Below are 144,179 nucleotides of genomic sequence, written 5' to 3' on the forward strand. Positions count from 1 at the left end.
TCCTTGTGAATCCTTAATGCCCTTCTTATCTCATGTAATGTATGCTAATCCATAAAAAAAATTGTAGCAATCCAAGTTTCTTTTGAAGAACAGAAGTTGAAGGCTAACTTCAAACCCGAATCTACACTTAAATAGTTGCAACCCCTCATGGTTCGGGGATGATTCTTGCACATTCTTATAATGTCTAAACCCTTGCATTCAAAAAAGGAATTCACAGAGAGGGTTGGGAATACATAGTAGATTGGAATAAACCTTCAAGGCCTTATGAAGACTAGAACCCAAAAAGAACGAACACCCCAAAATAGTGGAAGGACAAAGTATGCTTTTTCCACTCCCAATTAACCTAGAGAAAAATCAATCAAATCACAAAATTGATAGTGTATGCATCTAATAACATAGCAAAGACAAGGCCTTTTCTAATAGAGAGGACAAAAATCCCCTAGTAGTAGTATCATTAACACAAACATATTTACATAACACTAAATCAACCATTACTTTCCTTTTAAAACAAAAACAAAAAAGGCCAAGAGAGAGGCTTACTCGACTTCCATGAGGCAAATAAAATCAAATATGCCAACCAGATCACAAGAATAGAGTAGACACCATTGTCACATAAACCTGAGGCTTGCCATCTCCACAAATGAATTATGAATTAAGACACCATTATCTCACTAGGCCAGGGGAAATTATCTTCCTTTGTTTCGAATAAGTGTGAGCTCGCATACAATACCATACAAAAGGGTAAATGGAGTCAAGTCTCTTTACTTGCCTTGCTATACATTAAGGATACCTTATGATGAGCCATTAGACTCTGTAAATACTTGAAACATACTATGTTTTCCATTACTAATCATAAGTTGAAATGGTTATAAATCTTATTATTGATGACAATATCCCAACTTTCAATATTATAGTTTGATTAGCAAAACCATCTACTAAATTATTATTCTTCCTCAACACATGATAAAACTTGATAAAACAGATTTTATTTGCTTCTTACCTTACCTAACTTATCACTAAAACTAAAATGTAATCCATTCGAATATAATTCATTACCATTTCACTATAAATATCTTTAAATCCCATACACCATTTGACTTTAAATATCTTTAAATCCCATACGACATTACCTAACTTATCACTAAAACGTAATCCATTCGAATATAATTCATTACCATTTGACTATAAATATCTTTAAATCCCATACACCATTTGACTTTAAATATCTTTAAATCCCATACGACATTAATTGTTTAATAAAAAATTTTAACCATTTTTGAACCTTGAAATAAAACATGAAAATCTACAAAATTATTTGATAAAATATCAAATCCTTCTCAAATGAAATATTCTTAAAACTCACCCAAGGCTCGTGACAAACCCTCCTCCCACACATGCCATTTCATAAAAACAAATATCAACCCTATAACAATATAATATAAAATCTTCTCTCCTTTTAAGGTTGGTTGGTTTTTTTTTTTGTGTAATGTGAATTGTATTATGAAAAAAAAAAAAAAAAAGTTATATAAAAAAGTTTTTTCGTCATGGAGACCAAACCATATCCAAAGTTAGGTCTTTCAAAGGGTCATCAGTGATTGATAATATCTAACGGTGATTGATAATATCTAACATAATTTAAACGTAAAAAACCAAGAAATTGTTCTACCTCATCATCTTTATGAAGACGAAAAGGAAGCACTTTATACTCACATAAACATACATTATAAATTTAGCACTAGATTAGAGATCGAGCCATCTGCAAGAATATAATCCATTGAGGTTGTTGGGGTTATGGGTGGAATCCCAAGGTTTTTTTCATCCTCGTTAGCCTCTGGTCCATTGTTTCTAGCTTATAATTATAATGCTTGAGGTGGCTATGCAAGTGATCCAATGTCTATATTAAACCCCTTTTTGCTTTCTGATTGTCCAACATTGCTTATCCTAGAAGAAATTTCATTTGTAAGTAGAGGTTGATTGCTTACATGTATTCATTCCCTCTACTCCTTGTCTGCCCTATATTTGGAATCCAACTTTCCCACTGGGCTCTTATTTTTGCATCAAAAAGGGAGGTTATTTGTGAGGAGGCCTCCCTTTTAAATCTTGACATCTCCTCTTGCACATGCACATGCATTTGTTCATGATACCTGGCTGCGAAACCAACAACTTTGTTATGAAGTCGTGAGTTTCCCTGGCGAGCTCTTTCTTCATAGTAGGTTGCACCTCTCCTAGCTTTGCCTCTCTCTCGCGGCATGGTGAGGAATCCTTCAGCGCTCATGACAGGGTGATAACCATTGTTCTGCATTTTATAATGGCTATATTATTGCGAATATGGAGACCACCAGTTTGCCCATGTAGCAGACAACCACTAGGAAACTGCGCTTTTCCCAAACCAACCATGAAGGATTTTGGTTCTTCACTCACCCAAAATAGGTTCTCACCATTTTTCTCTGCCTACTGCCTATATGCTCCACTTCCCTGAGCCTACTTATCCCCACCACAGAGAAAGGGTTTCCAACTAGTTTTACCCTCTCGGTTTAGAGCTAAACAATAATTTATCTACCATAGTACAAGCCTCCGCCCTCCTTATCCAGACTTTTATCCTTCTCTAGTTACCAATAAGAACCCTATCACAACTCTAGTATCCACCCAAAAAAATAGAAACAACATTCTCTAAATGGGAATTTCTGATTACTAACGACCCAATAGCAAATGATACAAGAATATGTCAAGCTATTCTATAGAGATCAGTTACATCAACATCCACGACAACACGCTAGAAAATCAAGTGAGGAATACCTAGAGAGAGAGTGAGACTATAACATACTTTGATCACAGATGATCGTGTCCTCATCCCTTGAACAATCTATCTCTCCTACGGAGCTTTGCGACTAGAAAACTCCCAGATATTCGCCTGATGTCCTGCGAAAGTCATTCCTTTTTGGGATGAGAGGCTAACTAACTTAACAATCTTCCAACCAGCTCTGAGGCTCACATTCAAATTCTCAACCTTCAAAAAGGATGATGGCCCTTGTAGGTTGTAATTCTCCTCACATACTGGTTGTTAGAAGCACCTAAGCTTCGCCTAGCCAAGCTCAATCCCCTTTCTTACCTTACTCTAGACTACTACATATGGTATCCGCAAATTTACCAACGTTCTGCAAATAAATGCCCATCCTTTCCCACAATCCCAACTGTTGGAAGTCCACACTCGGCACTGCCTCCAATGAAGAATGTTGGTCAACATTAAATTGTTGCTTCATTGGATTTCATTACCGAAGACAAAATTGCTATCCTCCAGATCTAACCTGCACCATCTTACATGCTTCAACCATGAATAAGCCACCCAACTCACGTGCTTTTGAACCCAATCTAATAACGTTTGGAGTTGTCTTTAGTGTGACTTTTTGGTGTCGAAATCTGGCGGAAAAAATTGACGTGAAATTTTGATTTGTGTTATTTAAACTGATTTTTTGATTGTATATATGGATTCAACATCCTCAAAAACCCCTGGGGCACTTAGATTGTGCAAGGGTTACTCACAAATTTGTGATTTCAATAAATTCCTATCGGATTTTAAAGAAATTAGACCAGAAAAACCCACCGGAAAATCTTCCAAAAAATCACACTAAAGACAACTCAATAACGTTTTTCTCCTTATCATGAGTCTCCATCTTAAGAACAGCTCTAAGGTATAAAAATAACATTTACAAGCTGCCTATTGGCCAAGTGAGCATTGCAACCCCCTCCCCTCCTCTCTCAAGGAGCCCTGTAACAACTTGGGTTGAGTTACTAGCCTTGGAGCCTTGGTTGGACAACTGCTCTAGAGCCCTTGGTGGGTTGAGATACTAGTCTTGGAGTTGGAAAAATACGCTGGAACCCGATGAAATTTGTGGGTTGAGTTACTAGTCCTTGAAGCCTTGGTTGGAACAAACGCTCTAGAGCTTTGGAAGGCTTGGGTAGAGACCAATCTGGTGATGGTTTGTGATATCCGATCGTGAGGTGGAATCTTGTTTGATGGGTTGAGGTGGTTTGGCCTTTGGAAGCCCTGGTTCAGTTTTGATGGATTGTTCCACGAGATCCCACATTCATGCTTGGAATATGGCACGGGGGTGATTGGTTGAAAGGAAGATTTGGTTTAGCTAATCTATGGTCGAGTGGTTCATGGAAGTCCCAAACCTAGTTGGTTGTTGCATTCATTAATATGAGGTTATTTCTCCTTGTTATGGCTGTTGTTTCCTTGGTATTTCTGTTGTTATTATGTTGGTTATGAACATTTATTATGATCGTGGCTATGTATGGCTCTCATCATGTTTGTACTTGTAAATGAATGAACAATGTATCTATGGCCTAATAGATGATAATACAACTAATGCTATAAGGAAATAATGCCTCATAACAAATCTGAGATAATTATGAGACCCCTATGCTCAGCTCCGCTATTAAGACTTGTAGCTTTCATGTTTGTGACATGTTTGATGAAATGCCTGTCATGGCTAGTAGGGGTCCAGTCTAGTCCTTGTCAATGTTTTTGCAAATGTATCCTTGTTCCGCTGTGAAATTTCATTTTTGAAGGTGTCATTGAGTTCTGGGCTTCGGGCCTAAAAAAGTGGCAAAAATCCCGGAGTTGCAGGCGCCGCACTGGGGAAACAAGTCCCCGGAAGCTCCCTTTCCCTTGTTATGGGAGCTTCTGGAGCCTCCCAGATGCACCCTTGTCCATATCAAGGGAGTGTCTAGGGATTTGATTCCCTAAAAATTCAGTTGGTCTAAGGGGTTGGTTACTTGAGTGGTTGGGATGGCTCCTAGGAGTTCCGTCACTGATGTGGAAGTTCTGTGTGATGTGCTCCGCCGGTTCCACTTCCTTAACTGACACACAGGGAGTCAAATCATATCATAGTAACTTCTCATCGTATGTTTACCCCGACTGGTCGGTTACTTGGGTAGATGTGGGAGGAGGGTGTTATATAAAACTTTGTCGCTTCAGCGCTACACCTTTTTTCATATTCTACACACATAGATGTTTCCAATGACCCAAAAATCATGTCAATCAAAGTCTGTAAGTTATGCCACTTAGAAGTTGACCTTTCTATTTTCACCACCATATTTCAAAAGGATGCCACATCAGCACACATTATTCATGAAAATGGGGCTAGCCATGTGATTATGATGAAGAAGACTCTAGAAGAGTCCATATTGTAACTTTAGTTAAGAGTTGAGGAAGTCAAACCTAACCACTAGTAGGCTATCAGGTTGTTTTATAATTAGGCCACTAGGAGGAAAAGGGGTTCCATTCCTTCGAGTGCATTTGTTCAATAGATGAACAAAAATAGCTAAGATGGATAGGAGATAGAGCACACAGAGAGGATTTGTGCACTTTAGTAGCCCATAGGCCACATGCCATACTTGTTTGTACTCACAACCATTTTCTATTCAAAGAAGCAGAGAGACCTCACCTTCCAGCCGGGTTTTCTTTCGAAAGGGTTTCTCAGGTCATATCTTGTGTCAAATTGTGGATTGTGAGATTTTATTTTTTGGTTCTCTATTTTCTGCATAATTTTAATTTGCATGCATGCACAATTAACAACAATCTACAGATCCATAAATCTAAAGAGAAATAAAACCCCAATAGTGTAGATTTTGAAATTTTAAATAGTGTTTTATCAAATATGTTGTGACGAACTATCCAATGGAATATCCACGACAATTTATGGATCATGTTGATATGGATTCACACAATGTTGCATATTTGGTCACATACAACAAGCTCCTTGTCATGATGCATCCTTTGCAAATTAATTTTCCCACATAGATAAGTTTCATAGTAGCCTTTCTCTCTGGTCCCTTTACAATTTCAAGGGCGCAAGTTGTTTTGCCTCAATGCTCTTGTTTTTTGCCTTGGCCCTATAAGCAACTTTTGTAGTGACCTGAGCTCAAGGGAGTTGGTTAACGTTGTCTTTGTGGTTAATGGGGCAAGGTAGCACACAATTGGGAATGGCCTCACAGGGCTAGGCATGTAGGAAGAATACAAGATATTATCCCTCCTCTATTTTTTTTTATCTTCATAATAGAACCCATCTCCAACCACAATGCTCTTAACTGGTAGCTTAATGGTCCTCCACCATGGATATATCGATAGAGAAGACACAAAATCTACAAAAGATGGGAGATGAAAGTAGCTCATTTAGGGGACAAAGTGAGGATTTGAAGCTCTTTAGTCAATAGAGCACTCAAGATTACTGCTCTTGCAATTCACTATGTATGCTCTCCCCCTCTCACTATTTTTGATTTCAATGCAACAACTCTTATAGAGATTGTTCCACCTCCGAGTTTCGATGGTAATCATGTTTCTCTTTAGCAACTATGTGTTTAAAAACATGTTTAATTATAGACACCTATTAATGTATTCACTACTAGGATATTGGTATAGATAACAATTTTGTTACTACATTGCACAAGGGCTTGGCTCCTAGTTTTGCTAAATATTATTAGTTAGCATGTAATCCTTGATGTAACCCTTGACTTTTGGCATGAAATGATTGATGTAACCCTGGACATTTATTGCACTCCAGAGTCAATTTTTTCTTAATACAAATATTCTCTATTATGGTTAAAAAATTAATAATATAAAAAAATTATAAGTTGTAATAAAAATCTTCTACATTTTGACCTTTTTCCGCACATTTTCTAGTCAATTTTACCCTAAATTTGGTTCGTTGGAAGCACAAGTTTGAGCTATGAAATCTACATAATCCAAGAGCTCCAAAGGTTTTTCAAAACACTAAATCCATTTATGCATTCAAAATGACATTTTAAACAACAAAAACCATAATTTTACCAAAAAAAATTATTAACAATTTCAACAAAAGACCAAAATGTAGAAGTGCACCAAATTATAATCATGAAATTACATAATATTAAAAAATGATGTAATATGAAAAACCATACATATATATGAAAAAATCATAAATACTTCTCACTATTACTATTAATAAGTTATTTGTCTGCTATTAATTAAATATCTGATTTTCTTTTCAATCCCATTCTTAAAAATCTGTAAATTAAAATATATTATAAATATTTAAATTTATGATAAAATTGAAAGGATATTTATAATAAATTTGAAAGGAAGTAAATTAATGAGTGATGGTATGGTTTGTTTTAAATAACAATAAGTCAATATATATTTGTGGATAGTAGCTATTAATGATTATTTTCACTATTTTTTTAAGCTGAAAAGTTTCTATTAATTAAAGAGCATATACAAAGATGTCAAAATGCATGTGGTTTCACCGCGACCAGGTTTGTTGATCGATGCGATAGCCATACAACATACAAAAAGCAAAATGGTCAGCTAAGAGGTCCATAGCCTTAGAGGCCTAACATACCAGAAAACTAGGAGAACAAGAAAAACATCAATGATCATAATTAGTCGTCAGAAGTAATTAAAGCAGGATTATCTGGCCCTGTACCTGGAAGAGGAGGATGGCGATAGAGACAATTGACATGGTGCTCAAAGTGAGCAAGCCAAGTTTTTAGTTTTTCAACTTTCTCTGTCAACATATTTTTCCCATGCTAGACAACCACCACACTTTCACAAACATGACACTGGAAGTATTGGAGTTGTTCAAGTTTGGCCATGATGGCGTCATGCTTCTCCCTTCGAGCTTTATTGAGAGCTTCTAACCAAGAAATGATACATTGAACCAGCTCTTAGACCATCGAGGAAGTCTTACTACACTTGGAAGGAGCACGATTTGTTGACCCTGCACGACCTTGACTGTTGCATCGACCCCAAGAGGCCATAAGATGACCACAACCCAATCCTTTGCCACCTCTGCCAATACCACGACCACACTGAATTGATAAGTTGTTGCGACTTCCTGTCATGGAGACGGTCAAGGACTTGCGTCCCCCACGGGTTCTGTGACCCCCACACCCAACACCATGCATTATACCCACACCTCGCCTAGAGCTTCCACCACGCACATATGTTGCACCACCCCGAGAACCTACAAGAGTAGGTGAACCTTCCATCTTTGTTAGGGCCAGGACATGCGAAGAGCGAGGGCTAGGCTTCATAATGAAATCCAAAAGGAAGTTGAGGGCCCGAAGGCAATATCCAAACCGAACTAAAGGCCACTGGAATGAACCTAACAACACACAAGCAAGAATTGAGAGTCCCGACGAGCAACCACCTTCTGCCAAAGGCCAAGCAGACCCCACCGCAGACTGAGAGGGAAGAGAATCCAACGCAGTAAATCCCTCCATGGGAAATTCACCACAAGACTAGAACCGAACCAGACCAGAACAAGCGAATGAATCCACAATGAAAAAGGCCAGAAGGTGAATAGCAAAAAACACACAAGAGAAATTTGAAAAGCGGGCTCCCAGAATCCATACTGACGCCAAAGACACAAAGAAACACCGAAGGGAGGTCTAAAACCAGTGATCCCGAACGGGAAGAGACGAGAGACGAAAACGCCCAGAGATCAGCACCACCCCTGAGCCAATTCCGTGACCCAAAAGGAAACAACACCACGAGAAGACCCCAAGCCAATTAAACAAGCGACAGACACCAGACACATACAACCCAAGAAGCACCCACCAAATGACCAAGGCGAGAAACCTAGAGAATGTAAAGCGACTAAACCCGAAACCAACCAAAGTCGCAGATGACACACCCTCTAGTTTAAGACAAAGAGGGAAAGTTTCTCAAATTGCAGGAAGGAAAGAGAGAATATTGAATTAGGCTCGTAGGAGGAGCAAACAGAGACGATCGCAACACTAGCCCAATGACTAGGAGAGATAGTGGCACAAAGGAGTGTGTGATGCTCAGCGAGTTAGAGAACAACCAGAAAAAATCACGAGCCATGCAATTTAACTACGGGTGTGATGACACCATTGAAACCCAAATTAGAGTGAATCTATTGCACACCGACGAGGGAGAGCTTTTCACACAAGTGAACCCAAGAACAATTACTACCGTGTGGTGGAGGGGTTGATGTTCTGCCCTCCCTTGCTTTAACCGAGAACCAACTATCATCCGTCACATGACAGGTGGCTTCTGCAACCCAACATCCCCATCGGGAATGATTATTCTCACTATTAATTCCCAATTAAAATATAATAAATTTTCTTACTATTTAAAATTTTTAAATAACTATTTTTCTTTCTAATTAGCAGATTTAATAAAAACATGTTATAGAAAATTATACTTCTATTTCACTAATTATAATGTTTTTAAAGAGTTGTCGCCTAAATCTTTTATTTCTTCTTTCCTTTTTCTTTTTTTTATCTTTTAATGTTTTAAAAAAAATTGCTATTATTTTTTTTGTGAGCTTGGTAGGACTACATCTTCATCATGCCCAACTTCTCACACTGATCGAGGGGATAGCACAAGATTTGAACCCAAGACTTATGATTCAGTGAGACTTCATTTCCACGGCCATTGCCAATTGCGCTACCCCAAACGAACATCATTTTTTTTAAATATAAATCATTTTTTAATTTTTTAAAATTTAAAAAATAAAAAATAAGTTAAAGTGAAATTTATTTTATTAAAAAATTAAATTTATCACTTTATTAATTATTTCAATAAAAAAATATGTAAAATATGAAAACATACAAAATATAATATAAACATGAATTTATAGTTAACCAACCTAGATCCATCTTAACTTTGGATCTACCAAGTGTTGAGAGGGATTAAATCTATTTTCACTTTAAAAGAAGTTTGCACTTCAAAAAATTTAATCCGCTTAAGGCTTGGTAGATGAGGAGATAAGATAAATCTAAATTGATTAATTATAAATTATAATTATAATTTTTTTAATTTAGTTTAATTTTTTTTGTGTAATTGATCAGATGTCAAATATTTAAATAACATAATAAAATAAGACATGACATCTCTTAAAATCTTTTTCCTTTATAAAAGTTAAAATAAAACATAATCCTATCAATACCAATAAAAAAGACATATTATGACAATAATATTAACACGACGAAAAGGAATTTATAATTAAAAACAACAAAAACAAAAAAACATATCGAATATCGACCCAAAATAACCGTATCATTACGAGGAAAAAATGACAAATCTTCTAGATCGCATAGTACCTTGATCAATATTCAACAAAGTTATAAAAATATTAATGATGGAATTTTAATTGCGGAAAATGAAAGAACATAAAATTTAAAAGGGAAAGCACGTAAAAATAATGCTATAGGCTAATATGGATAGTTAAAAAACAATTTGCATAGCTGATGGAAAAAAATATATTATAAATTAATATAAGTAGGGTAAAAACAAAGTGCATAAACATTGATTTCCAAAAAAAATAGCGAATAAACTGTCATAAATTTGTTACTTGTTCTATGAAATATCCTAGAAGAATATCATTTATAAGGTTTGACTATTTATTCAAAGTTATTAACCTTTTATTTATATAGAATGTCTTTTAATTTAGTTTTGAGTAACTTAGGTTCTATGTATGTTGATAGGGATATTTTTGATAGGAGTAGTACAATAACTATGTGGGACGCCATAATTTGTGGTGGAGAATATGGGATGTGTTGGGTACACCAATCATTTGGGGCATTATAACTTATGGCAAAGAATATAAAAAACATGGGATGTATTGGGTACATTAATCATTTGGGGCATCATAACATATGGCAAGACATTAGGAGATATTAGGCACCATGGTCGTGATGCCTTTTTTCAGCTTGTAAACATGAGGCTCTCACTTATAGATCTTAAAACCTCTTCGTTGATTATAGTAGCATTGTCATTTCTAGTAGATTATAATAACATTGTATTTTATGTATATTTATATCTTCTCAATAATGTTTATTAATGAAGTATTTTTAAATACAAAGTAGATCTAAATTAAATTGAATATTGGATTTATTTTGAAGTTAGTTTGGTTTTGAGTAGCTTAGGTTCTATGTATGTTGATAGGGCCATATTTGATAGGAGTGGTACAATAATCATGTGGGGCATCATAACTTGTGGCAGAGAACATGGGATGTGTTGGTACACTAATCATTTGGGGGCATCATAGCTTGTGGCAGAGAACATGGGATGTATTGGGTACATTAATCATTTGGGGCATAATAACATATGGCAAGACATTAGGAGATATTAGGCACCATGGTCGTGATGCCTTTCTTCAGCTTGTAAACATGAGGCTCTCGCCCATAGATCTTAAAACCTCTTCGTTGATTATAGTAGCATTGTCATTTCTAGTAGATTATAATAATATTGTCTTTTATGTATATTTATATCTTCTCAATAATGTTTATTAATGAAATATTTTGAATACAAAGTAGATCTAAATTAAATTGAATATTAGATTTATGTTGAAGTTAATTTAGATATTGAATGGAAAAATAATAAATAATCTTTAATCTTTAATTATTCATATAAAATTATTATTTTTTACTCATAACTAATTTGATATAAATTTAAACATTTCACTTAGTATTTATTATTTTAAATATAAATATAAAAAATAAACATAATCAAGTGACATATTTTAATAATCTCTAAAACCTATTTATGATAGCGCAAATAAAAAATAAAAGAAAATAAAACTCTCTCTTATCTATCACTAAACCATATCATAGTATAATGAAAACTAAGAATATAACATAAATAAAAAATAAAAGCATACAACCCTTACTTATTTACTACTAAACCATAATATAGTATAATTTTTCTTCGGAAAAGAACTGTAATTTTGTTACTGAAAACAAAATTACATTTTGTAAATGTTGTATGAAACATATTTAGAAAATAGTTGTAAGGCCCCAAAAAAGAGGAGGTCCTCAAATAAACTGATCATTAGGGTTGAAACCCTCCAACAAAGCGCAGAGGCCCACAATCTAAACCCCAAGGGTACATACAAGAAAGGGTCAAAACCAAGAGAGGAAATGACCCAAGTGAGTCAGCCAAGCGGCGATTGGAACCACAAACGTCAATGCTGAGGAAACCCTCAGGTAGTGACACTCAAAGACAGAAACACAGACACCCCGACCAAAACCCCAGAATTCCACTTGCAAAGGGAAAGCAAACCTCTAGGCGACAAAAGACGAACCATGAAGCCCAAAATGAAGTTGGTGATGACTCCTAATAATGGTGGGCGAAGCAACAAAGTAGGCCTAAATGCGACAACGTGAAGAGACCACAACAACCCAAGTGAGAACCAAAAGCAAATTGAGAAAACACACGCAGAGGAGAACCTATAGGAAAAACGAGATGCCTACCAAGGAATAGGAACAAACCACTAGCCCCATGGAAAAAAGGCATAAACCAGGAGGCAAAGGCGACTAAAGTTCCAATAGCCCTACCCCCTACCCATACCATAACATAATAAAAACAATAATATAAGGGGGAAATGATATATTATGGAAACAAAATGAATAGTATAGTTTCCATTATAGTATGATATTATTTAGTCTTAAATAAGTAAAAGTCCAAAATAAATATTATAGTTTTCATTATAATATAATATTATTTAGTCTTAAATAAGTAAAAAAGTTTAATACGCTGGAATTAAAATTTTTATTTTTATTTTTTTTATTATTAAAAAAATTGAAGATTATTATTTTAATTATATTATAATATGTTTTAATAAATAAATGAAAGTTACCCGGATGTGGGTGTATTAATGCATCATTAATGGAGTGGCTCTCCAGCACCGGCGTTTGGTCCTGCAGGTGGCAGGTTCGCACACTCCTCCATGCCTTCTCTTGGATAATGTAGGCTCACACAGGGTACCTGCTGATCACTTGGCACTTCGAATTTATTGCTCACCTTGGTCGAGAAACTAGTCCTGAGGTTTTTTTATGGGTTCTTCGGCTCTCTCATCCATCATTTCCTCTTGACCCTCCTGCCATAGCCTGTGTCAGACCCAGAATTCTTGCAGCGCTTTGGTTGCAACCTTAAATGTTTGGCTTGGAGGGGCTTTTGTTGCGGAAGCCAAGCATCTCCGCTCAAAGGCTCAGCTCTGTTTTTTTATTTTTAAGCGGCTTCTCTTCAAGCCATCTTGCACCTCTTACTTTGGCACCTACTTTGCTTCGGCCTGCTTCAATTTCCCTTCAAGTTGTCTTTGCATTCTGATAATGGTGCGCAACCGCTCACGCGGTCGCCATGGTGGTAGTCGTGGGGGTCGTGGGCGGTCTCAGCCCGTTCCTTCCCCTGATGTCCCTATGGATCCTGCGTCTCCTCCCTCAGCGAGTGCAATTCCGCCTCACAATAGTTCTGTTGGTAAGCCTTTCCCGCATAAAACCTTCCAGACCACCCATTTCAAATTTCAAAGTAGCCTCAACAAGCCTATTCTCTCGGCCAGCATCACTATCATCTTCGCGGAGGAAGAGGCTCAGCCTAGCGTCTCTGTTAACACCTCGGCGAAGCAGTCTCTAGGTGGCCATGGAAGAGAGCAGCATGGGGAAGACGATGGCAATGTGATCAATCGCGGTGAGGTGCATGCAGAGGGAAGTGCTCCTGATGACACCAAGCCACCAGATGGCAACCTCCAGGGAGTCTCGGGCTCTGTTGACCCTGCGGATAGTTCTTGTGGCATCCGTCGTTCGGCGACTCTTCTAGGTGGCAGTGGTATGGATGCTGAGGATAAGGAAGGCGATTTTTGGGTGGGCAATGCATGCCCGGTGGTGGAGGAAGCTCAGGACCATGACACGGTCGTTTAATGCCTCCTGGGCCCTGCTTGCTTCCCCAGCTTTTCTTTTTGCTCTCCAGGTCTCTTCGCTATGTTTCTTTGGTTCTGATAATGTCTTTTTGCTACGGGTCTTTGGTTCTGCAGTTGTTTTTGACTCTGGGTCTCTGGTTAGTATAGACAGCTTGGCTACTGCCTTCCATCTGACCTTTCTATGGTTGACCGACATGTTCAGTTCTCAATGTATGGTTTTTGGGCATTATGTAACTGGTTTTCCCAACCCTGGGATAGTCTGGATATGTTGAAGGATAGTTTCGGCTTTCCTATGAGGTTTCGACCTCCTTGTAAATGTATTTTTAGTTTCTTTTAATAGAATTAGTCTTTACTGGGAAAAAAAATAAAAATAAATGAAAGTTGAAAATGATTTTATTTTCTAAATATTTTAATATATAGAATTTCTTAAAAATTTTAATGTGTAATTATATTATTGCATGAAAATAAAATATAATGATTTGAAATAATATATGAATAATGTTAAAGGATAAATTTCAATTCTTATCATGTTATATGTTTTTGGATATTGGAAAATTAATTTATTTCTTTATATTTGAGGGAGATGTTTTATCTAAAATCTAAAAAGATATTTTAGCAAAAACTCCATTTATGAAAAGTGCTAATATTTCATGTGCTCACAAATAACACTATATATATATATATATATATAGGTGTAGTTTAACTTATAGTTGAATTTTTTTTTTCAAGGTATTTTTTCTAGTTAATTTTAATCAAAATCCGGTATATATTTTTAAATACTTGAATTTGAGTTGTTTAATTTATAAAATTCTAGCGCTTTAATGGTTGTTTTTGGATGTTGAATCTATCTATGAATTTAAACATGTATTTTAAACAACAAAAAATCACAATCTTGCTTGAAATTGTATTATTTGATTTCGATGAAAAAGACTATTTTGTGTATAAGTTAGAATCTCTCTCTCTCTCTCTCTCTCTCTCTCTCTCTCTCTCTATATATATATATACCATAGTTGGGAGCTTTTGCATTCATAAAAATTACAACATATCTAGCATTCATGATACAATAAAATTTTGGTTCAAAATTTTCCAACAAAAACCAAAATGGAAATAATAATTTCCCACACATGGCTATACCTATCTAAATCTTTAAATAATACATTTCAATATTTCCTGGTGATATAGATTTGATAAAAAATACCGAAAATCATAATAACTTTGCAATAAATTTAACTTAACGAAAAGCATGGTAGTAGGGTGCTTGTTCTATTACTACCTTCTTAGGATTCAAGTTTAGCTTGATAATTCCCTTAGTTTATGGTAGTTGACACATTGTTTCCCCTTCCTTCCACCCTTCACAATTGGAGTTCATTGATTGCACGTGATTGAATGCTTTGTGGTGCTCTCCCTTGGTCTAATTTATGAACATGCTCCTATGCATATTGCATTCTGCCTCTAGAATATAAATATGATGCTTCAACTACACCAAAGTACCCATAATTGTCGCATTTTGAGTGGACCATGGGTTGATGATCAATTTCATGTATTTTTTGTAGTAGTAAAAATTGATGTTATGTTCCTAGGATAGACTCCTTGTGAATCCTTAATGCCCTTCTTATCTCATGTAATTTATGCTAATCCATAAAAAAATTGTAGCAATCCAAGTTTCTTTTGAAGAACAAAAGTTGAAGGCTAACTTCAAACCCGAATCTACACTTAAATAGTTGCAACCCCTCATGGTTTGGGGATGATTCTTGCACATTCTTATAATGTCTAAACCCTTGCATTCAAAAAAGGAATTCATAGAGAGGGTAGGGAATACATAGTAGATTGGAATAAACCTTCAAGGCCTTATGAAGACTAGAACCCAAAAAGAACGAACACCCCAAAATAGTGGAAAGACAAAGTATGCTTTTTCCACTCCCAATTAACCCAGAGAAAAATCAATCAAATCACAAAATTGATAGTGTATGCATCTAATAACATAGCAAAGACGAGGCCTTTTCTAATAGAGAGGACAAAAATCCCCTAGTAGTAGTATCATTAACACAAACATATTTACATAACACTAAATCAACCATTACTTGCCTTTTAAAACGAAAACAAAAAAGGCCAAGAGAGAGGCTTACTCAACTTCCATGAGGGAAATAAAATCAAATATACTAACCAGATCACAAGAATAGAGTAGACACCATTGTCACATAAACCTGAGGCTTGCCATCTCCACAAATGAATTATGAATTAAGACACCATTATCTCACTAGGCCAGGGGAAATTATCTTCCTTTGTTTTGAATAAGTGTGAGCTCACATACAATACCATACAAAAGGGTAAATGGAGTCAATGTCTCTTTACTTGCCTTGCTATACATTGAGGATACCTTATGATGAACCATTAGACTTTGTAAATACTTGAAACATACTATGTTTTCCATTGCTAATCATAAGTTGAAATGATTATAAATTTTATTATTAATGACAATATCCCAACTTTCAATATTGTAATTTGATTAGCAAAACCATCTACTAAATTATTATTCTTCCTCAACACATGAGGAAACTTGATAGAAGAGATTTTATTTGCTTCTTACCTTACCTAACTTATCACTAAAATATAATCTATTCGAATATAATTCATTACCATTTGACTATAAATATCTTTAAATCCCATACACCATTTGACTATAAATATCTTTAAATCCCATACACCATTAATTGTGTGAATAAAAAATTATTAACCATTTTCGAACCCTGAAATAAAACATGAAAATCTACAAAATTATTTGATAAAATATCAAATCCTTCTAAAATAAAATATTCTTAAAACTCACCCAACCCATTTCCCCTTTCGGTAAGAGTAGAGCATAAAAATCTACATGATTCTAAAATTAAATACCGAAATCCTATATACAAGAATTTTCAATTATTTCTCTAAGGCTCGTGACAAACCCTCCTCCCACACATGCCATTTCATAAAAACAAATATAAACCCTATAACAATATAATATAAAATCTTCTCTCCTTTTAAGGTTGGTTGGTTTTTTTTGGTTGTAATGTGAATTGTATTATGAAAAAATAAAAAAAGTTATATAAAAAGGTTTTTTCGTCACGGAGACCAAACCATATCCAAAGTTAGGTCTTTCAAAGGGTCATAGTGATTGATAATATCTAACATAATTTAAACATAAAAAACAAAGAAATTGTTCTACCTTATCATCTTTATGAAGACGAAAAGGAAGCACTTCATACTCAACATAAACATACATTATAAATTTAGGGAACTAGATTAGAGATCGAGCCATCTACAAGAATATAATCCGTTGAGGTTGTTGGGGTTATGGGTGGAATCCCAAGGTATTTTTCATTCTCATTAGCCTCTGGTCTATTGTTTCCAGCATATAGTCATAGTGCCCGAGGTGGCCATGCAAGTGATCCAATGTCTATATTAAACCCCTTCTTGCTTTCTAATTGTCCAAGAGTGCCTATCCTAGAAGAAATTTCATTTGTAAGTAGAGGTTGATTGCCTACATGTATTCATCCCCTCTACTCCTTGTCTGCCCTATATTTGGAATCCAACTTTCCCACTGGGCTCTTATTTTTGCATCAGAAAGGGAGGTTCTTTGTGAGGAGGCCTCCCTTTTTGATCTTGACAGCTCCTCTTGCACATGCACAAGCATTTGTTCATGGTACCTGGATGCAAACCCAACAACTTTGTTTTGAAGTCATGAGTTACCCCAACGAGCTCTTTCTTCATAGTAGGTTGCACCTCTCCTAGGTTTGCCTCTCTCTCGTGGCATGGTGAGGAATCCTTCAGCGCTCATGACAGGGTGATAACCATTGTTCAGCATTTTATAATTGCTATATTGTCGTGAATATGGAGACCACCAGTTTGCCCACGTAGCAGACAACCACTAGGAAACTGTGCTTTTCCAAAACCAACCATGAAGGATTTTGGTTCTTCACTCACCCAAAATAGGTTCTCATCATTTTTCTCTGCCTACTGCCTATATGCTCCACCTCCCTGAGCCTACTTCTCCCCACCACAGAGAAAGGGTTTCCAACTAGTTTTACCCTCTCGGTTTTAGAGCTAAACAATAATTTATCTACCATAGTACAAGCCTCCGCCCTCCTTATCCAGACTCTTCTCCTTCTCTAGTTACCAATAAGAACCCTATCATAACTCTAGTATCCACCCAAAAAAATAGAAACAACATTCTCTAAATGGGAATTTCTAATTACTAACAACCCAATAGCAAATGATACAAGAATATGTCGAGCTATTCTATAGAGATCAGTTACATCAACATCCACGACAACACGCTAGAAAATCAAGTGAGGAATACCTAGAGAGAGAGTGAGACTATAACATACTTTGATCACAGATGACCTTGTCCTCATCCCTTGAACAATCTATCTCTCCTACGGAGCTTTGCGACTAGAAAACTCCCAAATCTTCGCCTGATGGCCTGCGAAAGTCATTCCTTTTTGGGATGAGAGACTAACTAACTTAACAATCTTCCAACCAGCTCTGAGGCTCACATTCAAATTCTCAACCTTCAAAAACGATGATGGCCCTTGTAGGTTGTAATTCTCCTCACATACTGGTTGTTAAAAGCACCTAAGCTTCACCTAGCCAAGCTCAATCCCCTTTCTTACGTTACTCTAGACTACTACATATGGTATCCGCAAATTTACCAACGTTCTGCGAATAAATGCCCATCCTTTCCCACAATCCCAACTGTTGGAAGTCCACACTCGGCACTGCCTCCAATGAAGAATGTCGGTCAACATTAAATTATTGCTTCATTGGATTTCATTACCGAAGACAAAATTGCTATCCTCCAGATCTAACCTGCACCATCTTACATGCTTCAACCATGAATAAGCCACGCAACTCATGTGCTTTTGAACCCAATCTAATAACGTTTGAAGTTGTCTTTAGTGTGACTTTTTGGTGTCGAAATCTGGCGGAAAAAATTGAGGTGAAATTTTGATTTGTGTTATTTAAACCGAGTTTTTGATTGTATATATGGATTCAACATCCTCAAAAACCCCTAGGGCACTTAGATTGTGCAAGGGTTACCCACAAATTTGTGATTTCAATAAATTCCTACTGGATTTTAAAGAAATTAGACCAGAAAAACCCACCGGAAAATCTTCTAAAAAATCACACTAAAAACAACTCAATAACATTTTTCTCCTCATCATGAGTCTCCATCTTAAAAACAGTTCTAAGGTATAAAAATAACATTTACAAGCTGCCTATTGGCCAAGTGAGCGTTGCAACCCACTCCCCTCCTCTCTCGTCACCCGGATCCGGGGCTTCTCTCCTTTAAGTTAAACTTCAACTAATCTGAATAAACTAAATTTAAATCTCCTTTAAGTTAAACTTCAACTAATCTGAATAAAACAAATTTAAATTTGTTGCAAGAATATTCACCCATTTTCACCATAACCATGAAGATTTTAAATTAGTTGCAAGAATATTCACCCATTTTCACCGTAACCATGAAGATTTTAAATCAGTTGCAAGAATATTCACCCATTTTCACCCTAACCCATGAACAACCCAACAGATAATGAATCTTTCTGCACAAAGTTTGATGATTATGACAGGACCATGAATCCGTGGTGATGGCCAGTCTGTATAATATAATTTTTCATCATTATCCTACACGTAAATGGATGGCGGCTGTCAAATTTCCGACAAATTAAGACCGACCACCGGGCAAAACTCCGCTCGTGACCTGCGGTGCCGGACGTTCGGATTCCCCACATATTCCCGTTTGCTCTGGTTTATGTTTATATTTACAGAATCCTCAACGGAAGCATTTAGGGAGTGGAGCTTTGGCGGACAGAGCCTTGAATGATCTCAAAGAAAGAAGCCAAGGGCGACTTTTTACAGGTGAATATTCGATTTCCTATTGGAGGAAAAAATGATTTTTAAGGTCTGGCAATGAATGAATATGGTATCTTCATTCCAACGAGCTCCCTCTGCGTTTAATTGGTGTATAATTTATGATAATAATAGCAATAACACAATCTTAAGGTTATCAAAGGGCTTAGTTAGATATCAAATTGGAATTGATGCAGGAAAGTGTTTGTTGCTTAGCCCCATCTAACTATGAAACCCCGGGATAAGAAAGCTACTCTGCACAGCTATTTGAGAATTTAATATTCATTCTTTAATTTTGTGGGTTTTCATTCATATTATTGTAATCAAATTTCAATTCTTTGCATTCTGAGACTGGGCACTCGTTTTTCTTATATACTCGTAAAATTTTATAAACAAAATCCGTTTCCTGCTCTGAACATTTCAACACTTTCTTGTGTTTATTCCTTATTACTATTTTTGAGTGGAGCTAGTATTGACAACTGGCAAGCCAATGCTTCAATGTTGCCCAGGGTTACCAAAATTAGTAGAGCTGGTATTAACAGCTCGCAAGCCAATATTGCTAGCAAAGTTGGCAAGGGCCACCATTTGGGTGGAGCTAGTATTAAGCTAGAATTAACAGTTGGCAAAGGGCCCAGATATCTGTTTCCTTGGTCTGAATATTTCAACTCTTTAGGACTACCAAAATTGGGTGGAGCTAGTATTAACAGCTTGCAAAGCAATACTAGCAAAGTTGGGTCAGTTAGGTTTATATATATTTCGTATTAAGCTAGAATTAACAGTTGGCAAAGGGCCCAGATATCTGTTTCCTTGGTCTGAATATTTCAACTCTTTAGGACTACCAAAACCAAAATTGGGTGGAGCTAGTATTAACAGCTTGCAAGTCAATATTAGCAAAGTTGGAGTCAGTTAGATTGATATATATTTCGGTTAGGTTTAGACACATTTGAGTCCCATTTAAATAGATGTCTATATTAATTAAGTAATCAATCTGTACAAACTCTACCCACTCTACCCACTAGTTGATGTCTATCTTAATTAAGTAATCAATCTGTACAAACTCTACCCACTAGTTTTGAACATGTAACCTTAAAAAATTAAGTAATCAATCTATACAAACTCTACCCACTAGTTTTGAACCTGTAACAAAGACAAGCTCTTAATCATTGCCTCCACTCAAGTTTACCCTTCTTATTTGTGCCAACCAAAAATCTTGCTAGTCAGAGGGTATGTACTAGGGTCTGTGCTAATGAACTAGAACGATGTCTGTGCTAATGAACTAGAATGGGATCTGCCATATAAGGCGGTTTTGGAATGTGGGAAGCTGCAGCGGTTTCAGGCTTTAGATTGTGAGAGTATCCTTTTTGTTACAGGCTTTGCCAGGAAGCAAGGCATATTTTGAGGGATTGCTCTCAAAAGGCTTTTGCATATAAGAAGCGAAGGAACATTCCTTCGGGAGCTCCGTTAAATGAAGGGCGTGGGGTTGCTCTTACTCCAGTGGTGCATCAGCTTGTTCAGTCTCGAGAAGATGTTCAAGCCGTTATGTCTCCATTCTGGGTGGAGAGTATGAACCCTAATGGGTCTGCGCTCTTGTTGGATAATGGGGTTGATCTTTTAATTTTGGGGATTCCAATTTCGAAGTTGGGTTGCCTTAGTGATCTATGCCAAACTTTAGCTACGCTATTTTCCATTTCTTCTCCTTTTGGTTTGATCGGTCGTGATTCTGGGGATGTATTTTCTTGACAATGGTGGCCTGCGAAATCATTGGTTGACCAGTTTGTGGGGGACTATGCTGTGGATAATTTCCCTGATAAAATGTCTGCTCTCATGTTTTAGTTGGGCTGCTCTTATGTTTTAGTTGGGTTTTGGTTTTTCTGAGACAGTTACAGCAGTATGTTAATATTAGTTTCTTGGCATTGTCTTTTCAGTGAGGTGACTGTTAAAAAGTTGGGTCAGCTTATCATTAATTTGAGTAATAAAAAGATTGAATTGCAAAAGCTAAAAACAGAGAGGCTGGCTGTCCTATAGACTATTTTTAGTCTAGTGCACATTAAAAATTTCATTCATCTCCATAAACATCCTAAACATCCTAAATCTTCTAGGATTACTTCTTCTAAGTAAACATGTAAATATTATTGCTTTGAATTTTCCCCAATTTAGTTATCAAACTAGTGCGGCAAGATTGAGGAATCATCATGTTAAGTGGTTTTCTTGCGGAGGATCTGTGATACTCCCTATTAAGTGGGTACTCTGTTCTGGATTGTAGTGTATTTCTTTGTAACTATATACTTTTTGATTTTTTTCTCCGCTTTTGCATGCACGGCATTACTTTTTTGGGACAAACACCAAATAAAAACATGGTTTGTTGCCGAGGAACTTTGTAGTCTTCATGGTATGCTTGAGATTATAGTGTAGCATTCTATGAGTGCAGATTGATGGTTAATATGAACAAACACGACTTTTTTCGCATGGAGAGAAAAGACGCTTAATTATTGAATCTCCATGGTTTTTTAATTGAACATTGCCCCGCACATGTCTCTGTTAAGTGCCTGCCTGTATATGCTGGCACTCTGTCCATTATTTGCCCCGAGTGGCTAATGTTGTCATGGTTTAGTGGTGAAAAGGTGGTATGTCATCTCACCTCCGAAGGTTCAATTCGCCGGAAGGTACAAAAGTCGTTCAGCTCACTCTAAGTTCTTTTTTTCTTTTGGAAAATCTTAATGTTATCAAAACTAACTATAAGATATTGAGAAGTGGTTCACATCACCCTAACTTAAATTTTACTTGTGTAAAATCTTAATGTTATCAGTACTAGCAAGTATAGAGATATTAAAAAGTGGGTTCAAATCACCCTAATATTTTTCTTTTGGAAAATCTTAATGTTATCAAAACTAAGCAAGTATATAGATATTGAATTACTACTTGGATGAGAAACTTATAGCAAACGATTCTGGGTCACAGCTGGTTCTGTGTCTGTATAGCAGATGATTCTAGGTCACAGCTAGCTGTATGTCCATATATCAGATTAATTGTGCCCGTATATCGGATAAGTTTGAACTTTCTTACGTTGTATCGATAATTGGAAGAGAAATTTTCTTACCCTATCCCTTTCTATGTTTCCCATATCTTGGATATGTTTATCTAGTTTGGGCAATTTGCACGTATAAATAAATGCATGTGAATGCAACGATGCAAGAAATAATAGTTGCCAGAATGAAAAGCATGTAGCTCAAGTATACATTTATGAGTGTGCATGTGTACATTTTATGGATTTTCTCTTGTATATTTTAACCAACTGTGGTATGATGTTGGTTGTATAACAATTAATGATGGAGGACAAGGAAACACTTCCCAAGCGGTTTGGTGAAGGAATTTGCATATCCTCAGGAGACACCACTAGAGCAGGTAAGATTAGGTAATGATATTCAAAATCTCCTACAAGTTTTATCCTTTTATTCAGAACTCCCTTGTCTGGTCATGGACAGAAAGGAGGACTTGGCATAGCGTAAGGTTGACAAGGTATGTTAGAAATGTTCTTGGGTAGGAAAGCACCAAAGAAGAAAGATCATGTACATGGTAATGTGATTAATCACACTCTTGGTTGGATAAATTCCAATCAGGTAGACCTAGAGCTAGCTGGGAGCTACCCAATGGGACTAACTTAACCTTGGTTGGTTAAATTCCAACAAGGTATATCAAATTGGGAGTTACCGAAGTGGACTAAATTGTGACATTGTTTGGTTAAATTCAACCAAGGTATACATGGGACGAGCGGGGAGCTAGTCAAGTAGAGTAACTTGCAACTTTGGTTGGTTGACTTCTAGAAGGAAGATCTGAAACTAGAGGTTGCTAGTTAGGTGGATGGCATGTGTAACCTTGAGTACTTAGGGACAAGAAGAAACAACCTTGAGCTAGGGGATTAGCAAGGCAAATTAACATGTTCATCCTTGTTTTAGGGGGAAGCCAATTTCTGCAAGGGTTTGTTAACATCCCCATAGGTATGGTACAGGCTAAATACTGATATACTTGTGGTGGTTGGAATTTTTCAAAAGTAAATTTCCTTGGACATGTTTGCAAATCATGTGTGATGGATTCCTCGTATTTTATGAAGGGTTGTTGGCATCCACACTAGTATGGTAAACAGTGACAATCTTACGTATGTGATGGATGGAATTTTAGATAAGAGTGTGACATGCCCAAAATGGTATGGTAAAGGCATGGTACCTTGCACATATATAATGCTAGAAATCCTCTTTTGAAGTCACGCGACATTACTTTTAACTCTATGAATCTTGGTATTCTATATGAGTAGATGATTGTTTTTATAATCACTAATATAATGAGTGCACGTGCCATGTAAATAAAGATGCCAGCAACGAGAATGATTAAGTTATTGGTGTGCTATAATTTGGAGATCATTTTATATGTTGTTTATGAAAGTGGCAATGAATGACATTGTATGTATGAAGATTCATGTGTTAATTGGTTGAATAATGGCTATGTCAAGGACATGCTAGCAAGTAGAGTTGTCTTAGATATGGCCTATAAGAGTAAAACCCATAACAAAGACTTTACAACCATATGCAAAAGCTAAGTATTTTGAAAGATTCTCATCTTTGTTGAATCTAATTATTGTAATGGATATATTTGAATTGGGATTGATATTTTAAGGATAATGTCTCATGGTAACTATATGGCTGTGATGCCATTATCATAGGGATTGTGATCTAAATCACCAAATTGTGAGTTTGAGTCTGATTGATGTGTGCAACCTAAGTGGGATTAATGGTGAAGGAGATGGGTTTTCTCCTCAAAGGTCACATGTTCAGTTTTGGAGGGGGTGGTATCTACACGTGATCAAGTTGTTTGCGAATATTTGTGTGGTGCTAGCAAGGAACTAGCACTCTCACTCTTGCTTTTGGGCTAGAGAGTGGGAGGAATTATATTTTTTGGGTAGACTCCAATGCCCAAAATTTTCCCTCGGAAAAAAGAATCAGATCAATGCTTGGGAGTTTTTTCTTGATTTGAGTGAGTCAAACTCATGGTTGATCTAGTTTGACTCGTACATGCCTAGAACCTTATATAAGCCCTTTAAACAAGGATTTCTCTCATTTTTTTCTATTTGCATGAGCTAATTTTATCTTTGTTGGTTGATTGCAAGTCACAAACAAACCTAAAGGACATTGTAACCCATCTAGGGCACCCACCTATTAGAAAATGTAATATGGCAGCTACTAACTTCACTTTTCCTTAACCTTAATACTTGTTTGTGAAATTTATCTTCTTCTTGTGTTCCTTTATTAGTTCTTCTTCATCAAACAAATATCAAGCACAAAACAATGAAGATAGTGGACACAAAAGTTAGGCTCCAAGCCAATGCAAAACCCTCCAAGGGGAAATCCCAGAAAAACTCTTCTCTTATTATAGAATCTTCAAATGAGACAACAAAGACCCAAACTTTAGACCAAGTTCTCCTCCTAGCACCAAGTTTTCCCTCCAAAGAGACCTTCCAATAAGATCACAGTCAAACTAGGTCAACCAAAGACAAACTCTTCCAAAATGGCAATAGTCTTAGAATTTCGGCCCCTCTTGCAACAAAATTTCAGACCTGCAGTCATTGCAAAAATTTCGGCCATTGCAACTGCTTCAGAAACTAGCACGTGTGAGAGAAAATTGCCCAAAAACTTGCCTTTTTCCTTCACTAGGAGTTCTTATTGATTCCTTGACTGTTGCTTCTCTTTCCTTGAGCTTTACTACACTTTCTTCATCTTTCTTGTTGTAGATCGAACTTGGTGGTGATGAGTGCCAAATAAGATCGAAAATGTCTCTATATATAGCCTTTCCAAGAGGTTGAATAGCCCCTCTCTAGGCTGACTTGTCTCTTTTAGGGCCGACTTGTGCTCTTGAGGGTTCCAGGACCTTCTAGACTCAAAATAAATTATTTTACAAATTACATCTTGCCCGGATGGGTCTTATAAACATGATGTTGACTCCTTTGACTCATGACAATAAATCCTATGACCCAACAAACCCTAGAAGCATGAAGAACATGCTTTTACCTAGAAGACCATCAATAATAAGCGTGAAACCCATGTTTTGAAATAATAACTTTTTCTTTTCTTCTTTTGTCTGTTACATAAGATACATATTGAAATGAGTACAATAACAATTATGAAGACCGAAACTAGTTACATTTCCAACACTCCCTCTTAACTAGGGATGCATTCATAACTGTACAATCAATACAACATCATTCTCAAGCTGAAGAATTCTCATAAGAAGAGTCAGATTGATAAGCCAACTGTAAGCATCATCATTATGACCAATGTTGTCTCTAAGGCCTAACTAGACAAGTTCTTCTTCATTCAAGAGCATTATGCTGGGAGGATTTACGTGTGATACCGCACTACCTCTACAAGGTACATACCCCATCCGGATGTTCACAAGGTACGTCCTTTTAGGACTATTCTTATCTTGGATCTCCATTCCTGAGTCCTCAAAGAATATCAGTCCTCTTCGACCACTCTTCTCTTGGATACCTGTCCCATCCTCAAAGGTTGTCAGTACCTTTCCTTTCTTGGATGCTTTATCCTTTAGGAAACCACAAATGCTCATCTAATCTTCCGCCATTCTCTCTTCATCTCACGAAGAAAAGAATGCACATGTGATGTCCAACTTCACTCCCTTTCAACCAGAGAGGATATCCCCATTCTCCCTAGAGAATAGACCTGTGCTCCTATCCAAGGAGACTCTTTTACTCCCTCTCAAATCTAGAGGAGATTCTTGACTTCATTTCTAATTGGGAAGTCATATCCACAAGCTTTCTAGCTTGTCTTCATAAGAGTATCAACTACTAGTTCTCCATAGCTATCTGGCTCCCTCTTTTCTCCACATCTTATCGTATTGAGCTCGCTTTCTTTCGAGGTATCATGGAGCCATCTTCACTCTTCAATTTCATGACAGGATCAAGATCATCTTTCTTGCTTATCACTTTCACCTTGACATAATAGATGAAGACATTGCATTGAGCCTTTCCAAACTTCAGGTTGATCATTGCTCCTTCTTGAAAGTGATCTCCCTTATTGACCTTTAGCTTATCTTTTCACACTGTTACCTTCCAATCCCAAGATGAATATATCTTGACTTCACAGTTGCCAGGTATTAGATATTGAGCTTCCCCCAACCTTCTTCATACATTCCATTCATACAGTTGAACTTTCCTCAACTATAATCATGTATACCTGTAACATCCTTCCAGGTAGCAAAGTAATATGTTAACCAAATAACCAACAATGATTAAAAAATAAACTTACCTCCTCATGATGACCTTCTCGTTCAAGCATTAACATCCTTATGATCCATCTCCACACGAATCTTCCTTCATGCATCAAAGTGCCCAAGGATCTAACTTGATTACGAAAATTTTTCTTCCAGAGATTATATTGGATGTTAATCATTATTCTTACATAATCTAGAGAAAATATTAATTCTGTATTCATCCTTGAGTAAGTCTAATCCTTCTTTCAAGCATCATATGTCCATATACTAAGCATATTTTATAACCAAATTCTTTTATAGGATTCTGTATACATGAATCCTATCCAAACTTTACTTCCAACATGCATTTCTATGCTTTCATTCAATCATCTAGCTATATGCCCTAAAATGAGCTTGCAACTTTGTTGGAATTTCTAAGTCTAACCCGTTAGAAACCCTTCATGTACTTTCTGATTTATTCCTACCTACTTGTTCTGTTAATTAACAAGTTATTTACCATGTAAATAATGGAAATAAATACAAGTACATGCTCAACACATTACAGATCATCAACTGAAGGAAACAAAACAAGCACACAAGTGACACTGTTGTTTTTGGACCAATGTCCCTAGAAAAACCCAATGTGGGAAAACTGGTGCAACTATCTGAGGGTTTTATTATTATGCAGTTTCTGAATACAATCTGGGTGCCAAAGCTGGCTCACCTAATAGAGAATAATCTCGGCAGTAGTACCTCTCCTTTGGAGACAGATGCTCCGGCTGAAACCCCGGATAAACATTTTGGCAGCTCCTCAGCTCCAATCTGCCCCACGAAAAATCCCAGCGTCAGCCTCTAGGGACCGTGTCAGCCTTTTCTGCCCTTTGCGTTAGCTTTCTCGGTAGTTTCGACAGTTCCCAGCAATTTCGGTAGTTCCCGGCAGTTTCGGCTGTTCCCGGTAGTTCTGGCTTCTGTCCTCTGCGTCAGCTTTCCCGGCAGTTTCGGCTTCTGCCCTCTGCGTCAGCTTTCCCGGCTATTCTGGCAGTTCTGATTATTCCCAGTAGTTCCGACTTCTGCCCTCTGCATCAGCTTTCTCGACTGTTCCGGCAGTTCCCGGCAGTTTCGGCTGTTCTCGACAGTTCTGGCTTCTGTCCTCTCCCGACACTATCTCTGCCTCTCTGCTTTTGTATTCATTGCCCTTTAGCTGCAACTCTGATCACTCTCTCGACTTCCTCAGCAAACCTTGCCCCAGAAAGTCGAAATCTTGATCAACTCGGTGTGTTCTCCCAGTGACCCTCAAGCCTCCTCTTATACTTTTCTCCTTGACAAATCAACGACCGAGATTAAGCCCCTAATCAACAACTAAGATTAGATCTGGCTTGATCCATGTCTTTTGGACCATTCTAACACAGTTTGACACTAATTCACATTAATATTTTATTTTCCCTTAGTTTAGACTTAGGGACTCCATTAAAAATATTAATTATTTTAATATCTCCCAAACTGTTTAGAATCTGCCCAAACCCTTTCTGGGGATTGGAGATCTCATGTGACTTAGCCTCTCCACCAATTTTCGTGGCTAGAGCACATTTGATGCTACCGCAAATCAACACTCCCTCTTAGCGAGAACTGTGCTCTAGTAATACTCCTAACTGAGCATCACTCTGATCATCCAACATCGATCCATGTGTCGATGCTAGGCCTGCTTCCCAACATCCTCTGCACTTCTGCATCCTGTACTGCTACCCATGGCCCTGCCAATGCCACTGTTGCATCCGTACTGCAAATCCTTCTGCATCCGCGCTGCTGCCCATGGCTCTGCCCCTGCCATTGCTGCATCTGCACAGCAACCCCTCTCATCATGCTGCATCGTGCTTCCCATAGCACTACCACTGCTAACCGTTGCACTGCAACTCAGTTACTGAGAAGTAAGTAACTGATCTCCCAACTCTGACATCTCCGTCAGGCTAGAAACACTCCTGATGCTGAAGCTCCCTTTGTCACTGACAAGTGCTCCCTCTCTGACCTCTGCACTACTGCAACAACTCCCTGCATCTCGCATCGTTGCACACCTCTCTGTGCCATCCTGCACTAGTGCAACACTCCCGTGCCTCTCGCATTGTTGCATCCTACTAGGTTCGCGCTGTCCTGGGAATCCTGCACTGTAACTCCCTCTGTTGCTCCATCCACATCCGTCTCTACTGACATCGCCAATACTGCTACTCCTCTTCGGGGCTCCTGTAGCAAGGTCTAATCCAATAGGCTAGGTACCTCGAGGATCCTGCCCCTCTTCGCCTGTAGTTCTCCTGACTACAACTCAACGTCTCCCCACTTCTTCTGAAGTGGCACATGAGCACTCTTGGCACACAAAACAGAAAGGATCTTGGCCTTCCAGATGACAAAGTTGGATGCCTCATCCAACCTGTCCTGATCCCTCAGCCCATTCATGGCCATCTCTTTGCTCTTCTTGTTGACTCCTCCGAGTCTCTCTACTTCCCGCCTGGAAGTTCTTTGTTTGATTCCTGCTGAGTCTCTCTACTTCCCGTCTGGAAGTTTTCTTTTGGACTCCCTTTGAGTCCCAATTTCCCACTTGGAAATCCTTCTGCTAATGTCAGGTTGCCCCTCTTCGATTGTCTGTGCAACAACACTGATCCAGATTCCTTGGCTAGAAATCTGCCTCGACAACAACTCCCTCCTCCTTGGCCTTGCCCTGTTAGGTACTATTCTGACTACAGTACCCCACTAGCTCCACTTTGCAACTTACCCACAGCCTCCTAAACCCTAGCAAACTGAAGGTTAGAGCTCCTAGGCTCTGCGCAATCCCGGCACCAGCAAATCAGCTTCCTCAGCCAACTGCGTCAGCCCTCCTGGCCTCTGCGTGAGCCTGTCTTTGCCTCCCTCAGCCTCTGCGCTGCCTCTTCCTGGCTCAATCTTGATGATGCAGGCACTGCGTCACCCCTTCCTTGCTGCTACTCTGCTAGGAACAACTTTTGTCACTCGGGACAACTGTTTTCTGCTGCTGCTGCTCTATTCGGCTGATGTCCTCAGTTCTCCTGTGATCTGCAACCATGCTCTGATACCATGTTGGAATTTCTAAGTCTAACCCGTTAGAAACCCTTCATGTACTTTCTGATTTATTCCTACCTACTTGTTCTGTTAATTAACAAGTTATTTACCATGTAAATACTGGAAATAAATACAAGTACATGCTCAACACATTATAGATCATCAATTGAAGGAAACAAAACAAGCACACAAGTGACACCGTTGTTTTTGGACCAATGTCCCCGGAAAAACCCAATGTGGGAAAACCGATGCAACTATCTGAGGGTTTTATTATTATGCAGTTTCTAAATACAATCTGGGTGCCAAAACCGGCTCACCCAACAGAGAATAATCTCGGCAGTAGTACCTCTCCTTTGGAGACAGATGCTCTGGCTGAAACCCCAGATAAACACTCTGGCAGCTCCTCAGCTCCAATCTGCCCCACGAAAAACCCTAGCGTCAGCCTCTTCTGCCCTCTACGTCAACTTTCCTGGTAGTTCCGGCAGTTCCCGACAGTTTCGACTGTTCCCGACAGTTCCGGCTTTTGCCCTCTGCATCAGCTTTTCCGGCCGTTCCGGCAGTTCCAGTTGTTCCCGACAGTTCCAGCTTCTGCCCTCTGCGTCAGCTTTCCCGGTTGTTGCGGCAGTTCCTGGCAGTTCCGGCTGTTCTCGACAGTTCCGACTTTTACCCTCTGCGTCAGCTTTCCCGGCTGTTCCGATAGTTCCCGCTGTTCTCGACAGTTCTGGCTTCTGTCCTCTGCGTCAGCTTTCCCGGTTGTTGCGCTGATCCTCCCGACACTATGTTTGCCTCTCTGCTTCTGTAGTCACTACCCCTCAGCTGTAACTCTGATCATTCTCTCGACTTCCTCAGCAAACCTTGCCCTAGAAAGTCGAAATCTTGATCAACTCGGCGTGTTCTCCAAGTGACCCTCAAGCCTCCTCTTATACTTTTCTCGTTGACAAATCAACGGCCGAGATTAAGTCCCTAATCAACGACTAAGATTAGATCTGGCTTGATCCATTAAAAATATTAATTATTTTAATATCTCCCAAACTCTTTAGAATCTGCCCAAACCCTTTCTGAGTATTGGAGATCTCATGTGCCTTAGCCTCTCCACGAATTTTCGTGGCTAGAGCACATTCGATGCTACCCCAAATCAACAAACTTGACCTATTGCATTCCTTCATCCCTAGAGAGTATTGTTTCCATACTATATGGAATGTATACTAGCCTTGTCATAATGCTCCTTCCAAGAACCTTCCAAGATGATGGTTCTTACAAGATCATGATGATCCACCTTAACAAGATGACATCCTCTAACATAATGATATATAGTGCCTGGATGAACATTTTGCAAAATGGTCTATCTACCCATCTAGATGATTTCTACAAAGCAACTTAACCAAGTAAACTCTAAATATGCTACTATCATATGCTTCTCTCTATGATGCTATACAAAATCAAAATTCTTCTAAAGTAAGCAACAATGCATACTATTCTAAAGGAAATATCAATCTTCATAGAGAACCTGACAGACATGGTGCCTTCTTCAATAGTAAAGATCTTTCACATCTTCTTTCTTCGACTTCTGCTTAGGTTCTCCCATTTCCTTAGTTATGTGAGCCTCGCTCCTTTACTTTCTTTTGTTGCTCTGTAAGCTAGGACAATCCCTCTTATAATGTTCATACTCATTACACTTGAAGCATTGAACCTTGGACATATATTTCTTCTTGGACTTCCCAAACTTTCCCTTCTTCAGCTTCTTGATCCTAGCTAGAAAGGCTTGACACTGTTCATCTAATCCAATGTCATCTTTTACCTTGATCCTAGATTCTTCCAAAATGCGTTAAGCCCACAACTCATCAAAAGGAGTTGAATCTTTCTTAGAGTAGATGCTTGTTACAAAGCTGCTCCATTCTGGTAGCAATGTATTTAATACACAAATGGTCATTTCCGAATCGTAAATTGTCTTTCCAAGCCCCTGCAAGTGATCTCATAATTGAGAGATCTTCATCAGAAAGGATGCCATGTCCTCATCCTTTGATTTCTTCATTTTGTACAACTTATTCCTCAAAGACTTCTTTTGTCCTGATATACTTACAAAATACAAGTTCAATAGTTTGTCATACATAGCCTTGGAAGTTTTCAAATTTGCAACAAATGGAACAAGAGGATCCTTTATGGATTCCACTATGATCCTTTTTGCCCTTCCTTCTCCTTTCTTGTACTTCGCTAGTTCTTGAGTCTTGTCTTTACTAGGTTTAGTAATTTCCCCAGTAACATATTCCATTACCTCATGTTCAGTAAGTGCTAGGTCAATCCTTTTCTTCTATGTTAGGAAATTTGATGCTCCAACGAGCTTATTGCTCTCCTTACAGAAAGAACCCATATGACCTACAAATTCAAACATAGAGTAACAATATGATTCTTACTTGATAACCAAGATTCCTTTTCTTACTTGATGAAGTCTCCAACTTTCTTGATGCCTACAAGACTTTGAAGAAATTTCAATAGTGTCCTTGAAAGATGTTTCCTAGGATTCCTCCTTCAACTTCCAAGAGTGATGAATGATACCAAGATCCTTTGATGCTTCCTTTAATGATGCCTTCGAAATAGATCACCTAACAACGTTCTTGTAGTCTTCCTCTCAAGCCTTCCTTTGATGAGAGCTTGATGTAGTCTTGATCTTTTTTCAATGTAGAAACCCTCCTTCTAGATCAATAGGTCTTCTATTTCTTTTCTTGTGTCCTTCCACAAATGATTACCCTTGACAATCAACCGCTTCTACTGTCCTTCCAACTGCCTTCTCTTGTTCACCTTAGCTCTAATACCATGTTAGAAAATGCAATATGGCAGCGATTAACTTCAATTTTTCTTAACCTCAATACTTGTTTGTGAACTTTATTCTTCTTCTTGTGTTACTTTATTAGATCTTCTTCATCAAACAAATATCAAGCACCAAATAGTAAAGATAGTGGACAGGGCAAAACCCCTCCAAGGGGAAAACCTAGAAAAAACTCTCTCTTCTTATAAAATCTTTGAATGAGACAAGAAAGACCCAAACTTTAGACCAAGTCCTCCTCTTGGCACCAAGTCTTCCCTCCAAAGAGACCTTCCAATAGGATCACAGTCAAATTAGGTCAACCAGAGACAAACTTTTCCAGAACAGCAATAGTCTCAGAATTTCGACCCCTCATGCAATAGAGTTTTGGACTTGTTTTCACTGCATAAATTTCAGCCCCTGCAACTGCCTTAGAAACTTGCATGTCTGAGAAAATTGCCCAGAAACTTCCCTGTTTCCTTTGCTAGGGTTTCTTCTTGATTCCTTGACCTTTGCTTCTCTTTCCTTGACCTTCACTACTCTTTCTTCGTCCTTTTTGTTGCAGATCAAACTTGGTGATGATGAGTGCCAAATGAGGTTGAAGATGTCTCTATATATATAGCCTTTCCAAGAGGTTAAATAGCCCCTCTCTAGGACGTCTTGTCTCTTTTAGGGCTGACTTGTGCTCTTGAGGGTTCCAGGACCTTCTAGACTCAAAATAAATTGTTTAAAAAATTACATCTTGCTTGGATCAGTCTTATAAACATGATGTTGACTCCTTTGACTCATGAAAAAAATCCGATGACCTAACAAACCCTAGAAGCATGAAGAACATGCTTTTACCTAGAAGACCATCAAGAATAATCATGCAACTCATGCTTTGAAATAATAGCTTTTTCTTTTCTTCTTTTGATTGTTAAATAAGATACATATTGAAATGAGTACAATAACAATTATGAAGACCGAAACTAGTTACATTTCTAACACCACTAACACTTTTGCAGTGTTGTTAAAATCGCGATTTTATCGGAAAATCGCGATTTTTTCCTCTGCCCGATCAAATCGCGATTTTTATACCAAAAAATCGCGGACTTTTTTTTATAGCGATTTTTTTCGGAAAAAATCGCGATTTTTACAGAAAAAATCGCAGAGGCACGGGGCAGCGGGCTTTTAATAGGCGAAAATCGATTTTTTTAATGTCATTTTGCTGTTTGCGCGCGGAGGAGGAGGAGAAGAGGTGAGGGAGAGGAGCTGGAGGAAATCAATAGGATTAGACTTTCATTTTATTGTATATGACATTATGACATGATGAGATACATTATCATATTTTTTGTTGATATTTTGAGGCTGAGTTGGGACTCAGGACTTACTATTCAGGACATGATTCAATGTTATGTGTGATTTTAGCGCTAGAAATGATATTAAACATCTTATATATTAGTTTTTTTATCATATTTATGTGTCAATGTATTTATTTTATGTTGTAGATGGTTTAGATATTAAAAAAATTGAAAAAAAATGAAAAAAAATGAATATTTTTGTGCCAAACGCTTTTTTCCCGCTTTTAACGATTTTTTCCGCTTTTTTCCCGGCGCCGATTAAATCCCGATCGCGCTTTGTGCAACATTGCACTTTTGCACTTATAGCAAAACTTGATCTTAGGTTGTTTCATGACCTTGAGCTCTGCATCCTTGTTTACTCCTCCCAATGGATTAGGGGCTAAGATGATCTTGAACTTCCATCCTAAGCTTGTTGACCAAATCAGCTGCTGTGAGATTGGACTATGCACCAATTTCGAATAGAGCATCTACTATAGTTTTTTTGACTTGGACCTTAATGTGGAAAAGCTTAGTCATCTCCTTAGCTTGTTATGAAGGCTACTCATATTTTTCTCTTTTTGCATTGAGGTGCTAAGAATCTTCTCATCCACATTTGAATTGCTACTCTAAGTCTCTATTAAGTTGCTTGAATTCATGCCTAGTAGGTTCTTGGCACCCTTCTACTGGCTCTTTAGATTTAGCTCTCGATGTAGTTCCAACACTTATCTTCATTGTGACCATCGATATTATAATGGTTGTAGTGGTTGTTTGGATCCTTGCATTGATTGTGGTTGGCTATTATTTTCTTGTCTTTTCTTTTCCACTTCTTCTTACCCTCCTTAGAAGCATCTTGGTGGTATTTCTATTTATAATCACTTGGTTGTCCTTTCTTATGGCCTATGTTCTCCAGGTACTATGCTTGCACATAGGCTTCATCAATAGTCCTAGGTTTGAAGAGAATCGCTTGTTTTTGTAGATGGTTGTTGGCGGATTGCCCTCCAACTTGAGTGTCTTCATGTGGCTTTCCCACCAAGTTAGTGCATGTCCCTCTAGTTTCAATTGGGTAAATGTAATTTTATGCTATTTGTCCATATAATGGATGCTGAAATACACTTCTAATTGTCATAATCCATGATTCAACTTAACGACATTGATCTCACTTTGAATGGGCTTGATGTCCACTTTCACTTCCACTCTAAATAGAGATTGTGAAGGAGTGATGGCACTAGAACTTGTTTGCTCTTTCTTAGGCCCTTTTTTTCAATCCTTTTTTTGGGTCTTTAGTATGTCCTGGTTTCTCATTCGATCCACAACTTAAAAGTTAGAGTGACCAACCTTCCTAAAAGGTTTGAACTTGTTCGCTAGGGCTACCATGAGGAGGGCGATGTTGCGAGAGATATCAATGACTTTCTTTTCCAACCTTGTAATCTCATTTTTGTTGCATTTGGAGGGTTGTTATGAATGGACTCATCCACCATGGCTAGGGTTTTGTGACTTCCTAAGCCAATTCCTAGATCTTGCAACTTTCCATAAATGCCCCAAATAAGACTGCTTTGATACCAATATGATTTGTAAACCTACCATGGATATTTTGTTGGAATAGTTCATTGCAACAAATGTTGTATTATACTAAGATCCTTGATTGTGTAGGTTTATTTCCTTAGATCTTTAGATTTATTATCACTAGCTTATTACTCAAAGCTATGAAAATAACTGAAACATGAAAATGAAAGAACAAGCAAATTTACACATCACCCACACAAATGAACACTAGATGTATCGTGGAAAACTTGAAATAGGATAAAACCTTCTCAGAAGGTGAGGCCTATGCTTTGCTCTATTTTCTTTAGTTTATGAAAATTCAAATACAAAGAAAGGGGCACTTACTATGGAGTCACCTTTGACATTGTGGTATGAATGGATACTATTGAATCTTCCTCTATTATTCTTGCAAATCTCACTCTTAGATGCTTTGCTCAAGTATGGAACAAGTACAATTCTCAACTACATAACATATCGTAATAGTCGTCAAGGGTTATGGTTTTTGCATCCTCAACTCTCCATTAATGTCATGTTTTATACCTTCTAGAATGTTCTTGAATGTCCACAAGTGACTAGCCCTACATATGTGAATCATGGGGGTTGACATGGCATCCAATGGGTACCATGGTGGTCAACAAGGTAGGTCAACTTGCGGGAAGCATACCTTATACAAACATTGATTGAGGTGATTTTCACACTATTGGAAAGCTCTCGATGTGTAGAACAATGTTGAGGGGTTGAGAGCTATGCTTGCAAAGTATTGACCCCCTAAGAGTGCCACTTGATGCCTCAAAATGGCCTTGGAAGTTTTTGGACCCAAAATCTCCAAATGGGTCTTGCCACTATAATAGACACTGCAAGCCAATTTGTTCAATTTTTGAACCTAGAAAGTCCCTGTTACCCACCAAAAGGGGGTAACCCCATAGGAAAAAACTTTCTCCTACTTTGGACAACCAACTAGCTAACAACCCTATACATTTGATGATATGCCACATTTTTTTTGCCATTTGCATTGCCCAGACACCTCTCACCATCTGACATTCATCCTAAAGGATGGTGGGTCACCACTTGGTAGGTACTTTAACCATTTTGCAATCATATGCTTTTTACTTAATGTTTTGGACATTCTTACATGGATAAAAGGGTGATTTGGATGATTGATTGATCTTGACTGTAAAGTTGTTCTCTCACTTTATTAGGGAGGTTAGTCTTTGGCCATAGTCCAGTGGGACCTCCTCTGAGACCTTAAGATTATAGGAGGGGCATTACTTGGAAAACTTGGATTGAAGTAGTGTATCCATAACCTTTTCATATTGACCACTCTTCACCATTTTCTTGATTTCACATTCATCCTTCGGCTTTGCTGTCATTGGTTCGTTGGGATTGACACTCTCATATCCACATCCTTGAGTTAGGGCCAAAGAACTTTGCCTTGGAGGCTGATACAACTAAAGTAACGATAAAAGCATAAGATGGCCATAATAAAAGAAAAAGAAAAGTTAAAATGCAAAAGATGGCCGGGACATTAATTAGCGTGTGGGAAAAAGCCTAGCATGAGCTCTACCTCCCTCATTAGCCATCACTTGGTTCCTGAGCACTAGATGCTCCATCACATAATAAAGGAACCCTTGCATGTTCCAACTCTGATGAGCTAGAAGTCGACTCATCATTAAGGGGTAAATCATCATTATTAAGGGGTAGATCAATGCTACATCATTAAAAGCAAGCTTGGGCACCTAAGTTATGCTCCTTATCAAAGCATTATGAAAACGAAGTAAAAGGCACACCAGAGGGGTGGAAAAAGAAAGTCGAGGAAAGGGGTAACTTATGCCTCCACAAATGCTCCCTCCATGTATTTATACACTCATGGTGATGGACCTTAGCTAGTCCCATGACCATGGCACCTAGCCATGAAGTATTTCCCTCCGTTGCCACCACTATCACAAACACCTATGAATTGAAGGGTTGACCTTGGACATGTCACCTCCCCTTAGGGGCTGGAAGCCATTTGTAACAAGGTAGGGAACACTTTTATAGGACTTGGTCTAGTTAGATATTTGAAGGTGATCCCAGTTTGAAGTCTTATTATGCCCTTAACAATTAAGTATGGTCCACTATGATGCATCTATGGTCATTGTCTCTAATGATTGGTAACTTTCACTTGAGTTTGAGATGGTTTTGCCAGGTGGTTCTTCACAAAGCAGCAGAGGCCTTGGAGGCACACACTTCATGCCTACACTACAAATGACGCCCAAGCCGTACTACACTTCAAAGAGCAGTGATGACCCTGAAGATGCAATGTTTCCCCTCTATAGTAGAGTGTTGCACACTTTGATGATCCTAGCAGTTGATTGACACCTTAGAGCACCCCCAAACGCTGAAACGTTGAGCTTTCTTTACTTGGTGTTGAAGATTCGTGATGATGTACCCAATGGACCTAGCATGTCCCTAGGCTGGCCTTAACATTGTTTGATCGGCATGATTTGATCTACAGCCCAAATGATGTTGGTCATCCTCAGGATGACAAGGGAGGGCTTGTACTTCCACTTGGAGCCCCAATGCTTGGGAGAGAGTGTGCCATGTCATCCTTCTAGCCACTTTGGAGATGATGTAGGGCACCTAGAGCAGGGTTTTGACACATGGAGGCATTTTGAGGCATGACTTGAGGGCTTCCCCTCAAGAATTGAGTTGATTATGATGTTTGGACGTCCATCTTGCCCATTCCATGTATTTTCAGGGCATTTAATGCCAAAAAGGGCATTACATCATGTCAGAGGAGAGTTTTGACTCACACGTCTGGGCTTCTGTGGCTTATTTTTTTATGTTGAGCTATTGGGTTGGCTTGTAACCCATCTTCTTCATGTACATTCAAAATTAAACTTGTTATAAGGCTTGTTACCCACCACTTTGTGGGTGATATCCCCAGGAGAAATTTTTCTCCATAATGAGCCTCAACCAGCAACCAACATCCCCTTAATGCGTCCTACTAGCTTGTTGTGCCATTTCTCTGCAACCTGAGCCAGCCGTGTTGTTAAAATTGGCAACTAGGGCCAAACTCCATGTGGATCACCTTATTTATGGCTTATGATATTTTTCCTAGATTCCTCTCATTGAGAGGTGTAGGATTGATCTAAAGATCATCCGATTCCGATAAGTATTTACGGAGATATGAATTTATTTCGATTATGGACAAATTGTCAAGGTCGGCCAACAAACTTATGTAGGCTCAGAAGCCCAATAGTCACGTGTATTCACCCTCAACGTTTGCATATAAATGCAAGGAGCATTCTCCTCATTTGGACAATTCATTTCACTCATCTTCTCTCTCTCCCCTACGCATAAAAGGAGCCTCTCTCTCTCTCACACGTGTGGCTGAAAGGAAGACGTCCTAAGGCAAGGAAGACGTAGAAAGAAGGACGCTAGGACAGCGGGTCATCTCTTTGACCAGCGTTGACCAAGCATTGACCATCCAGAAGTGCGGATTGGGTGTGGTTGCCTCTCCTAGGCAGGGGGCAATTTTTGGCACAAAAATCGAGGCGATCTGACCTCTGGTTTGACCGGTGTTGACTGCCTTAGTTTAGGGCTGTAGTTGACTTCAGAAATCTGCAAATTGATTGTACTTTTGGGGCTGTTCAAGGGCTGTTTCTTCAGGTTGTTCGAGGACAAGTTGACTGGAAATTGACCAAGTATTTTAGAGGTCAATTTCAACTAGTTTGACCAAGTTTGACTTTGCTGATCTAGGGTTTGCTGCTGCTGATATAAAATTACAGAATTTAGATTTTGTACTATTTCTCTCTGCTGAACTATTGAAGATAAAAGAAGATTTGATCAAAGGGTTTCCCTGCATTGGGGTTTGTCCCTGGCTAGCCGCCACATCTTGTGTCTCTTGTCTTGGCTTGTTTTCTGTTGATCATTTAATGTTCTATCTGCACTTTACTTAATGTATATGTGATTGCTAATCTGTGGATAATAAGAAGAAAAATAAGTAAACTGCTCTAAGCATAGAACATACCATAATTTAACATGGTATCAGAGCTGAGGTGAAGACAAAGCCCAAGCAAGAGCAAGAGCAATCACCGAAGAGAAGGTTGGCAAGGCTATCTTAAAGAAATCATGGGGTCCTCAACACACTTCCCTGCTGAAGACAAACTCCGTGAGAAGTCTGACTATCACGGATGGAAGATGTCTCTCGATCTAACATTAGAAGAGCAGGAAGTGTTGGACCATGTGAGAGGCGGGATTGTTGAGCCTCCATCAAATGCATCCGCTGCTGCTAGGAACAAATGGACCAAGGGAGAAGTCAAAGCAAGGAAGATCATTCGGGACTCTATCGACAAGCGCTTGGTGGCCTATGTTTCCGAGCTGAACACCTCCAAGGAAATCTACGATAGACTGGTGAGTTTATTTAAAGTTAATGATGCAAATCAAATCTTGTTTCTTAGAAATAAGCCGAAGGAAATTAAGAAGGGCAAAGATGAGAGTATGCAAGCATATTTCTTAAGGATCACCGAGATCAAGAACAATCTCCTATCTATTGGGGAAGTAATTCTTGATAGGGAAATGACACTCACAACTCTTGGAGGACTGCCATCTGAATGGTATATATTCAGGACTACTCTTCTCAACAATAATGTAATTCATGGATTTGAGGAATTAATGGCCAGATGCATTCAAGAAGAAACGAGGATGGAAGAGCAAGAAATGCCCATACTTAAAGGTCATCCCTCTGCCTTTTCTTCTCATACTAAAAGAAGAAACAATTCCGGGGCTAAATTCAAAGGAAAGGTTGGACCAAAGGGTGGAAGAAAAGGACGATGTTACAATTGCAATAAAACGGGTCACTATGCAAGGGAGTGCTCTGATAAAAGGGACTCACATCGGGACAATGATCAAAATCCCTCTCAAGGCAATCAAAGGAATGGCAGGTCAAATGGCAGAGGTAAAAGAAGTGCCGAAAATCAAGGAAGAGGACAACCATTCAAGAAGGCAAGAAATTCCAGGTATGAATCTAACACTGTTAACAATAAGTGAGATGAATACTATCTACCAGCAGCTCTATCTACCACTGCTCCCCCGGACTCGCTGGGAAATTGGCTTATTGATAGTGGTGCCTGAAGGCACTTCACTGGTTACAAAGAAGCTCTCTATAATCTAATAGAGAAGGAAACCAACCTGGAAATTGTAACCCATCTTCTTCGTGTACATTCAAAATTAAACTTGTTATAAGGCTTGTTACCCACCACTTTGTGGGTGATATCCCCAGGAGAAATTTTTCTCCATGATGAGCCTCAACCACCAACCAACATCCCCTTAATGCCTCCTACTAGCTTGTTGTGCCATTTCTTTGCAACCTGAGCCAGCCGTGTGGTCCCTCACCCACTTGTATTGATCATATGTTTGAAGATGGGCCTCCTGAATCTAAAGGTATGTCTTGTCATTTGGTAATTGAGTATTGGGTTTACTTATCGTGGATACTTCTGGGTATGGATTGATGGGGGGATTTGGCAGAAATAGTGGACTTATTTTGTGCTCTTGTCACCTTGATCTATTTTGGTTGTTACCCTTGGATCTTAGTCCCATGGGATCTCCTTTATTGACCATTTGGTTCTAGGGTGGTACTACTTGGGAAACCTCGACTTTGGGTGCGTGGTCCTGCTCCTTTACCCGCACATATTACTCCCTTTCCACTCACTATACCCCCATTCATCTTTTCTCCCACTTGGGTCCACATTTCCATTTTGGGTCCACATAGGGCTAGCCTCCCTATCCCCTTGCCCCCACCTTGGGTCAGGCCTAGAATGATGCCCCAGAGGTTGAAGCAATTAAAAGAAAAAGTGAAAAGCATAATTGGCCACATTTAACAGGAAATTGTACCACAAAATGCAAAAGATGGTCGGGACAAAATAATCAGCACGTGGGCAAAAGCCAATGCATGAGCTCTACCCCAATCCATGGCCATCACCCTGGTTCCATATGTTGAAAAATCTAGGGCAATTAGGTTTAGTATGTTTCTTCTTGACTTGATAACAATTTGTGAAGTCTTTTTAAATTTTGTCTTGTTAGCTTAATCTTCTTGTTCTTCTTATTAATGCATGCGTGTGTGCTTCATCAAATTGCTACCAAAACATAAGAACAAGAACACAAGATGTTGGCTCTTTCCCAGGGCCAAAAACTCTCTTCTCTTGAGAGGAAAACCCTTCAGTAAGTTTTCTCTTATTGAAGCTTCTTATTGATCAATGCCAACCCTAGACCCTTGACTAGAATATCCTCCAAGCACAAGTCAAGTCCTTCCTCCTCTTTGCACTTGGTTTCCTTGGCACTTTGTCTTCCTCCTTATGGCATTTTGTTCTTCCTTCAACTGTTGATGTACCTTGTTGCACTTGCTCTAGAAGAGACACTTGTGATGAGTCCCTTCCCTTGTGATGATCCCTACCTCCTCCTTGACCAAATGAGCTCTTCCTTGAGGTGTAGATGCAGACTTGGTAGGATTGTTCTGCAGCCCTAATTCTTGCACGTGTGGGAGGTTTGCTTGATGTAATATGGTTCCTCTCTCCTTCGCTTGAGGACCCTCCTTCTTCGCTTGGATAGGAGGCCTTGTAGGCCTAGATTCAAGCCCAAACAATGAGATATGCTTGACTGTAAGTTGTTGTTGTCATAACCGCAGGAAACCCTCTTTTTCCTTCGCACGTGTGACTGGTATTGGCCCTAGAACAATCCCAAAACCTTCGCTGTCCCTTCTATCTTCTTCGTTGCACTTGGAGGCTCCTTCTTCGTCCTTTGCTCACCTTTTCTCGGCTCCTTTACTTTGCTGATTTCAGAGGTAGATGAATGGTGTTGGAGTGGACAACCTCTATATATAGAGGATTGTCCCTCCTTTAGGCCAACTTGAAGACTGCTGGCCGACTTGTCTTCTTTGCTTCAATTTGCTTCATTTAATGGTGCCATTACTAGGAGGAGGCTTGACTTTGCTTGGAGGTGTATCCTTTGACACTCATACATCAATATGCATGGTGTAACATTCCCTTAGGGTCTTCAACATAATTCTTTTGACTCTTTGACTCACCTATAACACTTTAACATGTGCTAGACCTACTTCAATGAGCAAGAAACTCATTGACATATATTATAAAAATAATATTTCTTTTCTTGAATAAATATAAATATCAAAAGTACATTTATGAAGACCGAACCTAGTTACATTTCCTTCAACACTCCTTCTTAACTAGGGAGGTATTCATACAACATTACAAGGTGTTTGTCTATTATCAATCTTGAAGAATTCACATAAGAGAAACCAGATTGGCAATCCATCTGTTATAGCATCATAGTAACCAACATTGTATCCACAACAAGGCCTTGATTGACAACTCTATCTCTCAATAGATCAGAGCACAATGTTGGCGAGACTAATGACTTATAGACACCATAGTCATTGTCTCTCAAGGTACATTCCCACTCGGGTGTTCACTGAGTATGACCTTCTAGGACTATTCTTATCTTGGGTTCCCAACCCTCAAAGAATATTGGTCCTGTTGTCTACTGTTGTCTTGGATGCCCTACACATCCTCAAAGAGTACTGGATGCAGGATTATTATCCAGTCCTCCCATTCTTTCTTCCCAGGTGAAGACAATAATGTTGTGTCTATCTCTTCCTCTAAATTGAGGAAGACATGCCCAAGTATCCTCTGACAAGGTACTTGTTCAAGTTCCTTTGTAATTGGGAACTTGTTATAATTCTCTCTTAGCTAGGGACTTTTCTGTTCATCGGCAACTTCTTCTTCATGGGTCCTTCAATTGCTTGATCTCCTTTCCTTCGATGTCATGAAGTCTTGGTTCGAACTTCCTTTTGGTAGGGCACCATCCATCGATCACTTTCCTTCCTGGTTTGTCATGTCATTGCTTCCTTTGTGGAAAGTGGTCTTCTTGTCATATATCAGGATCTCTTGTCATCTGGCTACTCCTTTGTCATCTTGTCCATGCTTCGGAATACTCTTCTCATGGATGCTTCGTTGAACTTGCTTGTTCCCATGCTTCGGTCGAGTAGCCCTTCATGACTTCATCTTGTTATTGCTTCAACATTAAGTTTTGCTGGATGGCTTCTTCATCATGACATCTTTGTAGAGTAGAATCAGTTATCTGCACCTTTTGTATCTCCAAGGCCTTCATAGGTGTCAAGGGTCTTTCCTTCCTTTGTCAGAGTTGTCCTGCCTTCTTTCGGGAGATATCTTCAATGGATCTTTGTCAGATAGTGATTCTTGTGACCATGGTGTTCTTCACATGCTTGATCTCTTTCTTCATTTGCTTCTTCTTGGATAGATTGGTCAACTACCTTCTACTTCTTGAGGGAGCACTTCTTCATTGCTAGTTTCTAGGACTAGTCAGCATTCCTTCTTGCTTCCTAGTTAGCAATCTTATACTCCTTATGTGAGTATTTCCTTTTGTTGACCTTCATTGCATTGTAGTACATGCCTTCAAGCATGTCGTTAGTGAAAGAGATTTTTTCATACTTTATCATGTCATAGAACTATTCCCATGACTCAATAATATACATGACTTAACTTTCATGCATACATACTTCATCTTGATTCTCCTTTGATCATCTTAGCTTCATTTGATTGTCTATGGTGTGGCCCTTCTTGCTTCATCTTAGCTTGCCTACTTGTCATTCTTTTCTTGAATCCCATGAATGGGACTCCTGATGAGACATCTGCTTCTTATTCATGAATCTTGTTTTGAAGATTCCATCAGAGGATCTTGGAGACCCTTACCCTGCAAATGTTTCTTCCTTTTGATGATGGAGGCCTTCTAAGATTCTTGCTCATGATCAATTTTTCTTTCATAGTGGATGAGGTCCTATACTAGGTATGCTTCTTCTACATGAATATCTTGAGCTATATCTACCATGCTCCTATATTCTAGAAGATATATTTTTAACCATGCATCCTATTCTATTTCTACATGCTCCTATACTACTCAAACCTTTGAAAGAAGACCTAAGTAAAGAGTTTGACTTAGTCATAGTAGAGATCCGAAGGATCTTCCTTCTTTTGCTTCTTGTCTCTTCTTTAATTTCTTGAGTCACATGTGCTTCTTCTCTTTTTATTTTGTTGTTGTTGTCCTTCTTAACTTTAGGACAACTCCTTTTGTAGTGTCCATATTCTTGGCATCCAAAGCATTGGACTTTGGACATATCTTTGTTGTTTGTTCTTCGTGGACCAAATTTGCTGAATTTTCCCTTTCTCTTGGCCATAATAGCAAATGCTTGCTCTTTTGATCCCACATCTTCCTTGGCTTTGAGTCTGGTTTCCTCTGTCTTGCATGGAGACCACATTTCACTCAGTGTGGTTAGCTTCCTTCTTGGCATATATGCTTGATGTGAAGTTGCCCCAATCCTCAGGTAGAGCATTGAGTACTACAATTGTCATTTCTTTGTCGGACATGACTTCCCCTAGCTCTTGAAGTTGATCCCTCATCTCAGAGATCTTCATGAAGTAGGGAGCTATTCCTTCCTTTGAGATATCTTCATCTTGTACAATTCATTTCTTAGGGATATCACTTCTCCAATTACTGTTACCGAGAATAGCTCTACTAGTTTATCATAGATTTATTTTGATGTTTCAAATTTGGAGACATAAGGAATGAGAGAGTCCTTGATATTAGAACCCTTTGAGCTCTTGTCTCATCCTTATTGTACTTGGCTAAGGCTTGAGCTTGTTCCTTAGTAGGGATGGTGATATTCCCTTTGATGTGTTATAGAAGTTCATTCTCCTTGAGAAGTAAATCAGTCCTCTTCTTCCATGCAAGAAAGTTATGGTTTCCTCTGTCTTGCATGGAGACCACATTTCACTCAGTGTGGTAGCTTCCTTCTTGGCATATATGCTTGATGTGAAGTTGTCCCAATCCTCAGGTAGAGCATTGAGTACTACAATTGTCATTTCTTTGTCGGACATGACTTCCCCTAGCTCTTGAAGTTGATCCCTCATCTCAGAGATCTTCATGAAGTAGGGAGATATTCCTTCCTTTGATATCTTCATCTTGTACAATTCATTTCTTAGAGATATCACTTCTCCAACTGTGGTTACCGAGAATAGCTCTACTAGTTTATCATAGATTTCTTTTGATGTTTCAAATTTGGAGACACAAGGAATGAGAGAATCCTTGATAGATTCTATTAGAATCCTTTGAGCTCTTGTCTCATCCTTATTGTACTTGGCTAAGGCTTGAGTTTGTTCCTTAGCAGGGATAGTGATATTCCCTTTGATGTGTTATAGAAGTTCATTCTCCTTGAGAAGTAAATCAGTTCTCTTCTTCCATGCAAGAAAGTTATTCGTACCTACCAATTTGTTGCTTTCCTTGCAAAAAGACATTGATGTATATTCAGAAGGGGACATATACTTGATAGATTTTGAGATGTAGTGGACTTGCTTTCTCCTTGAAGACTTGATGGCCTGCCTTCCTTAGATCTTGATGTTCTTCAAGTTGATTTCTCCAAGTGGACTTGCTTGATGGCTTGTATATGATGTAGGTCCTTCTTTGATTTGCTCTTCTTGTAGGTGCCTTTATATAAGGCTCTTCTTCTTGCTTTGTAGTCTTCCTTGATGAATGATAGATGGTAGACCTTCTTTGCTTGATGCTTCAACCTTGTAGATGTTCTTGAGATTTTCTTCTTTGATGAGTCACCTTATGAGTGTTCTTGAGATGTCCTTTCCTTGATGTGTCACCTTAGCTCTGATACCATGTTGAAGAATCTAGGGCAATTAGGTTTAGTATGATTCTTCTTGACTTGATAACAATTTGTGAAGTCTTTTTACAATTTGTCTTGTTAGCTTAATCTTCTTGTTCTTCTTATTAACACATGTGTGTGCTTCATCAAATTGCTACCAAAACATAAGAACAAGAACACAAGATGTTGGCTCTCTGCCAGGGCCAAAACCTCTCTTCTCTTGAGAGGAAAACCCTTCGGTAAGTTTTCTCTTATTGAAGCTTCTTATTGATCAATGCCAAACCCTAGACCCTTGACTAGAATATCCTCCAAGCACAAGTCAAGTCCTTCCTCCTCTTTGCACTTGGTTTCCCTGGCACTTTGTCTTCCTCCTTCTGGCACTTCGTTCCCCTGCACTTCCTTCCTCCTCCTTCTCACACTTTGTTCTTCCTTCAATTGTTGATGTACCTTGTTGCACTTTCTATAGAAGAGACACTTGTGATGAGTCCCTTCCCTTATGATGATCCCTACCTCCTCCTTGACCAAATGAGCTCTTCCTTGAGGTGTAGATGCAGACTTGGTAGGACTGTTTTGCAGCCCTAATTCTTGCACGTGTGGGAGGTTTGCTTGATGTAATATGGTTCCTCTCTCCTTCGCTTGAGGACCCTCCTTCGCTTGGATAGGAGGCCTTGTAGGCCTAGATTCAAGCCCAAACAATGAGATATGCTTGACTGTAAGTTGCTGCTGTCATAACGGCAGGGAACCCTCTTTTTCCTTCGCACGTGTGACTGGTATTGGCGCTAGAACAGTTCCAAAACCTTCGCTGGCCCTTCTATCTTCTCCGCTGCACTTAGAGGCTCCTTCTTCGTCCTTTGCTCACCTTTTCTCGGCTCCTTTACTTCGCTGATTTCAAAGGTAGATGAATGGGACATTGGAGGAGTGGACAACCTCTATATATAGAGGATTGTCCCTCCTTTAGGCCGACTTGTCTTCTTTGCTTCAATTTGCTTCATTTAATGGTGCCATTACTAGGAGGAGGCTTGACTTTGCTTGGAGGTGTATTCTTTGACTCTCATACATAAATATACATGGTGTAACATTCCCTTAAGGTCTTCAACATAATTCTTTTGACTCTTTGACTCACCTATAGCACTTTAACATGTGCTAGACCTACTTCAATGAGCAGGAAACTCATTGACATATATTATAAAAATAATATTTCTTTTCTTGAATAAATACAAATATCAAGAGTACATTTATGAAGACCGAACCTAGTTACATTTCCTTCAACACCATAGGCCCTAGATGAGCCTCCTTTATCATTCAGGAACCCATGATTGTCCCAACCCTTGGAGGGAAATGAACCGCCCTACCTAAAAGGGGTAGTCACTGCTATATCTTACATATCACACTCTCGACCTTTGAGGCCCGAGCAGTTAATCAAAGAAAATTCATAAAAGGCAAAAGGTATATGAAGAAGGGTGGAAAAATCAAGGTCGGGGCACCTCATGTACCACGATTGCTCCCTCCAATACATTACATACCTAGGTGTGGGCTTTCCCCTTATCTAGCTACCCCTATGCCCCACTATGTGGCCCAAGATTGCCCCTCTCATTCCCTATTCCGTTCCACCTATTTGTCACTTGCCACCCCCATTAGAGTGATGTACCTTGGACATACTAACCCCTTTAAGGGCTGAAACCACCTAATAAGGTGCTTGGCTAACCCCCTTTGGAGCTTGGAGACACTAGCACATGCCAAAGCCCACTACGGAAGGGCATGCCATTATGAAGTGCCCACTTTGTCATCCATGATTTGTAAGCTCTCTTACCTGATTATTTTAATGACTGGTTGTATTGGAAGCGTAGGGGACGCATTGGATCTTATGCATAATTACAGGTGGTTTCCATTTGGGTTTGGTCTCCCTATATGGGATTCTAACCCCAGAGGTCTACATTGGCACATGTAGGGTGTGCATAGAGAGCCATGGGCCTCCACAACAGCAAACAACACTCCACAGACCTTCATGGATGCTCAAAGACTCCTAGCGATCCACTTTTGGGGTGATGGTGATATGCTTGGTACATTATGCCTGGCAGGTCCCCCCACGGGAGCCCTACACTCTTGGCAGGTGTCCCAAGAGTTGTACAATGTCATGGCAGCATTCATTCCACCACTTGGACCCATATAGAGGATCTATAGGCATCTCCGATTCATATGGAGACCCATGGGGTCATTTGTGTGCCCTCGAACCCACTGGGAGCACCATAGGTCTATTACTTGGAGAACAAGGGGCCACCCCCTTGTCCATCATATTTCGAGGAATTTATTCCTCAATATGGAATTTCTAGATATTACTATGCCTTTTGAGGGCCCTACGACATGTACATATTATTATTTGGCCCCTTGTGAGGCTTATTTTTACCCTTGTGAGCTAGTTTGGTGGGCTTGTCACCAATATAGGTTTTATTTGCACATTATTTTATCATTAGGAGCTAATGTAGGCCCATAGGCTAATTCGAACTCCTTAGGAGGCTATATATTGATGTTAGATACATTCATTTGGATCATCACTTGACTTGGGATCTCTCTAATCATAGAGAACTTCACATTTTTTCCTTGGAGGATATTTTTTGGAGATGGATGAATTTTGACGTATGGATTTGGGCTATTTATCTTGTCTTGGAGCTTTGTCTTGTGAACGAAATGCTGGTTGGATATACTCTATAACGTTGTAAGTGAATTTTGATGTTATTATTCTTGTTGCTGCATACTGCTAAAATTAGGGCTAGTTGCTGCATAATCAAAATGTGGAATTGAGCATGTTTTAGCTAATTTAATGTATGGGCCAATGTTATATGAATGAAATGTCCTAGAGATTATTTGTCTCGATAAGCTTGCATCGTTTGCTTTGAAGTATAAATGCTTGAAGGTCACTTTTCTTTTCTTTCTCTCAACATTGGATGAAGTTGACTTTCTGGGCCTCCTTGATCAAGAAACCAAGTTCTTACTCATCACCATCCTTGACTCCATATCCCCAAGTGAATTAGGCACTGGTCCCTTAAAGGGGTGATCATTTTAACCCTCTTTTTACCATTTTCCCCTTTTTCCCCAAGTCTAGCCCCATTAGGTCACCTAGGGCATCAATTTCCCGGGAATTGACCCAAGAAAAAACTCGATCTCCTACAGGCTACTCCGCTGTTGGGTCCCCTCCCTCTCCAAATTTGAGGCAATTCTAACGGTGGAATCTACAGGAATCCCAAGCCCTAGCTCTAGGATCGAATTTTGGCTAAGCATCCCCAAGGCTAGACCTCAATAGGATCAATTCAACCTTTCTAAGTAAATATTCTTGTTTGGTCCTTTCCCCTCACCCTGTCTAGGATAGGGACATCATTGGTTGTTGCATTTCATTCTCGAACTTGGGCTGGGTTCACTTGGCCCCGTGTGGTCCCACTTCTCAATAAATATTATTTGTCAAGGACCATTTGGGAATCCAAATTTCCCAAGGATTATAGGGATTGAGAACCTCCTTTATAAGCTTATCCATTCTCCCTCAACTCCAATCCTCACCCCTTACCCCTGGTGGACCAAGTCCCTTGCTTAAAGAACAAGCAAGTTCCATTTTTCACTCCATCCTTGGGAATGGGTTTTCAGGGTCACTTCTCACCTTCCCATTGACATATACTTTACAAGTGATCCCTACACTACTGGGACTCTTCCCATCGGTGAAGGTCTGTAAAGAGCAGGGAGACTTAGCTGTGGTGACAGTGGGCTAAGCCTCCATTGTTCCCCTTAACCTAGCAGTTGCCCTCTTAGGAACCTCTTTAGGTCCCCTGCTGGTTTGAGTGGTAACAAGGCTTTTAGGCTAATAATTGAGAGTGTTTGACCTCATATAAATGGAGGATCACTCTCATGTACTTTTTCATCACCTCTTTGATATTGGCCTCCTTTAGAGAGTTCAACTTAGCCTTGGGTAATTTCCCTACTTGTGGAGATGTGATCTCTATGGTGCTATAGCTATTGGAGATTGATTCCTATCTTGGAGATGTATTGTGAGATTGAAAGAAGGCTATTTCATGGAAGCATTGTAAGTTATTGTAGATTTGTATTATTCTTCATGTAATTAATCATTGCTAGGGTTTTTCTTTGTTCCATGTCTAAATGCATACCATTTATGGAAAATCTTAGTTGATTATTGCATGTAAATTCATCTTCCTTGAAATACATAGGGGACCTCCTAGAGAGCTTACCCTATTTAATTTCTCCCCTCACAAAAAAAATAGCTAGGGTTTGTACAAGTGAAAATAGGAGGTTTTCCCCCTTACTCCAAGCATCTATCCATTGTTTCTTAAACTAGCTCTAAGGAATCCATCACCCAAGCAAAATAGGCATTGTCATCCTTGGTGTTGGTCAAAAATCTTGAAAACATAAATATTTTCTCCTTGTATTTTCTAAGCCTTTCAAGGCAAGCTGTTAGGGTAAATTTATAGGGCTGAATTTAATTAGCCCATATCTAGATGAACATTGGAGGTAATAGGCCTTGATCTTAACTTTGTTCATCCATTTAGCTCAAAATCTTGCATTCTGTATCATTAAATCTGCCCTAGAAGGGTTGATGTCATCATTCTCTAAGTAATTTGTGCCTTAGAAAACCCTAATCCTATCTAGGGCTTCAACCTAAGGCTTAATTTGAGGGCTTTCCTTTCTCCTATATTAATTACATCTTTTGTAAACCCTTTCTTTCATGCATGTATTCCTAGAAATACCTTTGTTGCTATAAATATTGAAACCATTGGTCATATGTGTCATCCCCAGGTTTGGTGTATGATACACATTTCCTTTACAAGAAGTATTAAGCTTTTGTCCATTAAAAAGTGTCTTCACCTAGTCTATGTCTATATCACCTTGAGCCATATAATATAGAATACCGTTTAAGTAATCACTGGGAAGCCTCCCTTGTCATGTAATTCCACTAAATAGTAAAGATTAGGAGGAAGATCGCTGAGGTGATAGTGGCAATCTCCCTCATTGTTAAAACAAGGTCTGTCTTTGCCTTGCGAGGCCTCTCACAAGGCCTGCTAGATTTTGAAGCAACAATACCAAGATAGATGACAAATTATATAATGATCCATTCTGGATCATCTCTAATGAGTAGAAAAAAATAACTGTATAGCCATCCTTGTAATGACCCATTTCTATTTATAAGTAAAAGGGTATTAGTATGCATACAATGTATGCATATGATAGCTAAATATGCATACATTGCAGGGCTTGCACTAGTATAGTTATTAAATAATTAGGAAAAATGTTTAAATGAATGATAAAGGGGTTAAATACCTAAATTATTGAGAAAGAAGATATTACCTAAAATTCGGCTTTCAAAATATACATATTAAATACTTCGTACTTATAAGGTTGTTAAATAAAATTAACAATTTCAATCCTTTTAATGTAAATATTGATCACCATAGCATTAAAGTTATAAGTTAATTATTGTTGATATATATATGTATATAAATATATATTTAAAAGTTAAAATTACTAATTTAATATAACAAACACCCTATATAGTATATATATGTATAACTATTCATTTTATTTAAATATTATAATTAAATTTTATAAAAGTTAAAATTATTAGTTTAACATAACAAACATATTAATATATACGTACCCTCACCTCCCGATTACACGTAAAGCTTATGACTGTCAAATAAAATCTGATGAGGGTGGTGGAAGGAAGGTTATTTATCCGAGTACGCAGAGACACTATGGGGGGTTTGTGGTAAGAAAGATTGGAAGGAGAGTGGGAGATCTGAATCAGAACTGGAGATTCGAATCAAAACTTGAGATTTGAGTAATTGTTCTTGAAGCTTTTGGGCACGGGCACCAGAGTACTTCAATTGTGAAGTATTTTGGAGTTGGTACCAAGGCTATGCTCAGTTTGGCTGGGAGAATTTGGTCATTTGGTATCAGGAGCAATTGGGGCTACAATAATGCGGAATCAACTTCAAACTTGGAAGCCAGGTATGTATATGTGAATTAAATTTATAAATTATGTTTAAATTGTAGCTGGTAAATTATGTAGAAATTAGGGGTTTAATTTGGGTTTGGTTGTTACAATCTTCTTGTTTTGTGAAAGTTTCAAAGTTTATTTAAATAAGCAGATTTGTTCCAAACAAGACAGATGAACTTCTTATTATACTCAGCTCATTGTTCTTAGTCTCAGGTTTTAGATTGATTTGTCATTGAAGGTCTCATGTTAAAAACGTTTTTAACACCAGTTATTGAAGATTATGGCCCTAAGTTTACAACAACACTCTGGATGCATAAAAAGAGGGTCAACAAACAAAATGGATTTCGATTGTCAATCAAATTCAGAAATTAAATATAAAAAACTAGCAATCACAGTTTGTAGTTGAAAAAAGAAAAGGGAAAGAAAGAATGAAAAAGGGACTTTAGATGCACCTATTTTTGTCTAGAGGAGGATAAGTAAACATCACTAGGAAGTTTAGGAGCTTGCCACTCTTGGGACACTGTGATACCTTGATTTTGGTCTAGAATTATAATATGTTAAATCATGTATTATTGGGTTATGTAACTAGACTTGGGAGTCAAGCTAAGTGGGCTGAGTTATAATGACCCTGTGCTCTAGATAATTTAAATATAAAATGCATTGCAACTATTCCTAGTGCAGAGCTGAAGGCCAAGGCTTGACTAGTGAATGTATGTGAGTCTTGATAATGGGTTGGGATTATAGTGTAGTTGTTATGTTTTCCATGGTGTGATTTTGTATGTAAAATCATGAATAAGATGAAATACATAATAACATAATATCCACCAAAAAGTTTGCTTGGGGAGTGGCAAGGGGACCATGATAACATGAGAGCGATAGAGGAAATGGGGTGCATGGGTGATTTAACTTCACACCTATCCTTTGGGAAGGACAACCTTTCTCGCTCATGCTTCCTTACAAAGTTCTCAAATCATTCTTTGACTTGTGTTGTCCTTTGACATTTTCCACATGCTTCTTGGGAAGGGTGCACTTGTCTTGTGATTACTGGGAGAAGCCTCATTATTCACCATTGTCATGGATCACTTCTCCAGTCTTCCATTCAAATATTTTTCCTCTCTTTGTTCATGGAGGAACCTGTGTGAAATCATGGCTATTGTGCCTGTAATGGCAAGAGAACCTCATGCACTCATTGATGTTAAGAGCATGTTGCTGCCGAGAATATGAGAGGGAATGAGATGGTTTTGAGGGAAAATCATTGCTGGAATGCGCACAACAGCTGAATCCAACACCATAAACGTGCAACTCTGTCAGCACTGTTCATGGACAGCTTGAGTCGTGTTTCTCTTCCAGATTATTCCCAGAAGGTAACCAATAGTTTGGATTCCTTCTCTCTGTGGCAGAAGGGAAGAATATTCTTGAGGGACTGCTGAGCTGTGTCAGGCAGTGGAAGAGAGTGCCTTGTCTTATCTATGGTTAGATGAGGACTTGGGGTTCTCAATAGTGAGCAAATTGGCTTTTTCATGAGAGAAATTTGTTGGGATGATTGAGATTAGAGCACTGTAGGAGCTTCCTTTGCCCTGGTGGTGGTATCATGTTATGGGTTGGGGATGGAATGCTTAGTTGATTTTCATGGTTGGGCAGTGAGTCACTCCTCAACAACCGGTTTGGTGGCCTTCGCTTGATGGCAGATAAGTGTTCATAATTATCTCCTCGTGGAAGTTTTTTTGTTGTAGTGTAATGATGGATTTGAAAAATGCAATGTTATTTCTGCTGTAGTTTTATAGGTGCATATAAATTATTAAATTTAGTTTATGTTGCTGTTAGAGTTTAAATTTAGCCTAACAATTGGTTAGTAGTGGAAGGAATTTTGTACGAAATGCACTGATGGCCAAGGGAGGCATCCATGTAGGTTTAGAGATAGGAGTTGGTGATGAGCAGCTTTGTGTTTATCATTCCATTCTTTCCTTATCCATAATTAACAATATTTACAATTTTGCCAAAAGATGGAATAATGAGGGCCACATCAGAGTGACTGGGAAAAGCACACATGATTAGGTAAATTTCTCCCATGAAAAATTGAAATAGCAATCTATTAATTTCCTTAAAGCACCCAGAGAACTTTTTATAAGAAATGGTAAAAACACTATTTGAATTTATTCACGCCGAGTTTGATTTATCGTCATAAGCATTTTGTAGAAGACTATTAGAATGTGTAAGTTTGCGTATACATAAACCTTCAAAACATAACGTTAAATGAGTGTTTGAATTGTAGGCTCCTATTACAGCGTGTTAATTGAACGCACACAAAGAGTGTTAAATGAGTGTTTGAGCCGTATGCTCCTATTACAGTGATCCAGACTTATGCGGGGACGAAACATAATACAAATATAAACATAAAAACAGAGATGCAGCAGAAATAAATCTTCATTTCATTAATATCAAAGAACTGAAAGATGCTTACATACAGAATGTAAATAAACTAGCTCGGGTGATGGTAGCTTATCTCTGAGAAGAGATATGGCGGCTACATGCCTTTGAACTGTGTTACAATGACCCTCTAGGGCCTTTTTATTATTGAACAACAAAGGGAAACCCTAAACAACCAAAACCCTAACCCTAGGAGATGGAACAATAAGAGTTTGTGGGCCCTGTTGGGGTTAGTTGGACAACCAACTTCTCGGGGTCATAACTTGGTCATATGATCTCCGTTTGGCATGTACGATATCTTGCTAGAAAGGTCTCTCTGAGTACTACAATATTTGTAGCAGCCCCCTACTTAAGGTTACGAGCCTACTGCAAACCTCAAAAAAACACAGTTTATGGGGTCAAAACAACGCCGAAAGTTCAGGACCCGAAAAACTGCTAAAAATAGTAAATTGTGCTATAATCAAGGAAACTGATGAAACCAGCTGGAGGTCCAGGTGGAATAGGCGGGTGGCCACCAATATCCACCTGGATTAGTCCTTCCCCCTTAGGAAGCAATGGTCCCCATTGCGTGCAGAGCCTTCATGAGGTGATGAAATTTCTGTTGAACCCGGTCCTTGGTGAGCCACTTGCCCTGGTGAAGGAGTTGGCTTGCAATGACAACTCGATATAGCTGGATCCTCTACTGCCGAGTTTTCTTGATCTGTGTGTCCATGATCCTATCAGTCGTGGCCTGTTCAATACAACTTGGGTTGAGCGCTGTTGGTGTCAGTGGCTTAACAATGTTTGATGTGTCCAACAATGGGGGAAAGTATGGTCGCAACCAGTCCACATTGAATACTGGGTGTAGACCAAGGAATGGTGGAACGCTGAGCTTGAAAACATTGTCTCCTACAACCTTAGTGAAGGCGTAAGGCCCATATTGGAGTGGACGAAGCTTGCGGTGGGCGACAACAAGGAACTCCTTCTGCAAATGTAACCAAACTTTGTCGCCCACCTGGAACTTGTGTGGCACCCGATGTTGATCATGACGCTATTTGTACTTAGCATTTTCTCTGTCCAATATGTCATGGACTTGTTGGCGGATGTGCTGAATGCGTTCAATGAAGCCAGTAGCTTTGCCAACTTCAGACTGGACATGAGCCAAATTTGCCTAGGTAACTGCAAGTGGTATGGTAACATCAATGGGACATAGTGGCTGGAATCCCAACCGCACTTGAAAGGGGTTATGGCTACTTGAGTTGTGGAGAGCTCATCCCATGTGTGTGGATGCTTCGAGTTGTACATGCGCAAGATGTGCACGATCATCCTGTTGACGGCCTCTGTTTGGCCATCAGTTTGGGGGTGGAAGGCCGTGGATTTAGTGAGCTTGGTATCCAACAACGACTAGAGGCTTGACCATAATGTACTTAGAAGTTAGGAACCTATTGTCATGATTTGAGATAATGGACTGTAGGATCCCAAAGTGTACCCATACTTGTTCAAAGAAGGGTTTGGCAGTGGCTTTTGCTGTGATACTCTTCTTATAGGCTGCCAAAATGGCAATCTTAGAGAATCTGTCAATGATCACGAAAATACAGTCGTTGCCATGCTTGGTAGAAGGAAGTCCCGACATGTAATCCATGGAGATGGATTCCCAGGGCCGACTAGGAGTAGGAAGAGGAGTATCCAAACCTTGCTTCTTGATTGTAGGTTTGGCAATGGCGTAGGCAGTGCAGGATTTGATGTACTTCCCCACATCTTGTCGAAGGTTCGGCCAATAAATATACATCTGTAGCACTGCCAGTGTCTTTTCTACCCCAAAATGTCCAGCGACTCGACTATAGTGCGCCTCCCAAATCATTTTGGCATGCTTGCTTGAAGGAACACAGAGGTGTCCTAGGTGGCATAACAGTGTGTCCTGGAGGTGAAAGTCTGGAACTTGCTTACCTTCTAGGAGCATCTGGTATGTGGTGCCAAATTCTGGATCACTCTTGTAAAGATGCGCCATCTCGAAGTCTCGTGTCCACAAGAGTTGAATACAATGGTCAGTGCCATAACTAACGATCGACTGAGGCAATCTACAACATTATTGGTGTTGCCCTTCTTGTACTTAATGTTCAAATGGAATTGTTGCAGATATGTGGACCATTTCTGATGGCGATCGTTCTGCAACTTTCCTTGCGTCTTTATGAACTGCAGGGGTCGGTGGTTTGTGTGGATGACCGTTTACTTCCCCATAATGTAAGGCTTCCATTGTCGGCATGCTTGCACAATGGAATACATCTCTTTGTCATAGGTGGGATACTTTCAGACTGTATCTGAAAGTGTCTCACTGTGATATGCCACTGGATGCCCCTACTGGGTAAGAACTGCACCAATAACATAGTCAGAGGCATCTGTCTCAATTTTAAATGGTTGCTGCAGGTCTGGTAATGTGAGCACTGGTGTAGAGTAGAGGTAATGCTTCAAATCGGAAAATGCCTTCTGTTGGGATTTAGACCAAAAGAACTTTGCTTTTGCTTTGCCTTTGGTGACTTGACTCGAAGGCCAAGTGATATGAGAGAATCCCAACACGAACGACGTTGTTGGCAACTTCAATCTCTTAATGACCTCGACTGAGATCAGGTTCTTCTGGTTTCCGCTATTAACGATGAACTGCACCAGCGAACCCTTTACCCACATCTGCGAGTGGAAGAGGCGCTCCCCCTCCTCTGGATCCTCAGGTTCCGCCTTTTGGAGCTTGGTGGTGGCTATCGTTGCAGTGGGTTCGACGTCAATGATCTGCTTTCCCTTGTCGGTTCCCTTGTCGGGTTTTGACTCAAGATTAGAGCATGCACTTTTCTCTGAGTCTTTTAGCTTGGCCACTAGCGCCTGCTTCACGTGACATTCGTTCGTGTTGTGAGTGGGAGTTTTATGGAACTCACACCACTTGCCAATGTCTTTCTTCGCCTTCCCATTATTCTTGGCTTGCGGCTTCGAGGAGTTGTCCTGGGGGGTCGCAGCCTGACTCTGCCCTTTGCTCTGTGGCTTGGGGGCGCCTTTGCTCTGCTTTGGGTTCGCAGATCCAAAGTATCGCTTCTTCTGCTTGAATTTTTTCTCAATCTTGGTAGCATATCAGTATGCTGCACCAAGCAAGGAGATGTCCAGGAATTTCATTTGCTCCTAAATATATTTGTGCAAACAACTGTGGTACTTGAGCACCAAATGTTTCTTAGAATCTTTGATACCCAACTTTGTGTGCAGGGTATGGAAAATATTCGTCAGCTCATGCACATCTTGATCCCTTTGTTGCCGCAGCGTAGTCCATTGTATGTACTTGTCCTCATATCTCCCCACGGGGTAATACTGTTCCTTGATGGTGTCTCAGAAATAATTCCAAGTGGGTGCGGCTGAAAACAATGAGGGTTCTCTCTCGTCCCTCTATTCACAGTAGGTTTCCCACCAGTCCTTGACATGGGGGGCGACTTTGAGGAGTGCAAAATTAATCTTTTCCCTATTGGAAAAATCATGAATTGAAAAATATCCTTCCAACATATTTAACCATCTATCTACGACGTCTGCATCTATCTGACCTTCAAATATGGGAATGTCAAAGTTGACTTGTACCTTGAAGGGAGTGGCACCTCCAGAGTGGTTTCCAGATGAAGATGCGTCGCTTGTGGGCATCGGTCGAAGGATCTGGGCAAAGTTGTCCATCTTCGCGTTCCTTTGTCGCTCAAGGGCTTCTTCGAGCAATATTTTGAAAGGATCTCCCGTCCCCTCGTCTTTTTTTTCTTCCGCCATGGGAGGCCAAAGGGGTTTGCGGGGCCGGCCTTGCAAAGGTTCAACCAGTTTGAGCCCTAACTCCTTATACCCTGACCTCGTTGGGGACATGCAAAGAAAAATAGAGAAAGAGAAGACCGCTCTGATACCATTGATCCAGACTTATGCAGGAATGAAACAAAATACAGATATAAACATAAACACAGAGATGCAACAAAAATAAATCTTCATTTCATTAATATCAAAGAACTGAAAGATGCTTACATACAGAATGGAAATAAACTAGCTCGGGTGATGTTAACTTATCTCTGAGAAGAGATGTGGTGGCTACATGCCTCTAAACTGTGTTACAATGAGGCTCAAGGGCCTTTTTATTATTGAACAACAAAGGGAAACCCTAAACAACCAAAACCCTAACCCTAGGAGATGGAACGCCAAGAGTTTGTGGGCCCCGTTGGGGTTAGTTGGACAACCAACTTCCTGAGGTTGTAACTTGGTCATATGATCTCTGTTTGGCGCGTACGATACCTTGTTAGAAAGGTCTCTCTGAGTACTACAATATTTGCTACAGGCCCTTGCTTACGACTAAGGGCTTGCTGTGGACCTCAAAAAACACTGTTTAGGGGGTCAAAACAACTCTGGAAGTTTAGGACCCGAAAAAATGCTAAAAATAGTAAATTGTGCTATAATCAAGGAAACTGATGAAACCAGCTGGAGGTCCAGGCAGAATAGGCGGGTGGCCACCAATATCCACTTGGATCATACAATGTGTTAATTGAATGAACACAGAGACCTTCACCCCCTGGGAAGGTTGGGGGTAGGGGGAGGGGGTGCGAAGTCGTGGATGCACGTATACATCTTCAATACAAAGAGGTATATGAGTGTTTGAGTTGTAGGTTCCTATTTCAGAGTGTTAATGACACACACGCCTTCAATACGGAGTGTTGAATGAGTCTTTGAGTCATAGGTTCCTCTTAAAGAGTGTTAATTGAGTGCACACATACACACAGACCTCCACCCCTTGGGAGGGTGGGGGATGGGGTGTGAAGGTGTTTGTGTTAGTGTTAGTTATACAGGCACACTGTCAGTGCAGACTCCAGAGTGTTAAATGAGTGTTTGAGTTGTAGGTTCCTATTACAGTGTTAATTGAGTGCATGTGCACACACAAACCTTCATATCATGGGGGGTTGAAGATGTTTGTGTGTGAGCACACACATAACTTCAATACAGAGAGGTGAATTAGTGATAGTCATAGGTTCCTATCGCAGAGTGTTAATTGTATTTATGTAGGTACCCTTGCAGCCTCCCTGTTCTACATACTGAGCTTATATCCCTCCCCACTCTACATACTTCACGTAAATTTACGTATAACGGAGTACAGCTACACCTTCACCTGCCTGGGAGGGTGAATAGTTGGGGGTGAAGGTGTGGGTGTTCCAAGCAAGAAGTAAACTTATTAAATTGCTTGGAGTTTATCTTCTGATGGAAAGTGGCTCCAAGTGCTAATGGGTTTTACTTTTCTACAGGCTGGTGCGTGTACTTTTGTGCAGTGTTGATATTAAATCTCACGTTCTCTAACGAGGAAATAGGTTTTAACATCACAGTTGAAAATATATATAAATGAAGGACCTGAAGCCAAAAGTCAGTCAATGTGAGACTGATTGGAATTTTTCTTCACAAATAGACTTAACCACTCTACTTTCAGCCTTATCTGTACTGGAAAGAAAATTATTAGCCTCTAAAACAGGCTTCCACTTGTGACAATCTTCGACTTATTTCCCATCCTTTCTGGCCATATTCTTCACTGGTTGTTCTAATCTGAATCTCATCTCCATGCTGCAGATTTCACTGCCTTAGGAGAATAAAGTCTTACGTCAATGTCTTTTGCTCCTTTTGTAACTTTTATTGCCTGCAGTACTCCTTTAGATATGATGCTCACTCTGTCAAGTTTCCCTTTAATTTGTCCAACTGTCCACCCCTTTTTCCAAGTCAACCTACAGTACAGTTTTGCGATAGTCTCAGTGTGGTTCCTTTGAAATTTTACCAGCTCATGAAACTCTGTCGCTGTTCTGACATAATTTAGAGAATGTTGACCATTGTGCTTCATGCGGTGAAACTCCTTTATTGGTCTGTTCAGAATTTCTATAATGCAGTCCTCCATTTTCTCTGCCAGGGTAAATGCATTATTTCTGCACCTACTACTTCCAAGATCCCATATGTTAATCACCGTCACTGGCTTTCCCATTTGCTGCTTTCCAGCCGTTCTAGAAGTCTTTAGAGTGTTTCTGACCCTCCAACCTCTGCTTCTCATTCTGAATTTATGCTTGTATCTCAAATTCATTGCTCCTCTTCCTCCTTCCTTTGACTACTCATTTCTAAGAGACTTCACCGTTCTAAATTTCATTATATTTTCAGAAATTTTTTGTACTTTTCATTAGAAAGAAAGAAATTTAAATTTTGCATAAGCTTGCTGCATTTCAAGATCATCTGATGGATTGATCTTATACCAAAAAACTCAAGAAATCATGACTCACCCCTTGAATATTCCCTAACCAGTCTTAAAATCCTTCTGAAAGATCCATAAATCTCTCATGAAAATAACTGTGATAGTGTCACCAGATTATGCAAAAATAGTGCTGATAGTCCTTCCAGAATTGTTACTAACAGTGAGCCATAAAGTCACCGATATCTAAATATGCTGCTTCTATACCAGAACCTGTCAATAAATTGCCATTCCAGAAGCCATATCAAAAGGAATATTTGGAGAGAGCATCCACTTTGATATTGCACTCTCTGTAGACATGACCAATTGAAATGTAGTTCAGAGTAGATTCGGATTTCATAATCTCCTCATAACTGGGAGTCAAAGATAGATTTTTCACCCTATAGATTCCCCTTACCCAGTTAATTATCACCATGGAATCACCAAAAGGCTAGAAGTTTAGAAGCCCTTTTTCAACAGAGAGGAGTTGTAGTAATTTCAATGCAATAGTCTTAGCATAATTGTTTGTACTCCTACACAAGCCAGTTAAATAGAGGATCCCCCCTGCCACATAAAAAGAACGGTTGCCCTGCCATGCTCTGTCAAAATACCTCCAGGTCCCAGACTCATCTACATTCTCTTGGAGAATTTGCCTTTGATACTTAATATTAGGTAGACATTTGAAACTGTCTAGAATAGATTTTCTTTGGCCTGGACATTGAAATGTAGGTATGTTCCTGTCCTCAAAGATGCTAGCATTTTGAACAATACAAATTTTCCATGATACTATCAAGTGAATGAACTTGAAGGCTTTTAATTCTGGCTTCAACTATCAAGTTTTGAAACAATGTGCAATTGTATCTCGTTGCTAGCCTTCTCTAACTCCTGTCACATTTTCCATTTCTTTCCAAACCTAGCCAAAATATGCACAAGAGATTAATAGATGGCTGATAGTTTCTTCCTTCTCCTTGCACAGGTGACATCTACTAGGCACCTGCCTATTTCTCTTATGCAGTGCTGCCCAAGTGAGGATTTTGTTCCTTGTAGTGAGCCACTTAAATATTTTGTATTTAAGAGGGGATTGGATCTTCCAAAGTGGACCATGGGATTTCATTTGACATTTCATTTTCATAGTCTCTTATAACCTAGCCCAAGAGTATAGATTCCTAGATAAGGGTTCTAGTACCGTACCAATTCATCTTATTCCTCCTTGCTTCTGACATGGCTTGACTTTAGATTAACTATATATGCCTCATAGAGTTCACCTTCAATACCATTCATATCTAAGGAGTTGTTATTTTCCATTCTTGGTGCCTATTACCTTTAAAAGGGAATAAGCCATAGGAGAGAATTTTTCTCCTCATTTGACAGCCAGCCAGCTAGCAGCCCCATGATGGTCTGTACATAACACTACGCCAGAGTTCTCCACCTGTTGCTCTGGTCAGATCTCTCTCCTCATTTGACATTTCTTCTTGAAGGAAGGTGGGTCATCTCTCGATAACCATTCTTGCAATCACGTGCTTTCATTTAATGTTAGGGGCATATTGATATGGATCACGGGGCACACTGGATGATTGACTGATCTTGATTGTATCCTTGTTCCCACACTTCGCTTTGGAGGTTAGTCTTTGACTCTGGTCTAGTGGGACCTCCTCTAAGGCCTTAGGGTTTAGGAAATGCACCACTGGGGAGACATTGATTGATATAGCTTGTCCAAGTTAATCCTTGCTTACCTCTTTCCATCTTTTCCAGTTATCGATCTCCATTCTTTGGGTTGGTAGTCATTGATCATTGGAATTTGCACCCTTTATCCACATCCTCGAGTCAAGGCTCCGAAACTTGGCCGCAGAGGTTGATGTAGATAAAAGAAAGTTAAAAGCACATAAAGCCACAATGAAAGAAAATGAAAAATGCAAAAGATGGTCGGGACAATATTTAGTGCGTGGGAAAAAGCCTAGCATGAGATCTACTCCCCTCATTAGCCATCACCTAATTCCTCAAAGCATTCAATGCTTCATCTCAAATAAAGGAACTCTTGAATGTCCCAACCCCGATTAGTGAGATACTACTACATCTTCAAGGGGTATTGGGAAAATATAAAGCAAGCTTGTGTTGATTTTGGGTAGCATCGGATATGTTCTAGCTCTGAAATTTTGTGGAGGGGCTAGAACACATGAGATCTCCAAGACCCAGAAATCGTTTGGAGAAATTCCCGCCTGGATTGTGAGTTATTAAAATAATTAATATTTTTAATGGGTTCCTAAGTCTAAACTTAGGAAAATAAAAATATTAATGGGTATTAATAAAAATATGGGTGAAAAGCTTCTAAGAGGTGATGATCAAGTCTATTTTAATCTTGGCCTTTGATTAGGGACTTAATCTCGGCCGTTGATTCATCAACAAGAAAAGTATAAGAGGAGGCTTGAGGGTCAGTTAGAGATAAACACTTGAGAGATCAAAGAGTTCGAGTTTTCTGGGGCGAGGTTTGCTGAGAAAATCGAACAAGTGATCTGTTGCAATGAGAGGGGCAGTTGCAGCAGAGGGACTTCAGTCCAAGGCCGAGAATACATATCAGAGAGGCAGAGAAGCACCAGGAGAGCTTTGATGCAGTGTCGCAGACATCGCAGAGGAAGAGCTTTGACGCAGAGGGAGAGCTCTGATGCAGTGACGCAGTGTTGCAGAGGGAGAGCTCTGACGCAGTGATGCAAAGGGAGAGCTCTGACGCATTGACGCAGTTCTAGTGCAGAGCTTGGAGCAGCCATTGCTGCCCAGCATTGGGAACAATGCAGTTACTTGTGGGGTTTGTTCATCTGCCTCTAGATAGAGGTACTTCTGCCAGGTTTATTCTCTGTTGGGTCAGCCAGATTTGGCAACCTAGTTGTATTCATAAACTGCTTAATAATACAAACCCCTCTATATGCTGCACCGGTTTTCCCGCATTGGGTTTTATTGTCTCGTTCTATTTCAATTCATGATCTATATGTATGTGTAGTCTGCAATAGTGTTTTCATCGCTATTTAAATAATTAAATAACTTGTTGAATGTAAAAACAAGTAGGAGATGATAAACCAATGATTGCAGTAGGATTTCTGATGTGTAGATTCTGAATTTTTCACATGGTATCAGAGCATTGCAGATCATAGGAGATTGAAGACACTAGCTGGGAGATCTAGAGAATTTGTTGTAGAAGAGGCAGTTGTCCCGAGTGACAGCGCTGTTCCAGAGCCAGAGATGCAGAGGGAGAGTGACGCAGTCCAGAATAGGTGACGTAGAGGCTCACGCAGTGCTTGCGTCAACATTCTGAGCTAGGTGAGGGTGACGCAGTAGCTGGGAGGAGCCCACGCAATAACTGCGTCAGTTGTCTAGGCCAGCGCAAAAGCAGAGGGGCATATCAGGCTCACGCAGAGCCACGTCATCCTTCTCGACTAGGAAGGAGTGATGCAGTGGCCAGAAGGAGCTGATTTAGCTCACGCAGTGATTGCGCAGAGCTAGAGTAGCTCAGATTCTTCAGTTGCCGGGGTTGGGGGAGCATAGCAGATTCGATCTAAGGAGTTGGTGGGATGCTGTTGCATTGGTGTAGAACAGTGTCTGTGGAGACAAAGCCGAGGTAGAGGGAGTCATTGAATTGACAAATTTCTAGCCAAAGAAATGTAGGTCCGGGTTGTAGCAGCAAAGGAAGATTGGAGAGGAGTGATTCGACAATTGGTCAGAGGATTTTCGTGAAGGAAATCAGGACCGAGAGGGAGTCTAGAGGAGCTTGTTCCTTAGAGGGTTTCTTGCGCCAAAGAAATCCAAATCGAAGTCTTGCTGGATTAGCAGCATGAGAGGGTGAAGAGAACATGTCCTATATTTGTTGAGCAGAGATGGGAGTCAATGGACTGAGGGATCAGAACAGATTGGATGGAGATTCCCATTTTGTCATCTGGAAGGCTAGGATCCTAGCAGTCCTGGACAAAAATCGCATCAAGGACTATGCCTTGAAATTAGTTGCTGTTCTGGTCGACGCTGATCCTTTAAAGAAGTACGAGGAGGCCCAGGTGAAGGTCAATTGCATGATCCTAGATGGGGTCCAAGATCATATAGTACCACACATTGCTGAGAAGGAAACAACAAGGGAGATGTGGGAGGCACTGACCACCTTGTACCAGGGCACTTCCGTCCAGCGGAAGATGCTATTAGAAAATCAACTGAGACAGTACCAGATGCAGAAGGGAGAGGAGATCGATCCCTTCCTCCTTAGGTTGCAAGGGATTCACGACCAATTGACTTCTGTGGGGTCTACACTAGATCCCGAGTTCATGGTCAGCACTACCCTGAATGCAGTCACCGAGGACTGGGAGACATTTGTCCAAAGTATCTTGGGCAGAGCAACTCTCCCTAGTTGGGAGGAGATGTGGGCAACTCTTCGACAAGAAGAGATCAGGAGGTTGACCAAGGTAGGGAGTAGCGGCAAAGGAGCCCGGGTCAAGAAGGAGGAGGAGGAGGATGCAACTCTCGCATCATCGGGACAACAAGGGCAATAGAAGAGAAAGAAGAAGGATATTTCCAAGGTCAGATGCTTCAAGTGTGGGGAACTTGGACATTATGCCACTCAGTGCCCCCGGAAGAAGGGCAAGGAGGAGGCTTCTGACTTGAAGGCTACTCCAGCAAAAGCTGATAGGGAAGGCGAGGATGACGATTGTGCCATGAGTGCTCATGCGCCTTTGGAGAAGAGGTGGGGCGACATGGAGTTGTAGTCGAGAGGACTGCATGTTGGGCAAGATCCTTGAGGTGCCCAAACTCTTGGATCACATACGGCTACGGGAGCCCTTAATGACAGTGGCAAAATGACGAGTGTCGGTTGGAGCGAGGTGTGATGGAGCGACAATGGCAGAGCTAGAGTGCCAAAGTCTGAGGCAACACAGTGGATGTTGTAGCAGTGCGAGAGACCCAAAGCAGTTTGTAGCAGCGCAATAGCAGCAGAGGATTAGCACAAATTAGTAGTAGAGGTAGCTTTAGCATCACGAGGCATCCATATTGACCAACATGCCAGTTTTTGGGTGAAGTTTTAGTTGCTTACTTCTCAGCAACTGAGTTGCAGTGCAACAGTTAGCAGTGGCAGTGCTATGGGCAACATGAGGCAACATTTTGAGAGGGAGCTGTAGTACAGATGTAGCAGTGGCAGTGGCAGAGTCATGGGCAGCAGTATAGGAAGCAACAGTGCAGTGGATGAAGGGCATCAGGCCAAGCATCAACAACACAGAGGACCGATGCAGTGGATCAGTGTAGTACTTTTGTTGAGAAGTGTTACTAGAGCACATTCCTCGCTAAGAGGGAGTGTTGATTTTGGGTAGCATCGAATGTTCTCTAGCTCCCACATTTTGTGGAGGGGCTAGAACACATGAGATCTCCAAGACCCATAAATCGTTTGGAGAAATTTCGCTCGGATTGTGAGTTATTAAAATAATTAATATTTTTAATGGGTATTAATAAAAACTTAGGAAAATAAAAATATTAATGGGTATTAATAAAAATATGGGTGAGAAGCTTCTAAGAGGCGAGGATCAAGTCTGTTTTAATCTTAGCCGTTGATTAGGGACTTAATCTCGATCGTTGATTCATCACAGGAAAAGTATAAGAGGAGGCTTGAGGGTTAGTTGGAGATACACACTTGAGAGATCAAAGAGTTCGATTTTTCTGGGGCGAGGTTTGCTGAGAAAATCGAACAAGTGATCTGTTGTAGTGAGAGGGGCAATTGTAGCAAAGGGACTTTAGTCCAAGGCCGAGAATACATAGTAGAGAGGTAGAGATACACCAGGAGAGCTCTGACGCAGAGGGAGAGCTCTGACGCAGTGTCGCAGACGTCGCAAAGGGAGAGCTCTGACGCAATGACGCAGAGGGAGAGCTTTGACGCAGCTCCTAGAGGAGGTGATGCAGTTCCAACACAGAGCTTGGAGCATCCATCGCTGCCGAGAACTAGGAACAATGCAGTCACCTGTGGGTTTTGTTCATCTGTCTCTGGATAGAGGTACTTTTGTCGGGTTTATTCTTTGTTGGGTGAGCCGGATTTGGCACCCTAGTTGTATTCAAAAATCTGCTTAATAATACAAACCCTCTATATGCTGCACCGGTTTTCCCGCATTGGGTTTTTTCGGGGACGATTGTCCAAAAATAACAGTGTCCCTTGTGTATTTGTCTCGTTCTATTTCAGTTCATGATTTGTATGTATGTGTAGTCTGCAATAGTGTTTTCATTGCTATTTAAATAATTAAATAACTTGTTGAATGTAAAAACAAGTATGAGATGATAAACCAGTGATTGCAGTAGGATTTCTGATGTGTAGATTCATAAATTTTCACAGCTCGGTCTACTAAGCTATGCACCGAATAAAGGAAAATTATTAAAGTAAAAGGTGCACCAGAGGGGTCGAAAGAGTAGGCTGAGGAAAGGGGTAAGTCACGCCACCACGATTGCTTACTCCTTGCATCATTACACTCAGGATGTTTGACCCCCATTACCTAGTCTCATGGCTATGACAACTTCCTTGAAGTCTCTTCCACTACATGACCATCATTAACACACACACCTATGGATTGATGGGTTGAAGTGGGGCATGTCACTCCCCTTGGTGGTTGGAAACACTTAATAGGGTTGTTGACCTAATGAACCCTAACATAAGTGAGGTAACTTGCTTACATATCATGATCTAGTTAGACATTTGAAGGTCAACTTTTTGTGAAGTATTCTTGTGCTCCTAATATTAGATATGGTTCACTATGATCCTTTAATGGTTTTATGTCCCTAATGAAGTTGATCTTACTTAATCTTGAGAGGTTTTGTTCAGGTGGTATCACATATGCAACAAAGATCCTTGGAGGGATAACTTCATTCTTCTTCAACGCCTTCAAGTGGCTTCTTTGCCCCTCTCAAAGAGTAGGCATGACTTTGTAGCCCCACATGATGCTGCACACCTTGAGGAGCCTTCACATGCTGAAATGCTGAGCCTAAAAGCTTTGGCATTGGACCTTTTCATGATGTGCCCAGATGGACCTAGGAAGCCCCTAGGTTGGCCTTGACCTTGTTTGATGGACAATACCTCCTTCTGAAGTCAGATGAGGATGGTTATCACTGAGATGACTTGGGAGGGCTAGTACATCTCTCATTAATGCCAATGCTTGCCGTTAGAGGTCCCACGTCACTCTGACATGCTTGAGAAGAGTGATGCAGGGCCTCTTTTGGATGATTTCATGGCAGAAGAGGCACCATTTTGAGATGTACATGCAGTTTTGGAATTTCTTTGAGTGAGGAGCACTCCTAGACCCTTGTCTCATGTTCCTTAATGCCTAATTGCCTATTTTGGAGGATGGCGTCATGGTGGAGACCATTTTCTCCCACACGTGTGGGCATTTTTTTGGCATTTTTGTATGTTTTAGAGTTATTTCAATGTTATCTTGTGACCTTTTGACCTCATTGAATGCTCAAGTAAACATTTTAGGGGTTTTTCTTGTGAAATTAATGAAATAAGGCTTGCTTACCCTTATATAAATAGAGGGGAGCCTTATTCATTTATCACCATCAATCATTCATCATGCTTCCCTCTCTTTGGAAGTGTGCACTAGCTCTTTGTCTCTTCTACTAAGCTGCTATGTGATTTCTATGGTGTAAATTTCTCTTGGAAATAGATCTTTTGCTTGAAGTTGGTTTCTTGGGATTGATTGAAGAGATATTTATGGAAATTTTAGAAGTTTATTTCATATATTCTATATTTTGCATGTTATATTGTGTAAAATAGGGTTTCTACATGTGCCATGGTTAAAATTGCTGAATTATCTAGAAATCTTGATCCTCTATGCCATGTAATTTTTTTTTCATTGAATCCTTTAAGAAAACTTTGAGTTGTGCATCTTTCAAATTTAAAATCTCCCTATTAAGGAAGTTGCCAGGGTTTGTAAGAGAAGGCCTTAGCCCTCTCACCCTCTTCAACAACGCTGTCCTCATTGAATTTTCCCTAGGTAGCCCCATTGTCCATTTAGATCAAGGCACTAGTCTAGGTGGTGGTGATTAGTCCCTCTACTTTTACTATTTTCTATTTCTTCTCTCTTGAATTCTAGATATCTAGGGTTTCTTTGAAATATTGTGAAAAAATAATTTTGTTTGATGTGTTATTGCCCTCTAAATATGAATTGCATTAAATAATCACTAAAAAAGGAAAATTTAGCATTTAATGCATGCTAGAACGCTATTTCCAGGGATGATGTCATCATTATATTGCTGCTTTATGCATGTTTCAAGTTTCAACCATAAAAACTCAATTGAATCTAATTGATAGTCTTGATTCTTTGTTGACCAATCATTGTAAGACTATTTCTTCTCACTGTTAGATGACATTGCATGTCCTATCATTGAAAATATATCAAACCCTAACTTATAACAACCCTATATTGATTAAGTGGTCTAGGGACAGAGTACTTGTAGTTTGGTGAAGATTATTTTAGCTCTCTAGGCTTTGCTAGTACCCTTTCCCAATCATTACACCTCATCCATCACCTTAAATCCTTCTTATTGAATATTTGTAGGTGATCTACATAGGGAAGCTTTCCTTGTGGTTCAAGCACCACTAAATCACTGGAGAAAGGTTGCTGAGGTGACAATGTTAGTTCATCTCTTGTTGCCTCGACGTTAGATATGCCTAGTGAGGCTTTGCAACAGGCTTGCTAGATTTTGTGGTAATAGTGCCAAATGATGGTTTTTTCTAGTGAGGTGGTTTGGGCTCAATGTTGCCGTATTTGGTGAACTTCAAGGTCCAAATTCAAAATTCGTCGAATCTTAGAATAAACTGAACATTTTTTTTGAGGTTTGGCAAACTTGAAGTCGAATTTTAGTCGAAGTCAACATTGAATATTGAAGTTCGTTTTGGCGGGCTAAAATTAATTAAAAAAGAATGAACCCAACAACTGGTATACTTCCTCATTCCTCACTTCCTCCTTCCTCTACATATGGCATTCTTTCCACTTGACGTTGCATTCCAAAATCCAATGTTGTTAAAAGCGCGATCGGGATTTAATCGGCGCCGGGAAAAAATCGTTAAAATCGGGAAAAAATCGGAAAAAATCGGGAAAAAATCGTTTGGCACAAAAATATTCATTTTTTTTCAATTTTTTTAATATCTAAACTTTTGCCTATTAAAAGCCCGCTGCCCCGACCATCTGCGATTTTTTCGAAAAAATCGCGATTTTTTCGAAAAAATCGAAAAAATCGTGTATAAAAAAAATTGCCGATTTTTATGGGTAAAAATCGCGATTTGATCGTGAAGGGGAAAAAATCGCGATTTTTCGATAAAATCGCGATTTTATCGCGATTTTAACAACACTGCCAAAATCCAATCCTCCAAACAAGTGGCAAGTGGTTTCATTACTGAAAACCAAATTTGAATGCGAGTGAGACAATCTACTTAAAGGCTTGGGTTCATTCTCGAATCATAGGTGACAATTGAGAACTACGGGTTAAGTTTCATCCACATTCACGACCTTTCATTTTCATTGTATATTGAATTTATTAAATATATTTTCTAAGTTTGAAATTAACATATATTTTATAATTTTATTACATATTGCTAATATATTATTAAATATCTATATACCTTATTATTACTTATATTTTATAATTTTACATTTTGTGTTTTATTGCGTCAAGAGGCGCTCTCTAGCCCAGTATGGAAGAGATGTTGTAATGTCTTGTCCTATAAACATTGACGAGGTCAAAATAAAATAAAATAAAATAAAAATAACCCTATGTTAAAATAAAAATAGCTTCAAATTAATATAATAAAAATAAAAATAATACGTCATTATTATTATTTTTACTAATTTTTGCTGGGTAGTGAAGGTAAATTTGACTTGGTGAAGTTACCAGTGGTTTTTGAGCTCCAGGTTTATGAGAACCCATGGTATCGACCCATGGTATTCATGTGGAATATAGCCTATTTAAAGGGGGAAATTAAACCAACCTAGATCCATCTTAACTCTGGATCTACCAAGCACCGAGAGGGATCAAATCTCTTAAGATGCAAACCCCTTTTAGAGTGAAAAAGGTTTTGATCCCTCTTGGCTTGGTAGATCCTGAGTTAAGATGGATGTAGGATGGTTATCAATATATTTTTTATTTTTTTATTATTATTTCATTAAATTTTTAATTACACATTTTTAAGTTTTCAAAATTTAATTAAATTTTTATTTAAATTTCTAATTTCATTTTTTTATATCTATCATATGCATATATAATGTGTATTAAATTTTATAATATATATTTTTTAATTTTCAAATTTTATAGTATGTCAAATCTAATGTTGAATTTTATTACTAAAATTTTTCTTGTCGAATTTTTGTTGAACTTCAGGTCATTAAATTTGAACTCGAACTCAAACTAGGTGACTTAGCTTGAGCTATAGTGTAAATACCCTTCTTGTGAAAAGTATCAGTCAAGTTTCCATGAAGCTTATATGCTTCATGACTTCCCACCTAAGTCACATGACATGAGGACACAAGACACAAAGGACACGTAGATATGAGTATTCAACACGAGACACAACGATCTCATAAACAAGACACAAGGGACATATTTTCTATATATATATATATATATTAAAAAAACACTGAAATATAGTGCATAATCCATATCTTTTAGAAATTAGAACATCTACAAATATGAATTGTGATGATATCTATTTAGTAATTTAGTATTTACAATTTTAGAGCTAGTTAGTTTATTAATTTATTACATCAATGATGTTTACAATTCAATGTTCATTGTTCATGTTATTAACAATTGTTCAAGCACATAAGAAACTAGAAATTTAAAAATATCACTATTGATAAAATAAAACTAGAAATTTAGAAGTAGAACTTAGATATTAAAACCACAAATTGTAGATTTATCATTAAGTCATCAAAATCAAAATGTATTACATAGATATCGAGGGAATGTCACTAGAAAATACAAAATAGAGTAGATACAAATAGGTAGGAATATCATAGCTCGTCAGTGGTACTGGTCATGGCTCACTAGTCACGACTCTATCAATAGTCTAGGTCCTCCTCCATGTCATAATCACCATCACTACCATTGCCATCTGACTCTGCTCCATCCTCCTCCTCTATGCCCAACCCAAGATCTCTTACTGCATTTGTTGGTGTGGAGGATGACCCCTCAATAGACTCATCATCAAAGTGACTGGCTCTAGCCTCGGGTCATTAAGGTCCATGTTGGCTAACACCTCATGAATATACACGAAATTGATAGAAAAATGAAAAAAAATCAAGATGTGACGCTTTTTACATTAGGATTTTATTGGGACACGTGTCCTAAAACCATGTCACATTAGGGCACGCGTCTGACACAAACCAAACACGTGTCTTGATTTTAGGACACGCTAAAAAACATGTCAGACACGTTTTATGGGTCGTGTCATGTTCGACACACGAAATATGGGACACGAGACCCCTAAGGACATGTCCTGTGACTTAGCTTCCCACCCATGGATTAGCACCAATATTTACTCTCTCCATTAACATTCCATACCAATGAGTTTTTCTACTAGTGGGAATGCTAGTACAATGGACTTCCAAATGATTGACACTATATGAATGTTCTTAAGAGGTCTTCTAATCCAATCTTCTATTGAATCAGGCTCAATATATTTTTCGGTTGCAAGTTGGCTCCATGACCCTTTATTTGAGATCAATTTACATAAGCACTTGGCTACCAAAGCCTTCCCAAAATTGTGTATATTCTTCAGCCCCCAACCTCCTAATCCTCTTGGCTTTTCAATGGTTTGCTATTTGACCAAGGGGATACGCTCACCTCCTTTTCCCACGCCATATAAATATAAAGCTTATCTTTCATATTTTTTTTATAAAATCCCTTTAGGTATAAATGCCAAAGGAGTGCCAATAAATTGAAGTTCCCTCTACTACTTATTTGACTAGTATGAGTCTCCGTCTCCTAGATAACCATTTATTAAACCTTAATTTGACTCTATTTTCTACCTTAGAAATCAACCAACTCTAATCATTGATCTCATAGTCCGCAAGGAGTGCCAATAAATTGAAGTTGCCTCTAGTACTTATTTGACTAGAATGAGTCTCCCTCCTCTAAATAACCATTTGTTACACCATAAGTTGACTCTCTTTCTACCTTAACCAACTCCAATCATTGAGTAGCACAATGACTTGGGTTTATTGTGAGCCCACATACTTAAGTTCTATTTGAAAATAAACGTGCTTATAAGGAAAGAAATGCAAGATAAACCTAATATTATCATCAATTGCCCCTTTGAAAGAGAGAGATGATTTATACAAATTAACCCACATACCAATAGTAGAATAATACAACTCTAGGATCTCTTTTAGTTTAATTGGCATCCCTTCTTGATCCATCACAAAATAAAGTACATCATCAACAACAAGAAAGCGTGACAAATAAAGAGTTATCCCAACTTTGTACCTTTAAAAGTATCAAACCTTTTTGATTCCAATAGAGCCTTGCAAAGACCTTCAACTACTAAACAAACAATAGAGGTGATAGGGGGTTCCCTTACTTGAGTCCTCTTGAGGACCTACGAAAACTAGACGTTGAACTATTGAGATGAGTACTGCAAAGAATATTGAGGAGAGGCAACTCATAATCTATTTAGTTAAGTGTACAAAGAACCTTGGGTGGATCAACAAGAGCCTTAGATACAACCAACCAACCTGATTGTATGCCTTGGAGATATCTAGCTTCACTACTATAGTAGGGGATTTCTTTGTCTTTATAGAGCATATTTCCTCTTGAGTTACACCAATTGCATCATGAATATGCCTCCCTTTAAGGAGCCCAAATTGTGCATTGGAGATTAACTAAGAAAGTAGCTTCTTAATCCTCTTGGAAATGATCTTGGCTATGATATTATATATACAATTACACTATGAAATAGGCTTGTACTCATCAAATAAAGAAAGATTATCTTTCTATAGGATTACAACAATAAATGTGGTATTTAATGCTACCAGAACCTTCCAAGAATTCCTTGATTCCTTTGTTACTCATAAAGGATAGTCTTCTATCACTTCATAACAACCTAAAAAAATTCTAGTATCCATCCATTAGGCCTAGAATTTTTGTCTTTTTGAAAGCTTGCAACATCACTTGCAATCCTTCTTTGGAAACTGCCTCTTGCAGTCTCTGATTGTTTGCTTCATCCACAAAACTTGGAAATAAGGAGGTCACCCTTACTACCTTAGCAATGGTTTCCCTCTCTTCCTTCTTGCATATTCTCCCAAAGTATTACACTCCCAATTGAGCAATGACCTTGAAACTGTGAGTTCTAGAGCCATTTTCTCTTTGAACTTCCCAAATTATGTTTACATTTTTTGTATAATTTTCATAATGACAAGAATACTTTGTGTTCTCCTCACCCTTTGATAACCACAAAACTCCACTTTTAAGTCTGCAAATATTCTTTCCTATCTGTAAGCAATTTCTTCTTTTTTGCTCCAATTGCCTAAGGTAGTGTTTGAAGGAATCCTTTAGGAAACTAGAGATCTCAGTAGCATATAATTCTTCAATTTTGTTTATATGGAAACTAACTCTTGCTCATCCTTCCTTATTTTCTCATAAGCCTAGGAGCACAAAACCCTTTTAATCGCCTTCAAATATTTGCGAATAGATCAAAATGAGTTACATTGCTCCATATCTTAGCTCTGTTCAAAGTGAAATTCGGGTCCCTAGTGAAGACAACATTCCTTCGTCTAAAAGAATCTTGTACAAGCAAACCTTTTGAGAAGGCCAATATGTTTTCATAAGGCCCATACATATTTACAATTAAATAAACTTCCCCCAATTCTTGAGAAACAAGTTAAGCTCCAATACTTGAATCAATAATCACATGGTTAGATAATCTTTTGGATTGTTTATTCTCTCAGTGATCAAACCCCTTGATCTCCCTACTAAGTCCAAATAAATAAAATCCAAATCCCTCCAAACTTTAACCAGTTCACTTGAAATCTTGGCCCCTCTCCCATAGTTTTTAGGATTAGAATTCCATTATGCTTATGGAGGTCCATTAGCTTCTTTAGGTCAAGTTTTGTAGAAGGGATGCCTAATCCCTGAACAATTAGGGACATAAAATCATGGATGACTATCCCAATGAGCTTGGTTTGCTTTAAGTGCCACTGAAATAGTTTTTTTTTTCCACTTTTTGAATCTAATTTTTGGCTCTAGATTGACTTATGGAAAGAAAAGACTTCCTTCCCCCTCCTTAACCTTAAGGCCTCTTTATGATCGTCCATGCTTAGGCCTCCTTCCGTCCTAGATTTTGATGAATCTATGGCAGCTTGTCTGGACCTAAAGGGATATTTGGGATGCCCAAATGTTTAGGATTCTCTCTCGACGTGAGGGAGTAGGTGTCCACATATGCTTTTTGTTTTTCCTTGTTATTTAGAGTTTTCCCTATATCTACCTATTCTCTTGAATCTTCTTGTCTAGGATTTTTTAAGCATGAGACCCCTAAACCACTCTTCCCTCTTTTGCTCCCCATGTTAGGATCCATCCTATAAACCCCCGGGTATGGCCAATTCCCATTACCAAGCTTCTGAGAATCATTTTCCTAGTACAAGAAATGAAGGAGAAGAATTAGACTTATCCATGCTAGAGGAGGTGAATCTGTTATGGTACAAATCTCTATTGTCTTTTGCAATGTTCTAGTTCTCTCATTTGATTAGTCTATGGTATCTTTTCTAAAACTCAGGGGATATTTGAGATGCCCAATGGTTTAGGGTTCTCTCCAATTGTGACGGATTAGGTATCCACATATCCCTCTTGATTTTCCTTGTTATTCAGAGCTCGCCCTAGGGCTCACATAATATTCTTAGAGTTCAATCTTTTTGAAAATGTAACTAGTTTCGGCCTTCATAATTGTTGTACTCATTTCTATATGTATCCTATGTAACAAACAATAGAAGAAAGAAAAAGTTATTATTATTAAAGCACGGGTTTCATGCTTCTTATTGATGGTATTCTAGGTAAAAGCATGTTCTTCGTGCTTCTAGGGTTTGTTAGGTTTAGGATTTATTGTCATGAGTCAAAGGAGTCAACATCATGTTTATATAAGATCCTTCCTGGTAAAATGTAATTGGAAAAATAATTTATTTTGAGTCTAGAAAGTCCTAGAAATTCCAAAAGTACAAGTCGACTCTGCAACTTCAAGTTGACCTAAAGGAGGGAATTTGATCCCTTGGAAAGGCTATATAAAGAAGTAGTTCGACCTCATTTGGCACTCACTCACCAAGAAGTTCGATCTCAAGAGAAAAGGTTTGATCTAGGACAAGAAGAGACAAAGAAGGAAGAGTGAAGGTCTAGAAGGCAAGAGGAATCCAAGGAGGAAGCAAAACTTCTATTTTTGGGCTCCATCTCTCTCACACGTGTGAAATATAGGGTTTTTGCAGCTTCCTAGAAGGGCTGAAATTGCAGATCCAAGTTGCAGGTGCAACATCAGGTTGTAGGAAGAGCGAGTATTCTGTTTGGGCCTTGTTGACCTTGGGAAGACTAGTTTTGCTCAAAGGAGGATTGCTGGAAGAACTGTCTTAGAGTAGCCAATCTTTTTTCTCTTAGAGGGGCAGGCACACGGGTGGTGCCCCCTCCTTACCATCCTAACACTCAACCACAGTGAATTCCCCGTACACAAGCTATGAGATGTCATGGATGATGGAGGTCATCATCCATCCATTGCCAAAATGTTGCATGCTCTCCTTAGTCATTAGAGGCATAAATTTTGGACAAGCCTAGGAACTAGCTGTTGAGATTAAGAAAAGTCCAAACAAGATGTTGAGAAGGGTCAGACCCTTTATTGACATTATTGTTGGCAAAATGGGAAGAGACTAGAGTATCAATTTCCAATGTTGCCTTTTCCCTTGATTGATCAGAATAAAAGTACTTAGGCCATGCCCAAATCATTGACAGAGTGGTACAAAGGAGAAACCCTATAGTTTTAATTTCTACCAAACATAATATATCTGTCTCACTATAATTGTCAAAACTTGGGTATAGATTTTCTTCCAGAGTCATTGAAGCCTTGGACGTTCCATGAGGTTATTTTCATAAAAAATCGATAGCATCTTGCATCTCTGCCTCAGTGGTTTTGAGGTCCCAGAGAACATGGAAGTAGTTGCAAAAGAAGAATTTAACCAATATTCACCAAGAGTTGTGTGCCAAGGTTGCTTCTAGTGGCCCTTGACATAAGCACCAATGCACTTTCTTGGGGGTGAAGTGATGGAGGGCTTGGGCCCCACTCTTCACCTAACACCTCCCTGAAGCATGCACCAACAAACACTTCACTGGCCATGTTAGGCTGCTATTGACTAAGTCCAATCGCAGCTATGGCTTTTGGGGCTGAAGCCTTGGGAGCTGAAGTCTTTGAGGCATGGACTTTGGCAACACCATTATTTTTATTTTCATGAATAATTTTAGTCGAGACACCTTCAGCTGCATTTTTTCTGGGGAGTTTTGGGGGTACGAGGGGTTTGGGTGCACTGGGACACCTTAGTCATGGATTCCATGGTCTAGGTTTTGACAACAAAAGCAATTGTTAGGAAAATTGATGTAGCAAATTAGCTGGTGGTGGATCCATTTGTTAATCTTGATAAACACAAATTATTTGAGGGTTTTACATAGATTGATTCTAACACAGACTCTCGTGGTTGAGGGTGGAAAAATTGCTCAAGTTCATGGCAGATAAACTCCCCTAACAACACTGCAATTCACTCTAGGGTTGGCTAGAATTGCAATGGGAGGCTGGGTAAATCTACTCTTGGGCATGCTAGTTATGTATCTTTTTCAGCTAAGAAGTCATGCCTCCCAAATCACTAAGGTATTCTTACAAATCCAAGGGCCCTGAAGCAAGTTTTCTTGGATATGGGGGTTGTTGTCGCCCGGATTGTATAGGCACCGCGAAAACTGCTCAAGGCAGGGGCTGTCACTCTGATCCCCACCCACTTCGTTCTAGATGTCTCCCAACAACAGACTATGGGGGGTATCTCTATGGAATGAGGTGAAGGAAAACGAGTTGGGAACCAACTCGCTTGGGAGACATGAATGAGTGGCCTAGCTACTCGGTTAAAATTAGCAAGACTTAAGGATTTAATTAGATTTAGAGATGAGACCAGTGCCTTATGGAGTCACAATTCTTGCTTATTACAAATTTAGACCAAGTAACTGGATGGACACTCGTTGCTTAATATGATAGACTAACCTATATGAGATGCAATTCCTAAGAACTAGGTGTGATGCAAGGGTGTTGGTTAATTTTAGATTAAATGCCTAGTCTAAGTTGAACCTCTCCCTTAACTGTTTTGAGAAACAGTCTTCAGAGTAGGTTGTGAGATGGAAGCCAACGGGAAGCAGGTAGTGGCCTGATTAACAATACCTCCCCCTATGTTCCAACCACCTAGTGCCTCCGGCGCTGTAGATATTGTGGCTCTGACGATTGCAAGGTCATTGTGTTAACCACTAAGAAGGGCTGAATCCCTCAAGCTAATTGGAAAAGGGTTTCCCTAGGAGTCTATCAACCAAGCTTATGCTTGGAGGTAAGTTATTAATGCAAACTAAGTCCTAGGATGCTTGTGCAATGATTATGAGTGAAATTATCTTGAGTTAAGATTAGTTTATGTTATTTAAGTACTTAATGTGAATTATCTTAAAGCAAGAGTACTTAACAATGATGAGATAACAATCTTAAACAAGATAAGTGCTTAAAGATACAAGTGCAAGCTTCAACTATAGATTAATCCACAAGATGCTTAACCAATTCTTGACAAGAAATTAGATCCACTTATCAATTAGCCACAAAGTTATAAGATGCCAATTACCAAAGATGTTTCCAAACAAGATTATGTGTGATTTTATTACCTAATGCAAATTATTAAGAGAAACTGAACCGGATTCACAAGATACCAATATGCCCAAGAGACTTATGATTTAAGTGCTTTTAGTGAGTGAGCCTATTAGATGTGAAATATGATTCCTATAGCACCCAAACTCACAAGACAAACACAATGTTAGCCACTTCCACAATGTAAATGCTAGGAACAAGTAACAACAAAATATAAAATTATGAAAACATTTATGCACTTTATGTTCCAATGATCCTTATGTGAGCAATAAGTGGCTATAATGACAACAGTAAGAGACTTACGACAACAAGTAAATTCGCTTTAGATATCAAATTCAAAGTGTATATGCTTGTCCAATATTAGGAAGAGAAACCCAACTACCAAATAAAATTAGCCAACTCAAGAATTAGATGTATTAGCCCTCTTAAGATATATTTTGCCACTGTTATATTAGATTTGAAATGTTAATTACAACAGTAAGGAAAGTGCATGGATAGTGAGCTATTAATGTTTGAACCAATGCCAAAATTAACCCAAAATTTGGAAAAATTTACCAAAATTAAAAAAATAAAGTTTTTTGGACTTTTAGAGTGTGTTATTCAGAAAATTTCAGAACTGATTCAGTGATTTATGCAGAAAATTCCAGCAAACAAAACTTTAGATCTAGGCTAGATCCTTGATGCCCAAGTGGCCAAAATTTAGGAAAATTCAAATTTTGCAATTTTAAGTTATTTTGACCAATTTAAATGTGATTTTAGGGCTTATGATATCACTGTTATAAACTGAAAATTACAGCAGTAATAAAACAGTGAAAATTAGGTTTAGAGAGCAAACCCTAGGCCCAAGGCCTTGAAGATCCCTTGGTCAAAATTTGTTGAAACTTTGGGATCAAGTTGCCACTTGAAAAATAGATCTTTTGAAGCCCAAAATTTGCAAAACCACTAGGTATTCAATCCAGAAAAATCAAAGGTGAATTTAGGGCAGATTAGGTCTAAGGAGGGCCAATGCTAGGCTTAATAGGGCTAGTGTTGAGGGATAAGGAGGCTAGGAGGCTGACGAAAGGGGAAATGAGGAAGAAAAAGGGCAATGAAAGTCAACATTGGAGGGATAAGGGTCTACAAGGTTGGACAACTAGGGCTAGAGGCAGATTAGGGCTTGAAAAGCCCACGACTAGCCCAGAGGCAACCGTTTAGGGTGGAGGAAGGAGGCCGAGGCTTCCTGAGGCCACGGCTAGGCCAAAAATGACCTAGAAACCCCAACGCAGGGCCGAGGAGGGAAAGTCGAGGCCCCTAGGGCTTACGACCAACCCTAATCAGGGCTAAAACGCTGACGCAGAGGCTGAGGAGGGGGACGCTATCCTTGGAGAGGCCAGATGTAGGCCCGGGAGGCCTACAACTCAAAAACCCGGCTTCAGAAAATTTTTCTTCCTTCAGATCTGAAGTTTGCTACAAAATTTCCAATGGCTGACCTTGCAAAAATTTTTAGAGACTAGATCTTACCCTCAAGGGCCTAGATCTAGCTCTACTTCAGCCTCTTCTCTTGATTTCACCTGCAAAAATGGAAATAAAACACCCAAACCCCAAATATATACAAAATCTTAAAACCCCAAAACCCAAATTAGCAAAATAATTTACAAATTTAATCTACAAAATTATTCACAAAATTTACAAATATACAATGGTTTTGAAATTCAAAAAATAATTTTTTTATGGTTATTTTCTTTGATAAATGGCTAAAAACACTTTAGAAACCCCATGCACACTATAGCCTTAGCGAAGATTTAATCCACCACATAAATATTCAGGATCCAAACAAAGTTGATTCTTGCCCACAGTTTGTGAACTTGGGTTACCAAGGACTGAAGTACCTGCAAACACTATGTATTTATCTCAAGACAATCTGTTAATCATATGACGAATCAAATCACCTAAGATTAGCCCAAAACTATCAATAGAATGATTTTATCTCCATCTAATGAAAAACAAATCTTACCATTTATCAACACAACATAGGAAAGCCCGTAGTCAGTACATACCACAAATCAATGAACATGGAACACCTTGAATTGCACCCCAAAGTCTTTATTATGATAGAAAAAATAGTTCCCAGCGGGACAATAGTTTACATGAATGCTTCAACAACAATTTCGTAGCCAGAAATCAAATGGCTAGAGACTCAAATGACTCTATTTATAGATAAATCCTCGAAGTGGAAAAATAACTGCTAGTTTGCTTGATCCTTGTCAAAAAAATCTCGGCCGTCGAAAGAATACTTGATCATTTTTTAATCTTAGCCATTGAATTTTTATTTTTAAGGCATTTTCAAATTTATCATTTAATTCCATTTTTATTAGCTCAAAATTAATTATTTTGAGCTAATTTTCTCAAAAAATTGACTTTGGCTTAACCACCAAGGTCCAAAGGTCCAATTTTTCTTGAAATATCCAAAATTCCCTTGGTGGAGGACGTTCAAAAATTAATTCTTTTGATACCGACGAATTTTCCACTTGGAAAATTTAATTTTCCTAAGACATTTTAATTTGACTCTAATTAATTAATTTTCAGGCTTAGGATTTAATTTACTTTTTGTCAAAAAAATTAATTAATTAACACTTGAGAGGATTTAATATTTTTTCCACCCTCTAATATTTTAACATGTCTAAGTATGAGGGACCATGCATTAAAATATTTTTTACATAAGATTTACAATTTCAACCCTCAATGGGGGCAACTTGTTTGACTTAGACCCTCAAATTACATACCCAATCTGCGACACACTATGATCCAATAGACCAATTTATTTGTAATAAAATAATTTAGCCAACTAGCTTAAATTATTCCCAAATCACTTTTACACCAGACTCGACTAGAACACTAGGACTCACCTAAGACTTTGACGAAGAATTCCACCCTATCTTTGGGGTGAGGTTGGAGGGAAAATCTCTATCGACCATCCGTGTTTAGAAACACAAATGAATCAGTGAGATGAAAAACTTCCTAGGATGAAACTCTCACCAAAATAATAGGCTTACCTAGGTTGTTACATACATTCATAGTCTTACTAGCATCATTTACATTACATAACTTGTAGAATGGGTTTACAATGACACATGAACTGCTGATAGATGATCTGATCCCGTTGAAAAAATTGACACTTTTGCTTCCTTGGAACTTTGACAAAAATTTGTGCAACATTTGGCTCCATCTGGGGACACGTTGTCTGCCCATAATGCATATTTGATCTTACTATCCCAAGATCGTTTATTATCCCCCACAATCTTCTTAATGATGGTGATTAAATTTTTATTGCTTGATTCAGCCAGACCATTCTATTGGGGATAATAATTTGAAGAATGAGATAGAATAATACCATACTTGAAACAGAAAGAAGAAAATTCGGAAGAGCTGAAGGCTTTGGCATTGTCAGTTGTGATCTTGGCTAGAACACCAAATCGAGTAATGATGTGATTTTCAATGAAGTCCATGACAACCTTCTCAGTAGCATGCTTTGTCGGAATGACCTCAACCCACTTCGTGAAGTAATTTGTTGTAGTCAGAATCCATGAATAACCATTACTAGAATTTTGGTTAAATTTACCAATGAAATCCAACCCCCATTGTTGAAAAGGAGTTCTTGCTACGACCAACTGGAGAGGCAAGGTTGCTAATTTTTGTTTTCCTGTGAAAATATGGCATTCTTGACATTTTCTGACAAATTTATGCACATCTGAAAAAATGGTGGGCCAATAATATCCCACACGCAGAATCTTGTGGGCCGTGGTTTTTGCTGCAAAGTGCCCTCCACAAAATCCTGCATGGAACTCAGTGATAAGCTTCTTAGCTTCATCCTCATCAATGCATCTGAGTATTATCCCATACAGATTTCTCCATCCAAGGCCATCCTTTAAGATACAATATTTGGATGCCTTTAATCTGAGAGCCCTCCTCTTATGGGCTACCAAGTGATAAGGACACGTTAGATTTATCAAATAATAAATAATGTCTTTATACCACTCGATCCTTTCTAACTTCTGCAACTTAGGGGAGGTAGAAGGTTCAACTATTTCATTTTGGCAAACCATCTCTAAAGCTTTCTCATTACTTTCTGTTAAAATCCCTGACCTTTGACAAGCTTGGTTGGTCTAATCTCAAGATCATACTCTTGAATCTTGGTTACCCATCTGGCACGAGTTCCTAAGCAATCAGTTTGAGTTAATATATCTTTAATAGCTGAGTGCGAAACAAATGCAATAATCTTTGAATAGCCCACATATGTTCTAAAATGCTTAAGGGATTTGACCAATGCATAAGCCTGTTTTTCCATAATGTTGTACTTTAATTCTGAATTCTGCAACGATTTGCTCATGAAGGCAATTGGCTGCTCATGGCCATTTTTGTTCTTCTGCAATAGAACACCTGCTATAGTGTCTTTGGAAGCAAATGAAAAAATCATAAAGTCCTTTGAATAATCTGGGCTAACCAAAATAGGAGCTTTGGCTATAGCATCCTTGATATTTTGAAATCCTATTTTACCTTCCTCTTTCCAAATAAACTTTGCATCTTTCTTTAGAAGGCATTGTATGGGTTTAGCAATTTCAACATAGTTCGGAATGAATCTTCTGAGGAAATTTGTTTTACCCAGGAAGGATTGCAGGGACTTCAGATTATGAGGTAATGAATTTGCTGAATAGCCTGAACCCTTTTAGGATCAATCTTGATGCCATCCTTGGAGATGATATGACCCAATAATTTCCCTTTAGTTACTCCAAAAACAGACTTGGCTGGGTTTAATGATATACCAAATTCACGATCTTTGTCAAAAACCTGTTTTAGATGATTGATATGAGTTTTACCATCCTTAGAGAAAACAATAAGGTCATCCTGATAGATTTCAATGATTTTGCTAATTAATCCCTTGAAAGCATAATCCATAGCCCTCTGAAAAGTAGCCCTTGCATTTGTCAACCCGAAAGGCATTCTAAGATATTCAAAAGTGCCCCAAGGTGTGGTGAAGGTGGTCTTATGACAATGTTCTTCCTTAACCCAAACTTGGTTATAACTAGAAAAACCATCTAATAATGACATCATACCGAACCCTGTTATCCTTTGCAACATATTTTCCATGTTGGGCAATGGATAATTATCTTTTTTACAGGCTAAGTTAAGATTTCAGAAATCAACACATAGCCTAATAGTACCATTCTTTTTTCTAACGATGACCATGTTTGAGCACCATGAGGAATGTCGAGTTTGTTGGATGATACCTGCAACAAGCTCTGCAACTCTTTCTGAACGAGGGGGGCCAGTTTAGGATTGATTTTCCTAAGCTTTTGCTTAAAAGGTTTGGCCTCTTCATCCTTTAACAAAATTGTATGTTGAATAACATCCTTTCTGTATCCCTTGAGCTCGTCATAGGAAAAGGCCAGGACATCTTGATATTCAATGAGCAGATCAATTAAATCTTCCCTTTCTTCTTCAAAAGTTCCTTTGCCAATTTTGACCATCTTCGGATTTTCGGGAAAACCAATATTTACCTCAATGAATTGCCCGAGATCCATCTTCTTTTCATCAGTTTTTTTGGTGGCATCATTTCTATCAAAGAGCTATTCCATGGCTACCATGTTCCCAAAGGTGGGATTTACCACATCTTTCTTCTGAGCTTAGACCCTTCTTCTGTAGGACAAGATTGGAAATTTTCAAATTCGTCTAAATGATTAAGGAAACGAACAATTTGCTTTTCATCATAAAATACTTGTCAATGCTCCACATTATCCAGAACTGATGGCCTGAAGATGACTTCCATTTTGGCTTTATCCTTTATTAAATTGTCAAATAATTGGAAAGTGGAAGCGGCTACAACAAGCTCATTGACTTGACCATTTTCTTCTCTAGGAATAATATGCAGGCCAAATGCATCGCATAAATCTATGGTATCCCATACAACGTTTCTATACTTCTTGAGTCTATCACTTTTGCATGACAATATACCCTTAACCTGCTTGATGACGAGATCTGAGCCACCTTACACAGTTAGTGATTTTATTCCAAGATCCCTAGCTATTTCTAAGGCCAACAACAAAGCTTCATACTCAGCTACATTGTTAGTAGCTTCAAACTCTAGGCAGAAAGCAAATTTGAACACATGCCCCAGAGGTGAAGTTAAAACAATTTCGGCCCCTTTACCTAGTTTTGAAAAGGCACCATCAAAACTCATGTGCCACATTTGATCTTTAGATTCTATTTCATCCTTTGGCAAATCTAAAGGATCATAAAAGACAACATAATTTCCAATGCTGGACTGCATCACAACAGGCTCTTCTAAAAGGTCCTTGGGAGGGGACATTTCGTTTGAAACTTCCTTAACCTTGGCACAATCATCACATGGAACAGAGCAAGGGGGAGCTTGGTGCTCATCTCTAGGAATTTCTTTTGGGGAACCTTGATCTCCTCCGTGACCATATTATTCTAAATTGGTCTTTTGATCATTTGAGTGATAGGCACATATATTTTTATTTGGCTGATCCATTCTCCCAATTTGAAACTAGGATTAGCTTTAAGAAAATTAGAGGTCGATTCTCCTATGTCTTGGATAGATGGCTCCTCAAGCCAATCTTCATTTTCATTCTCAATATTGCCTAAGTTAAGAGTTTCAACATTACAACTATTTTCAATAACTTCCATCCAATCTTTTAAAGGCAAATGAAACTCTTTTCCGAACATATTAATTTGAGGATCAGGAGGCCTTTGCTTAGCAGGAGGATTCTTTCTTGGCCATGGGTTATTATCACCTCTAGGTTGTATGTTTAGCATCTGAATCATTCTGGACCGCATGTCACTCATTTGTTTGGTATGCTCAATGTTCATTTCTTTCTTTAATCGGGTCAATTCTTTAATTGTCTCAGATTCTTCCTCTTTAACTTCTTTTCCCTTAGACTTACTTTAGACTCTTTCAAAACCAGGAATCTCTGACTTTCCTAAGGCTTTCTTGTCTTTTCTCAATTCCTTAGCTATGCTTTGGGCAATATCTAAAGTGTTGGGATGAGCACGTCTTATCTCATACTATGTGTCTACAGGGTAAGCCTCAATATATTTTTCCAGAATTGTCTTGTCAGGATGCTTGTAATCTTGAGTCATATCCCTTAATAGTTTATTAAATCTTTGGTTAAATTCTTCAACCGTTTCATTTTTTCTTTTCTTGATAGTGTTGAATTCCTTAACCAAATACTTTCCCCCCCTCTTATCTCCATATTTATCTTTAAATGCATTAAGAAGGGATCTCAAAGAGTTGAAGGCATTGTCAACTTTGTCTTGAAACCAATCGAGAGCATCATCTTCTCGAGAAGGCACAAATAATTTCATTCGAACATCCTCGTGATTATAAGCTGTAGCATGAGCGAATCCTTGGATAAAGCAGTTGAACTTCTTTATGTCACTTTCAACATTAATAACATTGTTCCCTTAGAAGAGAGGCAACATATAGTGGATTCATTCGACAAATCATGTGGATATCCTTGAATATTGGTGAAGTTGCAAGGCTTGTAGAAGTTCCCCATGATGTCTTGATTTATAGGATGGTTGATGAAAAGCAAATGGAGATCAAGGAGAGTTTCCTGTCCGAGAAAATTTAAACGATCTCTAGAATGTAATTTGTTTAACCAGGCTCTTAGAACCTTTTCAGGGTTGGGAGTGGGGTTAACCAAGCTACCAAGATTTCTTCTAGAGTACATTCTTGTGAATGGATGAAAAAGTGGAGTCACCACCCAAAAAAGGAAACCAACCTAAATGTCCAGGTGCTAATGGTGTGAATGAACAAGATGAGAAGATTAGTGAGAGAACAAAAGATAAGGTGATGAGAAGATGAAGAATGATGCAAGAAGGGTGCCAAAAAGTGTGGCGTTGGCGGGATTAATGGAAAGATGAAAGATGATTAGAAAACTATGAGAAATTATCGTAAACCTCGGCAACAAGAAACTTGTCCTAGACAACAACACCAAAAAATGTTGTTGCTTGGATTGTATAGGCATTGCAACAATCACTTAGGGCGGGGGCTATCACTCTGATCCCCACCCACTCTGTTCTAGTTGTCTCCCAACAACACGCTATCGGGGGTAGTCCCTATGGAATGAGGTGAAGGAAAATGAGTTGGGAACCAACTTGCTTGAGAGACACGAATGAGTGGCCTAGCTACTCAGTTAAAGTTTTTTTTTTTTTTTTTTTGGTTGTGACCCAGAGGAACCCAATAGCCAACCTGACACTAGTAAACCTCTGGGGGTCTATGGCTTGCCCTCCTCTCCATAAACTGGGTCGCAACAGGGGGATTTGAACCTAGGTCTCTTGAGTTTCAATGATTCACATATCTCTGATTATCTATTGAGCTGCCCCCCGGGACAACTACTTGGTTAAAGTTAGCAAGACTTATTGTTTTAATTAGATTTAGAGATGAGACTAGTGCCTTATGGAGTCACAATTCTTGCTTATTACAAATTTAGACCAAGTAACCGGATAGACACCCGATGCTTAATATGATAAACTAACCTATATGAGATGGAATTCCTAAGAATTAGGTGTGATGCAAGGGTGTTGGTTAATTTTAGATTAAATGCTTAGTATAAGTTGAACCTATCCCTTAACTGTTTTGAGTTCCCCTTGGTTAATACAGGGGAACTCAGATTGGAACCAAAGATGTTTCCAAACAAGATTATGTGTGATCTTATTACTCAATGCCAATTATTAAGAGAAACTCAACCGGATTCACAAGATACCAATATGCCTAAGCGACTTATTATTTATGATTTAAGTGCTTTTAGTGAGTGAGCCTATTAGATGTGAAATATGAATTCTTATAGCACATAAACTCACATGTAACATCCCAAACAACGAAATAATCAACAGATCTAGCATATTAGGTGTTCTCATAAAAATACTTCAACAAGACATTGAACAAAAAGGGATCTGGAAAAATGCAACCCTTATTTCAATTAATACTTAGGAAACAAGACATGCCAAATACAAGCAAAATAATGGAGCCCCTGCCTCGGCATACATGACTACTCAATGAACAAGAAAATAAAGACACTGAAGCACAAACGTGAACCCTGGTTGGATCCACCAACAAATGTCACCATAGGGTTTTCGTCCTGGGATCAAGCTAGAACTGGCCATGCCAAGTTCTCGACAAAATAGATAGACAAGTCAGGATGATCCAATTGCCTAGCTCCTATCCCTTTTAATAGGTTCAAGGGACTCCCTAGAAATCTTATTTTATTATTTTCTCTCGAAAAACGAGGGCAAATGCTATGGGCAGATCCCATGGGAAAATACCATGGGTAGATTTCGTCCATTTTGACCTTATAAGGAAAAGGGAATATTACAAATCCTCCCGCCCAAAGATTGCTTGCCCTCAAGCGATCCACTTCTATCCACAACAAAAACATCTATATACTGATACCTGGATCCCATACAAACTAGTGCGTTATTTCATGCCTCCATGCTAAATGATCCAGAATGGATCCTTCGATACTTGGATCCCAAACAATCCCCCATCCAATTCTGCCCTCAATAGATTCACCTGGATCTTAATGCCACCTAAATCCTGGGACCTGTGGGTTATGATACCACCTCAACCCTCCATCACTGCCTGTGCCTAAGGGCCCTTGTTGTGATATGCCCTTGGCTAAGAGTATACTCCTAAGAATCATCCGATCAATAGAGTACCAACTCATAATCTCTCGCCAATCCATGTCGTGGGAAGGATAAATATCTGCACATGGAACAAATCTTCTATGCTGATGTTGCCTAATGCTCAACTTATGCTGCTCCACTCGATCACCCAACACGATCCATTTCGAGAACTCTGCGTTGCTCTCCCCAATGTATAAAGGCGGGTTGGTAGTGCTGCCAGCTTTATCTATGTACACCTGTAGAGGGATGCTCTGGAACTCCCAATCTTGCTGCCTTGTGAGGGACTTGAGTTGTTCCTCAATACTAGATAGCTTCGTTGTTGATTCAGCACATACCCCTATGAGCTCATCAATTTTCCTATTCTCCCGTAAGACAGTGTCTCGGACTGTCCATACTCTTTGCTTCAACATCATAAGATCTGTCTTGAAATGCATGATCTTTTCTTGAAAGTCCCCTACTGGCAATTCTGGTGCCCTGTTGAATTCCTTTATATCTGTCTGTACCAGATGCTCAACAATCATAGCTCCAGCTTGAATCTTTGTCCGATTCTCTAGAAATGGCTCATTCTGCATATTATATTTTTCATGTTGCCCCTTATCATTATGTTCATCATGTCAGTTTATTAATACTGGCCCCTCATTTGAGTCTCCTTGAAGTTGTTCACCTTCTCTGGTTGTCAAACATGGATGCACTGGTGGACTGTTATCTACACCTGATTGCTCATACACTTTGTGGACGTCCTCTTTGATATCTATGGACTCAATTGTACCTGAGTCTACCTACCACATCATTAGGAGGAATTACCTCCTTTCTTTCCCCATGTACATTGTCAAGTTGACTGATTATCATTAGCTTGTCCTGCATGTCTCTCTAAAAAACATTATGTTGTTGCTCACCATTTGTACTTGATTTCTCGGATCCTTTATGGGTGTTCTCCTGAAATCGGTGAACCCAACTATGGATGAATCCCTATGATTTGAAGGAGTCTCTAACTGTTCTGCGGCTTCTGCGTTTGTTGCTTCCTTATCACTTGGACATGAATGGTTAACTGCCCAAGGTCCCTTACAAATCAAACATAGTCCTCTCCTTCTTAATTCATTCTTGCTGCAAGTTTTACTACCTTTGTTCTTGCTTCCTCCGTCAATCATTTTAAGCTCCTTATTAGTCAACACCCTTATGAGCAAATTTATGCTTTACATGACCAACTTCTCGGCTAGATCATAGGCTGCTAGTGATACCATTAGTTTCTTCCTCCAAATGGACAATAGTTTGGATCTTAGTATCTTGCAGATGTTAGCATCTCCTTCTAAAAACAAGGACATAATCTTTTGCATGCTTGTTTTGATATTGTTTGGATGAGCTAATGTAATGCTGGTGTAAAAGTTCTGGGACACCTGAAAGATCAAGTCCTCACATTCCATATTCAACATGAATGTTCCAAAGCTAAACTCTACCATGAGTTCTAAGATTCCGCGCCACTTCTGAAAGGTAGGAAGCATGATGTTGTTCAACCCCTAAAGTGATTTTACTATCAACTGCAATATATCTCTCATGGTATCATTATTGTAAGGCATTAGTGGCGATATTAACGCTATGATCCTGCTGAGACAAGAAGCAATTGTGAGCCTGACCTCTTCATAAGGACGCTCCCAAAGTTTGGATTGTCCTAATCCAAACATGGATGGCTTGAGAGCCCAACTGAGTTTCTTCCATTCTAGCTTGCCCCACCCTAGACAGACATGTGTCTAATTCTTCCAACTTATGAAGGTCTATGATTGAATTTGTTTGTTGCAATTCAGAGCCAAGTGTGAAGAGCTTAGCCCCTCTAATCTGTCCTTCCTTCACTTCCCATGGATGCTTTAGCTGCATAATGGCATAAACCCTTTTTGAGAAAGGTTTGCTATTCTGATCTAAAGTGGTATCTTTCAGAAAATCCCCCCATGTTTCTTTTATTTCATCTAAAATTTTGTCCAGAAGTTTATGGGCGCTTTCTAGGGTCTCTTCAAAGCCCATCTTCCTGTATACCAAAATAGCAAAATATGCAAAAATATACAAAATTTTTTCAACCACCATTGAATCTTCCATCAACCTTTAAATTATGGTGAGAATCGTAAAAGCCCAACTTTCTTATCCTTAAACAATTACTAATTTATGGGTGTAAATGAAATTGGAGCATCTATTTATGAGTGAGGGGTACATACACTCTTTGCTTTGAACTAAGCGCATGAATGTAGAATAAGATACCATAAGAAATTGCCCCACCATAAAATTATATCCAAGTGTTCGGTTTCGTCAACGTTGAAGATACTCCTCAATTATAACTCAGTTGTGAATCGCGATTGATGAATCTATCGAGGTAGCAACCGCACGAGGTCCTAATCGGTTCCAATCTGAGTTCCCCTGTATTATCTCATATATGTGGTTGCACATAGGCCCACGGTTTTAGAGACTTCACCACAACGATATTTTGGCTTGCTCTTCCTTGATAATGAGAACTCGGATTAGTCCCCCACGTGACCCCCAATCCTAAATACCCTTCTCGGTCTCATGAAACTCGGTCCTCTAGGCATTATGGAGAATCGGCCTCCCAAAGATAGGTCTTGGCCTTAAATAATTATGGTGCCCAAGCTGCGGGGAATTCGACCTGCAGACTCAAGTTATCAATTCATAAATTCGAACTTCACCCTTGGACAGTCTCGGCGATTGTTGTGAGGCTTCACAATGTTTCTAACTTCACATAATGAATTTTGGTTGTATGTATCGCGCTCGGCCCTCGATCACCTGTGTGAAGGGTTTATGGCACCTCCCAGTTTGGTGTCCACTATTCAAGAGTTGGTGGCCCCGACACACACTTTCCTGGATGATGCATCCACACCTCTCGGCCACAAGGCCCACCTGGTTCATACAACGCCTTTGCAAAACACGTTCAAGCTCCAGGTACCAATCCTCACAGTCATAACTGCGTTCCAAGTACCGACCTCCACATCTAATGCTCTTGAGACTAAGCCACAAAGATGTCTGTGTACTCCCCTGGAACTCTTCAATGGCGGCTGATAGAATATGATGTGTTGTGCCGTATGTGGCCTCAAGAGATCAGAATTTTTGTTTGTAACCTGAAGATCGTTTCCTGTTCTCAATCCAATCACCATGACCAATTGTTAAATGGCGTGGATCTACTTCCTAACAGATCCTCTGTCCTCTGAGATGCTACGATCTTGCGGCCTGTTAGCGAAGGAATTGATCCGCAAGGAGGAACTAGATCTGCCTATCTTAGTGAAATTCAGACAATCTTTGAATGAGTCGACCTGCTGAGGATAATTTAAAACTAGATCTTATCTCCCCTTGGTAATACTTGATGTGGTTCTTTCTGCCACAAACACTAGTGCCTCAAATCGATCGCCTCAAAAGATTGTACACAGTCACCCACTCGGCTACCAGTAAGAAGAATAGTTTTGCCTTCTGCAATTCAATGTATCATGCAATGGTCAAAGATAAACTCTCCCTATGATGAAAAGATGACGCAAATGTAGTAATGTTTTATGGGCTCTCGTACTATCAGAATCCAACACTGTTGCAAATGGCCTCACGACCCTGCGATGTGATCCTCACAGTTTTGACTTTAATTTGATCGTTTGTTGACTCCTTCCAGTGCTTCCACGGTGGCCGAATCTACTGTAGAATCCTTAACTCCTCGGTTGTGGCTCTGATTTAGCGACCTTCCGCTTGGTGGTGGTCTTGCAACCCTTATGTTTTTCACCGATGACAGATGGGTCCCCAAAATCTACTGTGCCTTGCCACTGTTAGTAACGGTGATATTTTGTCTACGTTAGGATCTCCATGAGGCGTTTATATATATATATATATATATATATCTATCCAGTTTTCTCCTTAGGTGCGTGACCTTGATCAACCCACGACTGCGATCAATCCTTGTGTGCTATTTGGATTTATGCAAGGGTTTTCGGCCTCCCACAGGCTGCTGCAACTTGGTGTACAAATCACTTGGCTTGGCCCAATGTGATCATAATGGGTCCGCTTAGATAAGTTGTTATGTACCTGCAGAAAAACTCAAAACCAATGCCCTCAACCCAAAAAAACTGATAGATGCGAAACTCCCGGAAAAATGATTTTTTTGTTTTTGTTTTTTGTTTTTCGTGAAACCTTTTGCCCCAATATATATATATATATATATATATATATATATATATATATATATTTTTTCTCCTTAGGTGCATGACCTTGATCAACCCACAACTGCGATCAATCTTTGTGTGCTATTTCGATTTATGCAAGCGTTTTTGGCCTCCCACAGGTTGTTGCAATTTGGTGTACAGATCACTTGGCCTTACCCAATGTGATCATAATGGGTCCGCTCAGATAAGTTGTTATGTACCTGCAGAAAAACTCAAAACCAATGCCCTCAAACCCAAAAAAAACTAATAGATGTGAAACTCCTGGATTTTTTTTTTAATTAATTAATTTATTTTCGTGAAACCTTTTGCCCCATTATCAATATATATATATATATATATATATATTCAGTTTTCTCCTTAGGTGCATGATTTTGATCAACCCATGACCGCGATCAATCCTTGTGTGCTATTTGGATTTATGCAAGGGTTTTCGGCCTCCCACAGGCTGCTGCAACTTGGTGTACAAATCACTTGGCCTGGCCCAATGTGATCATAATGGGTTTGCTTAGATAAGTTGTTATGTACTTGCAGAAAAACTCAAAACCAATGCCCTCAAACCCAAAAAAAACTGATAGATGCGAAACTCTTGGAAAAATGTTTTTTTGTTTCGTTTTGTTTTTGTTTTTGTTTTTTCGTGAAGCCTTTTGCCCCAATATGGATCTAGATTCGTTCCTCTGAATTGGCAGGTAGGAAAACTTCCAAAAGGGACCAACTAGGGTGATATTAAATATCACCGAAGATGGATATGCTGGCTAGGGTGAGAGTAAATCCCATCGAAGTTCCCTGCATAGAACCCTCAGGCTGGCAGGATGCACAACTCTGATACCACTGTAAGATCCCAAACAACGAAATAATCAACAAATCTGGCACATTTAGGTGTTCTCAAAAAAAAAAAAAACAAGACACTGAACACAAAGGGATCTGGAAAAATGCAGCCCTTGTTTCAATTAATACTTGGGAAACGAGACATGCCCAAATACAAGCAAAATAATGGAGCCCCTACCTCAGCATACACGACTGCTCAATGAACAAGAAAATAAAGACACTGAAGCACAAACGTGAACCCTAGTTGGATCCACCAACAAATGTCACCACAAGGTTTTTGTCCCGGGATCAAGCTAGAACTAACCATGCCAAGTACTCGACAAAACACAAATAGATAGACAAGTCAGAATGATCCAAATGTCTAGCTCCTATCCCGTTTAATAGGTTCGAGGGACTCTCTAGAAACCTTATTTTATTATTTTTCCCTCGAAAAACGAGGTCAAATACTATGGGTAGATCCCATGGGCAAATACCATGGTAAATACCATGGGTAGATTCCGTCCATTTTGACCTTATCAGGAAAAGAAAATATTACATCACAAGACAAACACAACGTTAGCCACTTCCACAATGTAAATGCTAGGAACAAGTAACAACAAAATATAGAATTATGAAAACACTTACGCACTTTATGTTCCAATGATCCTCATGTGAGCAATAAGTGACTGTAATGAAAACAGTAAGAGACTTGCGACAACAAGTAAATTTGCTTTAGATATCAAATTCAAAGTGTATATGCTTGCCCAATGTCATAAAGAGAAATCCAACTACCAAATAAAATTAGCCAAATTAAGAATCAGATGTATTAGCCCTCTTGATATATTTTGCCACTGTTTTATCAGATCTGAAATGTTAATTACAGCAGTAAGGAAAGTGCATGAACAGTGAGCTATTAATGCTTGAACAAATGCCAAAATTAAGCCAAAACATGGAAAAAATTACCAAAATTGAAAAATCAAGTTTTTAAGCCTTTTAGAGTGTGTTGTTCAGAAAATTTCAGAACTGATTTAGTGATTTATTCAGAATATTCCAGCAAACAAAACTTTATATCTAGGCTAGACCCTGATGCCGAAGTGGCCAAAATTTAGGAAAATTCAAATTTTGCAATTTTAAGTTATTTTGTTCAATTTAAATGTGATTTTAGAGCTTATAATATCACTGTTATATACTAAAACTTACAACAATAATAAAACCGTGAAAATTAGGGTTTAGAGATCATACCCTATGCCCAAGGCCTTGAAGATCCCTTGGTCAAAATTCGCTGAAACTTTGGGATCAAGTTTCCACCTAAAAAATAGATCTTTTGAGGCCCAAAATCCGCAAAACCACCAAGTATTCAGTCTAGAAAAATCAGAGGTGAATTTAGGGTAGATTAGGGCCAAGGAGGGCCAACGCTGGGCCTAATAGGGCTAGTGTTGAGGGATAAGGAGGTTGAGGAAAGGGGAAATGAGGAAGAAAAAGGCCAAGGAAAGTCAACAATGAAGGGATAAGGGCCTACAAGGCTGGACGACTAAGGTTAGAGGGAAAAATAGGGCTTGAAAAGCCCACGCCTACACCAAAGGCAGTTGTCTAGGGTGGAGGAAGGAGGCCGAGGCTTCCTGAGGCCACAAATAGGCCAAAAACGACCTACAAACCCCAGCACAGGGCCAAGGAGGGAAGGCCGAGGCCCCTAGGGCTTACGGCCAACCCTAATCAGGGCTAAAAGGATGATGCAAAAGTTTTTAAGGCTGGCGCAAAGGCTGAGAAGGGGGGCGTTGGCATTGGAGAGGCCATATCTAGGCCCGAGAGGCCTAAAACTCAAAAACTCGGCTTCAGAAAATTTTCTTCCTTCAGATCTGAAATTTGCTGCAAAATTTCCAATCCCTGACCCTGCAAAAAATTGTAGAGACTAGTTCTTACCATCAAGGGCCTAGATCTAACTCTACTTCAACCTCTTTTCTTGATTTCACCTGCAGAAATGGAAATAAAATACCCAAACCTCAAATATATACAAAATCTTATAACCCCAAAACCCAAATTAGCAAAATATTTTACAAATTTAATCTACAAAATTATTCACAAAATTTACAAATACACAAGGGTTTTGAAAATTGAATTTTTTGAGAAATAAATTTTTATGGTTATTTTCTTTGATAAATGACTAAAAAACACTTTAGAAACCCCATGCACACTATAGCCTTAGTGAAGATTTAATCCATCACATAAATATTCAGGATCCAAACAAAGTTGATTCTTGCCCACAGTTTGTGAACTTGGATACCAATGAATAAAGTACCTGCAAACACTATGTATTTATCTCAAGACTAGATCTTACCATCCAGGGCCTAGATCTAACTTTACTTCAGCCTCTTCTCTTGATTTCACCTGCAAAAATGGAAATAAAACACCCAAACCCCAAATATATACAAAATCTTAAAACCCCAAAACCCAAATTAGTAAAATATTTTACAAATTTAATCTACAAAATTATTCACAAAATTTACAAATATAAAAGGGTTTTGAAAATTGAATTTTTTGAGAAATAATTTTTTATGGTTATTTTCTTTGATAAATGACTAAAAAACACTTTAGAAACCCCATGCACATTATAGCATTAGTGAAGATTTAATTCACCACATAAATATTCAGGATCCAAACAAAGTTGATTCTTGCCCACAGTTTGTGAACTTGGATACCAAGCACTGAAGTACCTGCAAACACTATGTATTTATCTCAAGACTAGATCTTACCATCAAGGGCCTAGATCTAACTCTACTTCAGCCTCTTCTCTTGATTTCATCTGCATAAATGGAAATAAAACACCCAAACCCCAAATATATACAAAATCTTAAAGCCCCAAAACCCAAATTATCAAAATATTTTACAAATTTAATCTACAAAATTATTGACAAAATTTACAAATATACAAGGGTTTTGAAAATTGAATTTTTTGAGAAATAATTTTTTATGGTTATTTTCTTTGATAAATGACTAAAAAACACTTTAGAAACCCCCTGCACACTATAGCCTTAGTGAAGATTTAATCCACCACATAAATATTCAGGATCCAAACAAAGTTGATTCTTGCCCACAATTTGTGAACTTGGATACCAAGGACTGAAGTATCTGCAAACATTGTATTTATCTCAAGACAATCTGTTAATCATATGGCGAATCAAATCACCTAAGATTAGCCCAAAACTATCAATAGAATGACTTTATCTTCATCTAATGAAAAACAAATCTTACCATTTATCAACACAACATAGGAAAGTCCGTAGTCAATGCATACCACAAATCAATGAACATGGAACACCTTGAATTGCACCCCAAAGCCTTTATTATGATAGAAAAAATAGTTCCCAGTGGGACAATAGTTTACATGAATGCTTCATCAACAATTTCGTAACTAGAAATGAGATGGCTAGAGACTCAAATGACTTTAATGTATAGATAAATCCTCCATGTGGAAAAATAAAGGCTAGTTTGCTTGATCATTGTCAAAATAATCTCAACTGTCAAAAAATACTTGATCATCTTTTAATCTTAGCCGTTGAATTTTTATTTTTGAGGAATTTTCGAATTTATCATTTAATTCCATTTTTATTAGCTCAAAATTAATTATTCTGAGCTAATTTCCTCAAAAAATTGACTTTGACTTAACCACCAAAGTCCAAGGGTCCATTTTTCTTGAAATATCCAAAATTTCCTTGGTGGAGGGCCTCCAAAAATTAATTCTTTTGATATCCACGAATTTTCCACTTGGAGTATTTAATTTTTCTAGGACATTTTAATTTGGCTCTAGTTAATTAATTTTCAGGCTTAGGATTTAATTTACTTTTTGTCAGAAAAATTAATTAATTAACACTTGAGGGGATTTGTTATTTTTTTCACCCTCTAATATTTTAACCATGGTGTCTAAGTATGAGAGACCATGCATTAAGATATGTTTTACATAAGATTTACAATTTCAACCCTTAAAGAGGGACTGCTTGTTCGGCTTAGACCCTCAAATTACATACCCAATCTACGACACAATATTATTTAGTAGACCAAGTGATTTGTAATAAAATAATTTATTCAACTAGCTTAAATTATTCCCAAATCACTTTTACATACGACTCGACTAGAACACTAAGATCCACCTAAGACTTTGACGAACAATTCCACGCTAGTTTTAGGGTGAAGTTGGACGGAAAAACTCTGCCGACCATCCGTGTTTAGAAACACAAATAAATCAGTGAGACGAAAAACCTCCTAGGATGAAACTCTCACCAAAATAATAGGCTTTCCTAGGTTGTTACATATATTCACGGTCTTACTACCATCATTTATATTATATAACTTGCAGAATGGGTTTACAATGACACATGAACCACTGATAGATAATCCGATCCCGTTGAAAAAATTGGCACTTCTGCTTCCTTGGAACTTTGACAAAAATTGTGCAACAGGGGTCATTGAACTAACTTAGGGAAAATCCTTTGGTTAAGCTGCAGGTATGGATGTAATGCCAGTTCTGTGATTCCCACACCTCTTGAATCCAGTTTCGGATGATTGAATTAAGGGGCACTGGCCCTGCAAGTTATCCTAGGATGGAGCCTGCTCTGGACAAATTATATAAACTATCATATCCAGAATCCCTAAATTAAATATTAGGGGGAAGGTCATCACCTTGTGATACACCTTCGGAACAAGTTTGCAGGGTACTTTCATCATCATCACTACTCTCTAGGACAGTAGCAGAGGCAACAATGACAAAGACTTTTTCAGGTGAGGCCATGTTGCCTCCCCTGTGATCGAAAGGCCACAGCCAGACAGGCTAGTCAGGGTGCAGTTAATTCAAAAAAACTGCACAATAATGCAGCAATCATGCTGCAATAACCCCCAGGATCATGATTCTTCAGGCCATGGTTCAAACTCTCACAACCCTAGCTTCTCTCCCCTATGAAAAATCAAAACCTTTTTCCATTGTTGCTATTGATCACACATCTATGACTGGTGAGTATATGGCTGGATCCCAAAAGGCAGATTATCAGAGATCTCCTATTTCTCCTCTTTTTCCTCAAGGTACTGAGTCAAGAATTCTATTGCGGTGAAAGAAACCAAAATGAATGATAATTTAATCCAATATTCTCCTTCACACAATGGTGGTTCCTGTGAAGGCCAAAAATACAATCATGAAAGTATCCCATATACCACTGCACATTCACATGAGATCTCTATATGCATTCGATCTTTATCTAGTGGCAGTCCTATATCTTTCACATCACTCACAGACTTATATGATTCCTGATATTTCCATTCAGCAGAGGATGCAGCTGACCCAGCTGGAAATTGTTACGGTGACAATAAGCAGCCAGCAAATTTCAAGATTTCAGAGGAGATAGCAACAGCACATTTGAGGGCTAAAGGTGATGATCCTGCAAATATGGAAGAAGTCTATGGGAATCATAACCTTCCATCTAATTCAGAGTGGAGTCCAGAGTCAGAGATCCCTCAAGGTGATATAAAATGTTTGCTCATTGAATGTGCAAAAGCTATTGCAGATAACCGTAATGCAGATAAGTTGATTGCAGAGTTGAGACAAGCTGTTTCTATATTTGGGGATCCAATGCAAAGGTTAGGTGCATATATGTTAGAAGCTCTTGTAGCAAGGTTGCAGTTTTCAGGAGGACATATTTGCAAAACCTTAAAATGCAAGGAGCCTACCAGTGCCGAACTCCTCTCTTACATGCAAATTTTCTACAAAATTTGTCCTTATTTCAAATTTGGGCATATGTCTGCGAATGCTGTCATTGTAGAAGCTCTTAATGACAAAGACAGGGTGCACATAATTGATTTTCAGATTGCTCTAGGTACCCAGTGGGTACCAGTGATTCAAGCATTTGCAGCGAGACAAGGTGGCTCACCTCATGTTCGCATTACTGGTGTGGATGATCCTGTATCAGAGTTTGCTCGGGGTCAAGGATTACAATTGGTTGGCCAAAGATTATCAAAGCTTGCTGAAACTTGTCAGGTTCCTTTCGAATTTCATGCTTTGCCTGTGTATGCATCTGACGTTCATGCTGATATGCTTGATATTCGACCTGGGGAAGCATTGGCTGTAAATTTTCATTTAGTGCTCCATCATATACCTGATGAAAGTGTGAGTACAAATAACCATCGAGACCGGCTTATAAGAATGGTGAAAGGCTTTGCTCCAAGTGTGGTAACGTTGGTGGAGCAAGAAGCTAATACTAATACTGCACGTTTCTTTCCAAGATTCATGGAGACTTTAAGTTATTATACAGCTATGTTTGAATCTTTGGATTTAACTCTGCCAAGGGAAAGCAAAGAGCGTGTCAGTGTGGAGCAGCACTGTCTAGCACGTGATGTTGTGAATATTATTGCATGTGAAGGTGCTGAAAGGGTGGAAAGGCATGAACTTTTTGGCAAGTGGAGGTCCCGTTTGACTATGGCTGGCTTTAAATCTCACGCTCTAAGCTCACGTGTTAATGCCACTATCAAGGTTGCCTTGGAGTCTTATAATCAGAATTACAGGGTGGTAGAAAAGGATGATGTTCTTTATCTGGGTTGGTTAGGCAGGGACTTGTATGTGTCTTCTGCATGGAAGTAATGTGTTAACATAGCCTCTCCTAGTGAAGGTAAGTATCTGTCATGTGACTTGGGCTTAACTTATTGAAAACATTTAGCAGTGCATGTCATCTTTCATCGATAGACATGTATGTATGAAAAGAGTTGCTTAGCCACAAGATTATCAAAGCTGTTATGGCTGAATTCCAAAATTGTAATTAAAGTTATTTGCAAGATATGTATTTGGGATTTACCAAAACTGAAAATTTCTGCGCATGATTTTATTAATTAATCAATTTTCTCGTTTCAAGAACTGAAACATATACCTGAGAAAACAGATTGCTTAACTAAAAATTAGTGGCCAAACAGCAGTATTGTTCGGAATGCTTGTGCAGTGGATAGAAAATATTTGTCTCAACATCTTGGTTAGATATTTCAATCATGAGAAAATGTACACTAATGGGTTACTTGTCAGCATCTGCATGAAACTTGATCAAATTCAGAGTTTCTGGTAACACTTAGAACTTTAATTGTCTCATTTAGTATATTTTTTTGGAAGAAAGTTGAAATTCACTCAATGTTAAACGCCAGGGAGTAAATTTGCGAGGTTCAGAAAGCATAATTGCCATGATTGAACCGAATCGGCCAGGCAAATTTATTTTATAAAAATCGCAAAAAACTTGTTAAAGGAGTTTTTTTTTTTTTTTTTAAACTTAAACACACAAACTTGACATTTAATTTGACTCATCTTTAGTCGAATTTGAAGTTATAAAGAATTTTGATTTTTAAAACAATGTGAAGTTATAACCAAATTTGCGTAATTCGCTTAATTCTCTTTGCTGAATTTAATGGCAATTTCTATGGTGCTAGCAGTTAGAACCTTGGTCACACTGTATTTGGCCTTTGTTTCCTTTTTTTTTAATTGAAATTGGCAGAATCTCAATGACTACAATTATTACGATTTTTGTTGAGCTAGCAGTTAGAAGCTTAGTCATACTGTAATCGGGTGTTAAGGGAAAAAATTGAAATTCGTAGACCTCAAAGATTGCAATCATTAAGATTCTTGTTTTGGGGCTAAAAAATAAATTTAGAGAAAACAATACGCTGATCTTGTACACATAGATATATAGATCTGTTTTTCCAACATATGATGTAATATCTGAATTCAAGTTTCTGTGATCCATATAAACAATACGCTGATCTTGTACACATAGATATATAGATCTGTTTTTCCAACATATGATGTAATATCTGAATTCAAATTTCTGTGATCCATATTATGAATGTTGAGAGATCTTTCAGTAAAAATCACATAAAGAAACTATAAATCGACGCGTTTTGAATCATCTAGTGTGGTTTATCTTTAAAACAAGATCTCTCAACATTCAATATATGATATTTTAAGTTTTAGCAGGCTCTTTGACAGATGCTTTGTTTAATGAAATCAAGTTCTCAGAGATGTCATTTTATTTGACGTTTTTTCTGAATCAAATTTGAAATTAAGAAATGCTTTTTCCGTAAAGTGAAATTATAGCAAGTAATACACAGACGTTTAATGGGTTTGATTAGATGTTTTATGATGGAGTTCATTGTGAGGTCTTTGTTTCTAATCTGGTTGTGGTTTGAGTTTCTAAGTGGGTTGGTTCGATCAGTTTAAATAGATGTTACATGATGGAGTTCACTGAGGTTTTTGTTTCTAATCTGGTTGAAGTATGAGCTTGTTTGAGTGTGGTTTACCAGGCAATATTGTGGCTTGATGTTGGGTTGTCCTCCATCCAGATGTTCCAGGAAAGATAGAGAATCCCATGTGGTTTTCCTTTGTACATATCAATGGAGTTTGTGCGAGAAACGAGTCTCTATATATTACCCAAAAAAAATTATGTTTTAAAACTTAATATAATCCAAAAATACAAATTTTAAAAATACGTTAAAACATCACATTGCACTCTATATATATTACTGACTGACTCTGTTATTGTGCTGATTGTAGAAGTTTTGAACAAGTTTGTGAAGATGCATTATTAGGAATCCACTGCTCTATGATATATTTGAATGTTTAAACTTCTGTTCAAATATTGTTCTGATCTTTAATACATTATGCTTAGAAATTTGATGCCAATGTGAAATGGCTTTTTTTTTTGAAAATTAAATTCTAGTTTGTTGGGTAGCAATGTCGTCAAAGATTTTGTATTGCTATCACTTTTTGACAGACTTCTTTTCTTGATCCATTTCATAAATCTCTATCCATCTTGATTCTGATGTATTAAAAATATAAAATAGACATTTTGATTGGGATTCAAATTCTAGAGTATTTTTTGGAAGTTTAATTAATAATCCTGGATTTTGTCAATTAATATTTCATGTGTATTTAATTTAGATAATAAATTTATAGTAATTAATATTGTTTATATATATATATATATATATATATATATATATATAAAAGTTGTTTAGTTTAATAGGTATTAGTAGATGTGCCATGGTGGAATTTATTATGAGATTTATTTTTAATTTGTTATAGGTTTCATTTAATTGAGTTTTGCTGGTTTATTAGTTATTATTATAACGTGAGGTTATGTTCTAATTAAATATTCTAGAAAAGATGGAAGGATTCATTAAATACACACATGAAAGTCATTTGTTTCTTGGTAGAGATTCTATTAAAATGTGGATAATAAATTCACACATGAAAGTCATTTGTTTCTTGGTAGATATTCTATTAAAATGTGGATAATAAATTCACTAAACAGATGTATTTACAAATATTGAAAAAAACTAATATTAAATACAATTGTTATTTAAATTTTGAATTTAATTCAATTAAACCTTAAAATTAAAACAAAAATTTCAAATTAAAGTTAAATGCCATTTTCAAAATATATTAAAACATTATCTATATATATATATATATATATATATATATATATATATTGATTATTGGAGTTGATTATAGGAAGTTTGGATCAAGTTTGTCGAAATGTAATGTGATACCTTTGATTGTTTGAAATTGTTTGTTGAATCTTTGATTTTGATTGTCTTTAATACACTACATTTAGAAATTTGATGACCAGTATAAAATGTGTTTTAGGGAAGTTAAGAAGGTATCTCTGATTTTGATTGTTTCTTCCCTTATTGGCGTTGATTACATTACAGGAGTTCAGATCAAATTTGTTGAAATGTATCCTTAAGAAGAACTGCAAGACGGCTTGCTATGTGATATCCTTGATTGTTTGAAATTGTTTGTTGAATCTTTGATTTTGATTGTAATTAATACACTACATTTAGAATTTTGATGACTTGTATAAAATGAATTTAGGGAAGCTAAGAAAGGTATTTTTTTGTTGGTTAAAAAAATTATTTAACACTTCAGATCGTCATAATATTTGACAGAAATCTTGATTTTGTATTAATTTTGAAATATATATCATAATCAAAACCCATAAATCTTTGAACCTTCATTTTGTATTAATTTTGAAATATATGTTCATAATCAAAACCTTGTAGGATCTTTGCTGAAAATTACAGAGAGGATGAAAGACAATTTCTCAAGGTTTTTTCAGGAAAAGTTGTAAGGAACATCAAGGAATAAAGACTTTTCAAAATGTTGGAAAATAACTTAGGAATGAGGATTGAATCAATTAAATTTCCAAAATCTTTTACTGTATATCAAAGAAGTATGAAGAAACTTTCCATAGTTTTAAAGAAGAGAAATATTGGGGCAACTTACAAGTCCCTAACTACAATTAGAAATTCCCTCATGTTGGTTAAGAAACCTAATAATCCCATGAACCAAAAATTGTATTTACATCATTCTCTAATTGTGGAAAACCCCACATTGGTTAAATGGAATGCTCCATCCATACTATAATACAAGAAAATGTGACATATATTACGCATGATTGTGTTCATCCGTTTACACTAGACAAACATTGCACAAGACAAAGTGCCATATTTGCATTGAGAAACCCAAAATATTGGCCAAAATTGACCTTTATTACAATAGAAAAATCAAGGAAGTTGAGATGGGAACAAAAAGACGTCGATCACCTCCTTTAGACATGTAGCGGATGAGATAGATGGTAAAGATTGAAAGCAAGTTTGGCTTGCAAGATGTATGGAGTTTAAGGCAATTGATACCACACTCCCTTCAATGGTACCAACGATGTCCTCCCTAACTACGAGATAATATGGGTTGTACTCACCTCCCATATTTGATCATAATGGAGCATGATCAAGCACATTTTAAACCTAGAATGATTCCTTGTTCATCACTAGAACAAGACTTGCTAATCATGCGTAGTGGGGTAAGTACTTTCAATTGATCAATGTCGATTTTTTTTGCACTATAATCATTATTTTGGCTTGGGTTTAGTTTCTAAATTGGGTATCACTCCTTGGTATCTCTTAGTTATATCCCATTACCACTTTAGCTCCTTCCTTATTTCAAGCTTGCTTCTCTTCTTGTGATTGCTCGCAACCTTCACAGGTTGCTTTTTACCTTGCTTTTCCTACTTGTTTATCTCACTCCTATGTCTCACAAGTCTGCCCTTTCTCGTTGTTGGCCTCATCTCATCCTCACTCATTACTCAACCTCTAAATTCATCTCTTCTTACCAACTTTGTATCCCAATCATATGTATTTTTCCTTTCATTCCCACATTATCAATCTCTCTGTCACCCTTAGTTTGAGTCTTGGCTCCTTGCACTTTAATGCAAATGCCTAAGCATAAAATGGTCAACATGGCCACTCTAGGGGTAGTCTCAGAGGCTACCCTTACATGAGGGCTCAAGGAAGTGCTGAAAACTCAATTGCTATTTATTGGGAGCAAACTTCTTAGGAGGCCCAAAAGTGGCCCAAAATGAGATAAATCTTGTTGAAAAAGAGGAAGGAATAGAGAGGAGATTCATACAAGATGGAGTAATAAAAAATGTTGAATAGTGATAGCAGGCAAAGGGACGAGCACATGGAGATTTAATAGATATATGTAAGTTGTAGACATCTATTGGCAAGTGAAACCGATAATGGGAAAAGTGTTAGCAGAGAGGAGTGAGGCTCAACAAAGAACAATTTCGTGTATAAATTTGCTCTAGTTTCAAGTCCAAAAGCTGGATCAAAAGATCACACAGGTGGCCAATAAATAGTAGACTAGGAATTTCCTAAAGTAGATGAGGAAGCAAACCAACTTGTAGCAACATAGCAACCTTCACACTCTGAGTTGCTATGATCAAACTAAATCTTTTTGTTATGCTTTTTATATGTAGTAAAGTTGATACATAATTTAAACTTAGACATTCTCAGAGTTATTCAGATATAATATAAGGTTATTTTTGAAATCTTTGTTCATATGGACAAAGACTATGCTACTTTTCTATTCGTTTGGTTTCCCTAGTGGTAAGCCGATGGCAAGACATCTGTATTTTTTAATTCTAACTTGAATGAATTATATTAGAAAAGTAGAATTTACACTAAAAAAATATAATAAAAAATATCTCAAGAATTTTTTAACTATGAATAGACTATCTATCTATCTATATATATAAAGAACCCTACTAGACATGTCTGAAATTTTATTTTGGTAGAATATTTAAATATAAAACTAAATCAATATATTTATAATTTTGTTTTTATAAAATATTTAAATAGAAAATTAAACGCACACAATTCTTAATAATATAACAAAATATATTTGTATTTCTCATTTTGAAAATGATATGCAAGGTAAGTCTTCAATTCTTCAAAGCACAAAATGAATGAACACAATTATAATGTTATATATATATATATATATATATATATATATATATATATATATATATAAAACAAAATATTTAAATAGAAAACTAAACACATTTAATTCTTAATATTAATATAAAAAAATATTTCTATATCTCTCCTTTTGAAAATAATATACAAAGTAAGCCTTCAATTCTTCAAAGCACAATGAATGAACACAATTATATATATAATTCTTAATAAAAAAATGTGCATTTTTTCATTTTGAAAATGGTAAATAGTCTAAATATTAGATTCTAGGAAATGAGGTTAGTTAACAAGAAGTCTAGAAGCCATTTATATATTTTTTATGAGCTCAACATTACTTATAATAATTGAACCTTGGTGAAGAGGATAACAATTATTCCTCCCAACCACATAAAATAAACACACAAAATATAAATGAAATGCATATACAAGTTGCGTCGTGACAAAAAAGTTATCATTTTCATGGAGTCTTGGGTAGGTCACCAACATCTAAGCAAAGACTTATGCTTTATTTCAAGTGCCGCTCCAATCCATCTTGCTCAATCTTCATAATCTAATCATATTTGGGGACTCAAAGATTATAATTCGACACCTTCATCATGGTTCCTCTCCAATATATTTCACGCTTAATGTTCTATTTAAAAGATGCCATTTGTATAGTTTGAGTGAGTTCACAACTGACCATATTTTGTAGCATAACAACTATATAGTGTACCGATTAGCAAACAAGGTGACATCATTAGAAGTTAACACCCTCCTTGTAAATGAAAGGGTGTCACTTGCCAATTATAGAATAACATGAGATGTGGAGGTGAGTGTTGGATTTGGTAGGCTATCACAAAAGTGAAATATGTGTATATGTGGAAAACTATTTTAATGGAGCCAATGAATCTCCAAGTGGAAGTATACTAGAATTCTTAACTTAACACGTGTGTGGAAGTTAAATTTTGTTTGATATAAGCATTGTATTGTAGAATTTACATTATTAAGATCTATAATAGGAAGTCTTCTTGTTAAAATCCTACTATGATATAAGAGTTTTTGAATAACTAGAAGCTTATAACTTGAATTTTAACTCTTTGTATCTCTGACATAATGTTGTGCTTCTAGCAACATATTTATTTTGTCTTTGAGATTTCTGCGAGTTTCACATCCTGAAGATGAACCACCGTTGCTGGTTCGAATCGTCGATCAAAAAGAAACCTAATGCGATGTATCCGGAAGATAATCTACATAAACATATTTATTGATATAATATTTTCAATTATGGTTAAAAAATATTAATGAATTGATTCTTTATAAGTATAAATATTTATTTATATATGCATAACTATTTTTATATGTGATTTATATATTTAAATGGATTCATATAATTATGTTTTTAAATATACATAATTATTTATAAATACATGAATTATATATTCACATGTAAAATATTATTTTCTCAATAAGATGTATATTTAAGTTTATTGAGAAATTCCCCTTATTTTGAGGAAGGTATTGAAAGTAAATCAACCAATTATAATTTAATTTTGATTAATCTGATCAAGATATCAAGTGAGACCTGTAATATTTAGAGGGACTTAAGCCCACAACTCTATATTTATAATTCATAATTTATAACACTTAATTGCTTAAATTAACCCAAGTTCATTTAATGTAGCAAGAAACCAAGGAGTTGAAGAGATCTTGTCAACTTTTGGCTCGTGAGGATGAGATAGCTCAACTAGCAGCTCATGCACAAATGAATCAAGAAATGACTCAACAATAAACCTTACAATGATTATCAAGGTGTGTACCTAGATTTGACATTCATTCAAATTGTTAATTGAAAGGTGGAAAATTAGTAGTTTTCTTCTTATAGTTGTTACATTTTCTAGATTTAGCAACTCCAACCTTAATACAATCAAGATTCTAACAAGAAATACTTGGTCTAATCTTATTTCTAAAACTCATCTACATCTCGTTCCTGAAAAGCTTATTTCAAAAGCTAACAAATAAGGAGGCTTGCTTGCTTCATTTTTTGTTTCTCTTGAAAATGAGGAGCAAACCATTCTCGAGGAGGAGTGCATTTAAATGCTAACTAACTTCCATCCACCAATCCCTGAGTGAAGTCCTACTAGACCTCCTTAATTAAAATATTCCTTTAGTTGATCTTTCTTTTTCTAGTTTTTCCTGGTTGGACCATTGGACAATTCTCTACCATTTTAAAGGTTTTTTTCACCTAAAATAAAAAATAACCAACAAAGAATATGTCTCCTAGACAAAATGCATGGGTGGGTTCGAGGTACAAATCATTAGGCTTTCCTTAAATTTTACATGATTTTCTTGATAGATATGATATGCAATTGATCAAATTTAGTGGCTATAGTGAAGTAATTGTAAAGAGCATATTATTGCATTCCAAGATTGTATACACAATCTTGGACTGGAAGAAGATGATGGTTTCATTAGGATGTTTGTGAAAAGATTCTATGGTGATGCTAGTAAGTGTTTTTGAAATCTCCTAACAAATTCAATTGATTCATACTTGAAGTCGAAAGAAATTTTCCTCAAACAATGGGGAGAAAAGAGGGACACCAATATTATGTAATTGAATTCTCCTCTTCGAAAATAAAAGTAGTGAATCAATATAAAATTTCATTGAATGGTTTAATAAGTGTTATACAAGACTACCCGCATATATTAAACCCTCAAGCAAGTAACCAAGGTGTCTTATGCTTTGGCATTTTAACCTGATCTTACCATGATGTTGCGTGAAATAAGGTTAGCACCTTTGAATGATATCTAAAGTGAAGGTATAGATATTAAGGGATATATGGAAAAATTGGGTAAAATTAAACTAAACTAAATGGAAAAAGATAAGAAAATAAAGTGGAAGAAATTTTTGCAGAAGCCTCTACTTCAAAAAACCCAAAAGAACATAAACTTGAAGAAATGTCAGAACATATTAAAACCTTATCTAATAAAATTTAGAACATTGAAACGAGGAATATAATTGGGGAAAAAGCACCCACAAATGTTGCACCTTAATGAATTTTCCCCTGAAATAATGCAGGACCTAGAAATCCCAATGCTCCTCTAAGGAACCAAAATCCTTACTAGATACCTTTTAATCCACAATTCCTATAGAGGGATAGGAGAGTTGGAGAGCCTCACATTCAACCTCCTTTAAGAAAGAATGCAAATGTAGTGGACTATGATGACGATAGTGTTAGCCACGAGCTACTTATTAATGAAAACAATTATCCTAAGGTAAACTAGTTGGATGAGGAATGCACTTACTCTTATGCTAACTAGTATGAATATCAACAAAATGATGCTTTTAGAAATAAAAATATTGATTACACACTTGATGTTGATATTTTTTCTTCACAATACAATTCTTTTGCTGATGCCATAGAGGTAAAGTTGCAAATCAAGTAGAACTTGAAGCCAGGGGATAATTCAAAACATAAAATAGTAACCCAACCTTAGGAAGACAAACAAATTGTAGAACCAAAGGATACATATGAAAATCACCCAAAGGTCATTAATAAAAGGGTTACTCAAAATAAAGAAGTTAATGAGGATTACGAGGTGCATCCAAATTCCTTTTATTTAATGCATGAGTTAAATAAATTTAAGATTTATGTTCCTTTGAATGAAACTATAAAAATATGAACTTCCAAAAGTGATGTATATAAATTCATTGGCAAGCCTTCAAACATGCAAGAACCTAACCGTGTTGCAGTCATTGATTCAATTAATATACAAGATGATTATCCTAGGGTTCATGTTGGACCTTACCTAGAAAGAGAAGAAAACCTTGTTCTTGCTTTTTACGTCGTTTTTTTTTTTTTTTTTTTTTATTATTATTATCAAACCTTGCATAAATATATACTAGACTTATGGGAATCTCACAATATGATGCCAAAGGAGATTATGGAGAAATTGGGTCTATACATCACTAGAAAATATAAAGACTTATAATATTTTGACTTCAACAAGGTTAAATGTTTGGGGTTAATTAAGGACATAGTGATGGTTTTGGTGCAAGTTCCTATTAGAAGTATTATTATGGATGTCATAGTGGTTCACATCCGAGTTGGTTATGGAATGTTTCTCTTTTGATCCCTATAGACTAAATTGGGAGGAACTCTACAATTATATCTATTCTGCATTACCATTCCCATTTATGGTGTCCAAACCCGATGATTGTATAGAGAATACCACTTAGCATATACCTTGAGTAATGATCAACATCCAGACAATTATCCCATTTATTCTATCGATGTTGATCTTGAAAAACTTTGTTTTGATTATTTCTGATGAGGAACAAACAATCAAAAAAGAAAAATATAATTTAGGAATGTCCATTTGGATGACAATCTAGTCTGGAAAATTTACTTTAATGGAGCCTCATCAAAGGATGGGTGAGGAGCTAGAGTTGTGTTTACCTCTCCTAGTAAAGAAGACATTATTCTATCATTTGAACTCAATTTTGAAACAACCAATAATGTGGACGAGTACAAATCCTTAGTTTTGGGACTTCAAATAGAAAGAATATGAACATTCAAAATTTGTCTATTTTTGGTGATTTTGAGTTAAAAATAAAGCAAGTCACTGCTAAATTCCAAACAAAACATTCACGCTTAAGTGCATATCAAAATCAAGTGTGGGACTTAATGGAATTTTTTTTCTTTTCCATGAAATTTACTTCAATACCTAGAGAAAGAAATCACTTAGTCGATTCATTATCAATGACAATTGGTACTTTTATCCCTCCTAATGAAACCGAAATGTGATATGGGATCGAAATCCTTTATAGACCATCAATACCTAAGAATGTTAAACATTGACGAGTCTTCGAGGAAAATCAAGAGCTTAATCTATCTTTAGAATGTGTAGCATAATTTTTAGCCTACTACATGGATTATGAGGCCAATGGAACTAATGAAGAGAAAAATGATACAATAATTAAAAATAAAATTGGAAATGATGAAATGCTACAATTAAAAAAAAATACACTCTTATAGGATTGACTGGGCCTATAGAGAAACTATTCGATCAAAAGAATGTTACATCGATATCAATGCTTAAACCCCTGAATGGAGATATTGAAGAAACAAAATTGGGCACTTTGGAAAGCTCGAGGCTAATCAAATGATCAAAATCCTTACCTGATTGCAATCAACAAAATTACACTAAGATTTTGAAGGAACATAATGATATTTTACCTTGGAGTTATGATGATTTATAAAATTATGATAAGAACATAATCTAGCACTAGATCCCTTTAAAAGACAATGTAAAAGCTTTTAGGCAGAAGCTTAGACAAGTGAACCCTTTGCTTCTACCTCTAATTGAAAAAGATGTTAAAAAGTTTCTTGAAGCTAAAATTATTGTCCCTCTTAGATATTCTGAATGAGAAGCTACTTTAGTACCTATTCAAAAGAAAACCACATAAATTCAATTATTTGTTGACTTTCGAAAACTAAATCAAACATTTGAAAGGAAATTACCCCTCGTCAAAGATAGATCATATTTTACAAAAGGTAATTGGTGCTTCTAGGATTTCTATGATGGATAGATTTTCTGGTTATAACCAAATAACGGTTTAGAGAGAAGACACATAAAAAAAATCACTACTCCTTGGGGTACATTCATGTATGAAATATTTTCCTTTGGGCTCGTGATTGCTGAAGCCGCCTTCAAGAGACCTATGGACATGGCATTTGCTGATTATAAATACCATTTTATAGAAATCTATCTAGATGATATGTAAATGCTTTCTATGTCAGATCAACAACATCGTAAAATCCTTAAGTAGGTCTTTATTAAGTGCCATAAATACAAGCTCTCTCTGAACCCTAAGAAATAATTCTTTTATCATGTTTGAAGGGAAACTTCTACGACATATTGTTTTAAGGGAAGGGGTAAGGATTGATACTAAGCGAGTCAAATCAATAGTAAACATATCTTTCTCCATGCATGTTGAGAAATCTAGGGGCAATAAGATGGGTGATTTCTCTTACTTTGATAACTACTTATGATGTATTTTACTTAACCTAATTAGATTCTTCTTTCACTTGATTATATTTAGTGTAATTTTCATAACAAAACTACCAAAACATAATTAACAATAATACAAGAGGATACAATATATAGGTGATCATTCAGGGCGAAAACCTCTCCAACTAAGAGGAATACCCACAAGAATTCTTCTCTTCTTATAAGACTTCAATTGAAAAATTCCAAGACCTATGACCCTTGACCAAGACCCCTCCAAGGCTAAGTCAAATCAATTCTTTCGATTAACACACCTCCCACAAAGTCAACGCTGGTCAAACTGACTACAATACTACAAATTTCAACTTCTTTTGAATTTTTCTGGCTTCTATTACAGGTCTGCAATTTTGGCCTGCTTGTAATCTATGTGATTCCATAGGACTGATTAGGGGAGATGTTAGGTGTGTGTTATATTATTTCCACAACTACCCACACGCGGGGGGCGGTAGGCCCCCTGTATGTTGCGCTAGCACAACAGGGGGGTGGTAGCCCCCCTGCATGGGGTCTGGGGCAACGCCCCGGGAATTTTTTTTTGGACCCTATATTAGGTGGCCAGACCTACCTATGGTTTTGTGCATGGATTTCGCATATGGTTTTGGGCATGATGGTTTTTTGCCAATGGTATTTTGTAGATTCGGTCAAGGGAACTACAACTATGTTCTAATCCACAGTTAATGGATTGGGGTTTATGGATGCTTTGACATGTGTATGTATGTATATATATATATATATATATACATATACATATAGTAAAATTGAAAGGAATATAATGAAAAATCAATATGGTAGTCTCGATTTTTGGATCCAGGGGAAAATCTCTGTGTATCTCTGTTTTATGTTCTCACCATTATTTATTTTCTATTTTTAGAATTCGTATGATATTTCTTCCTTGACAACTCGACTTAGAAAATTTATCCTAGACACGTTATTTTTCGGCCTACTGAAGTGACTGCAAGTTTTATCTTCATGGCTACAAAAAGTAGCCCTAACTGTCTCGTACGTGTGAAGTGAATGATCAAAAAATAATCCTTATAACCTTTGTTTTACTGCTTCTTTTCTTCTCTCCCTTTTGCTGGACTTTCTCGAAATTCTTGTGCTTCATATCAAACTTGATTGATGCCCTTATAAATGAGGTTGACCTCTCTATTTATAGGCTTCATGTCACTGCTTTGTAGGCCGACTTGTCACTGTCCCTAGGCTAACTTGTCTTTGAGAAAGCTGTCTCTTTTCTTGCACCATGAAAAGGTCTTGGATGGTCTTTTGACTCTAGATTTGACTCAAATAAATTTTCTTTACAATATGTAATATCCCCAAATGGGTCTTCAATACATGAAAATAACTCAATTGACCTAGAAGCACTCAATGGGTGCTTGAACTAAAACGGAAGTTTCCCTTGAGCATGAAACTCATGTCTCAAGAACAATAATAATAATATTTTTTTTTCTCTTTACATTAAATACATAAAATCATGATTACATATGTTATTGTGAAGACCGAACCTAGTTACATATTTCAACACTCCCTCTTAACTAGGGAGCTATTCATAATCCATACAAGGTACTTGGACATTCTCAATCTGAAGAATTCTCATAAGAAGAGTCGGATTGGTAAGCCATCTTAGAGAATCTCATCATATCAACCAAAAGTATCACATAGCAAGGCCTTGACTAACAACTCTATCTCTCCACAAGATAAAAGAACAATGCTGGCGAGACCAATGATTAATAGATACCATCATTATTGTCTCTAAGGCACATACCCCACCCTAGTGTCCATAGAGTATTTCCTTTTAGTACTCTTCCTGTCTTGGAATAACACATCCTAAAGGAATTTCCTCTTCGAATACCCTTATCTTGGATGCCATACATTATCCTCAAAGAGTATTGGAACTAGTCTCAGATGCTTACCCAATCCTCCACTCTTTCTTCACAAAATGAAGACAAGAATGGCATGTCTTTCTCTCTTCATGGCCTTCACTAAGACTTACGCCTGTTAGTCTTGGTATAGTGCACGACACATGAAGTAGAGAACCATATATGTCTCTCCCTCTTATCCTGGGAGAATAAACTCATTCTTCTAAAAAGGAATATACCCAAGCTCCCTCTCAACTAGGGATTTGTTTCCAATAACAACTCTTTGGTGGAGATCATGGTACCTTTAGCTTCTAGTAGGGATCTTCCTTTTGATGTCATGAACTACATCCTCTTCATTATGGAGCCTTTATATTTTGTAGGGAATCAACCATCCATCACTTTCCTTCTCGAACCATATTAGTCATGTCATCCTTCTCTTCATCGGAAAGAGATATTTTAGTCCACATCTAGCTTTTCTTTATACCACTACCTCTTCCAAGTCATGTTTCCATTATGATCTTCCATACAACCACATGAGTTCTAGTTGTAGGTGACATCTACAACTCTCTTTTGGTAGCCCTGTATCAACCCATTTAGATGTTGTTCAAAAATAAAAAAATGAACATTAAATCAAAGTTACCTTTGTGATGGCCTTTCATCATGACATCTGCTTTCTTTCAACATCAACATCCTACACATTTATAAACACATCTCGAAGGATTTATATGTCAATGGTATCCTTTCTTTACAGACCTTAACAGGGTCTTCATACCTTCTCTATGGAGATGTATCAAATGTTGATTTACTTTTTCTTATGTGACCATAGTTGCATTTTTTACGATCTCTTATTTCTTTCTTTCTTCACATATTTCTCCCCAAGAACTTTCATCCATGGTTGCTTCATTTTTGTCAACTACCTCATATTCAATAGGAGGACATATTTTGTTGATTTCATCACGTTAATATGTGAATCACGCCTTCATGCATATTTCTAAAGGAAGAGATCCTTTTGTTCGATCATGCTCATGAGATAGAGCATTTACCCATGCTATTTGGAAACTATATGATGACATGACTTAATATGTCAAATATATACAACCCCTTTTCTCCTTTTGGTCCTCTAGACTTCCTTCAACAACTTCCTTTCCTTGATTGGAAGTACTTCAACCATCTTGACATGCTGCACTCCTTTGTCACCATACCATCATCCTTCTAAACAATGGATCCAACACAAGGTGGAATGATCAATTAGACATTTGCTTCTTCTAAGAGAGGTGAAACTTATAATGAATATTCCAATGAAGGATATTTATTATCCTCATCCCATAAATTCTTCTTTCTAATGATGATGATGTATGATGATTTATTTTTACCATGCTAGATGATTTTCTCCGTGTGCGCTACTCGTGCTTTTAGTGAGGTTACCAAGATCTACTTCCCTTATATGATGACTGCTACATCCATGTAGACTTCTACTTCAACTATTCTTTCAAGCTTCTCTAATGATGTCATGAGCTCTTGCTTCAATTGTATGCTTCTAATATGATGTCATCTTCTACTAAGATGCATCTAGTCATAATTCTTCTCATCTTGACTTCCATGGTAGAGGGTTTCTGACCTCCTACTTCTCCTTGTTATGCATCAGAGAAACCATAATAGTGAAGATATATCCCTTTGGATTTATTCTCATCAGGTTCTTCCACTTATTCAGTGATATGGGCTTCAATTCTTTCTTTCCTTTTCTTGTTGCCCTTCTAGAGTTTTGGACAATCTCTCTTGAAGTGCCCATATTCTTGACAACCATAGCATTGGATCTTCGACATCCTTTTTTTTCTTTTTTCTAAGGACCAAACTTTCCTTTTCTCTTAGCCATGACAAAAAATGCTTGAACTTGTTCATTTGATACCACATCACTTTTTGCATTTAATATGATTTCTTTAATCTTACACAATGACCAGAGTTCACTGAATGGGGTGGATTCCTTCTTTCCATAGATGATTGATACGAAGTTTCCCCATTCATCAGGTAGTGCATTGAGCACCACGATGGTAATTTCTTTATTAGAAATTATTTCCCTCGACTCTTGCAGTTGGTCCCTTATTTTTGACATCCTTAGGCCATCCCTTCTTCCTTTGCTATCTTCATCTTATATAGCTCAATTTTTAAAGATATGACTTCTCTAGTGGTGCTTACGGAAAAAAATTCTACTAACTTCTCGTAGATTTAATTTGATGTCTCCAACTTTGATATATAAGGTATGAGGGGATCCTTGATGGATTCTATAAGTATCCTTTGAGCCTGTATTTCCCCTTTCATATACTTAGTTAGAGCTCGAGCCTCTTCCTTTGGAGGTTTAGTGATTGAACCCTTAACGACTTCATTTTCTATGAGGATCAAATATTTCCTCTTTTTCCATGCAAGAAATTTTGATGACCTAACCAATTTATTGCTCTCCTTGCAAAATGAAGTCATTTTGATGGATTTAGACATAGATATAAAGATACTTACTTGTTAAGTGAAGATACTCCTTAATGATGATATCTTCAACTTGGTGCCTTCTTGATTTTGATGATGATGTTGATAATATAAGATGTCTTCTTGATGAATATGTCTTCCTTCAAATGTTATCCTTGGGTCAAATAGAGGGAGATCACCTTTATTCCTTGATGATGATGACAACACCTCTTCTTTCTTCCTCGAATGATAATGTAGAATGTGGTGGATTTCCCAAGGTGCTTCAAATTTAGGGTCTTTCTTTGATTCAGTGGATGTTGGGTCCTTGTGATATCCTTTCCTCGGTGATGAATATTGTTCAATGTGCAAGCTTCCCAAGAATGCTTCAATTGAAAAACCCTTTCTTTGAATGAGCTAGGGTGTTGAGGTCTTCTTTGATGCTCCTTAATTACTTTCTTCAATATGATGAGAGGGTTAGTCCTTCTTGATGATTGATGCTCTTGATGTTTCCAAGATGATTTTCTTGTGCTTCGGCCCTTGAGTATCCTTCTTTAATATGCCTTTCCTTGCCTTGTTACCTTAGCTCTGATATCATGTTGAGAAATCTAGGGGTAGCAAGATGGGTGATTTTTTCTTACTTTGATAACTGCTTGTGATGTATTTTACTTAACTTAATTAGATTATTCTTTCACGTGATTATATTTAGTGTTATTTTTGTCAAACAAATACCAAACCATAAATAAAAATAAGATAAGAGGACACAATATATGGGTGATTAGCCATCCAAAACCTCTCCAACTAAGAGGAAAACCCACAAGAGTTCTTCTCTTATATAAATTCAATTGACGAATTCCAAGACCTATGACCCTTGAACAAGACCCATCTAAGACCAAGTAAAATCACTTATTTAGATCAACACTTATCCCACAAAGTCAACACTAGTCAATCTGACCGCAATACTAGAGATTTCAGCTTCTTTTGAATTTTTTTGGCAGAGTCTATTACAGGTCTGCAATTTCGGTCTACCTCTAATCTCTATGATTCCACATGACTGATTAGGGAAGATTTTCAAGACTTCTTTTCTTCACTGGGGATGATATTTCTTCCTTGACAACTCATCTTGGCAAACTAATCCTAGAAACCTTATTTTCGGCCTCCTAAAGTGACTACAACTCTGATCTTCACAACTACAAAAAGTAGCCCTAACTATCTTGAACATGTGAAATGAATGACCCAAAACAATCCTTATAACCTTTGTTTTACTCTTCCTTTGCTTCTCTCTCTTTCGATGGACTTCCTCAAACTTCTTGCACTTTAGATCGAACTTGATTGACTCCCTTACAAATGAGGTTGATCTCTCTATTTATAGGCTTCATTTCAATGGTTTGTAGGCCGACTTGTATTTGGGAAGGTTGAATTGTTTCTTGCACCATGACAAGGACTTGGAGGGTCTTTTGACTCTATATTTGACTCAAATAATTTTTCTTTACAATATGTAATATCCCCAAATGGGTCTTCAACACATGACAATGATTTGACCTAAAAAATAAATTTCCCTTGAGCATGAAACCCATATCTCAAGAACGACAATAATCAATTTAATTTTTTCTCTTTACATTAAATACATAAAATCACGATTACATATGTTATTATGAAGAAACCTAGTTACATATTCAACAATGCATAAATAGGTGGAGCAATCTCTTTTGGGAAAAATATTTTTTCTCAGGCACTTCATTCCTATTTTTTTTGAGATTATCAAAGACATTATTCAAATGATAAATAAGGGAAGTGCAATAAAATGGACCGAATAAAAAATAAATTCATTCTCCCAAATAAAAAAATTCTTTGACAGAAACCCTACTTTTAATAATTCTTAATTATACTAAATATTTTATAATATTACCTTGTATTCAAACATACTATTTCCACATTATTATTACATAAAATCAAGGAAGGAAATGAGAAACCCATCACATTTTTTTAGTAAAGAATTACAAGATTTTGAACTGAATAATATAATGGAAAATAAAGCTTATGCTTTGGTGAAATCTTTAGTTTTTTAGAGTTTATTTTTTTGCATTCTAAAATTATAGTTCATGTCCCTAATCCCATGGTAAAGGATATTTTAATTCAACACAAAAGTGATGGAAGAAGGGGTAAATGGAAGATAAGAATTCCATAATATGATCTAGAGCTAAAACTGAAAAACTTGTGAAAGGATAGGGTTTAGCTAAATTGCTCCTTGAGTTGAATTTTGATGCTTTAGGTATCAAAGAGATTATTCACACCAACTTCATTGTTCAGGTTAAGTGTGAAAGATAAGATACACAATCATTGTTGCTTCTACCTGTTGAACACTAGCACCAAGTAGATGAAAGACACACCTCATCTTCTTAGTATGGTGATCTAATGACCTACCTTCAAACCTTGCAGTGTCCAACTAGTTTGAGTTAAGTCCCAATGCCATTCCTCAAAATTTAAATCTATAACATATTGTATCATAAATGGTAAATTGTATTTGAAAGATCTTGTAGGTATCTTATTAAATTATGATTAGAGCATGATATAGATGCCCTAATAGTGAAGCATCATAGCAATGCATGTGGGGGCCATTATTCCCAGAAATCCTCCACTCATAAGATTCTTAGATGTAAGTTCTATTGGCCAAATTTGTTTGTTGATGTGGATAAAAAAGTTAGAACCTGATATCAATGTTATAAATTTGTTGGTAAACAAAATTTGGCAGTCTTACCCCTAAAGCCTATAAATGCTAAAGCACCTTTTAAACAATGAGGTCTAGATTTCATTGGTAAAATTATCCCTCATTCTAGTGGTCAATAGTATTGGATCTTGACTGCTACTTACTATTTCACCAAATGGTTGGAAGTTATATCTGTAAGCCAAGTAATAAGTATAATGGTGATGAAGCTCTTGGAGCATAATATATTTTCAAGATTTGGATGTCCTAGGAAAAATTCTACCATTAATGCCAAAGCATTCACATTCGTTTCTTTTCAAAAATTCTGCTAAAATTACAATGTAAGTATTGGATATTATCTTGCTTATTATCCCCAAGGGAATGGATAAGCATAAGCTACTGATAATAATCTTGTGAAAATTATCAAAATAATTTTGGGCTCAAGAAAAAGGAATTGGGATTCAATATTAGAATACATTGTTTAGACTAATAGAATCAACACTAAGCATTCCATTGGAACTTCCCATTTTCATTTGGTATATGACATTGATGTTTTCATCCCCATTCACTTAGAGTTTAGAGTAATGGAACTATTTCAAGAAATAAATGAAGAACGTAATGATCTACAAAGATGAATTAATCAAATAATTTATGTTCAACAATCTTGTGATTATGTCAACCACTGATTAAACAAATATCAACAAAAAATGAAATAACTATTCAATAAAAGACTCCAAGAAAATACTTTTGAGCTTGGTGATCTTATTTTAAAATGAGATAAAAGGAGGGAAGAACGAGATAAGCATGGTAAGTTTGATAATTTATGGATATGACACTTCATAATAAACATAATTGAAGGTCAAGATTCCATTTCCCTAAAAACGTTTGATAGAGAGACCGTTGGGTGTTTTCTAAACAATTACCATACTTAATGATCTTAATTTTATTTATTTATTTATTTTAATATAAAAATTATTTTGACCTAATGTAAAAATTTTGTATTTAAGGTCCTTGATTATTAATCATTTAATTTATAATATAACTAATTAAATCATTGGAATGAAAAAAAAATCACATTCCTCCCTTAAGTTTGATATACATGTCTATTTATAGTTGTCAAAAGCTTCAAGTCTAGCATGTTCACATGTCCATATCATTATGAAGTTCTCAGATTAAAGATACCTTTAAAACCACTTTTAAAGTTAAATCATTAAGAGGCTACCTTTCATCCTTTAAAAGATAGACCTTAATCATAATATATATCATCATTTCAATAACAAAAGTATTCAACTTTATCCTAACAAAGTGGAAAATGCATATATCTCTACCGGGGATATACACACTTGCTAGTAGTGGAGATATATTTGTGGTATTGGGTCTTCACCTAGCGCATAAACATTGTTTTTTTTTAACAAAGTCGGTTATGATATATTCATTTGAAAAAAAGAGGGAGGTTTAACTTATCCGAACTTAAACAGGAATGCAACAAAATACAGATATAACCACAAATACAGAGATGCAACAAAAACAACACTTCATTTCATTAATACCAAAGAACTGAAATATGCTTACAAATAAAATGGAAATAAACTAGCTTGAATGATGGTAGCTTATCTCTGAGAAGAGATGTGGTAGATACATGCCTCTGAACTATGTTACAATGAGTTTCGAAGGTCTATTTATCATTGAAAAACAATGGAAAACCTTAAACATTTGAAAACCTAACCCTAGGAGATGAAGCACCAAAACTATGAGCCTCGTTTGGGTAAATTGGTACATCAAGTACCTGAGGTCGTAACTTTGACATACGATCTCTGTTTGACACATACAATACCTCGTTAGAAAGATTTATCCGAGGACTAGAAATTTTGGTAGAAAACATGATTCAAAGACCCATGTTTGCTCGTTTTCCAAAACACATTGTTTAGGGCCGCAAAACGGCTCTGAAAGTTCATGACTCGAAAAAATATCAAAAATAGTAAACTGTGCTACAATTAAGGAAGCTGAAAAATTGCAAGAAACAAATATGGGGGTTCAAGTGGAATAGGAAGGTGGCCAGAAATATCCACTTGGATCAGTAACGCCTTGATATAGAGATTTTAAGTAGATAAGGATGAGACCAAGGGAAAAACTCCTAGATCTGTTGTTTCCTACTTTTACATGTAGCTGAAAAATACCTATTTTACCTACTACATTTAGATTATATACGCTAACATATTGTTGTAGTAGCAAAGTACATTTACTATTCATTGATCACTATGATGATATTCAAAACACTAGAAAGAGAAGCATTCATTTTGATTGAGGGAAGGTTCTCATGGATCTGAGATGAAGCTGAAACTATCTCCTCCTTTTACTATTTGTTAATGGATTTTTCCTCCTTCTATGGATGAAAGCTGCTTCGGTCATTGGAGCTTGATTTCTCAGAAAACTTCTTTTTGACCAAGTTTCGCAAAGAGTAAAGAGATTGTTCAATGTGGGAGCAACATTGGCTAATCTTGTTCAAGGAGTTCCTAAGGTTAGTGCCTTGGTGATATAGGAACCCCAGCTCTGAGGAGCATCGCTCCTTCCACTGATAATACATAATTTTAACCTATTCCAATTCTTCTATGAGGGAGCTGCAATGAGGACAACCATGATTCAGATCCATTGGTCAAGGATTGAGGAGGGAAGATGGAAGAAGTGAGAAAACTGGAAATGATGATGGCACTGAGAGCGAAGAGAATGCATATTGAGAAGGAGAAATACACAACCGATGAAGGGAGGCCTACAGATGGTTCTAAAGGCACCACATGGGAAAGGGAATGAAGCAGGAGGAAGGAGCTAAGAAAGAGACTGCTTGCTAGGGCTAGGAAGGGAGCAGTGGAAATTTATGGAAGGAGAAGAGTGAGGAAAATTCACGTGAAACTTTTGAAGGAGCGAACAAATATTTGTGATAAGAGATAGATGCAAGGGATGTGATTTCAAGGATTGGCTCCTATCCACTTGGAAATTGGAGATTTGAATAATGAAGATATACTGCAAATTTCTTAGAAGTCTGTCTATAGTGCATACACATTGTTTAGGTCTCCACCTAATGCATAAATTTTTTTTATAAGGAAAATATAAAAAATGAATTGCCTATTCTTAATTGGTAAATACATTTATCTCCATTGGGGCTATGAACACTTGCTAGTAGTGGAACAATGAATGTGATACTAGAGACTCCATTGGGGCTATGGATGCTAGCTGATATTGGAGAAACATCATATTTTAGGAAACGTATGTAAAAAAATATTTTTTAAACCTATCATGACTGACCGAAGGTGAATTTGAATTTCAAATATGTGAAGCTTCATGAACTTTAATATTATGCTAATATCATGTTTTAAGTAATTTATTTAGGAGGAAATACCTGGTAGGTTGTGGATTTGAGGAGCGATGGAACTAGGGTTTCAAACCTGCAACATTTGACTGTAGGCGTGAGGCTTGCAGGGCGGAGACAATGATAGGGAGGAGGTACGGGAGACGACCAGATGGAATCAGCAGGTTCAAGGCTGTCAGGCACGCGAGGATAGGTGGAAGGTGACATGTTTGAACATGTATGCTATAGGAATTATACCAATAAACCTATGAACTAAGCAGAGGATGGAAAACAATGAAAAAGATTTAAGGGATAATCTTAGTTGTGCTGCCATCTTTTACCCTCAGCATGCACCTGGAGTCGGAGTAGAGAGGGCTATTTTCTTCGCTAAGATGTTAATAGGAAACAGGAGGGTGGAAGATGGTCAAACAGAGCGATGCTGTTGATCTTGACCCCGAACCTAGGGACATACTGTTGGTCTGGGGTCTGGAGGTAACAGACCAAAATATAGAGCAGTATATTCATCCAGTTGGACAGTCAGGGAGGAAGAAAGGAGGTTCGTAAGCGGGTTGGAAGCAGAGAAAATCCCTAGGACTCCTGGAGGAAAGTTTAGGGTTGTCGCGTCTGGAGAATTGGGAAGGGCAGTAGTTGCAAGAGAGGTTGTCCTTTTTTGAGCACGGAGCGGCGGAAAGTGAGGGTTTTCAAGTAAGTTATGACCCTCCTCATTCTCTTAATCAATTTTACTCAGGCGGGTTAGAGGATATAGTAATCAGTTGTGGATTTAAAGGCCAAGAAGGCCAGCATACCTGCCTGGCGGAGGGTTTAGGGCCGGGAAAAGAGGAGAGAGGGTTGAGCCTGAATAACACCCTTGCATGCAGAAGCCTGCATAATAATGGAAGTAGAAGTGCCATGTGGAAAAACCCATTTACAGGGGCGGGCATTGATGGCCTGTTAGAGATAGCAGAGGACTCATAAGGTGGCCGGAAGGTGGTTGGAGATAGGTTTGAGGAGGGTGGGAAGAGAGGAGGAGCCAAGTAGACTGAGGCTAGGATGGAAACTATAATCAAAAGGAAAGGGCAGCCGGGTGGTAAGGAATTTACCACAGGGGTAGAGGAGACAAACAAAGTAGGTGAAAGGTCCTTCGAAGGGATTATAATATATAGAAAAGAGGGACATTCAAGAACGCTCCCGAGAGTAGCAACCAATGTGGAAGAAAACACACAGAATAGGGAGGGAGGGTTTTGACAGTGGTAGGCGGGGGAGAAAAGGAAAAAGCGTAAAATAATCAAGAAATCTGAGGCTGTAGCTAACTTGGTCTTGAGAATGGATGTCAAAATCAACGAGGCCATGGAGGTCACTGAAGTAACCTTGGTAGGAAGGGAAAGAGGAAAGAAATACTTGACCAGCTATATACAAGAATGGACCACAAAAAACTGGCAGGAAGCATCGGACTCAACCTTTGTGGTCACAACACTGGCGAAAGGTTGGTTCATGGTCAAGTTCGGGAAGAGAGAATTGACGGAATGGGTCATGGCGAGGAATTGGTGCTTCAAGAGATATCCAATTTTCTTTAAGAAATGGAACCCCATGTTTGATGCACAGAGGGAAAGAGTAGACGAATCACCTGTGTGGGTACACATGCCTGGACCACTGCCATTTCTTTGGGTCGAATCAGTATTCAGGGCTATTGGCAATCACTTGGGAAAATTCATGGAAGCTGATATGTCGTTTCTGCAAACGAGAGATCAAGGGATGGCCCGTGCATTGGTAAGCTTAAACCCTCGTGTAGGTTTGGTAGAGGAAATAAATTTACAATACAAGGATTTCACTTATACTCAAATCTTAGATTATGAACACCTGCCATTCAGATGTCACAGGTGTCATAAATATGGACACCTGGCAAAAGAATGTCTGATGGGCTTCAAGCGAAGAAGAAAGCAGAGGAAGGAAGAGGGAGGGAAAGCAGTAGAGGAGGAGAACAAGGGGAGAAAGACAAATAAGGGATTGGGGGACGATCATATGGATATTGATAAGCCTCAGGAGGATACCGTGGAGAATATGGAAGTGAAGGAAGAAGAACATCTAGTAATTTAGCATATTCAACATAAGGAGACACGTCCAGAACTAGCAACAATGGAGGCCGGGAGCCATAATCCTCCAAAAAAAGGTACGGTTCCAGTTTCTACCCCTACTCATATTTCTCCTATTCATTCTTTGATTCTTCCTGAATTAGTGCCTAGTCCCTCCAGGCCTTAGAACTTTGTAATTCCCTTCTCAAACATTGCTAATGAACAACTCCATAGTATTATTACATCAATCCCTGATTTAGATATGAACTGAAAGACTGGGAAGGGTGAGGAAGTCACTAACTTTGTTGATACCCATGATATTAAACCCTTCAAAAATCTTAGACCCCACGAGAAAAAACCCCCTCCTTGGGAGGCTGTGGGAGGGCTTGGAATGCAGAATATCCAAGAAAGGGACCAGAAGGCTAGAGGGAGGAAATCAAACTTGTCAAAGGCTCAATTGAGAGCCAAATTGGACATTGCGGATGGGAAGAAAATGTCCATATCCAGGGTGCTTAGAGCAACGAAAAACCCCCATAGGTAATATAATGATTATTATATCTCTGAGTTCTAAGGGTTTAGCCATTGATCCTAAAAAACTGGCTCTAAAGGAGGTGATTCACAATTACAACCTAGACATTCTACTCTTACAAGAAACTTTGGGTGCTGGAACTGAAGTATCAAAAACTCTGTCTAAACTAATGCTAAGATGGCACATCCAGGCCTTGGATGCCAAAGGCCGTTCAAGAGGGCTGGCATTGGGTGTAAAAGAAGGTAAATTAAGAGTTCTGAATACTTAGGGGCTGGACCAAGTGATCAAAATATAAGCTTATTCCTTAGACATCTAAACAAACTTGCTGATTCTCAATATTTATGGGCCATGTCAAGACAGAGTCCATTTTTGGAATAATCTATGTTCCAAGTCCATTATGGATAACCTGAACCTGGTGATTGGGGGCGACCTAAATTTTTCCCTGGGTATTGCTAAAACCTGGGGCCCCTCTGCATGTGAAGACCCACTCTTGGATTTTTTTCTCAAAAATCATTATAGAGAATAAGTTGCTAGATATTAATTTGCTAAAACTGAGACCAACGTGGAGGAATAAGAGAATAGGGGAAGACCAAGTGGCCAAAAGACTGGATCAGTTTCTACTGAGAGAGGAGGTAGCGGCAAAGATCCCTGTGTTCCATAAGTGGGTAGGGGATGGAGGTGATTCTGATCATCTGCCCATATTTCTCGAACTAAAAGGGCCTCTCAGAAAGCCGACAACTCCTTTCAAATTCAATCCAACTTGGCTAATGGAGGATTCCTATAACACCCTCTTTAAAAAAACTTGGAGACCTGTGAGGCCAAGTGAGAATGGGGACAAAGCTTTCCACTTTATGGAGAACCTAAAATGCCTTAAGAAGGCTATGATTGAATGGGCCAGAGATAAGAAATTGAAAGAAGATGAAAATCTAAAACAAATAGGGGTGGAGCTCGATGAGCTCGAATGTCTGGAAGCTGATGGATATGAGACAACTGAAAAAAGGGATAGGATCAAGATGTTGGAAACCCAAAGGAGGAAAATCCTTTTAGCAAGAGAAGAATAGTGGCGCTTGAAAAGTAGGGCCATCTGGTTAAGGGCTGGGGATGAAAACACTAAATTCTTCCAAAATTATGCAAAAGGAAGGAAAAATGCAAATACCATTTGGTCATTAAAATCAGAGGATGGAAGGCAGGCAAACTCTTTTGAGGAATTATCCACAATGGGAATAAGCCACTTCAAAAATCTTTTTAAAGCACCTTCGGAAGTGTCGTTAGATGAGGTGATCCGAACAGCTCAGGATTTCCCTCGCTATGTGGATGAGGAGGATTCTGAAGAGCTCATGGGGGAAGTCACAAGAGGGGAGGTCGAAGGAATCATAAAATCAATGCCAAAGGACAAGAGTCCAGGTCCAGATGGTTGGACAGTGGAGCTGTTTCAACACTTTTTCGAGACTATAGGCAATGAATTAACTAATGTGGTTGAAGAATCCAAAAGAAAAGGTGCAATTTTTGAACCCTTTAATGCCACCTTTATAACCCTTATTCCCAAGAAGGAAGACCCATCCTCTTTTGAGGATTTTAGACCATTTTATTTGTGCAATTGTTTCTACAAAATAATTGCAAAGGTGATAGATGTCAGATTGAAGCCATTGCTTTCAAGGCATATTTCAAAAGAAAAATTTGGATTCCTGGATGGAAGACAAATTCATGAAGCAATAGGAGTGGCTCAGGAAACCATTCATAACATAAAATTAAACAAGAGAAAAGGAGAAGTAGTGAAAATTGACCTCTCTAAAGCCTATGATAGAATCAGTTGGATGTACCTTCGAATGCTTCTAACTCACCTGGGATTTCAAGTGGACTTCATAAACTGGGTCATGGGGTGCTTGAACAATGTGAGCTTTGCAGTGTTAATCAATGGGGCGACATCCTCCTTTTTTCAAGGTCAAAGAGGGTTGAGACAAGGCTGCCCCTTATCTCCTCTCCTCTTCCTCCTAGCAACAGAAGGTCTAATTTAGTTGTTACTAGAAGCAAGAAGGAAAGGAGATATCCAAGGAGTTGAAGTGGAAATAAACCTATATTTAACTCATTTAATGTTTGTGGATGACATCCTTCTCTTGAACAATGGAAGAAGGAGTGAAACAAAGGAGTTAAAAAAGATATTGGAACTATTCCTCAAGGTGACGGGCATGCTCGTCAATAAGGAAAAATCCTCATTAATTCTGGAAGGATTTAATAGAATGGAATCTAGGAATATAGTAGAAGACCTGCCCTTTGAAGATCAGAAGTTGGAGGATAGTTTCAAGTACCTAGGATTCTTCCTAAAGCCACACTCATACAGGAAACAAGATTGGTTCTAGTTGGTGGCAAAAATAGAATCCAAGATTAATCATTGGAGTTTCAAATGGCTGTCTAGAGCAGGAAGACTGACACTCATAAAATCAGTCCTATTGGCCATTCCAGTGTACTGGGCGGCACTTACATGGGTTCCGAAAGGAATTCTGGAAAGGATTAGACGAGTATGCAACTGTTTCCTTTGGGTTGGTTCAAAGGAGGAATCAGTGCTGCCCTGGGTGGCCTAGGATAAGGTGGAAAGACCAAAGAAATGGGGAGGATGGGGAATAAAAGAGTTATCAACCTTTGGACCATATCTAGCAACAAAATTGGGATGGAGATTAATAAAGATGGAAAATTTGTGGACTATAGTGGTCAAATGAAAGTACATTGATCCCATTCATTTGGATGATTGGATCAGGACGCCAAATAAGAAGAAAGGGAATGCATCAGTGGTGTGGAAAGCTACCATTGATGCCTTCAATATCATAGAACAAGCCTCTCCTGGCACATAGGAAATGGAGAACAAGTCAGTATAGGGAAGGATCCTTGGGTGGGTGCAACGAAGGATTTTCACTATCTCCGGGTCTTATAAACCAACTAGACTCAAGAGGCATCCAACATATAAGCTAGATTGGAAAAAATGGTCATTCCACAATATGGGGCCAAGCCTGGTTATCTGGGACTGACCTAAATCTCAATCAGCAATGGAGGGAGGAGTGGAAAAACTTCACCAAGGAACTGACCGAGTCAAATGTCAGGCTTAGAGATAGACCAAATCAGCTAGTCTGGGCGCACGTACCCACGAGCTACTATTCTCCTAAACAGGTTATAAATTTCTCATGTCAAGAAAGGGGTGGGGGAATTAGGAATGGTAGTTGAGCCTCATTTGGAAGCTGAAATGCCCAGTAAAAGCATGTATGTTATTTTTTGTGCATACTAAAGAATAAAGTGCCAACCCAGGACATATTATAGAGGAGATACAAGTCAGGCGCAGGAAGTTGTGCCTTATGTAAAAATGACATAGAAATGATCCACCATCTCTTCCTAAAATTCCCATTCACAAAGGAGGTGTGGATGGAATTAGGGAGATTGATTCAGACCAGGATGACCTGGGAAGGGGAAACCCTATCAAAAGTATGGAATAAATGGTGGAAGGATTATCCAGAAGGAAATATGAGAAATCTCCCCCTAATCATAGCCTGGGGTATCTGGATGGCCCGCAACAACAATATTTTCAAAGACCAAACTCCCTCAGTAGGACACATTGTTGTAGGATGCACTGCAATTTATGTAAGTATTCCTAAGCCAATCCGGGATGAAAATCCAAGAATCGTAAGAGAGGAACAAATAAGAGAAGGAACTCCGTGGGCCTATTTTGACGGGGCCTCAGATCAAAACAATAAATGTGGGGCAGGATTGTTGATACATCTAAATGACCACAGGAGTCTTAAAGCCTCTTTTGGATTGGGGAATGGAACCAACAATTACGCAGAACTTCTTGCTTTAAAACTACTCCTTTGTTGGCTTACTCACCTGGGCATTCACTCGGTTCAGATCTTCGAGGATTCGATGAATATTATCAAATGGTTCAATGGCGAGAGTAGATGCTAGAATTATATTCTATCTCCTTTGTTAGAAGAAGCAAAATACTTAAAACATTTTTTTAATGATATTTCAATATGTCATATCTATAGGGAACGCAATAGTGCAGCAGACCAGCTTTCTAAAGCGGGTCTACAACAGGATCTGGACAGTTGGAGGATAGAGGAAGCTGAGTTGGATGAGATTCGTGTGTTGGATCAACCACCATTTTGAGAATCTTGCCACATAGTCTCTTGGCTTCGGCCTATGATACTTTTTCATTACTGTTTAATTGTTTAGTTTTTAGTTTTAAGCAGCAACCAAACTTATTATCATGTTAACTCCTATTCTTGAAAACAAACAACAACATGGTTAAATACTTTGTCAAACTGTAAGCTGAAATAAATTCCTGTTTGGGATGTTTTCCTCAATAAGGAGGCTCAGGAATGGCTTAGGGATTACTTTTGGTACTTTGGTTTTTTCCAGTTATCAGTAGGTGATGATAGTTTTTGGGGGTTATTTACTGAAATCTGACCAATATCCTATTTGGGATGTTTTCCTCATAGAGGAGGCCTGGGATAATGATTTCAACGATCTTGATTTAGCAAAGATGAGATGGTAGAGTTAGAAGACACTCAAACTTACCATTTCAGAACAACTCTATGCTTTGAACAAAGTCATACAGTTTACTGAATGCTTCAATGCATATAGTATGTAACTTTTTATTACCTTAATAAAAAGTTCGATTTTTTCTTTGGAAAAAAAAAAAGTAATTTATTTAGTGGATGTCTATTATAAATTCATATAAAAACATTAAGGGAATAAAGATGTATATTATTTGTATTACCACACAATGTTGTTAGGAAACAATAAATTGTTCAAGTCTCTTTCTATAACATGACTAGGCTATATGATCACTTTAAAGATAATATTTTATATTCTTCATATATATATATATATATATATATATAGACAAAAACAAAAAAATGATAAATTTAAAAGTACAAAACAATTACATCACAAGAAAATGAAAATAAATAAAAATTTCATTTTATAGACATTAAAGAGTCAAAATAATTTCATGTTTATAGAAAAGGGAAGCATTATCTAATAATTTCATGATAACAAGTACTATTTAACTTTCAAATTCTTGTCCTTTTCTAGATTCTAGCCAATGAAGAGCTGAATTATACCAGAAAGGACATACTAGGATTTGAAAATTCATAATTAACCCAGTCTGATATGTATATAAAATTATTCAAATAACCTTTATTTGAAGAAGCTCTATTATAAGAAACTTCATTTGAAGCAAATCCAATTTGAAACATAGGATGAACCATCTGAAAGGTTGTTTCAAGAATTATGAGATGCTCATGCACCATTTCCAATTTCACTTTCAATTCTCCTTGATTCTGCAACACTTTATCCATTTTTGATGCCAAGGTTTCCCATGAATACCTATTTGTCCTTGAAGCACTAATTTTGGATAGACTGACTTCAAATTTGTTTTTCCCTTTATACATAATTAGCAGGTTCTCATTGTTTCAATAAGAAAAAGTTCAATGAGTTCCCCAAATAGAGCATATACCTAAGAAAAAAACAATTCAAATGAATTCAATGAATAAGTATGACATATATTTACGTATATATTCTTTTCCGTATAATGATAATTTAAATTACCTAAGGGATAACGTAAATTTCCATAAAGGGAATTGTTCATATGAATCAAGTCACACATGTGAATTGATGGAAAAAAATGTTAGGTCCTTCTACTACTAGTGTAGCCCCTTATTGTTATTAGTGCAGCCCCCTTGTTGTATAGTTGTGCCCATGTAGTCCCCATATTATTATTATTGTGCCCTATAGAAGGCCACTATTGTTATTGTTGTGCCCTTACAATATTATTGTTATGTGGGCTCTGATACTATGACCCCTTAGACTCCTATATATAGAAATGAGGTCTTTTCATTTGTATCATCCATGAAAGGTTCATTTGTGTAATGTGAAGGAGTTTTTCCCCTCGAAGAGGCTAATTTTGAAGTTGTTTATCTATCTCTTCTTTTATTTTGTGAGTTGGTTTCATAACATTCGGTATCAGAGCTTTGGATTCTAGGGTTTCGCTGCTGCAAACATGTCATTGTGGAATTTTTGCTATAACATTTTTTCTACAAATTTTTAGAAGCTAAATTTTTTATCACAAGGAACTGAAATCCGGATGAGCTTCATGTAAAAATATCAGATCTTGGTTCGCTATATTTTCAGAGATATGATCCAATGAAGTTATGGTTTCTGCATGACCCAGAATTTCGTCTCAAATAGTTGACCTTGGGAAAATCATCATATCTTCCTTTATGAGCATGGGATTTGAATTTCATAAAAATTGGTCGAAATAGAATATACTTTAGTATCTTGTGTATCAATTTTAGGGTCGAAGGTCGAAATAGTGACATGTGGAACTCCACACAAGTTTGCTCTACTGAACCAGTCTATAATGAGGCCATCATGGGAGATTGGACATAACTTTTTCTTGAAGAATCAAAATTTGGTTTTACTTGTGGAATTGGAAATAATACTCAAAGGGCTACCATAGAACCACATTTCAGACCTTGGAGATCCGAATTTATAGAGATATAATAAATTCAACATTGAGCTCCTACAAAGCAAGAAAAATGTGTGTATTTTTAAAAATTGCATAAGTTTTGTTTGAAAAATCAATTTGAAGTGATTCGAGGGGCATAGTGAAGCATAAATATCATTGTTTGATTCGAAAATGACTTGAAGCAAGAAAATGGAAACACCTAGTAAGCAACCAAAAATCTCTACTATGACACATGAAGAAGAGGAAGAAATGCAACATGATATATCAAAATTACAAGACCAAGTGCAACAAATTTCACTCGCGCAAAGAGTAACCAGAAATGAAATGGAAGCTAAGATGGAGGGCTTGAAAAATGGTTTAAAAGAAGACATGGAAGGTTTTAAATATGGAATAGAAGCAAAAATGAAAGGCAACATGGAATATTTGAAGAATGGTTTAAAAGTAGACATGGAAGGTTTGAAGGAAGGCTTCACAAAGTTGCTACAAGAAATGATTCCTAACGACGAAAAGGTATTAGATGAAACTCATGATGAGAACAAAATGAATGTTACTCATGATTTAATAGGCTCTAACTTTGGATTGAAGACCCACCATATTCCAAATATCGATATGAGGAAGTTTGATGGCAAGGATCCGCTAACATGGATACTGCAGATGGAGCAATATTTTGATCTCCATAATGTGAAACACACACAAAAGATATGCATTGCATCTTTATATTTAGAATCAAATCAGTTTGTATGGTATCGATGGCTTTGTTCTCGTAAGACACTTGTCACTTGGTCATTTTTTATGGAGGAAATGATAGCACATTATGAGGATACAAAGAGAAACACCTTCTTTAGCCAATTGATAAATCTCAAACAAAAGGGTTCAATGGAAGAGAACATTGAAGACTTCCAAAAATTGAATATAAGAGTAAATGATATTCTAGAGGAGCATAGGATTGATGTCTTCATAGGGACTTTAAATGATAACATTCAACATGACGTTCACCTTTGGGAACCTGATTCATTGGAGAAGGCATTCAGGGTGGCCAGAAAAGTGGAAAGCAAAATTATTGCAATAAGGAAGTCTAACACTCACAACTATAAAGATAGAAGTGTTTCTACTCCTTGCCTTCCACAATCTACAAGGTTGACACCACAATAGTTGGAGGGAAAAAGAGAAAAAGGAATTTGTTGTAGTTGTGATAGCAAATACAATAAAGGTCATAAGTGTGTCGAGAAGAAATTATTTTACATAGATTGTGAAGAGGAGGAAGAAAAGGATCAAGAAACGTCAAAAGAAGAGGATATAAACAAGGAACGAACCCCAGAGAAAGAAGAAATGAATCTGACCATATATTCTAATGCATTGGCAGGAATTACCACTCAAACTATCAAGATAGAAGGATATATCAAAAAGAAAAAGGTAATAGTATTGATTGATTCGGGTAGTATCCAAAATTTTATTCATTGTAAGATAGCCAAGGAATTGAATTGCTTCCTATATCCAACACTAGAGTGTCAAGTAATGGTTGCAAATGGAGTAACTATAAATTACTCTGGAAAGTGTCATAATATCAAGCAATCCATGGGGGAATATGTATTGAATAGTACAATGATTTCCATTCCAATGAGTGATGCTGATGTTGTACTAGGAATCCCATGGTTACAATCTTTGGGGATGATACCTTTTAATTTTCAAGAATTTTTCTTGAAATTTTTCGGGAAGGAAAGGAAATTGAATTAAGGGGTATGACGGGGAAATCATGAAAGATAATCATCTCTAATGGCATGAAAAATCTTCTAAAGAAAGAACAACGAGGTGTAATTGCACAATTATGCTCACTAGATGTTCAAACATCGAAATCATCTATTTCTCCGGATCTACAAAGAGTCTTGGGCAATCATTCCAAGGTATTTGAGACTTCAAAAGGTCTCCCACCTATTCATGATCATTATCATGCTATTCATTTGATTCTAGGAAGTGTTCCCCCAAACATTAGGCCTTATAGATATCTGTATGCCTAAAAGAGTGAAATTAAACATATGGTTGCAGAAATATTAGAGGTTGGTATATTTCAACCTAGTCAAAGTTCTTTCTCTGCTCCAGTAGTATTAGTGCACAAGAATGATGGATCATCGTGCATGCATCTAGATAATAGGGAGCTCAACAAGCTCATTATTAAAGAAAAATTTTCCATTCATGTTATTTATGAATTGTTGGATGAATTACATGGAGAAATTTACTTCACCAAGTTGGATCTTCGTTCAGGATATCATCAAATTAGAATGAAGAACGAAGATATTCTGAAAACAACATTTATAACTCATGAGGGTCATTATGAATTTTTGGTCATGCCTTTTGGACTTACTAATGCACCTTCAACATTTCAAGGTTTGATGAATTCCATTTTCAAACCCTTCCTTAGAAAATTTGTGTTAGTATTTTTTGATGATATACTAATCTACAACAAGTCTTGGAAGGATCATGTTCAACATGTTGACAGGGTGCTCAAATTGTTGGAGGAGAAACAATTATATGAAAAAACCTCCAAAGGTTTCTTTGGAGTACAGGAGGTGGAATATTTTCATCATATTGTATCTCATGAGGGTGTTAAGGTAGACCCTAACAAAATTAAATGCATTAAGGAATGAAAAATCGCCACAACCATAAATCATATTCAAGGATTTCTCGGGTTGACAGGGTATTATCGCAAGTTTATTAAGAATTATGGGAGAATAACGAAACCTCTAACATCATTATTTAAGAAAGATGCATTTTCTTCGAATCGAGAAGCAACTAAGGCCTTTGAACATCTTAAAGAGGCAATGTGCCAAGCATGGTCTTAGCTACACCAGACTTCACAAAAACCTTTATTGTGGAATGTGATGCCTTGGCAAATAGAATTGGTGTTGTTTTAATGAAAGAAGGAAGACCCATTGCTTTTCAAAGTCGTCCAATCAAAGGAAAGTATTTACACAAACCTATTTATGAGAAGGAAATGTTGGCAATACTACATGCACTGAAACAATGACAACCTTACCTAATGGGAAGATACTTAAAGGTAAAAATAGATCAAAATAGTCTTAAATAATTTTTGGAAAAAATATTATCTTCAGAAGAGCAGCAAAAATGGGTCACAAAGATGTTGGGTTATGACTTTGAAATCATCTACAAAAAAGGGAAGAAAACTGTTGTGGCAAATGCACTCTCAAGAAAGGATGAGGATGTGGAAGGATTTCTTTGTGCCATTTCTATTATCCAACCATATTGGATTACCGAAGCAAGGGATGAATGGAAAAATGATGAAGAAGTGTGGACGCTCAATCAAAAGTTGCAACAAGATCCCAGCATATCTGATACATTTAGATGGAAAAATTATTCATTATGGTACAAAGATCGATTATATCTTTGTAAGAATTCCCAACTCAAACAAAAGAATATTTTGGAATTACACACCTCTCCCTTAGGAGGGCACTCAAGATCTTTAAAAACTTACCACAACGAAAGATCAGAGAAGCTCTTGAAATTATCAAACACCCGCATAATCTCAACAGAAACAATGGTATGGAGATTAGTGGAAGCTGGCTTCCCCTAATCAGAGAAATTAACTCGCTTTATTAATATTAGTATAATAATAATAATAATAATAATAATAATAAGTACACAATTAATCATTTACATTATTAATTTTGATAATGACCTTTATCATTAATTACCCATATTAATTACTTTGATTATTAATATTAAAATATCTATTTTAATATAATAATAATAATTATTAATATTTATACATTTAAATAATTTTAACTAATTTTAATAATATCCCATTACACTAATAATACTTCTCCCAAAATATCAAAAATATATTGATAATAATTCTATTTAAAATAAAAATAACATTGTACTAACACATGTGTTACATATAATTATTATTAAATAATAAATAATAAATATTATATTCAATATTCTAAGATTAATATTATCAAAATTATATATTAATACAATATTCTAGGATTAATTTGATCAATGATCATTATTAATTTCATTAATACTAATTATTATATTAATAAATAATAATTATTAATAACAATAATATTTACAATTAACAATAATTTCTTTACTAAGCTAAATAGTAACCTATTCTTAAAAATTTATTAAAAAATTGTACCAACATATATTATAATAAATATTAAATATTAATTCAATATACTAAAATTAATATTTTTAACATTAATTATGATCAATATAATATCATTAATACTAATTATTATTATTAATTATTATAATTCTAATTATTATTACTAATTATTATATTAATAATAATAATTAATGATAATAATAATAATAATTACAATTAATATTAATAATAAATAATAATAAATATTAATGATCAATCATTTATTATAAATATTAAATATTAATTCAATTTTCTAGGATTAATTCTTTTTAACATTAACTATGATCAATATAATATCATTAATACTAATTATTATAATACTAATTATTTTTATTATTAATTAGTATATTAATAATAATTAATAATAGAATTAATATTAATAATAACTATCATATTTAATTAAAAGTAACTAATTAATATTAATAATTTTTTTTTATTATGATAATGATCAATCTTAATAATAATAATAAAAAAAATGAACGATCACCTCAAATGTGGTAGTTATAAGAAACTGAGCAATAACCCCATCCCCAAGATTATGAAAGAAGTGAAAAAGGCAATTTTGGAATCCAACCTTGATGATAAATTAAAAAAGAAATTAATTCCCTCTAGTGAATGCATCCCTAGGATTTATGGGTTACCCAAGATCCATAAAGAAGGAGTCCCTCTTAGACCAATAGTCAATACCATTGGATCCCCAACCTATGAGCTCGCTAAGTATGTTGCAAAAATCCTCAAGCCCCTTGTCGGAAACACTGATTCTTTCATCAAAGACTCCCATGACTTCGTGAATCTCATTAAGAATGAGAAGATAGAACGTGATGACATCCTTGTTAGCTTTGACGTAGTGTCCTTATTCACCAAGATTCCTCTTGAAGAAGCCATTCAGGTTATAAAAGATGTTACTGATCCAGGGACTGCAAGGTTGGCCGAAATCTGCTTGCGATCAACAGTTTTCACCTTCCAGGGAACATATTATGAGCAAACATCTGGAGTGGCAATGGGATCCCCCCTTTCGCCAATCGTGGCCAACTTATACATGGAATATTTTGAAAAGAAGGCCCTGGAATCTTACCCTTTGAAACCAGCATGGTGGAAGCGATTCGTCGATGATACTAATATAAAATGGACACATGGTAAAGCAGAGCTTGACAAGTTTTTTATTCACCTAAATTCCATCTCTTCAGAAATAAAATTCACTATGGAGCTTGAAGAAAACATGAGCATCCCTTTTTTAGACATCCTCATCATGAGAAAAGAGGATGGCTCCATAGGGCACAAAGTCTTCAGGAAGTCAACCCATACAGAAAACTACCTCCACGCTAATTCCCACCATCATCCAGCCCATAAATTTGGTGTTCTAAACAGTCTTGCTATCAGGGCCCTTCGAATTTCTGACGTTGATCATTTGAATGAAGAAAAGAAGCATTTAGTCTCAACCTTTAAGGGTATAGGCTACAAAGAAAATGAGATTAAAAGAGCAATTTAGAAAGCCGAGAAAAGGATGTTATCTCATGAACCTAAGGCCCGAGATCAACCTGAGGGTGGTAGGGTTTTTCTACCTTACATTCATGGAGTTACAGATAAGATTGCGAAAATCCTAAGAAGGAAAAACATAAGCACGCAATTCTCAGCACCTGGAACTATTAGGCAAGGTATGAGATCTGTCAAGGATAATATTGATAGACATCAACTTAAAGGGGTCTATAAAATTGATTGCTCATGTGGGAAAAGCTACATTGGTGAAACAGGTCGCTCCCTGCAGACCAGACTCAAGGAACATGGAGCTGATATTAAGAATGAAAGGTCTCGTACTTCCGCCCTGGCAGAACACTCCTCAAAAACTAAGCACCATGTCTGCTTGGAAAGCGCCTCTATTATCGCTAGGGAAGAGCAACACCATAGGCGAAAGATCAGAGAAGCTCTTGAAATTATCAAACACCCGCATAATCTCAACAGAGACAATGGTATGGAGATTAGTGGAAGCTGGCTTCCCCTAATCAGAGAAATTAACTCGCTTTATTAATATTAGTATAATAATAATAATAATAATAATTAGTACACAATTAATCATTTACATTATTAATTATGATAATGACCTTTATCATTAATTAATTAATTTATTAATTACCCATATTAATTACTTTGATTCTTAATATTAAAATATCTATTTTAATATAATAATAATAATTATTAATATTTATACATTTAAATAATTTTAACTAATTTTAATAATATCCCATTACACTAATAATACTTCTCCCAAAATATCAAAAATATATTGATAATAATTCTATTTAAAAATAAAAATAACATTGTACTAACACGTGTTATATATAATTATTATTAAATAATAAATAATAAATATTATATTCCATATTCTAGGATTAATATTATCAGAATTATGTATTAATACAATATTCTAGGATTAATTTGATCAATTCTAATTATGATCATTATTAATTTCATTAATACTAATTATTATTATTAATTATTATATTAATAAATAATAATTATTAATAACAATGATATTTACCATTAACATAATTTCTTTATTAATTTCTTTACTAAGCTAAATAGTAATCTATTCTTAAAAATTTATTAATAAAAAATTGTACCAACATATATTATAATAAATATTAAATATTAAATATTAATTCAATATACTAAAATTAATATTTTTAACATTAATTATGATCAATATAATATCATTAATACTAATTATTATTATTAATTATTATAATTCTAATTATTATATTAATAAATAATAATTAATGATGATAATAATAATAATTACAATTAATATTAATAATAAATAATAATAAATATTAATCCTCAATCATTTATTATAAATATTAAATATTAATTCAATTTTCTAGGATTAATTCTTTTTAACATTAACTATGATCAATATAATATCATTAATACTAATTATTATTAATTATTACAATACTAGTTATTTTTATTATTAATTAGTATATTAATAATAATTAATAATAGAATTAATATTAATAATAACTATCATATTTAATTAAAAGTAACTAATTAAAATTAATAATTTTTTTTATTATGATAATGATCAATCTTAATTATATATATATATATATATATATATATATATTAAAATTAATTAATTAATTAAATTAATTAGAGACAGCCGACATCTCATCAAAAATTATTTTTCAAAAATTGAAAGCCGACATTCATCTCTTTTTTCTCTCCTCATTACTATTTAATCCCTCAAATAAGCTCTTCTTCTATCAAGCATTCAAGTTGTCCTGATGATGGATCCCGGTTGGGATTTGAAACGTTGGCAGAAAATGGTTCTTACTGTGGATTCTCTGGTAACTAAGTCGAAAGTAATAAACCACAGAGGTCTTAAATCCAGAATGATGTAATTATTGTAAAATATTGACTCCATTGACTAAGGAATAAGGAACATTTTTGTAGTTATTTTCTTCTTATGGGGTCAAGCCATCCTTATTAGGAGCCAGATGTTATAGTTTATTTCTAACTCTATCAAAAATACATTGTTTTTTGAATCCTTTGAAATTCTAAAATTTTATTCCATCACATAAATTCTATATTTGATAATTGAAAGGCTTAACATATGGGGTATGTTAGAAAAACATAAAAGCATAAATATTTTCTTATCTTGATAATTACTTGTGATGTATTTGATTTCTTATTGGCTTCTTTTATTATTAATTTTATCTTCTTATCATCAAACAACTATCAAAAACCAAAAGCATGAAGGTCAAGACGACAATTGTCACAATATGTAGGCTCTCAACTAGGGAAAAACCCCTCTTCTAGGGGAAAACCCAAAAATTCTCTTCTCTTCTTCAAGAACCAAATAAAATAAGACAACCAAGACCTTTTGACGAACAATAATACCTCCTCCAATCCACCAAGTCAGCCTCCCAAGACGACTAGTCAAACATTAGTTAAGATCTCCAAAAATCAACACAAGTAAACTTCCTTCAAGTTTATTCAAACTTCAAATTTCAGCTTCCTGCATTATAATTTCGGCCTCTACTATAGACCTGGAACCTTTGACCCTCCTACAACTAAAAAATATTACACGTGTGAGGGAAAATAAGAGAAAAAATGAGCTTCTCTCCTTTGCTAAGGTTCATCCTTTCTTTACTAGGGTTTTTCTTCCCTTTTCAAGTCTTTTTCACCTCCTTTTCTTGCCTTCACACTTACTTGTAATTGCATATATAAATTCACTTGGATGGATGCAAAATAGGTCGAATGCACTAATTATATATAGTATTATGGTGTGGTCGAATCCCTTCAATGAAGTTGACTTGACAGTTCTTGAGGCCGACTTGGCGGATGAGGTTTACATGAACAAATCACATAAAATAATTTTTCTTCTTTGATACAAAATGCCCAATAAGGGTCTATTACATGATAAAAAGGACTATAACACTCGACACAACCCTAGAAGCACTCAATGGGTGCTTAGACATAGAAACATAATCAATAGAGCATGAAACCCATGCTTATAAAACTAATTTTCTTTTATCTTTACAAAATATTTTTTTCTTCTTTTTACAAATACATATAAATTTCATCATGTCATGAGCTAGAAAATAGTTATGAAGACCAATACTAATTATTTTCAACACTCCCTCTTAACTATGGAGGTATTCATAATCTTTCAACTGATACAAGGATGACCTTAATTTGAAGTGTTACAAGAAGAGTACAACAACATATACAATGCTAGATACCATCAAGGCCAAAAATGCCAAGGTATCAACCCAGGTGTCATCAAGGCTACTTTCCAAGACACCAAATTAACAGGGACTAAGGTGTCATCAAGGAAACTTGCCACTATAGGTACCATCAGGATATAACCATTGTATCAATATAAACTTAGATACTTTAGGCCTTCATGCCAAGACACCAATCTTTACATGGATCTAGGTATCATCAAGGTCAAGATATCATCACTAAAACAGAGATCCAAATCATCAAGACCAAGGTACCCTTGTGACACCAGGATCTAAACATCATCAAGGCCAAACTATAACTGAGATCTCAATACCAACTTGGCCAAGATGTCCTCCCAAGTACCATCATACAGGCACACAACCTAATGTACTCATCTCTGCCTCTCAATCAAATTAGAGATATCCATCAAATCAAGCATGATTATAATGTATTCAAACTTCTTAGGGAGAGACCAACATATCAACTACTTGTTCATCCATCAAAACATATTGTAACTTCACGACCCCAACTAGTATCAAACTCCCAATATATTGGTTCTTACTATCTATATGCTAGCATAAATTTCAAGTTCAACAACCATTCTGATGCTGCATATGTCATCACAATGCTCAAACAAAGATCGACGAAAGATTGCGTTTCCAACTTCTCAAGAAGCACCAAACTCAGCCTCAACACTTCTCAAAACAACCAAGTCTTGTTCACAATTCATTAAACACGAATAACCATCAGTAGTGCTTTAGCCATTCTCTAATCTCATTCTTTCCTCATGGCCTTTACTAGGTGTAAGACTGCTAGTCATGACACATAAAGCAAAGAATCATGTCCCCCCTCTCAACTAAGGAGGATATACTCTTTCCTTACCCTTATACGTACCTTATAACAATCTTACCTTGCCCTTTCTTGAAATTTACTGCTTTCCAAGGATACAGTTGTAGATCTCATTATACTTCCTTCATAATTGACTTCAAGAGAGAATTTCCAAAGAAACTCTTCCCAAGGAGACTTCTCTTGAATTCAAGCTCAACGTCTTATCCTTTCTTGCGAAGAATTAGTCCCTATATGACTTTATTTTCTCCCCAAGGATAAGATATTTTTCTCATGGATTCCTTGAGTGATATATGTCAATCCTCCACTATTACTGATGATAGGAATGTCAAACCTTTAGATAAGTCTCACTATAGTTACTATAAAGCTTTGATGCTCGGCTTAAAAAGGTCTCTTCAACTTGCAGTATCATAACTTCTACAAGTTTCCTTATTTGATTGGAATTCAAACATGAGATTTTATTTCTTCAATCTTCAAAAGCTAGAACAAAACAAGATCCTTCTGTAAAGACTTGGAATTCTCTCACTATAGTTTCAACGTTACTGCAATTTCAGACTTCTAAGAATACTACTATACCATTTATGCAATTTTCAGACTACTGAAACTCTTTACTACAATTTCAGACTTCAGAGATACTACTATACCTGCAACCTGAGGTTTTAGTCCAGGAGCAGACTTCTTAATGTTTCAGTCTCCTTTAAACAATATATTGCTAAGGTGAACAATGCTCCTTCAAAATAATAACGTGGATGTTTCTTATAAACCAAGAATTCTATATCAATACTTCATTCTTTCTTGCAAATGGAATCCTTAAAATAATTATGACAACTATTGATCTTCAAGTTTCCTTTTTCTTTTTCTATTTCACCTCAGCTATGATACCATGTTATAAAATTAGAAAGACAAAAATGTTTTTTTACATTGATAATTACTTGTGATGTATTTGATTTCTTATTAGCTTCTTTTATGTCTTATTTTATCTTATTATATTCAAGCAACTATCAAAAACCAAAAGCATGAAGATCAATACAACAAGTGACACATGTTGAAAATGGAAACAAGAAAATCCTGATTTAAGTTTCCCTTAAATGAAATGAGGAGAAAATTGTAATTCCACATCACAAGATAACAAGAATGAGTTTTAATTTCACTTACTTGGCTCAGTTAATTCGAGTTGAGGGCCTAACTTGAGTCCTGTAGAGTGGTTCTTAAATTTTAGGAGCCTAGGTTGAGTTTAATTTGATTTGTAATAGTTTAATTCAGTTAAACTGAGTTAAAGTGAGTTAAATTAGTTCCAACCGTTGGAGGAACTAGTAGGAGGTCTGGTAGTGGGGTGAAACTTCAGTGTTCAACCAATTAACTGATAAATTAGCTATATTTAACTCATGCATGGATGAAATTTGAGTTATTAAGTTGAGATTGGAATTCAAGGGAAATGCACTATCAGTTGTATAATTTTCCAAGTTGTACAAGTGGTGCATGCAGTCAGAGAAGGGCCTATAGGGATTGCACAATTCTAATTTGGAATTTCCATAATTAATAGGGGATAATTCCCAAGGAAAGAACACAAGGAAATAAGAGCTTGGAAGGCAACAAAATTGGCTAGGTATTGGCCAGAGTCAGCTTATGAGGTAGTGAGATAGATTATACTTGTGCAGAGATTGTTCAGGCTTGAACAAGCATTATATTTCTTCTCTATTTTCTAACTAATGAAATACAGATAGGAAAGGGTTTTGAGCAGTTTCTTCCCCTTAGATAAATATCTAAGCATATGTGATTGAATACTGTCTCATGTTTATGTTGTGATTTCTCGATCGATTAACTATTTTCGCTGATGAGTATAATAGATTCAAGTCTTTTGTTTTAGCATATTTCTTAAGTATTTATCTACAGGGAATTTCTACAACACAATATGTAGGCTTGCAACCAGGGAAAAACCCCTCTTCTAGCAGAAAACCCAAAAAATTTCTTCTCTTCTTCAAGAAACAAATCAAATGATACAACCAATACCTTTTTACCAACAATAAGACCTACAATCGACCAAGTCAACCTCCAAATATGACCACTAAAACTTTAGTTAATATCTCCAAAAGTCAACACAAGTCAACTTCCTTCAAGTTTAGTCAAACTTCAGATTTCAACTTCTTGCATCATAATTTCGGCCTCTACTATAGACCTACAACCTTCAGCCCTTCTGCAACTTAGAATTCTTGAACGTGTGAGGGAAAACAAGAGAAAGAATGAGTTTCTCTCCCTCACTAGGGTTTCTCCTTTCTTTGTTAGGGTTTTTCTTCCCTCTTCAAGTATTTTTCACCTCCTTTTCTTGCCTTCATACTTCCTTGTAATTGCAAATCATAACTCACTTGGATGGATACGAAATTGGTTAAATGCACTTCTTATATATAGTCTTATGGTGTGGTTGAATCCCTTTAACGAGGTCAACTTGACGATTCTTGAGGCTGACTTGGTGGAGGAGGTTTACATGACCAAATTACATAAATTATTTTTTCTTCTTTGATACAAAATGCCCTATAAGGGTCTATTACATGATGAAAAGGACTATAACACATGACACAACCATATGATCACTCAATGGGTTCTTAGATCGAGAAACATAATAAATAAAGCATGAAACCATGGTTATAAAAATAATTTTCTTTTATCTTTACAATAACTTTTTTTCTTCTTCTTTTTACAAATATATAGAAATTTCATCATGTTATGAGCTAGACAACAATTTTGAAGACTAATACTAGTTACATTTTCATTAGGGTCAAAGTTCTTCACTTGAATATTCTCGTCTTCATTTATTCAAAAGATCTATTGTCAAATTCTAAATTCGAATATGGGAATTAGTTGTTATTTATAGGTGGAAATATGCTGAGTTGTTATGAAAAATGACACACTATGGCCATGGATAATTCTTAATAAATGGTTGGAAATATATATCAAGACCTAATGAGCTTGCCAGTTAATCCATAATTATTACCCAATAGATTTGACAACTTGAGGATCCGTATGATTGATGATTAAAAAATCCTACTGAAAATAGAATTGCTTGTGTGT

General features: G+C 37.3%; 1 protein-coding gene across 2 annotated transcripts; it reads left to right on the forward strand.

Moving 5' to 3' along the window:
* The first annotated feature begins 19,274 nt into the window (after nucleotides 1-19,274).
* Nucleotides 19,275-100,419, forward strand: LOC149140781 (scarecrow-like transcription factor PAT1). 2 transcript variants are annotated; one of them, XM_089446207.1, is made up of 2 exons: nucleotides 19,275-19,607; nucleotides 98,834-100,419. In XM_089446207.1, exon 2 carries the CDS (start codon nucleotides 98,956-98,958, stop codon nucleotides 100,141-100,143), a length of 1,188 nt encoding a protein of 395 aa, XP_089302333.1. In that variant the 5' UTR covers nucleotides 19,275-19,607; nucleotides 98,834-98,955; the 3' UTR covers nucleotides 100,144-100,419. The 2 variants fall into 2 exon arrangements, with proteins under 2 accessions (XP_089302333.1, XP_089302332.1); XM_089446206.1 differs by having other exon boundaries at nucleotides 19,276-19,607; nucleotides 98,837-100,419.
* The last annotated feature ends 43,760 nt before the right edge of the window (nucleotides 100,420-144,179 follow it).

Source organism: Pinus tabuliformis, chromosome X (assembly GCF_031772625.1).
Source record: "Pinus tabuliformis cultivar Carrire ecotype Pingquan chromosome X, CPIR1, whole genome shotgun sequence".
Taxonomy (NCBI): domain Eukaryota; kingdom Viridiplantae; phylum Streptophyta; class Pinopsida; order Pinales; family Pinaceae; genus Pinus; species Pinus tabuliformis.

Excerpts from the sequence above, each read along its gene's own strand:
- LOC149140781 (XM_089446207.1), top strand. The coding sequence starts at position 98,956 with ATGGAAGAAGTCTATGGGAATCATAACCTTCCATCTAATTCAGAGTGG.